This window comes from Lissotriton vulgaris, unplaced genomic scaffold, assembly GCF_964263255.1.
Source record: "Lissotriton vulgaris unplaced genomic scaffold, aLisVul1.2 SCAFFOLD_3069, whole genome shotgun sequence".
NCBI classification, from domain to species: Eukaryota; Metazoa; Chordata; class Amphibia; order Caudata; family Salamandridae; genus Lissotriton; species Lissotriton vulgaris.
The window spans coordinates 26,749-170,927 of record NW_028243562.1 but is presented as its reverse complement, the minus strand read 5'-3'; the positions used below and the strand labels follow the sequence as shown (position 1 = coordinate 170,927).

The window sequence follows — 144,179 nt, the reverse complement described above, 5'->3', positions numbered from 1 at the left end:
TAAGTGAGGTATGAGAGCATTGATTTAGAAAACGTGATATTTCAACTGAATGAAGAACTGATACTACGTTTTCAAAACTTAACAATAGAAGTAGATCATGTACTTTCACCTGATAAGTCTGAATGTTCATGTACAGCATTCAAGCCTATACCTCTCTATCATAGTGACCATGCAGGTACAGTCAAACGTTTTCTGATGAAAGGGGTGACTGCATTTGTTCAGAGAAAGACTGGTTGTGATCTCTCGTGTGTTGTGGCTAGCTGCTCACAACATTGAAGGAATCACATTGCATCAACTATGTGTGTTGCCCGTGGAAGAGGGCGACAAACTAGACTAGCTGAAGTTTCCTGGTGATGCTTATAATGAAGTCTCCATGGTTCTGAAAATATTGAAGGCCCTTATTAATGATGAAGTTAGAAGAGTGTCAACCCTAAGGACAGCTTACATTCATTTGTTGATGCAAGTCTGATCCAAGGGTTGGAGTGGGTCACATCACCTTTTTGGCCAGAGTTGTACTGTCTCCCTACTGGGATGCATCTGCGCATATGTTTATGTTAGGTGCTGCACAGATGCGATCCACAGGCAAGGAGAAGGGTTCCCAGGTCAATTCAGTGGATCCGGAGTGTAGACAGAGGTATCCATCTAAATTCAGAAGGACTTTGAACTGACTGGTGACTCTGTAGTAGTCGAGGGCTATTGTCTATGTTCTGCTACCAAAGAAGGAAAGTCCATCAATATATTGATTAGTGTCCACTGGCATTAGGTTGGAGGGGGTTGTGTTGGACCTGGCAATCTCTTGCCTATCACCTTCCAATTCTTTGCTGAATTTGTTTTTGTCATCACATTACAACTGCTAACCAGTGCTAAAGTGCTTGTGTTCACTCTCCTAAAACATGGCTTAATTGGCTAACACCCAATTGGCATATTTAATTTACATATAAGTCTATTGTAGAGTGCTATACCATATACCTAGGGCCTGTAAAGTAAATGCTAGCAGTGTACATGCAGTACTTATTGTGCCACCAACTTAAGTAGCACCTTAAAGCATGTCCCAGACCTGCCATTGTGGCTTGAATGCATTTCTAAACTGCCATGTCGGCTTGGCATTCCAACCCCTTGCCAAGCCCTAAACTTCCCTTGTACTGTACATGTCACTAAGCCTGGGTGTTAAATTCCGTTCCGCTTGTGGAATTTGCGGAATTTGGGTAATTTTGAGTTCCACGGAGAATGCAGAATTGCCCAAAATTCTGCATTCCGCGTCGTCGCAAAAGTTTTTGCTTGTTCGCAAGATATCCCCCCCTGAGCACGCAAACACCAATTGCGAACAGCAAAAAAGCATCGCCAACAAGTAATTCTGCGTGTTTGCGGAATTTCTGTGTGTTCACTGAGATTTTTTACACTTTTGCGGAGATTTGCGTAACGTGATTATGCAAATTTCCACCCAGCTGTATATGAAACCCGAATGCTAGTCCCTAGGCAGCTTATAGAGCAAGGTGCTGTGTAATTAAAAGGTTGAACAAGCACTTTTAAGTTTTACATATCCTGTAAGTAAAAAATGTATAATTTGTTTTTCACTACTGAGTGACCTACCCCTCCCTTAGGATAACATTGGCAATTCCTTACATTGAATAAGCTGTAATCCCCAATTGGGAGTACTTAGCTACATAATTTTTAGTATCTAGGAGATTGTAATGATAAACCTTCTTTATTGGTAAATTCAGAATTTTCATTACAATTATGAAATGCCGCTCTTCGAAATTTAGCATTTTTCTGCCTTTAGTGATTTTGTGTCTGCAGCCTATCTTGGGTCACATGACTAGGTGTATCTGAGGGTTAGACTTTGTGAATTCCTCCCAGACAGTCAAGCAATAGAGGGATTAGGTGTGCCTCAATGGGGCATTTGCTGGAAGGATGGGTGGAGTTGAGCACAGTCCCACTTGCAACTGGATAGGATGTGCTCTCTAAACAAAGGGCTTATCAACCTCAAATTGTAATTACTGCCAGCTTGGAACCAGGACAGGGGAGTCAGTAAATTCCTTGCACTTCAAAGAACCTTTCCTGAAGCTTCTCCCACCTTCCATAAGAAGGGCACCAGGGTATAAAGGTCCTTCAGACCCACTCTTCAGTACACTTTTAGACCTGTGGATGCTCTGACAAAAATAAGGGCTGCTGTGCTGCTGAAAGGACTGCTCCCACGGCTACCAGATTGAATTCAAGAGATAGTCTGCTGGCCTTCTGATCTGAGCCTCAGGGACATAAAAGACTCCCTAATATCCTGCTGAAGTTCCTGACCCTCAAGCAGTGCCCCTCAGGCCCTGGACCCTTCATCTTGCTTCAGAGAGCTGTATGGAAGTAATTGGGCTCTTTGCAACCATACCACCTTTCAGCGTGAAGCACCAACATTCGCCTCTTCATACTGCAGCATCGTCTGCTCATGGGGACCCCCAGTGTGTTGCTCAAGATTTGAGAAGGATAACTTTCAGCTGTACTAATCCGGTGACTGTAGCTGACCTGCACACCATTGCGGTTGGCCTGAACTAGTGACTTTGACCAAGGGGCCATAGTTGGTGTTTTGTATGCTTTTTTTCCCTGAAATCTTAAGAAATTCATAACTCCAGTTCAATTGATTGTAATGTTGTCATTTTGTGGTCAAATAATTTATTAAAATGTACTCTATTTTCCAAATTTGGTTTGAGATGTTTCTTGTATTATGTTTTCACTTTATTACTGCTTGTTTGCTGCATAAATATTTCACACATTTCCTCTAAGTTAAGCTTCACTACTTTTTAAACCAAGCTACCAAGGTTTAAGCACAGGTTAAGTTAGTGACTTTTGGTGATTCACAGTGCAAGGGATTGTAGATGTTGCTTGACCAGGACTCACACCCCAGTCAACCAACAACCCGATTTCTCACACCTATTATGTATATGTATCACCCTGACCGCAGCTGTGAATGGAGAGGTGAGCTTCTCTCCATATCCTATGATGCACACCCATTATCCCAGACATAACTGTTAGCAGAGATTCAAATTGTTTTCAACACCCATCTTTGGACACCTGACACCCAAGAGAGAGATATCAGTGGAGAGAGCAGTCCTTCTCCACACTGAACTATGCATATCTCACATTCTCAGTTCCAGTGAAGAGTAAGTCTCTTTTTATAGCTTACCACACCTATGTGGCAGAACTTGATTGATTGGGCAACTTATAAAGCGCAAACAAATGCCCATGGGTATCAAGGTGCTGAAGAGGTTAGTCTGCCAGGGAGATAGAACATCATCCCTAAAAAGGAAAAGAAGACCTTACAAGACAAAAACCCAGGTCTTCAGGGACTTACAATAAGAGAGGTGAGCTTCCAGACAGGAGAAGGATTGGCGAAGAGTATTCCAAAGCTTAGAGGCAGCCACAGCAAAGGCTCTCCCTCCCTATCTAGCCTTGCAAAACCTAGGAATAAACACCAGGTTTTTTCCAACAGAATGCAACTGTCTAGTGGGAACATACCGCTGGAAATGATGTTTAATTCCAGCCATGCCTGAGTTGTGAAGAGCCTTATGAACAATATATAGGGCCTTAAACACAATTCGCTCGGCAGCCAGGAGCCAATGAATTTTCCAATTAGCATCAGAGACTGAGTGGTGTTTGGGAAGGTCCAAAACAATTCTTACTGCAGCATTCTAGACAAGCTGCAACTTATCAATGGCTGTCTCATTGATGTCCAGGTAGAGCACATTGCAGTAGTCCACCCTGGACATAATCAATGCCTAGACCACTTGCTTACGTGCAGAGAGGGAGAGAGACAGGGAACTACCTTCCTGAGGGTCTTAATAACCTAAAAACAGGATTATACTCTTTATTGACCTGAAGATTAAAAGACAGATTGCTCTCAACTAGGACACTAAGATTTTTTGCTGAGTCGGCAGGGCTGAGATAGTGCATTTTGTCACTTTCTTGTATAGTTTGTTTTCTTCACAATGTATCTTCTGTAAAGCGCTCGAATACCCTTGGGTCAGGCTAGCACTATATAAAACGACTAAAATAATATAAATAAAAATAAACTTTTGTTATGCTTAGTTCAGAGTTTCCATTGAAAACACATTTTTTGTTTTCATCATAACTTTGGTGTTGTTCGGCGTATCTTTAGGAATCTTTCCAAATAAAAGTATGTCTTTTTCAGGTTCTTCATTGCAAGTGTCATGTTGATCTATCAAGCTGAAGCATTAAAATGGGGGGAGTGGCTCAAAAACTAATATTTTCCACTTTAATATCCATAAGCTTCTTTGCTCCTCGATACAGAAAATACATCTGTATGGATTTGCATCAAACTTGGCATGTAAGAAAATGACTCATTTAAGTGCATTTGCTTGGTTTGGTGTAGATCCATTCAGTAGGTTATGAGAAATTAGAATTTTTTTTGTTCAATCTGGGTATGAAGAGTTTACATTGTAAATACATCTAGCCTGTTAATTGGTGACTCAACTGTTCCTTTGGGAATTCATTCTAATTCAAACAATAAAAGCACATCATTAGAGAAGAGATTTTTTTTCCTGTTGTGCAAAGTGGATTTGCAAATCCAGCTGCAGATTCAGGAAGTGACATACTTTGATTGTCCTTTTGTCACAGAAAGGTTTCCGCTGTAGCCACCATTATCAAGCCGATGCATAAAGGACGGTGTTGGGAAATATAAAATAAAAAATGGTGTAAGGGGGCTGGGTGAACCCACCCTGACCCCAAGGCTCATGCTTGTGTGCAAGGGGCAAAGGGGCCCTTCTGCCAACACAATTATTATCATATATATATTATTTTATCACAAGATTTGTGAACCATGTTTGGTTGGTGAATCCTGGACCCTCCTGGGCTTCAGGGTTCTTGGAACAGGATTTCCAAAACCCCCCAAAACTTGAAAAAGTATGCAGAGTGCTGCTGTTGCACTTGACCGACAGCTACATGTGGAGGGTGGCCACACGTGGTAGGTTGAGAGCAGGGGTTGGCCACATGTGGTGGGTTGAGAGCAGGGGTTGGCCACATGTGGTAGGGTTGGGAGCAGGGGCTGGACACATGTGGAGGGTTGGGAGCAGGGGTTGGACACATGTGGAGGGTTGGGAGCAGGGGTTACACATGTAGTGGGGTTGGGAGCAGGTGCTGCCACATGTGGTGGGTTGGGAGCAGTGGTTGGGCACATGTGGAGGGTTGGGAGCAGGGGTTGGCCACATGTAGAGGGTTGGGAGCAATAGTTGGCCACATGTGGCGGGGTTGGCCATATGTTGTGGGTTGGGGGCAGGGGTTTGACACGTGGTGGGTTGGGAGCTCGGGTTGGCCACACGTGGTGGGTTGGGTGCAATGGTTGGCCACATGTGGAAGGTTGTGAGAAGGGGTTGGCCAGATGTGGTGGGTTGGGAGCAGGGTTTGGCCAGATGTTATGGGTTGGGAGCATGGGTTGGCCACATGTGGTGAGTTGGGAGCAGGGGTTGGCCACATGTGGTGGGTTGGGACCAGGGGTTGGTCACTTTTGGTGGTGTTGGCCTCATGTGGCGGGGTAGGGATCAGGGGTTGGCCACATGTGGTAGGGTTGGCCACATGTGATGGGTTAGGAGCACAGGTTAGCCACATGTGGTGGGTTGGGAGCAGGGGTTGGTCACATGTGGTGGGGCTGGCCACATGTGGTGGGGTAGGGAGCAGTGGTTGGTCACATGTGGTGGGGTTGGCCATATATGGTGAGTTGGGAGCAGGGGTTGGCCACATGTGGTGGGTTGGGACCAGGGGTTGGTCACTTTTGGTGGTGTTGGCCTCATGTGGCGGGGTAGGGATCAGGGGTTGGCCACATGTGGTAGGGTTGGCCACATGTGATGGGTTAGGAGCACAGGTTAGCCACATGTGGTGGGTTGGGAGCAGGAGTTGGTCACATGTGGTGGGGCTGGCCACATGTGGTGGGGTAGGGAGCAGTGGTTGGTCACATGTGGTGGGGTTGGCCATATATGGTGGGTTGGGAGCAGGTGTTGGCCACATGTGGTGGTTTGGGAGCAGTGGTTGGCCACATGTGGTGAGTTGGGAGTGATCCAGCGCTCCTATTGAAAAACTGTCTCACAAACGTTACCTAACACCTCAATACTCACCATTAAACATCAAACACATATTCAGGCCCATAACACCAATGAGACAATTTCTGAGCAACTGAATCAGGTGATTTGATTAATCAATCTATTCACAAAATATTTACATTATTATGTACAACTGCTGTTTATCTTTCTTTAGCATGGTATTATACATATTATTAATCAAAAATCAGATCACTTAAGGCGATTGGATCAACTGATGCAAACTAGACCATGAATGAACAAGACCAGCTTGTCATTTAAAATCTAATATGGCTGAGATACCCGCCACCCCCTCTCAACACAATCCCCAAGAATGGGAAGACGGAAACGGTTCTGAACTTTTGGAAGGCGGGAGGGAGTTACCCTCCTGGCCGTATTTATTAAAAATATGAAACAAAATTAAAACATTAAAAATAACAGTTTCATATCATGTACAATTTAATTTACACATTACGATGTTCTTGGCTGACCTTAACACATCTCTAATACAAAGGTTCTCCTAGCCGATACTAAACATCCTGTAAATGCCTTTCTCAAAATTTAAATTGTACATCCTAACATTACGGGCCAACGGCAAGGTCGTAACCGGTGTCAGATCCCTAATACCAGAACTCCCCCCTCACTTGTGAGGGGCGGGCGCACAGAGGACTGTACCTCTGTGCCCACTTCTAATTTCCCTTGTCTTAGCGGGGGCCCCTGTTAACTCGACGCCATCTTAGTGGTCGTCCGAGGACTCGTGTGAGGTGTCTAGAAGGTAGCGTAGACCCCCCTCCCACCCCACACTGCTTACCACATCTGCCGTCGCAGATGTCCTGGCCCCGGGAAATTCCCAGGAGGGGCCCGTAGCCCCTCCTCCCCAGGGAGGGGCCTATGACCGCCTTCCCTTTCGGCGTCCCCATCCTTAGAGGGGACCGCCTCCCCGTTTGAGGGGCCAATGGCCGCCTCCCCCCGGGTGCTCCCATCCATAATGGGTGACGCCCCACCTCTAGGGATCTTCCAATTACTGCTCACCGATCATGACCTTACCGCCCGACCAAAATAAATACGACATTTTAAAACTAAAGAGGATGAAAAAGACAATTATACTGAGCAATTCAAAGTATAACTTCTACTAAGCAACACTGTTTAACTCTGGTGCAACTACTTTGCCGAAAAAACATGCTGAAATAGCAACAACTTTATTACATACCAAATTACCAACTTTTATTCACAACAACCTGTAAAAGAAACAAATTACGTCACTCGACTTTATTCAAACAAATCGCTGTCATCAGGGGCTGGTGGGTGGGTCAAAATTGGCTCTTCGTTCCGTCTCGAGCTCACGTGCAACGGGGAGGTGCAGCTTCAGAGCACAGGAACAAGAGGATGCTTCCTTGGCTTGTTGCTCCTTTTATCCTTCTTCGGGCGAGCGTGGACCCTCCTCCAATCCGCCTCCGGGGCGTGGCCAGCGGTGTAGGTGTCTAGGACAACCCCCTCTTGGGCGGGAAAAAGCGCGCCCCGGCTACGCCGCTTCGGGCATACCAGCCGAGACTCGCCTCCCGCCCAAAAATGGCTTCCCGGGGGGATCGGGGCACTCCACCATACGTTCGGGGGGACCGAGCGGTCGCCCCTTTCCATATGGCTGAGATACCCGCCACCCCCTCTCAACACAATCCCCAAGAATGGGAAGACGGAAACGGTTCTGAACTTTTGGAAGGCGGGAGGGAGTTACCCTTCCGACCGTATTTATTAAAAATATGAAACAAAATGAAAACATTAAAAATAACAGTTTCATATCATGTACAATTTCATTTACACATTACGATGTTCTTGGCTGACCTTAACACATCTCTAATACAAAGGTTCTCCTAGCCGATACTAAACATCCTGTAAATGCCTTTCTCAAAATTGAAATTGTACATCCTAACATTACGGGCCAACGGCAAGGTCGTAACCGGTGTCAGATCCCTAATACCAGAACTCCCCCCTCACTTGTGAGGGGCAGGCGCACAGAGGACTGTACCTCTGTGCCCACTTCTAATTTCCCTTGTCTTAGCGGGGGCCCCTGTTAACTCGACGCCATCTTAGTGGTCGTCCGAGGACTCGTGTGAGGTGTCTAGAAGGTAGCGTAGACCCCCCTCCTACCCCACACTGCTTACCACATCTGCCGTCGCAGATGTCCTGGCCCCGGGAAATTCCCAGGAGGGGCCCGTAGCCCCTCCTCCCCAGGGAGGGGCCTATGACCGCCTTCCCTTTCGGCGTCCCCATCCTTAGAGGGGACCGCCTCCCCGTTTGAGGGGCCAATGGCCGCCTCCCCCCGGGCGCTCCCATCCATAATGGGTGACGCCCCACCTCTAGGGATCTTCCAATTACTGCTCACCGATCATGACCTTACCGCCACAGGCCGGATAGTTGACCGGCTATCCGGACCCCCCACAAAAACTCCTACTTAAAGGTCATGGCTGCATAAACTCTTTAACCAAGCTACGAAGTCTCCTATGAGTAAAGTAGTCCCCAGCCGGGACAAATGGACCCCATCCTCTAGATACATATGGTCCCCCCTGATACATCCATGAGGAATAGAATGCAGTGTACTTGTACGGAACAACCTACCAAGTTTGTTATTCACTTTCTTCACTGAATGATTTAAAGCTGACACAGAATTAGCCCCCCGCCACACTTTCCGCGGGATCATATGGGACCATGCAATCGTGCACCCCGGAACCCTTCTCGCCAACCAACTTACTGTGGATAGTATCAATTCGAGAAGTACTCATCGACCAGTGGTCACCAAATCATTGCCCCCAAGATGCACTATGATTACAGATGGCGGTGACCTTGTCCGCCCTAACAAACCCTCCATAAAAGTTTTAAACTGGTCAATACAGAGCCCGCCCCTTCCGTGGAAGGTCACCCTGTACCCATATTCCCCAGCCATGTGAATCATGTCACCTGCTTTGAATACGTCTGCGGCACGCCTCACATATGAGTGGCCCACGACCCACACCACTCTTTCCTCAGCCGGTGATCTTTGACCGCTGGTTCCCAGGTGTCGGGTCGACTGCACAGTCCGCCCCGCCTCGCAAGCTCGCGAAACTGTAAACCAAACAAAAGACAAGAAGCGTGAGTGCATGACATTAGCTTCACAACATGTGCAACCGCACATACCTTTTATAACAATTCGAGGACCAACGCCCCAACCGTTTCACTTTTTCCACACTCAGACCCCTGGCTGTAGCCTCTGTAGCAGCCCCTATCCGGAAGGAATGGGTCCAAAAATCGCCCGGGTTCAAGCCCGCCGCTGCGATTGCCATTGTTAGCACCCGCTGGAACTGAAACCTAGTCAGTGGGGTGGCGTCGGCGTGCCTCAGCAAGCTTCCCCCCCATGATGCCGCCCTCCGCGCTAAATACTCCTCAACGCATGTTACCGGGCACATAGGAGATCCCGGAATCCGCTGGACTACTACACTGTCCCCGATCGCTCCCAGATCGGTCTTGGACCTGGCAAATGAGACTACCATTGTCTCCCCCTTAATTTGAATGTGCTCTCGGCACAGACCTCCCCCCGTGTCCTGCTTGTTCCTTGCTACCAGTTCGCTTACCCGCATAGCCCCATGGAATGCTAATGCAAAAGCGGCCCGGAATAGCACTGTCTCTGATTGAGATGAACATGTCGCAGGGAGTACGGACAGTAACAGGGCCAACCTTTCCAGACCTATCGGGTGCCTCTCCTCCACTCTGCGACCCTCAAGGCGTTGCCACCCACGCAGCGCCTTTTGTACCAGAAAAGACGATGTGGGGTCCTGGATGAATGAATGAATGAAATACATTTATACAGCGCGATTGCTGCCCTGGGGCGTCCAAGCGCTAGGGAACCAGAGGAGGGGGTATAATGAGGCAGACAGAGACTGGGAGAAGATGGGGGGCTGAGAGGTTACGGAGATTTGAATAGATGAGTTTTTAGTTGCTTGCGGAAGGAGGCAAGATTAGGGTTAGATCTCAGGTGAGGGGGAAGGGTGTTCCAAATTTTTGAGGCGTTGAGGGTGAACATTCTTCCACCTGCTCTAGATCTCTTGATTCTGGGGACTGTTGCCATGAAAGCCTGGCTGGAACGTAGTTCACGGCCTGGGTGGTATTGGCTGACTAGGCTGCGCAAGAGTTTTGGGCCCGAGTCCCAGAAGGCCTGATGGGCAATGCACATTGCCTTGAAGGTGACTCTTTTTCGTACTGGCAGCCAGTGAAGGCTGGTCAGTGCCTCTCTGACTGGGGTTCTTCGTGGAATTTGCAGAAGGGTGCGGGCCGCACAGTTCTGCACCAGTTGCAACCTATTTAATGAGTATTCTGGGGCTCCCAAGTAAAGGACGTTGTTTGAGTCCAGGCGTGATTGTATTATGCCCTGAATAGCTGTTTGTTTGGCCTCCATTGGGAGCAGGGGTAGGACCTTCTTCAAAGTCCGAAGGAGTCCAAAGCAGGTGGCGGAGAGCTTTGTGGCTTGGGTGTTAAAAGTGAGGTTCTTGTCCAGCCACACCCCCAGGCTTTTGATGTTGTCTTTCGGAGCCGGGGGGGGGCCTAGGCAGGTGGGCCATAATGACTTGAAGAGGGTCGGGTCGGCCGGGCCTAGCAGCATGAGCTCCGTTTTGTCCCCATTCAGCTTCAGTGAGGACAGCGTCATCCAGGACTTCACCTCCTCCAGGCATTTGGTTAGACCCCCCGATGGAGAATGTTGGGCTTCCTGCGCTAAGGAGACCACCAGCTGTGTGTCATCCGCATAGGAAATGATCTTAACTCCATACGGACGAACTACCTCAGCCAGTGGCCTCATATAGATGTTAAAAAGCGCAGGGCTTAGAGAGGAGCCCTGGGGGACTCCACACTTCATGGGTATGCTGGAGGAGACGGCTTGTCCGTCAAACACCTGGAATGACCTGTCGCTCAGGAAGGATTTTATCCAGAGCCAGGCCTTGTCCACAATGCCGACGTTTGCTATACGGTTCAGTAAGGTGTTATGACTGACCGTATCAAACGCCGCACTGAGATCAAGGAGGACCACTGCCACTGATCCTCCTTGATCGATGATTTTTCTGGACTCCTCGACGACCATTAGGAGGGCGGACTCTGTTCCATGCTTAGGCCTGAATCCTGTCTGTGTAGGGTCTAACAGCAGATTGCTTTCCAGGTAGTTGACCAGTTGGAGATTGATGTATTTCTCCGCGATTTTACTGACCCAGGGGAGTAGTGAGATCGGGCGGTAATTGGCAAAGTCCGAGGGGTCCAGATGAGGCTTTTTTATTAGTGCTCGGACCATTGCCTTTTTCCAGGCAGGAGGAACCGAGGCAGAGTCAATGGACGCATTCACTAGATTCTTGATGATGGGTAGAACCGTCTGGGATGCGAGTAACATTGTCTCTGGGGGGGCCGGGTCTGTTGGTGAGCCGGATTTCACTTTCTGAGCTATGGATTCGGTTGCTTCTAGGTCCATACAGGTGAAGCAGTCGAGTGTGGGGAGGGAGGCTAGATCTGGGTCTGATCCTCCGTTGTTGTTATAAGGTGACGTGGGCGCAGTGCTGGTAGGGAAGGAAGAATATATTTTGTTCACTTTGGCCGAGAAGAATTCTGCCAGATCGTTACATTGGTCGGTTGATTTCTCCTCGTGAACACTGGAGGGGGGTGGTTTAATCAGGGACTGCAAGGTTTGGAAGATTTCCCTGGATTTGGAGGTTGAGGTTAGGATTTTGTTCGAGAAGTATTCTGTTTGGGCAGTTTTTATCTGCTCTTTGTAGGTTTTTATTTCTTCCCGATATCGGGTTTTGTCTTCCGTAGCGTAGCTTGCGCGCCATTTTCTTTCTGCTTTCCGGCAGTGTCGCTTTTTATCTCTAAGGGCTTCCGTATACCATGGGGCTGTTTTATGGGGACGTTTAGCCGAGGATTTCTTGAGAGGGAGAATGGTCTCAAGAGAGTGCAAAATCCAATTTTCGTATTCCTGGTTTGCCAGACAAGGGTCTTCATTATTTGAGGGAGGGTTCTCCACTAATTTACTTGTCCATTCGTCTACTTGTATCCGCGCCCATGATCTCGCATATCTAATCGAGGGGGTGGTGGGAATGGGTTTCTCAGTGAGCCAGGTGAGGGGCACCAAGGAATGATCGGTCCATGGGAGGGGGAGAGGGGGGTCGGTTGACAGTTCTGCACAATTGCTGAATACTGGGTCCAGCAGGTGTCCCTTTGTGTGGGTAGGAGTGTTCACTCGTTGACTGAGTTGTAGTGCGGCCAGGTCGTCAGTTAAGGTAGTGGCCGTTACATCTGTTGGTGAGTCAAAGTGTAGATTGAGGTCACCTAACACGATGAAGTTGGCAGCAGCGCAGGTACGAGGTGCTATCGTTGCTGGAAGACTGCTGTGAAATTGTTTTGGAGGGCCGGGTGGGCGGTATATCAAGGTGCCCGAGAGACAGTGGTTGGGGGAGAACTCCAGCGCGAAAGCTAAGTTTTCACAGTCTGGGATGTTTTCCGTTATGGGCCGATGTAATGGCTGGATTTTCTGTTTAGATGGGATCAGCCCCCAGGGGCCCCTGTGACCCAGCCAAAACGTACTCACCTTCCCTCCTCAGATCGTATTCACAATGAGTAGATATACAGATAAATATACAGGTCGCACCTAAGGATGGGGAATGACAATATATGTATGTACGGATTTTCTACAATATCTTATTCACATCAGTTGGTCTCGCGGCCACCCCGACCCAGACCGTTCTACCCTAGGGCAGATCTGACACACAATCCGGTGTGTCTACACATGGGCCTGCAGAACCCAATGCTCCCTTTCCCAAACTGTTCGCAATCCGGCGAAACTAAGCGCCAGTATCCTCCCTGGCGTTCTCACTTATTCAAGCCACAATCCAGTGGGTATCCACGTTGGTCTCCCCCCCAACGCTCTCACTAACGCCGCATATCAACGACGACCACATTCCTATGAACAATTGTTGGGATGATATCTCAGCGATCTACTCGGGACAAAACTACAATAATAACTTTGAATATAGTTCCAGATTGTATAGTGTACTCCCTGCTCTTGGCATCAAAGGTCCACTCACTCCCTCTTTATTCAATCACCATTTACCTGATCGGGATTTCTCATCCGTTCACCTAAACAGCGTTCGACTAGGAATACAGTTTACCAAGATTGAACATAAGCACCAGGTACACAATAATTCTATATGAATTAGGGTATTTATTAACAATAGACACAAATCACATTACTATGCAGCATAACTTTTGCAAGAAAAAGGTAAAGATTAGAGTGCACATCCTAATTAAGGTAGACAGATATCACCTTGTTAATGGGAAGTCTGGACTCGGCAGTCATCTAGGTTCCCTTCTCGTCTCTGTATCCTGGCTCGCCTTGCAGTCACCCTCAGCCGTCACAAGTACACGTCTGCACCGCTAGGCTCAACCTCGTCTGCTTCCCCTCAAGACACCGGAACCTTGCTGATTATTAGCTACCGTCTCTCTCTCTCTCTGTATCAGTGCGCTCCGCGCTACTTCTCGTTCAGTCTTTCTCAGAGAGTTTCGGTCTTAAATCTTTCTCCGACTTCAAAGATGGCGACTTGTCCACCATGAAGATGAATAATGGCAGAGATGCTAACGGCTAGATGCCGCCTACGGACTAACTGACAAACTGACTAACACCTTCGCTAATATCAAAGCCCGTTCCTTCATGGAAATTCACGGCCAGTAACCTGCCGCCCACCAAATTCTTGTACCTCCCCGTACCAAGGACACTTTCCCAGCCGGCCGGCCTGAAGTTGTGTCTTCGGAGTGGAGAAAAATACATTCCTTCGATAAGGGTCAGCCTGAACCGGTTCTCTCCAAGCGAACAACAGCTTAAAACTAAAACATTACACTTCACCTAGAAAGCCTTCTCGAGCTACCGGGCAGAAAGCAAAATGGAGTCTGTCTCGTTTAAGGCCTACGGAGCCCATAATATGCATAGCTCCATGAAAAATAGCCCAGCATGTTAGCAAATGAGCGAATCATGACTAATACTTATGTATCTATCCCCTAACTTAAATTCATAAGCCTTACTCTAAGGAAAATAGTACGAAAATGCCCTTATATATGTAAGGCAGGGTCCCTGTCTATCGGCCTAATCCCTATGCTATGGGGGTGATAGGCTGGAGTCACTCTCCATCATTCTCCTTCTCCAAAGAGCTAGCAAAAAGACAGCCATAACATTACACCCCTTGACTCCAGTCTATTAACCACAAACTAAATGGAGCTAACGTCAGTAGACGAATAATATGAAACAAAATTAACTGATCTACGACCCTTACTAAGTCTAAAAAATTGTAGCAGGGAAGGGATACACTGAATAAAGCAACAAATAGCTATTAGGATACAAATAGCGACAATAACCCCCCCTAAAATTTGTCGTATGAAATGCATGTCAGGGAGCCAATTAAAAAGCCAGTCAAAGAAACCCTGATCTATATGTTCTCTAATTTCTGCAGTCAAGTCGTGGAGTTTGTTAATGTGGGATTGGATAGCTTTAGAATGGTCAGACAAATTAAAACAGCATAGACCTTCAAAATCAGAACATTCATGTCCATGTTTCAACAATAAGTAATCGATAGCGGCACGATTCTGTAAAATAGCTCTACGTTCACCTTGGGAATCTAATAATAAATCAGATAAAACAGTAGATGTTTGGTTAATGGACTTGACCATCCAGCAGGCCATTTTGCCGATTGTTTTGGCATTATAAACGGCCAATGCTGGCACACCAATAATAGAAAAAGCTAAACCAAGATATTCTGATTTGGAAAAAAGATGAACAGAGGAATCACAGTCTTCATGTAATGACATTGAATCACGTACAATACGGGAATGTGAAGTAGGACGTGAGGAAAACATTAGCAAACTTAATCTAGTGATGGCACATGGGCCACCAGAAATATTCGCAGGAATATAGGGCCAAGATGAATTCCCACAGGAAAAGAGCCATCCAGCTGGCAATAGCATTGAACGATAATGGCTAGTGGCTACTAATAAACGTTTACAAGTCATGTTATTCGTAACTGAAAGACATGAATTAGGAAGTCTCTTCGAACATAACAAACGTTGATGAGATGAAAAAGTAGTAGCGGCTTGGAGCTTCAGCCGCAAGCACTCGGTAATAGCTTTAGGGTTACAGGTCATAATGAAGCAAAGGTCTCCAGGGGTAATATTAAAAGTAGTAATTCTGGAATTAATAGGGATATCAAGGTCTGGAATAAGAGTACATGAGGGACAGAATTCATGGGCCGCGAAATCACCCAGAATAACATTAGGTCGGGCATTAGATACATTAAAGATATGATGGAGAGTCTCAGTGGATGCAGGGACAGCTACCAAACAGGTCGCTAAAATGTCAGTAACGCTCTTCATGGGGGTAAGGCAAAAATGCGGAGAGTTTGTCACCCGCCTTGCGAGTGTGATCCAGAAATTGGAAGATTTCTGCCACGCAGACCGCGGGGCTCTTATTATCCCATCAACCGGCGTCGGTGGATCCTCTCCTCTCCCGGCGTAGCAAGCCAAAAGGAGTCCAACGCCGACACATCCTGCAGCAGCAATCCAAAGAATGATCTGAAACAATACAAATACAGGCCTTAATCATTCTCGTAAGTAACATTTATCAGCTGGGACAGCTTCCCAGCCATCTTTCCCTGGCTTCATCACCAAAACGGTGTTGTCATGACCGGTCGCAATAATATCAGCCTGTTCAGGAGGATTTTTAGGCAATTGCACCCATATTTTAGCTCCAGGAAGATCAGACGATCCGAAGCCTTTTTGTCCTCGCACAGTTAGCAACGTTGGGGCAGAGCCTTTTTTGATCTCACCACTGAAGACAGGCATAATCAGTAACTGAGCAACACGGTCAGACTTTTTGATGAACAAATCCGTCTCACTGCTATTAAGCAGGAGAACCTTAATCTCTCCCTGGTAATCACTGTCAATTACTCCTCCGAGTACTTGTACACCTTTCAGGGCCAGGCCAGATCTAGGGGCAATTAATCCAAAACTACCGGCAGGTATACAGACACCAATGCCAGTTTCAACAATGATTCGATCTTTTCCGGGAAATGTTGCATCATTTGAAGCATGCAGGTCGAGGCCTGCGGAACCTGGGGTTGCTCTACATGGAGCCAAAGCACCGGGGGTAATTTCCCAATACATCACAGTATTTGAGATAGAATTTGGTTTCGCATCAACATGTGGAGGAAATAAACGCATCAAAGGAGATTCAGCATGTAATAAAGGACGATTATTTAAAATTAACAAAGCTTGAAGTAGGACATCTCTCCACTGGCTGTAACGGTCATCAGTCAACTTGCGCAACTGTTCTTTCAACAAGCCATTCATTCTCTCAATCAATCCTGAAGCTTGTGGGTAATATGGAATATGAAACACCCAATCAATATTATTTTCCGTACAGAATTCCTGCACCAATCTTCCACGAAAGTGGGATGCATTGTCTGATTGAATCTGGAAGGGGACACCATAGTACAGAATAATGAGCTCCAGGGTTTTAATAGTATTCACTTGGGTAGCATTCTTGCAAGGGAAAGCGACCAAAAGGCCACTATAAGTGTCAACAACTGTACAAATGTATTGACAATTTCTGCTCATAGGGAGCGGACCAATATAATCAATCTGCCAAATTTGGGCGGGCAATTTACCTCGATGTAAGTGGCCTCGAACAATCTGAGGCACCTCTTTTTTCCTAGAATGCTGGCAAATGGGACAATGTAGAATGACATCTTTAATTAAAGAAAAGGGAATATGAATTCCTCTATCGGCAGCCCACCTGCTAGTGGCTTTCTCTCCAAAATGTCCTGCTTTCTGATGGGCCCACTTCGCCAATCCCGCCAAATCAGAATCCTGCATGTCAACCACTGCCTCAGAAATTTTAGACTGTTCATCTGCAATATTATGAAAAAATTTGTCAAGGGAGTCAATTGGAGTATGAGCATCCACGTGAAAGATTGTTACAGTACTCTGCGGGAGCAATTCCCAAATTTCTTGCCACAACTCTTTGCCCCACAGCTCCTTGGAATGCAATTCCCAATTATGAGAATGCCATGTTGGTAACCACGCCGCTAGTCCATTTGCAGTGGACCAGGAATCAGTGAAAATATGACATGTACCAGGTAACTCCTGTTTCAAAACTTGGTAAACTGCATAGAGTTCAGCATATTGACTACTCTTACCGTCTCCAGTTGTGCTTAACAATTTCTTTGTAATCGGATTAAAAGAGACAGCTTTCCAATGTCTTTTGTCACCAATGAACTTCGCAGAACCATCCGTAAACCACACATGTTTTCTATCCTCCGCGGACAGATCATCAAATGATTTACCCCACTTTACGGGAGACTCCTGCACTACGGGAACCGAACACTCACTTTCAGCCTCATTGGAGGGCACCTGCGCCACTCGCTCATGTAAAACCGCCACACCTTTCGGACCCACACGTGCCCTGTCCTGAATGTACCATTTCCATTTAATCACACTAGCCTCCTGAGCATGTCCAATTCGATGGGACTTCGGTGAACTCAAAACCCACTGCATAATGGGAATTTCAGGCCTCAAAATCACAGCATGGCCTAGGGTCAATTGCTCGGTATCCACCAGAGCCCAATAACAAGCAAGCAACTGTTTTTCAAAAGGTGAGTAACGCTCACCAGCCTCGGGTAACTTTTTGGTCCAAAAACCTAATGGCACTTTTTGTCTGCCCTGCTTTTGCCACAAACTCCAATTGGCATACAGGCCTTCCACGGACACATTCAAATCCACATCACCGTCACTCACGGGCCACAAATCCAAAGCATACTGAATAGCTTCTTTAGCCAAATTAAAAGCAGTCTGTTGAGGTTCACCCCATTCAAACGCATTCTCGATACAATGGAGCCAAGATTTGACTCAAGTGGGGAATATGCTGACGCCAAAATCCAAACAATCCAATAAAGCATTGAGCTTCTTTCCTGTTTCTGGGAACAGCAAAATCAAGTATTTTTCGTTTAACCTGTGGAATCACTTCTCTGTGACCCTCATGCCAATTAATTCCTAAAAATTTTACAGCTTGGGATGGAGTTTGTAATTTGTCAGGATTAATTTCCCAGCCTTTCGCTCGCAAACAGTCAATGATTTGATCTAAATGGGACTGTACCTGGTCTTGCGTTTCACCTTGAATCAAAATGTCGTCAATATAATGACAAATCTGAACTTGTGGATTCGTGGGCACTTCGGACAAATGTTCCGCCACCAGCCGGTGACAGATCGTAGGACTATGTACATAGCCTTGAGGAAGACTCCGGAACGTCATTTGACGTCCATTCCATGTGAAACTGAATTGTTCCTGACATTCGGGGGCAATCGGAATTGAAAAGAACGCATTAGCAATATCAATGGAAGCATACCACGTACCTGGATGCTTTTGAATTCTCTGAATCAGTGTGACAATGTCAGGCACTGCAACAGTCAATTTAGGTGTATTTTTGTTCAATTCTCGATAATCAACAGTCATGCGCCAAGAGTTGTCACTTTTGCGCACGGGCCAAACGGGATTATTCCAAGCAGATGTGACCGGAGTAATGACTCCCGCGTCAACCAAATCCTGAATCGTAGCGGTAATTTCTTCATGACCACCTGGAATGCGATATTGCTTTTGAGAAATCACTTTCGTTGCTAAAGGGATCTTAATAGGTGGCATGCGTAAACGGCCAACCCGTACGGGTCTGGTCGAAATGTACTGTCGTGTACCAAATTGATAGTATCCATCATCCAAATGCAAAGTCATACCTTTCAAAATGTCAATTCCAATAATGTATTCCAAAAGTGGCACAACCAACACAGAGTATTCCCTACGAGGAATTCTACCAATTTTAATTTCGAGTGCAGTTTGAACCGCGGGTGTCTCTTTACCACCCAGACCGGTAATTGTAAAAGACTGTCCATTAAATTTTCTCGACTTACCATGAATTAAAGTGGCCTCCGCCCCAGTATCAACCAACGCTCGGGCCCTTTGGATATTACGATGTTTCCAAAAAATCTCAATATCTACATAGGGTCTGTAATCTCTGTGGGCCCACTTGCGTACCGGAGCTTGACCTATTTCCTAGTCATTTTTCCTGCGTTCTGTCAACCAAGACAAATCAGGGTAAATGTTCTCAGTTTTCTTTGGTATTAGAATGTCTTGTTCATATCCGTCTCCAGTACGAAACGGATTAGTGTCAGGTTCAAAAAGTTGTGAGTTATGGTCAGGGAGTCTGTTACGATCCTCCCTTTTTCTTACGTCAGGGGAATAACTCCTTGCATCTCGTCGTCTGCTAGAAACACGATCATCTCTTCCCCTCTCACGATCATCCTCTCTCCCCCTCCCATCATTACGACGAGGGGATCCATCACGTTCATAGCGCCGATCATCACGGCGATCAGAATTCACACGTCGTCTCTCATCACCACTGTCATCCGAACCACGATCATACTCATTCTTTCGCACACGACGGGCACCCTCCTTTCGATCCAAACCACGCTTACGAAACATGTCCCATAAGCGATTATTAGGCTCGCCATCAATGTCTTCCCTTTTGACACCATCAGCAATGAGAGCAAGAAACATGTCACGTCTAGCGAACTTATAGTCCCCACCAGTACGACCCTCAGGTCGAGATTGTCTTTCAGGTTTAAACCATTCACCCAGCTCACCAAGCTGACGAACAGACTCAAGCACAACAGACAAAGGATTGCCAGTTTGGTTAATCAATAATGTCATCATGACCTGCTTGTAAGCAACAGGAGAAGAACGGATAATGCGATTACGCACAGAAGATGTTAAAAGACCATCCAATAACTTGTCAGCAGTACTAAGAAAGATACACGTTTTCATGACTTCCTCTTTTAAACGTTGCGACGCATCGCGCAGAGTGTACCATGGTTTTTCATCAGTAGGCCAATCAGATTCAGTTGGATATTTATGATTACAGCCATCAGACGCAAGCTGGAGCAAAGAAATTTGACCAGCACCATTATAATTCCGAAAATGATCCTGAATCGTAGAATCAGAACTCAAAGAGCAAAATCGTAAGCAATCAACAGCATCGAGCATAATACCGGCAGCGCCAAGCTCATAAAGACGCACCATCCAGGTAAGCAAGGCCTCACCAGGCCGTTGTCGAAATCGTTGCAGAATGTCACTAACCTCCTGCTGAGTAAAATCTTCAATACAATCAAGAGCTATACCACCCGGATTACCAGGGGCCTGTTGTAATTTTCGTCGAAAAATCGGGTGAGCAGATACTGCGGGAAGAGCTTCCGAGGAAGCCCGCATCTTAGATTTAACAGCACAATCAGGGCAAGCTACGTCATCCACACGGGAAGAACGAGCACGGTCACAATCGGGAATTGAATCAATGCATGAAGCAGATTTACAATCACATCCGGAGCGAGAAGACTCGCGCTTGTCACCCTCCTCTGCCGAGGAGTCAGAAGTATGAGAATCCCAGATATTACCGTCCCACTCATTGGGGTTCCAATCCATTCCAGCTTTTGCTACAACCATACGCACTTTGCGGGAAGACACACGTCCACGACGATGTTTATATTTATATCGTGCAATACGGACCGCAGCTCTTTCGGCAATGGTCTGATATGTTTCAAGTTTATCGGCAAGCAATTTATTTTGACAACGCAACAAAGTATGCGCATTTTGCAACTCAACACACTGTCCTTCCGAATCTTTAAACTGTTTCTGTAGTTGAACAAACCTCTCATGCAATATTCTGTATGCATTAAGAACAATCCACCCTCTGCGTCCTAAAATAGGAAGCTCATCACCCTTCACTACTGGCGCTTTCTGTAGGCACGACACCACATCGGCAGGCTCCGCCTGCTCCAAGCATGAAGACCAATTTTCACTTAAACCAGTAGAATCAGCCCACTCACGGGCCAAGGCCTCGTAAGGCGTAGACTCCCAGCCGGGAATCTGAATCGGTAATTTGAAAACCGACGATGATTTTTTCGCAATCATAATGACACGCAAAAAATTATATACACAATTATAAACAAAATTTTATACGTACAAGCCGAGCGCAAACCAACGAGATTAAAACAACACAATGCACACAGGCTTTGTAAACAGTTCGTGACGCCAGATGTAATGGCTGGATTTTCTGTTTAGATGGGATCAGCCCCCAGGGGCCCCTGTGACCCAGCCAAAACGTACTCACCTTCCCTCCTCAGATCGTATTCACAATGAGTAGATATACAGATAAATATACAGGTCGCACCTAAGGATGGGGAATGACAATATATGTATGTACAGATTTTCTACAATATCTTATTCACATCAGTTGGTCTCGCGGCCACCCCGACCCAGACCGTTCTACCCTAGGGCAGATCTGACACACAATCCGGTGTGTCTACACATGGGCCTGCAGAACCCAATGCTCCCTTTTCCAAACTGTTCGCAATCCGGCGAAACTAAGCGCCAGTATCCTCCCTGGCGTTCTCACTTATTCAAGCCACAATCCAGTGGGTATCCACGTTGGTCTCCCCCCCAACGCTCTCACTAACGCCGCATATCAACGACGACCACATTCCTATGAACAATTGTTGGGATGATATCTCAGCGATCTACTCGGGACAAAACTACAATAATAACTTTGAATATAGTTCCAGATTGTATAGTGTACTCCCTGCTCTTGGCATCAAAGGTCCACTCACTCCCTCTTTATTCAATCACCATTTACCTGATCGGGATTTCTCATCCGTTCACCTAAACAGCGTTCGACTAGGAATACAGTTTACCAAGATTGAACTTAAGCACCAGGTACACAATAATTCTATATGAATTAGGGTATTTATTAACAATAGACACAAATCACATTACTATGCAGCATAACTTTTGCAAGAAAAAGGTAAAGATTAGAGTGCACATCCTAATTAAGGTAGACAGATATCACCTTGTTAATGGGAAGTCTGGACTCGGTAGTCATCTAGGTTCCCTTCTCGTCTCTGTATCCTGGCTCGCCTTGCAGTCACCCTCAGCCGTCACAAGTACACGTCTGCACCGCTAGGCTCAACCTCGTCTGCTTCCCCTCAAGACACCGGAACCTTGCTGATTATTAGCTACCGTCTCTCTCTCTCTCTGTATCAGTGCGCTCCGCGCTACTTCTCGTTCAGTCTTTTTCAGAGAGTTTCGGTCTTAAATCTTTCTCCGACTTCAAAGATGGCGACTTGTCCACCATGAAGATGAATAATGGCAGAGATGCTAACGGCTAGATGCCGCCTACGGACTAACTGACAAACTGACTAACACCTTCGCTAATATCAAAGCCCGTTCCTTCATGGAAATTCACGGCCAGTAACCTGCCGCCCACCAAATTCTTGTACCTCCCCGTACCAAGGACACTTTCCCAGCCGGCCGGCCTGAAGTTGTGTCTTCGGAGTGGAGAAAAATACATTCCTTCGATAAGGGTCAGCCTGAACCGGTTCTCTCCAAGCGAACAACAGCTTAAAACTAAAACATTACACTTCACCTAGAAAGCCTTCTCGAGCTACCGGGCAGAAAGCAAAATGGAGTCTGTCTCGTTTAAGGCCTACGAAGCCCATAATATGCATAGCTCCATGAAAAATAGCCCAGCATGTTAGCAAATGAGCGAATCATGACTAATACTTATGTATCTATCCCCTAACTTAAATTCATAAGCCTTACTCTAAGGAAAATAGTACGAAAATGCCCTTATATATGTAAGGCAGGGTCCCTGTCTATCAGCCTAATCCCTATGCTATGGGGGTGATAGGCTGGAGTCACTCTCCATCATTCTCCTTCTCCAAAGAGCTAGCAAAAAGACAGCCATAACAGCCGGCAGCGATATTGATCTTTTACTATGATTGCAAGTCCTCCCCCTCTGCCATCTGGGCGATCTTGACGAGTGATTTGGTAGCCGGCGGGGAGGGCGGCAACCACATCGGGGTCAGAGTCAGACGTTAACCATGTTTCCGTGAGAAACAGTGCGTCTGGCTTACGTTCTTCTAGTAGGAGGGATATTTCCAGCCTGTGTTTGGGAAGGGATCGGCATGCCATGAGCCCGTGCCATGAAAGAAATGGCGGCCCGGTGCCTATTGGCCGTAGCCACTGATTTGCCTGCCTGATGTAAAGATAACAGAAATTTCAGGACATACTCCTCTTGGCCCCAAAGCTCCCCCCTAGCTGAACCCAAAAAGGACCAATAAGAACGGAACGCCCCTTCATATGCCTTCCTTGTCCTGGGTGCTAGACTCTCTCCCACGAGGTTTTGTAATCCGGGGCACCGAGAGACCAGAGAGCTTCGGGAAATGGTGCCGCCACCGGGTCCGCTGAGGGCAGAAAACCCCAGAAGGCCTGCATATGGGAACGAGAAAGCGCATCAGCTGCCTGGTTTTGTACACCTGGCACGTGTCTTGCCCTAAAGTGGACGTTTAGTCTCATACATAGCAGGACAATTTCCTTCAGCAACCTCAAAATCCATTTGCAGCGAGCTGCCTGACTATTGATACACTCAACCACGGTCATATTATCAGACCAGAACACCACAGAGCGATCACGAAACCCCTCAGGCCAGGTTTCCAAGGCCACCAGAATGGGAAACAGCTCCAGAAACCCAATATTACCAGTGAGTCCATTATTTTGCCACCACTCTGGCCAGGTCCGTGCCGACCATCGATTGCCGAATATGGCGCCAAAACCTACACTCCCCGCCGAGTCAGTCCACAACCCCAGTTCTTCCGAGGAAACAGGTGGCTCGGTCCAGACCACACGACCGTTGAAAACCGCCAGAAATGCCAGCCATATGCGCATATCCTGGCGAACCTCTGCTGACAGTCTTGTGCGGTGGTGCCCTTCCCTGAGGCCCACCATGGCTTGTGCAATGGAACGGGAAAAGGGGCGAGCCATCGGTATAACTCTCAGGGCAAAGTTAAGCTGACCCACAGCCTGCTGTAACTGATGGAGAGTTACTTTCCTTTCGTCGAGACATGTTTCTAACGAGGCCCTGAACTTCGTCACCTTCTCTTTGGGCAAGCGGAAGCACCCCTCTACAGAATCGAGCTCAATTCCCAGAAACTCGAGTGTAGTAGATGGCCCTACCGTCTTACCGGGTGCCAGCGGCACGCCAAACTCCTCCATCAGATTACAGAATTCCCCCAAAGCCTGTGCACATTCTGCGTCCCCGGCTGCCCCCAGAAACAGAAAATCATCAGGATAGTGCATAACATGTGTAAAGCCCGTGGCTCTTGTGAACGCCCATTGCAAAAAAGTACTGAATTTCTCAAAATGCGCACAAGAGATGGAGCAACCCATTGGCATACATTTATCCATGTAATAGCGTCCCTGAAACATAAAACCCAGGAGACGCTGATCATCTGGGTGTACCGGGAGCAACCGGAACGCCGACTCGATATCTGATTTAGCCATCAGCGCTCCGGGCCCTAGGCGATTCAAAATGGCGACGGCCTCATCAAAAGATGCGTACCGCACCGAACAAACTCCTGGGTCAAGCGCATCGTTTACCAAAAGGGTGCTTGGAGCTGACAAATTATGTATCAACCTGAACCCTCCTGGGTCCTTTTTGGGGACCACTCCCAGAGGTGAACAAACAAAATTGCCAACTGGCGGTATGTCATATGGTCCAGCAACCCGACCTCGGGCCACCTCTTTCCCAATCTTTGCTTGTACCACCGCCGTATTCTGTTGAACCGATAGTTGGTTCTTACATTGTGCTTCCCCCTGAAAATCCCCCGCCGGGATGCGGAAACCATATGAAAATCCATCTCGCAACACCCCGGCAGAGATATGATCAGGGTATTCGTTCAGCCAAGGGATCAGTGCCATGATATCAACCGGGGTAGGTAAAGGCGCCCCTCGGACTACTTCAGACCTGTTTGCCGCCTCCTCTACTTCCCGTATCACCAGTCTTTGGATCTGCACGTACTCTCGGGGTGCGAGGACTGTGCGCACCCTGCACACTCATGCCTGAACTTGCAAGACCCCTGTGGCCTAGAACACATGCCTCTGTTAAAGCTCCAGCAGACCCCTTTCTTACCTGAGTTGCCATTATTCCTTGTGTTCTGATCACTGCTTGTACCTGCCCGAAAGGGCGCCCCCAACGAATGGCGGGCAGGCTCAACCCCGTTTCCCCCTAAAGATGGCGACTTCGCCGTGCTCGACTTCTCAATTTTTTGCCAGGAAATGGAGTCGAAACAATCCCACGTCAGGGATGAGTCGTGCTCCTTGGACTTACGAAATATGCTATCATAACAAAACCATTGATTACCCCCATATGTTTCATAAAATTCCATGATACGTGTCTGATACACGGCTAATTCCACCAATAATTCGGGCCTACGTTCCCCCATAATTGCAGTGAACATTCCAAACGCTCTGGCCCAATTGGCTATCGATTCATCTACTCTGAAACCGGCCATCTTTGCGCGCCATACACTAGGATGCAAAAACTCTTTCTGGTTTTTTACATGCTCAATCTCATAGTGATCGGTCAACAAGGAAAACATGTTCACATATTTATCCGCCCATATCCTTTCTTTTACCTCAATCGGGATATGTTGAACAACTTTTTCCCTCCTTGAGGGTACCGATCCCTCCCCCGCCATCGGCAATGGCTGCTTACCTGAACCGGTAGCTTTGGCCGTTGTCGCTGCCGAACCAACGCCCGATACTGGTTGTTCCACGGGAGCCTGCGGGGAAACAAGAGGACACGGTGCCTTCGCAGCATCTTTCGATTGCCGCAACTGCTTCATTATCGACCTGGCTTCTTCAGCCGTGGCCCCCTCATTCTCTCTGCCCAACCATGCCGCCAACTGGGCAGCCAATTCAGGAGGCATATCCTCCCCGTTCACAGGAGTGACCACCACAGGGATTGGTTGCCCCGCGTTCGGGACCGGAATCGGGGCCTCGATCGGGGTGACCGGGTGCGCTGGAGGTGATTCGGGAACCGGGGCCTCCCCACCCGACGCTCCCCTCTTGGCCCTTCTACCTCTCCTGTTAGGGACCACTCCCGGCAATGCTGGTCCGATGACTCTCTTTGGTCCCCCCGCACCATTCATTGCCGCCATCTGCTTCTTCATGTCCGCCATGTCCTTCATCAGCATACGAAGCATCTGATCGGTCCCAGCCCTCTTTCCGACCTTCTTGCCAGGCATCGTCCACGGATAATCCTCCAGGTCCTAGGTCAGGAAGCTCTGAACTCGCTGAAAGAAGAAACACAAAAATTAAATTCTCAAAATTGGCTCTTCGTTCCGTCTCGAGCTCACGTGCAACGGGGAGGTGCAGCTTCAGAGCACAGGAACAAGAGGATGCTTCCTTGGCTTGTTGCTCCTTTTATCCTTCTTCGAGCGGGGGTGGACCCTCCTCCAATCCGCCTCCGGGGCGTGGCCAGCGGTGTAGGTGTCTAGGACAACCCCCTCTTGGGTGGGAAAAAGCGCGCCCCGGCTACGCCGCTTCGGGCATACCAGCCGAGACTCGCCTCCCGCCCAAAAATAGCTTCCCGGGGGGATCGGGGCACTCCACCATACGTTCGGGGGGACCGAGCGGTCGCCCCTTTCCATTTTATTATCTTTATTTTTCATAAGAAAAAGCTTTTACGTTTTAGAATCTTGATTTTATTCTCAAACAAGAAAGTAGCATTTATTAAAGAATGAAATTAAGACTGACATATCAAAGCAAGTTCAGAAACATGAATTATTAGCAAATAACAGTTTTCCAATCCCTAATTCTATTTCCCTGACTATTTCTCTCTTTGCCTGTAAAAGGTATAATTATTTAAAGTCTGCTGTTCTTACATGCACCAAAGGTCCATCAGCATGCCTCGACACTCAGGAATTGGAAAGTAAGAGTTTTTTCCTTGCTCATTGTGTCAGACTTTATACCTTTCTTTCTAGCTAAACTTTCTACAATGTACATTCTTTTGGAGAAACCCAAGCTTTTCATTGGCTGTCCTGTGTCAGTCCACGTTTAAGAGCTATTAGATCGTCTCCGACTCTTGACCAAGTCCAGTCTTTACATAAGCTCTATTGTCTTTCAATTCAGCTTCCTCAAAGTGTTACTTTTCTTCGAGCTTTCGAACATTTGCTTCCTAACCTTGGCAGGCATATCGGTTTCCTGTCCTTGGGCTGTCTTTCCATGAGCACATTTTACGCGACCAAAGAAGTAATTCACAATAACTCTGCAGCAAAAGTCTTCGTAACTGCTCATGTGTAAGAAATAACTCTGGTCAAGCTTTCGCGTCTGTAGCTCTGTCAGCCATTTTTCAATTAATTAAAGAATTGAGACCCATTCTGTTACCCTCCCCCTTGACTAATTAATCCTGTTAATTAGGTTACCTGGCAAAAGCACACAAAGGCAGCATTATATTTACTTCTCCTTTTCGTACAGCAGGAACTCCATGGGCTTTTATGGGCTTTTATCACGAAAGACATAACATAAGCACACATAGTAAGCACATGCCATTAGTTAATCAACCTCATTTAATACTGACAAAGACAATAGACAAGGTTAGTTTATTATTCTTTCTTTGCGTTTGCAACATAGAGCACATTAGTTTTTCCCGCGTTTAATGATAAATGCATTCTTTAAACTAAGTTGATTAATAATTTCACCACAAACTTTTAATATAGTTACTTTGTTATTGAGAGATTAACTTCGCAAGCTTGAACAAAATTCTGTTCTTCTCCTTGCTCCATCAACTCCCTCATCTGGTGATTTCAAAATCACCAAATAATACCCAAAACATTTTATAAATTTTCAACCCTTGAACATGTTTTGGACTTTCTTAATATTAGTATTTCAAAACTTTAGATTAACCTGATTTCCTGCATTTCTCATATTGAGTTCTACGAAACTCTTCTAATTCTATTTCTTTTTCTTTTTCTTTTCTGAGTTTGCAAATTCTCTTCTTTTCTATCACATGTTTTCTTCTCTTGTGTATCATGCAACTAATTTTTATCAACAGTATCACTATAGCTCTGATTATTAAAGGAAAAACTATTTTACCTATGATTGAACTACTAATCTCTTGAAACGAGTGTTTAATTGCTGCAAATCTTTTGCCTAAACATTCTGAAAAACTCTCATCTTCTAAAGGTTCTACATCCTCATGTAATTCAGTAATATTTTTTATGTACATCTCTATATTCTGACTTTTGTCAGGTATATATGTGCAACAATGTTGAACATGCAAAATTCCACAGACTCCACCCTCTTTTGCCAGCAGAATGTCTAGTGCAAGACGATTCTGCATTACCATGGTTCTCATGGCAACAAGTTCGGTGTTCACTAATTGAAATCCAGTTGCAGTATCTGTTGACAATCTATCAACAATTGTGGATATTTTTCTGATTTTGCTTGCATTCAGGGTAATTCCTACCATAGGTATTAGCGCACCAAATATGTCTCCCAAGATTTCTGAAAAGCTATCCCTTCTAAATCTACTCAAATGATTGCCAATTTCAAATGAACCTTTTGCATTTCTATCTACATGAATATTCTTTGGAAAAACAAAAACCTACATAGCAAGTCCCATACCAGTGGTCCGGGAGATTGTAATAGGCTTTATTCCCACAAACAAAATAGATCCCAGGAAAAATTGGATCCTTGCCTCCTTTAAATCCCCAACCCCCTACTATACGATAAGTATCTTCACATTGACTTGCACCTACAAAATAATTATCATATAAAGTATTATCTCTTCTTATACAAAATTTTCCACTAACAGGTTTATCTATGTTAATTGCAAAATTTTCATTTCTACCATTGAGATTTTCATCTTCAATCTGCCAAAATTTTGACTTAGTAGTTTTTAACATTTCATTTCGTTTATAAATTGCCCTTCTCTCTTCCACCATATTTTAGAATGACTTCTCTTCTGTTCTTAATTTACATGTTAAATTATTTCTAAAAGCATACTCATAAGTAAATTCACTAGTTGTTAAGAAAAATTCCCTCATCTGTTTAGCAGGTCTCACTTTATTCAAGTTATTTTCAACTTTTAAATTTGCAAAAATCTCATCAAAATCCGAGTAATAGTACTCCGAACGTCCAGTTTTATAAAATAAACTAGCTATAACACTACAAGCTACACCATAAGTAAGTAGAAGCATATTAAAGGTAACTCCCTCAGACACAGAAGTAGGTAACTTCACACAAATATAACAATCTTTTGCGTCCATCACCTTAACATATTCAGATAAAAGCCTTGAAAAGGTATTACTAGAAAAATCTCCCACAAATCTATATTGATGAGTCTCTGGTTTATGATCAATAATTTTATTAGTCTTAACATCTTTTTCTTGATTCACTACAACTTTGCTAGTCATATTACCTTTATACATTTCTTTAAATATTCCAAAAGAGAAAATGACGGCTAGAATTGACCAAACTAAAATTATCAATACTACACATATTGCAGACAATTTGCAACATCTTTTAAGAATTGAGCATCTCGAATTATCATTACTATAAGGCATCTTTACTATCAAATCAGAAGCCTAAAAATAAAAAGAAAAAATGAAAAATTGAAAAATTACTAAATATACTCCCCTCTTTTTTTTTTCTTCAAATGACTTTATTCACTAACAGCTTTTCTTCGACCTTACGTCATACATCAAATGTGTTTTCCAGCTAACACAATTTCTTCGACCTTGTGTCTCCTAACACAATTTCTTCAACCTTGTGTTAGGCCTTCATTTTCATTTGGCCAGTTGTCTCCATTTCTTGTTAACCTCCTTTTTGGTTCTGCCAAATTATACTTCACTCTCCAAGCTCCTTTCCTTGAACTTTTCAATTTTGATTCATCTCCACTATCATCTGTTTCACTTTCTGTGTTATCAGCTGATTCATTAAGTTTTATTCTGTCAGATTCTTCATCAGATTCAGGTACTTCTTTACTCTGCAGTTTCACTTTGTTAGGAACTGCATTCGTATAGCTGGTACCTGGAATTTCTTCTTCTTCTTCTTCTTCTTCTTCTTCTTCTTCTTCTTCTTCTTCTTCTTCTTCTTCTTCTTCTTCTTCAATTACCTCCAGTTTACCAGTTTCTGAATTTTCATTCCTTCTTCCAAAGTTTCCAATCTGCTTTTCAATACTCTTCTGATCTTGATCTTTAATCACTTCTTGTTCAATTTCTTCTTCTGCTACTTGTTCTAGCAGACCATTATCGTTTTCTTCCTCAGAATCTTGTATCACAATTTCTTCATTTTCTTCATTCAATGCCTCATTCGCAACTGAATCTTCCAGATCTCGACTTTCTTGTCGATCTTTAGTACCTGGATTTCTTTCAGGTTCTTCTTCTGAATCAGCTGTTGTATCACCTTCGTCTTCGGGATTCTCCGGTGTAGGCACACTTATGGTATGACTAGCATGAATCCATCTTTTCAATCCCCTACACTTTACTGCATTTGTTGTGACCAGTATCACTTGTCTTGCCTTCTGCCACCTTGGTACTAGGCAATTCCTTCTTCGATGTATCTTTGTCCTTACCCAGTTTCCTGGTAACAGATCATGAGCTTGTTCTTTTTCATTTGAAAATACTTCAGTTCCTACCTGATGGAACACAGAAGTCACCACGTCAGATAGATTTGTGCAGTAATCCATAATGATACTATCATTTATGCTCAACAGTTTGTCAACTGGAACAAATGCTTGCCTCATGACCCTGCCCATTAACATTTCGTTGGGGCTCAATCCTGTTTTTCTATCTGGAATGCTTCTCAAAGTCATCAAAACAAGTGGAAGTGCATCTGTCCACTTTATTCCTGTTGCTAAACACATTTGAGCTATCCTCTTTTTTATTGTACCATTCACTTGCTCAACAACACCTGATGCTTCTGGTCTGTAAGCACAATGCAATTTTTGCTTTATTCCTAATGCTTCACAAATCAATTTTAGCAATCTGTTTTCAAAATGTGTGCTGCGATCTGTCTCGATCGACACTGGAAAACCATACCTTGGTATGAATTCTCTCAAAAGCAATTTTGCCACAGTAATTGAATCATTGTGTCTGTTGTGAGGTGGCATCTCAATGAAGTCAAGCTGTATTCTGGTAAATGGACCATGCTTACATCGGTTTTTCTGTTTGGGTTGATCTGCTGGCAGATAAGACATCTCTGACAAAAGGATTCTGCAATTAATCTGAATTTTGGATTGTACCATATCTGCCTAAATAACCTGATCATCGAGTCTCTTCCAATATGTCCTGGACCATGATACATGCGTGCCATGTCAGAAATCATACAGTCTGGCAATACTGCTCTGTCATCTTTGTAAACCCAAATCTCATCTTCTTCTCTTTGTCTGCATCCTGCTTTTAACCATGTGTTTTTCTCTTCATCACTTGCCTCATCTTGTAACTGTTTTACTCCTCGCCAAGTTTCAACTACAGATATTAGCATAAGTGAGTTCAAAACATGTTCATTGTCTTTTCCCGATTAACTGACACATTATGCTTTGCACAGAATTTTGCTATTGAATCAGCATATAAGTTTCCTTTTGTTATGTAATCCTCTCCTTTCTTGTGAGCTGTGCATTTAACTACTGCAATTGTTTCTGGTAACTGAATTCCATCAATCAATCTTTTGATCCATTGAGCATTTCATATTGGTGATCCCGCAGAAGTTAAATAACCTCTTTGAGACCAAAGCTGGCCATAGTCGTGGACCACACCATAACCATACTGACTATCAGTCACTATGGTAATTTTCTGATCTTTTCCCATTTCACATCCACGAATCAAAGTAATCAATTCTACTACTTGAGCTGAACGAATTCCTTTGAGACTGGAGGCTTCAATCACATCTGCAACAGAACACACCGAATATCTGCACTCAGAACACCTTCATCTGTTCTTAAGCATGAACCATCAACAAATAAAATATAGTCTGATTCGGGCAATGGTACATCTTTAATGTCCTGCCTTGATTTTGTGCAATATTCTAATACATCCAGACATTCATGATCAACAATTTCATCCCTGATTTCTGTTTCAGAAGTTTCAGGTAACAATGTGGAAGGATTCAGATTCACACATCTTGCAATGGAAACAAGATCCAAGAATCACCTTTTCATATTTTGTTAATCTATTACTTGTCAAATGCTGTGTTTTGCTTTTGGTAAGAAGAATTTCAACTGAATGTGGCACATATACTTTTACAGGAAATCCCATTATTATTCCTTCACTTTGTTCCCGACTCACACTTGTTGCAGCTACTGCTTTTAAGCAACCTGGTAATGCTTTTGCAACAGGGTCAAGAACAGCTGAGAAATATGCTATTGGCTTTCTCATTCTTCCATGTCTTTGAATCAAAACTGATAATGCACATCCTTCTCTTTCACTGCAATACAGCTCAAACTCTTTCTCATAATCAGACATTCCCAATGCTGGAGCTTCACACAAACTTCTTTTTAGCTGCTCGAAAGCTTCCAATTCATTTTTTGTTAGGCTAATCGGGTCTTTTATGTCTGCTTTTATCAGTCTCTTCAGTGGTTTTGCAATTACTGAAAATCCACTAATCCACTGGCGACAATAACCTACCATGCCTAGAAACATTCTTACTTGGATCTGTGTTTTTGGAGGTTGCATTGCTTGGATCATCTTTATTCTTTCTGTTGTCACTTGTCTGATTCCCTTTGCAATTCTGTGACCAAGATATTTCACTTCTTGTTTGCAAAACTGTAATTTCGCAGGAGAAACTTTATGCCCCTCATCTGCCAGATGATTTAAAAGAGTAATGGTATCTGTCACACAGTTATCTCTTGTTTTTGCAGCTACAAGGAGATCATCAATATACTGCACTAACGTAGACTTTCCAGGTAAATCGAGATTTTCCAATGATTTCTTCAACAACTGATTAAAAATAGATGGGCTCTCGGTGTACCCTTGAGGGATTCTACATCATGCTAATATACGCTCTTGGAATCGGAACGCAAAAATTTGCTGGCTTTCTGGATGCAATGGAACAGTAAAGAATGAGTTGCATAAATCAATAACTGTATACCATTCTGCATCATGCGGAATTTGATATAAAATTACCGCTGGGTTTGGTACAACTGGGCAACATGGAACAATAGTTTTCTTAACTTTTCTCAGGTCCTGAACAATTCTGAAAGTTCCATTTGGCTTTTTAATTCCCATAATCGGTGAGTTACATGGGCTACTCTCAATTTCTTTTAGAACACCTTGCTTTATGAATTTGTCCATCACAGGAATTACTCCTTTAATCACCTCTGCTTTCATTTTGTACTGAGGATTATTTGGATAATCTACTCCTTGTTTTAAAGATATTTGTACTGGGTCTACGTTTTTCATCAAACCCATTTCATCTTCAGTGAAATCCCAAATTTTTACGTTGACTGTGTCTTTTAATTCTTCAGGTAAATTATTTTTTATCAAACACAGGAAATAATTTACTTTCCTCTGCCTCAACCATTGACGTTGTTAATTTATAAAGGCCATCTTCGTCTGGAGTTTGAAGCTCTATACCATCCGGTGAGCAATATATTGCGCAGTTCATTTTACAGAGAATGTCCCTACCTAATAAATTTACTGGACTGCTATCACAAACTACAAATCTGTGCATGTCTTTGAATATACCAAACTTCAACTGGTTCAGTTAAATCTGTTTCAATTTGCTGATTAGCTACACCTACTACTTGGATCTCTTCTCCAGAGAGAGGAAGGTTTTCTATTTCCACTGATCTAACAGTAGAACGGGCAGCACCTGTATCCACTAGGAAAGTAATTTCTACATCATTCACTTTACCATTTACAAATGAACCAGATTGATCTACCTCAAGAGTGGCTCCAAGCACACACTCTTCCTCCTCTCTCAGGCACCGTCAGAAGTAATCTTCAGATTCACTCCCTCCATCTTCTTTCATCCAGAATTGTTGAGGCACATTCGGCACATTCACTCTCGGTGATCTGTTTACCTGTTCACCTCCGCTGAATCCTGTTTCTGTGCTGTATATCTGCAAATTTACACAGTTTGGAAGTGGCGGTTGTGGTGACTGACTTTGGTGATTGACTACCTGTCGCTGCTTATTTATCTCATTCTGCATCTGTGGATTTAATGATGCATTTTTTTACAAAAGTTCTGGGCATATTCTTACACTCGCGCTTCCAGTGTCCAATTTTGCCACAAATAAAACATGGGAGTTTCTGTTTTAACTCTTCTATATTTCCCCCATCAATTATGGTTTATTATAATTACCTTTAAATTTTCCTTGGTTCTGATCAACATTTTTATTTCCCAAAGTTGCTATCTGTTGTTCAGCCACTTTCACCTGTGCCCACATTGCTTTTTCTTTCAGCTTCTTTTGATTGGCTTCTATCTCATCACTACAGTATTTTGCTTTTCTCAAAATATCATCCACTGTGTGTGATTGCCAACCAACTATTCCAGTTCTTACCATTTCACTAATTTCAGGTCTCAAGCCATATACAAATCTATATATAAAATGGCTCATATCCTTTTCACTTAGATGCTCATAACCACTGTATTGTTTAAATACCAGCAGTAATCTTTTATAAAATGAATGTACTGATTATTTTGTGTCTTGAATTGTTCTATCTATTTTAACCCAATCTATTTCTTTTGGGGGAATCTTGTTTTTCAAAAACACAATTACTTGTTCGTATTTTCTCATCACCTCTGGAGAAGGAGCACCTGTTACTTTATCTCGTTCATATTCTTCACTAGGCCAGCCTATAGTGGTTTTACATTCTATCCAAAGATCTGATGGGACAACAATATCAAATAATCCATCTAAATCAACCCACAAAACTTTTGAAACTTTCTCAAATCTTTCTACTTGTCGATACCATTCTACAAGTTTTTCTCTTAATCTGGGAAAATCATTTGTGAACAGTAGAATATCTTGTCTTGTCCAAGGGACATGCACATATCCTTCTCCTGCTATTTCTCTCATAGGAAACTCATTTACCACCTTTTCCTTTTCTCTGACAGGAAAAGCTAAACTTGTTCTGTCTTCATCCCTTTTCTTTGTCCATTTTGCTCTCCATTTACTTAGTTCACCCCATTTTCTCAAAATCACAATGAATTCTTTTATATGGGTAATTCTTCCTGAGGTATTCATATTTTCAATGTCTTTTTCAGAGAAATCCACCGTATAATTTTTCTGTAAACGCTTCTGCTTGCTTAAATCTACTTCAAACTCAGCAGCTATTTCTTCCAATTGATCATATTTATTTTTTGTTTTCCATGTTATGCTTTTGCAAATAAATAATAATTCATCATCCTGATATGCCTTCAAACTGTCAGTTCCGAATGTACCAATTATTAATTCCTCTAAATCCGCTTTCAACTTTCCAACATCAAGTAATTTACATTCTGGGGTTAAATCTATTTTACTCAGACTCTTTACCGGAGATCCAGAGTCAGAATCTGCACCAGTTGGGGTTTTATATGACAAACTTTGATTAAAAGTTAAATCAGGCATCATCATTTTTTTTCGATGTATTTCAGTTAAATCTAAATACAATTTTTCAGTCACTTTCTGTATTTCTGAATTTAATGGAACAGTTAAAGCTGAATGTCTAATTTCCTTTTGATAAAATACTGGAAGAACAGGTCCAATCGTTACAGGCACTGTTACTGCTTCCATGCTTTTAGTTAACTGTTGTATTAATTCATTTGCAGAACAAATATATTCTGAAGTATCTGGTATTGGTCATCCCTCATACCTTTTTGTTCTATTTCCATTTCTTGGGGTTACATTACTTTGAACTGGAGTTTCAGTAAAATTACTTTTTACTCCTGATGTAATTGAATTACATCCTGTTTCTACTCTCTCAGGTGTTTTTCTATTGGTCTGGTTTGTCTCAGGTGATAACTCTACTCTTTCAGGAGTTCTTTTATTATTCTGGTTTAATTCAGGGGATGTCTCATCAATTATTTCTCTTGGTGGGGCACTTGGAGAAGTCCATGTACAAACTGGTTGATAAGGTGGCAGCTTTTTAGTATAAATATCTTCTAATACTGCATCTTCTGTATCACTTTCTTCTCTGATATGTTTTTTTCTTTTGGTAATTTTTTTTTCCTGATACCTCATCAATTAGTCTCACTGGGTACAAACCATCACACATATCTGCTCTTCTCCATCGACGCATTCTATCTTCATGTGTTTCCCTATCAAGACTTAATCCTGTTTCCTTTGGTATTCCTCTACTTTCTCATTCTAATTCAAACATTTCATCCTCCCATTCAACTATAGCTTCAAATTGAGTAGGTCCAGGCTTTGGTACAAGTTCAATCATTCTTTCTCTTAAATTCCTCAAGACCGCTATGTTAATTGATCCATCTTCCGGCCATGCTAATATACCATCATTTTCAGTATATTTCCTCCAGTTCTCAATCCAAAGACAAGTATGATAACCATATTCACCCAACATATAAGCTGCAGGTGTTTTGTACTTATGAAGTAATCTTCCACCTCTCGTTGAAATTTTCTTGTCAGGTTTAATTTTATTTTTCATTTTCTGAAACCATGTGAGTTTCTTTTTCTCTTTCAAATAATAATAATCCATGTCTTTTAACCAAATTTTCCTTATTTTGGTAAAGATCGTAACAGCTTCCTTGGTATTCCGCAACACCAACCAATCCGTGCTCGAAACTAACTAATAAACCAATCAGGTTACGTTACGTCGCTATTCTGCTAAACCAATAGAATGACTGTTTTTCGGGATGAGCCAATCAACTGTAAGCTTGTCTTGTCATGTGAACCAATCTGTGCGCGAACACTGTGACGTATGTTAGCCAATCACAGCGCGACTCTTGTGACGTATGCTACCGCTGCAGCTTCTCTGTCTCTCAACTCACTCCTTAAACTGACCCCTCCTTTACAAAAAATTTTCACAGCGCCATATTTACAAAACTTTCAATTAAATTCAGTTAATAACTCCACAAAAAGACAAACCATTTGTCCGTTTCGCTAAAATAAAGTTATAGCTTTACCAAACATTCAAGTATTTTCACAGAATATTTCAAATCATTCGATAAAGTAAGGTTACTTTACCCTTCTTGCAAGTAATACCAAACTCGTTTCTCTCTAAATGCACATACAGAGATTTTTACACCTCCTTAGAGACAATCTAGAGTTTCACTCGATCGTACATTACAAATTCATTTACACACTTTCATACGGAAAAAACCCTAACCATTCATACATAAATCTTTAATAGGACTTTAACCCACCAATAGAAATCCTCATTTGTCAGTAAGATAGAGGATGCTTCCCTACCCTTCACTCAAGCTTGGATAAATTCTACTACTCTTTTCACAGTGAGTTTTAAAACTGATCAGAAGTCCCTATACTCGAAAGCTACGATTTCATAGACAATCCTCACTATACATTTTTCCTTACACACCTAAATCCCTAAACTTGTGCTGTACGACCACAACACTAGTGATATATGACGATACCACTATTTTGAAACAGAACAAATGCACTGTGTAACTTCTCCTCTCACATTACTTATGCCGGCACAAAAACTAGGAATTTTCACACTGCTGGAAAAGACCTTTCAACTACATGTAACAATTAAACAAACTTAACATGTTTTAGACATTAATCCTATGTAATTACCATGTAACATGTTAGTTACCATAGTAACCGTACCTCTGCTACCAAGTAATTGATCCAGCGCTCCTATTGAAAAACTGTCTCACAAACGTTACCTAACACCTCAATACTCACCATTAAACATCAAACGCATATTCAGGCCCATAACACCAATGAGACAATTTCTGAGCAACTGAAGGAGGTGATTTGATTAATTGATCTATTATCAAAATATTTACATTATTTTATACAACTGCAGTTTATCTTTCTTTAGCATGATATTATACATAGTATTATTCAAAAATCAAATCACTTAAGGCGATTGGATCAACTGATGGAAACTAGACCGTGAATGAACAAGACCAGCTTGTCATTTAAAATCTAATTTTATTATCTATATTTTTCAAAAAAAAAAGCTTTTACGTTTTAGAATCTTTATTTTATTCTCAAAGAACAAAGTAGCATTTATTAAAGAATGAAATGAAGACTGACATATCAAAGCAAGTTCAGAAACATGAGTTATTAGCAAATAACAGTTTTCCAATCCCTAAATCTATTTCCCTGACTATTTCTCTCTTTGCCTGTAAAAGGTATAATTATTTAAAGTCTGCTGTCCTTACATGCACCAAAGCTCCATCAGCATGCCTCGGCACTCAGGAATTGGAAAGTAAGAGTTTTTTCCTTGCTCATTGTGTCAGACTTTAAACCTTTCTTTCTAGCTAAACTTTCTACATTTTACATTCTTTTGGAGAAACCCAAGCTTTTCATTTGCTGTTCTGTGTCAGTCAACGTTTAAGAGCTATTAGATCATTTCCGACTCTTGACCAAGTCCAGTCTTTACATAAGCTCTATTGTCTTTCAATTCAGCTACCTCAAAGTGTTACTTTTCTTTGAGCTTTCGAACATTTGCTTGCTAACCTTGGCTGGCATATCGGTTTCCTGTCCTTGGACTTTCTTTCCATGAGCACATTTTACGTGACCAAAGAAGTAATTCACAATAACTCTGCAGCAAAAGACTTTGTAACTGCGCAAGTGTAAGAGATCACTCTGGTCCAGCTTTCGAGTCTTTAGCTCTGTCAGCCATTTTCTGAACCAACTTTTAGGCCTTACTTCGGAAACTATTATTAAACAAACACAAGACATCAATTAATTAAAGAATAGAGACCCATTCTGTTAACCTCCCCCTTGACTAATTAATCCTGTTAATTAAGTTACCTGGCAAAAGCACACAAAGGCAGCATTATATTTACTTCTCCTTTTCGTACAGCTGGAACTCCATGGGCTTTTATCATCAAAGACATAACATAAGCACACATATTAAGTTATTATTCTTTCTTTGCGTTTGAAACATAGAGCACATTCGTTTTTCCCATGTGTAATGATAAATGCATTCTTTAAACTAAGTTGATTAATAATTTCACCACAAACTTTTAATATAGTTACTTTGTTATTGAGAGATTAACTTCGCAAGCTTGAACAAAATTTTGTTCTTCTCCTTGCTCCATCAGGAGCATTGGTTGGCCACATGTTGTGGGGTGGGAGCAGTGGTTTGCCACATGTGGTGGTTTGGGAGCAGTGGTTTGCACACATGTGGTGGGGTTGGTCACATGTGGTGGGGTAGGGCGCAGGGGTTGGTCACATGTGGTGGGTCAGAGAGCAGGGGTTGGCCAGATGTGGTGGGTTGGGAGCAGGGGTTGGCCACATGTGGTTGGTTGGGAGCAGTAGTTGGCCACATGTGGTGGGTTGGGAGCAGTGGTTGGCCACATGTGGTGGGTTGGGAGCAATGGTTGGCCACATATGGTGGGGTTGGGAGCAGGGGTTGGCCACATGTGGTGGGGTTGGCCAGATGTGGTGGGTTTGGAGCAGGGGTTGAACACATGTGGTGGGATTGGCCACATGTGGTGGGTTGAGAGCACAGGTTGGCACATGTGGTGGGTTGGGAGCAGGGGCTGGTCACATGTGGTGGGGTTGGCCACATGTGGTATGGTTGGCCACATGTGGAGGGTTGGGAGCAGGGTTTGGCCACATGTGGTGGGGTTGGCCACATGTGGTGGGATGGGATCACAGGTTGGCCACATGCGGTGCATTGGGAGCAGGGGTTGTTCACATGTGGTGGGGTTTCCCACATGTGGAGGATTGGGAGCAGGGGTTTGCCACATGTGGTGGGTTGGGTGCAGTGGTTGGCCACAGGTGGAGGGTTGGCATCCAATCAAGTTACTAATAGTAAATACCACAGAAAAGACAACAAGCATCTACCAGAATAGAAATAAAACCAGACTCTGGCTGTTAAATACATAATTCATTACTCAGAAGAAATCAAACATTTTATTACTGGAAAAACACAGTAAACAAAAGAGCTGTTTCTGCACACTCACAATGACAACAGTTTATCTCTCAGCCTCGCAGTCTTTCAATTGAAGTACATTCCACATGAACAAGTGCAGTGCGTGCACAACAAACATGATATTTTCTGCAATGTGCAAAGTACTCATCTTTGAGCTTAGTTATGCTAAATGAACCAAACCAAACCTATATTAGCCACTATTTCCAAATTAAACAGTTCACTTCTACAGTGTCTTTCAACTTCAGTTGAGTGAACTTGTAAGATGTTTGTTTCTTCACCCTGTCAGGCATCTGTGGTCTGAAGGTGCCAGGGACTGGGAATAAGATCCAGTATTCTGTGGTTGACAGGAGTTATGGGATCATACATGGAGGACACAGGGGACACTCACAGGGAAGGAGGGAACATTTAAATCTTATTTTGTGCTCTGAGAGGAGAGACCATCTCAGGCAATCTGGATTAAAAGCAGTGGTTCTCCCCTGACACTTTGTGCACACTTCTCCTTACAATTTCAGGCTCCAACATGTACAGTAGCTTAAAAGTGGCCTCTTTTATTGGGGTCTCAATCACGTGGAGTGGTGTGGATGGGAGCTCCAATGTCCTTCCAGTCCATTAAGAGAAGGAGCTGCTCAGTGGGGGCTTCTGTCATTGGTGGCAGCAGTGTATTTATGAGAGGCACTCCCACTCTGAGCCTCGAAGACGTGGTCACACGAAGTCCTAGAGACTTTGGGCCTCATTTATGAGTGTTTGCCGTAGGGCAGTGCTGCAAGCCTTCATGCTGCGCTTCCCTGCGGCAAAAGAAAAGGGCAGAACTGCACCATATCCATCAGACACAGTGCATTCCTGCCCTTTTCACCTGCGCCAGACCACATTGGTCTGCCCTGCACCAATGCACACACATTTACACCATGGGGCAAGGGTGCCTGGAAACCTTCAGACACAAAAACAATGTAAGATGCAGAATGTAGCACCCATAGAAAAATGAACAACAAAGAGAAATAAATATACTTTTCCTTGTTGTGCCTTCTTTATGCCTCCCCTGAGGAGGCATACATTTTTAGCGCTGCCTCAGATTTATGATTTCTCTTAAACCTGGGGCAGTGTCAAAAAGCTGTGGATGTTGCTGGGAATGCCCACAGCAACACCCATTGCACGCACCTTTAACCCATAAAACTGTTTTAAAGGGAATAATATTTGCAAAGCAGCATTACGCCAAAAAAAGCGGCTTAGTGCTGCTTCGTAAATATGGAGCAGGCTCCTGCACCATGGAACATCACAAAAAGTGAAGTTCCTGCATAAATAAGGCCCTGAGTTTGGCTGTTCCTTGCACTTCTGGGAAGTTGGTTTACTTCTTTTTATTTTCAGCAATCACCGCACTCCACACCACTGCACTCCACAGCACTACACTCTAAATCACTCTCCACTATACCACTCAACTCTACGCCTCTGCACTCTACCCAGCACCAGTCCAGTAATTCTCTACTGAATGCAACTGCACCCTGCTCTGTCACTGGGAGAAGCAGGTTATCGTGAGAGGAGCTCATCATCTGACCCTCTAAGCCCTACTCGCTGAATTTGGCTGGTCCTTGCACTTCTTGGGGGGCAGTCCATGTCTTTGTATCTGTAGTAACCACTGCACTGCACACCTCTGCACTCGTCATTACTCTACACTAGGCCACTGGACTCTACACCTCCACACTCTACCCTGCACCATTCCACTTCGAACCACTCTACCATCACTTCACTCTACTCTGAAACAATCTACTCTGTGCCACTGCGCTCTAAGCCACTGCAATCTATTCTGCACCACTCTGCGCAGCTGCACTCTACTCTGTCACTGGGGCAGCAGGCCTTCGTTGGAGGCACTCATCATCTAAGTATCGAAGTCCTGGTAACTGAGTTCAGATGGTCCTGGCACTTATAGGAACACGGCCTGCTTCATGTATCTACAGTATTAACAGGTTTTACAAAATCCCAAAAATGACTTCCCTACATTCTAGCAGTATAGCGACATGGAGTTCTCTTCGTAGCCCAAGACCTCCTCAGTTCAGGAGCAGCCAGATTCAAGACCTGGTAGGTGAACTCATGTCAAAGAGAGGCGGTACCTGGTGATAATAAGAAAGACACTCCCTAGATGATGAGGCGTCAATAGTATGAACATGGCTGCTGATGTCTCAGAAGCCATGAACATGGGAACCCTTCCATAATATTGATGGCAAGTGGTCTTCATCATGCTCGCTGGTTAGCCAGAAACCTGTCCAAGGATGCTTGTTTCTGGTCCAGGGAAGACATAGCTTGGCAGTTCGGGCTGCACTGTTCCAATGGGGTACAGGGACAGACTGATTTGCATATGGCCATGTCTGAACTGGGGTGGCAGAGTGGGCTAAAGAATGATGATGGATTAATCCTAGATCAGTTGACTGGGGGTGAGTGTTTGATTTGCTCAAACGCTCCATCCATCATCCCCTTTGGTATCCCTAAGAACAAATCAGCATCTCTTCTAAAGGTACCCATCTCCTCATGTCTACTTTCAAATGCAAAAGCACTTTGGTGGGGGGTGAGAGGAGTTCCAGGAATACCGGATGTAACAAATGTTATCACATGCAAACAGCAGTTTTATCATATAACAAACCAGGCAGAGTACTTTTATCTGCATTGTATTCTTTGTCTTTCCCATAGCCCTTAGTGTGGGAGGACACTCAAAAAGTGAACCATGTTTAAGGGGTCTTGGCAAATGAGTTTCCCAGTGCATAAAATACAATAACGTTGTTCAGAAAGAAGAAATAAGGAGCACAGCAGCACAGAATCCTCTGCTCAAAAGCCCACCAATCTTAGACTCTTTGATTACAGTGTGACTGGGGCCTGTTGGAATGCTGCATTCCTGTGACTTGAAATCACCATCTTTGCCTCAGGTGCCTTGCCAGACCACACCCAGTGCTGAGGAACGGAGTTTGCAGCTTAGTAACAGAAGAAAGATTATAGGCGTCCACTCAATCACTCCCCACCTAAATAAAGTTCTATCCAAAGGCAAACTGATCCTTCAAGAATGTAATTTAGTCTCTGTTAAACTAAGCAATTCAAAGGGACAGTGAAGTGGAGAATGGTGCCTCACAAAATCTATAAGAACAATAACAAGGAATCAATATAGCACCTCAATAGAAGGCGTCACTTAGAGGTTTACTAAAATGTTACATCTCAAAGTGGTTGGATAGTTTGCAATCTGTGCTCCTTAGAGTATTCTGTCCTGAGATCGGTGTGACTCCTTGGTGTCCATCTCAGCCACAAACACACTCCTGCAGTGCACCAACAGTGCTGTTAGAATTTGTGCGAACGAACATCTTCATTGGGATCCACGGTGGGACATATGGTTTCAGACCTGGTGAAAATACAAATATTCTGTATAGGTTATATTTAAAACTCACAAGAAATGTTTCTCTCATCACCATTTAACAGTCATTGGCTTGTTGATAAGTCACTGTCTAGTAACCCTTTCAAATCAACGTCTAACAAACCATGTCATAACTCTGGGGGGGTTCCTCACTTTTTGTAGTGATAAAACAACTTCTGCAAAGAAGAGTTGTGATCCTACCTGGCCAAACACATGTTCCTTTTATCTTTACTCTGAATGGAGGAAGTACCCAATTTACATTACAATCTGTGTCAGCATTGCATGCAGACAAATTTAAATCACTCATACAGTGTGAGCTCAGTACGTTCTTGTTATGGAGGAGAGGACGGTCTATATGGGACCACAGAGAAGTAATGGGTCATGCAGCATACCTGCCACAAGCTACAAATATTCTCCTCTACTCTTTCCTACCCCTTGTGTATCCTATTGCTGTAAACTACAACCTATTTATAAAATTAGGAGTGTGGAATGTGTGAGGCAAGTTCCCTGGGAGCATTATTGACTGCTATTCCATTGAACATTAACGCTTTGATATGACATGCCCTCAAACAGCCAGGAGTGAAGAAAAAGCAACATAGTTTATAATAAAGGTAAAGAAATACAAGAACAATTACTAGAAGAATAAATAAATAATAGATGAGCAATCCCCAGGTTACACATCAAACAAGAGTCTGATGAAAGAAAGCAGAAAGAAGAGAAGTGAATGTGGTTATTCAAGGTGAGAAGAAATCAAGGGTTGGTTATTATGAAGACTAATAAGTTAATATCCTTTCTGTAGAGGTGGACTCACATCTCTCCCCACCTCAAAGCCCTACTCTGGCCCCCGGCAGCAAATGATGCCAGTACAAACTACTCGCCCATGAATACAAAGCCATTCACAACAAGGGTCCAGACTACCTCAACCATGAGGTGAACGTCCACAAACCTACAGGCAAACTTCACTGCTCATCCCTCTTCTTGGCCCATACACCCCCACATTCACGGAAGCAGGGGTCTGTCTGTGCCTTTTCGCACCTAGTGGCCAAGTCCTAAAACAGCCTCTGTATGTCCCCACCCTACAGGAGTTCAAGAATGACCTGAAGACCCGGCTCTTCGACTAACTATCTCAGTACAGCATCGCCCGGCACCTTGATACCCTCAGGGGTGATAAGCAGTGCTTTGCAAATCCTATTTGATATGATTTGATTTATGATGATGGTTACCCTACTGATCTCTATCCAGACATCGCTTACCGTGTCTCTTCAATATCCTTTATTGTATCAGGCAGCTCGACGTTGAGAGTCTCAGGAAGTAAAAAAGCGACCAAGCCGCAGACAATGGCTACCGAGCAGTAGATCACTTGTGGCAGAACCTTCCATACTTCATCCAACAACAGGATCAGTGGAGCCAGGGCCACCCCGATGCGGGAAAGAAATAAGTTGCACCCGATGCCATTTTGCCTGAAAGTTCAATGTGAAAACAGACTTGAAGCCTTAGAGAACCATGTACAGACTGGGACAGTTCACATCATACTTGTGTTCAGTAGCACAGTGAATGTACTTCAGACATTATCTCTTCCTCATTTCTATTTGAATTATGTTTGTTTTTTGCTACAGAACCACTAACCAAACCTTGTGCTAAAAAAAGGAAGAATTATCAGCCTGATTCATGTACATGCCGTTTTGCGTGTCCCTAATAGCGAATAATAGCGACTCGCAATTGAGGAAACGCAAAACGGCATTCATGTACTTTTCGGGGAAAAAATAGCGACTCGCACGCGGGCGCTAAAGCCGTTAGCGACCTACAAAAAACGCAGAATAATCGCAATTTCCGGCCACCAGCGATCGGGATTGCGACACGCAATCCCGATCGCACAGGATTGCGACTCGCAATCCCGTGCGATCGGGATTGCGAGTCGCATTCTCGCGGGATCCGGAAATACGGGAAGACGCATTCCGAGCACCGTGATGACATCACAACCAGGAAGCAGCCAAATCCCACCCCCAAACACCACAGTGACGCTACCATACGAGTGAAGACGACGGAAAGCTGACGCTAAACCTCCGTAAGCGACTCTCGACCCGGGCGAAATAGCGACCGCCATGTCCGACGAACCTGAACCTCAGCCTGGCCCCAGCAACAGCGCTGGCCGCAAGCGCAAATTAAAGTTCTCCGAGCAGGAGCTGGAGAACCTAATAGAGGGGGTGGTGGCCAAACACGACCAGCTCTTTGGTGCCAACTCCAAGAGGGTCCCAGAACAGGAGAAGCGGAGGATCTGGGTGGGGATTGCCTCCAGCGTCAACTCTGTGGGCGTTGCGGACAGGTCGTTGGGGGAGCTGAAAAAGCGCTGGTACGACCTCCGAGGGCGTGCAAAGGAGAAGGTGGCGGCGCGCCTTGGTGAGGCATCAGGCACTGGAGGTGGTGGACCGACTGTCCCACCCAACACCCCACTGGAGGACCAGGTAGAGGACACCTTGGAGAGGGAGGCGTGTGTTGGCGTGACCACTCTGGACTCCTCCCGCCCCACACAAGACACCCAAGGTAAGTGGCATGCGACTGCGACCCTGTCCCCTATGACCGTCCCTGACCAAATAGGCTCACTCATTGGCCCTTAATCATGCCTATGTTGTGCATCAGGAAATGCCCTGAGGCATTGTGGGAGACGTAGTATGTCCACAATGTAGTAGTACCACAATGCGGCCAGAAAGGTTCCTAAGTGCGCACATCCACAGCCATCCAGGGAATGTCACCCAGCATGCATGTAACATCTGCACGTCTGACAGTCACATGCACCTAATGAGTATCCACTTACCCTCACAGGTGCGGATGATAGCAGTGACAGTGAGAGGCTGGTGATCAACGAGGAGGCCCAGGAGGAGGAATCCCTACCCGCTACCCAGCCACCAGCCCCTGCCGCAGCGCCAACAGCAGCAGCCAGGCCCCCCACCTTACCTGCTGCAAAATCTGCAGGCCCACCGGCTGCCAAGGCCAGGCCCCCCACCTTACCTGCTGCAAAATCTGCAGGCCCACCGGCTGCCAAGGCCAGGCCCCCCACCAATGTGCCTCCAGTGCCTGCCGCACCTGCTACACCAGGTGCTACAACACCTGCAGCTCGTCCTACACGATCTGGGCCAGCCACATCCGCCACACAGCGGCGCAACAGCAGGAGGGGCAATGGGCATCTCTATGCCTGCATGAGCGTGGAGCGGCGAATGCTCCGTCTACACCACCGCCAGTCGCAGCAGCAAGGAGCCATCCACCTCCAGCTGCAGAAGATCGGCCGCAATGTGGCGGGAGTCGGCGAGCGGGTGGACCGCATGACGGCGGCCATGGACGCATGACGGCGGCAATGGAGGCCAATACTGCAGCGCTGGGGAAGCAGCGCAGTGTTGCACGCAGGCGCCACCACCAGCTGGTGAGCCAGCTGTCGACCTATAGTCGATCAAATTATGTGGCAGCAAATGCCACCACCCAGCTGTCGCGGCGCTCTATGACCCAGCAGCACCAACTGGTCCAGTGCTGTGAGGAGATTACCCGGGTGCTGGAGCACTTGACCACCGCCGTGATCCCACTGCTTGCACCTGTCCTACCGGCCATCGTAGGGGGAGATGATGCGAGTGAGGCTGCCTCCAGCGTGAGCAGCAACTCTGCCACGCAGGCCCCCCCACCTAGGCGCAGCACCAGGGCTACGCCTGCTCCAGCTGCCCAGGATGAGGAAGAGCCTCACAGGTGCCTGGGAAATGTGCGCCGGAAGCACCAATGACATTGTGTCAGGGACACAGGCGCAGGCTGATGCTAAGCCTGCCATGAACCTTTCAATGTAGTATGCTGGAATACTGGATTTTGTAAATAGTTGGTACCATGAGCCTTTTATATTGTGACTGAAACAAATACATTTATTTTGCTGCACACATTCGCCTTGTGTAATCATTACATTCTGCATGCTATTGTGATATGTGGGGTGGGGGAAGGGGGTGGGCTAGAAACTGTTCACTGTGATGTGGTTGCGACGTCTGTGGCCTTCAGCTGGGTTCTCCCCGCGTGCATGGTGCGCATGTGCTGGTGGCCGGTCGTCCCCCTCAGATTCACTGCCTGAGATGTCAACTGGTATCCGGCGCTTGGTTGCGATGTTATGAAGCATTGCACAGACAGCCACAATGCGGCAGCACGCTGCAGGACTGTAATACATGGCCCCACCTGTCTTGTGCAGTATACGGAACCTGCTCTTGAGCAGGCCAAATGTCCTTTCAATACAGTTCCTTGTCCGGATGTGCGCAACATTGTATCGCCGTTGCTGAGGTGTGGCAGGGTTGAGGTAAGGGGTCAGGAGGTATTCCCGTAGGGCGTAGCCACTGTCACCTGAATGAGAGGAGCAGATGTTGATTGCCTGTGCAGCGCAGTTACTTCATAGCAATGTGACATTGTCGACAAAGTGTACTTACCAAGTAGGTGTCCTTCCCCAAACTCTCACCTGATCAGTCGTGTGTGGAGTCCGCTGTGCCTGAAGATAAAGGAGTCATGGGTACTCCCTGGGTACTGGGCCACAATGTCAGTGATGATGGTCTTGGCATTGCAGACCATCTGTATGTTGAGGGAGTGGTAGGACTTCCTGTTGCGGTACATATACTCCGTGCCAGCTGGTAGGCAGATGGCGACGTGGGTACAGTCTATGCAGCCGAGGACATGGGGAAAATGGGCAACATTATAAAATTGTAGTTTAGTGAGGTCCAATTCCTGTTGGCTCGTGGGGAATGTGATGTGCCGGTGGAACTGGCTGAGCATGGCGTCAACAAAAGTGTGGAGGCAGCGTGACATGGTGGGCTGGGATATCCCCCCAGCAGCGGCTGCTATGCCCTGGAATCTGCCGGAGGCCAGGAGGTGCAGGCTGCACAATACCTGCACATGTGTGGGCACAGAATTGTTTCGCCTTGTTGGGTGCTGCATGATGGGGTCGAGTTCTTGTATCAGCCAGGTGATCATTTCCCCATTCAGCCTGTATTTTGCATAAATCTGTTCTCTGGTTTGGCCCAGCAAGGTGACCCGCTGCCGGTAAATCCTTGCCTGCCTCATGCGTCTCCTCCGTGCTGCTCGCTGTAGCCTTCGCCGACTCACCACCATGTACATCCCAGGCATTGTGGAACGCCTAATGCTGCTGCTGAATGTCCTTATGTGTGATTGGTCAGGCCTGGACCTGTTGGTGATTGGCTAACAGTTTTTCAAATTTGGCTTCATCATGGCTTTTATGGTTACCACCTGCTTTGAGTTGTCCTTAAATTGCGCCGCGCAAACGTGCGATTTTACGCTTTTTCGCTAATGTATTTCTTTCATGAATGCCGATTGCGACAATATTGCATTTCGCTAATCATTTCGCAGATTCCGTGGTTGGTCGCTATTTCCGTGTCGCTAATGCTCGACTTCCCGGAGTCTGCGACTATTACTGCGTAATCGCTATTCCAATCGCTATTATTTTTTAGCGATTTCGCTATTTCGTACTTGAATGCCGATTCCGTGTTTTGCACCCGCAATTGCGTTGTCGCAGCCATTGCGGGCGCTATTTCGCTCCATGAATCGGGCGGTATATGTGTTTTGCTTCCATCCAGGTTGAATCGCATACATTGACTTTGTAGTAGTGAATTAGAGTGATGAATGCAAATAAACAAAGTTCGTCCTACCACTCCTGCCTTTTTAACCCATTACTCATTTAATCTACTTTAACATGCACATTTTTCTGCACTATCAATTTTACTTATCTTATTGCTCCTTTTTAGTTTAATACATCTTATTCTTTTTTGGTTTGACTCTTGGCAAATACAGTGTATATATATCATGCCATACATTAGTATTTGAAAAATAACAATCCTGTTTTTTTTTATAACATATATTGGCTTTCTTTATTGCACATGTAATAAAGTCCAGTAAGGATCTTCTTTTATTCCCATTTGCCTCCAGATTATGCAAAGTCCTTTTTGGCAGTTTTATCACCAAAAGCTATTTTCATTATGGTTGTACTTGTTTTGTTCTATGAGAACAAAACAAGGCTCAGAAGAAAATCTTAACTTTGCTAGCCATAGTTTAGAGCAACGTATCAGAATAATTCAAACATCATTTTTAATATTTAAAAGTCTGTGGTGAAGTTGAACTTCTATTAAATATTTCGGAAAAATGACTTTTAGAAAATTCGACTTCATTTGCACGTACATCCAGTACCAATATACTGATAAAAAAGAAATCTACTTGACATTCTCCTCTGCTTGAGACATTCAACGACTCAAACACTGCTTGCATATGATTCAAACCTGGATGTCCTGCACCTACCTGAAGCTCACCCATTAATGACATCATTCCTGTTAGTTACCTAGAACATTAATCAATATATTGTGCAAACCTGGTGCAATGAACCTTGATGGATTAGAACTTTCACTGAATGTCACATCACTTTAATTCACCCTGGAGACCAAACTCATCCTCTAGGAACACATAGCCCAAACCACAAAGATGGCCTTGTCCCAGTTTTCTCCACTAGTGAAAGCAAAACCATTTCTTCCAGCAAGCAACCTCAGAAATGCTGTTCAAGCCCTTGCACTCTTGCATCTGGATGATGGTAATGTCCTACTCCAGACTCCATACTGTCATCTATCAAGGGTGCCCTGCATGCTGCCGCTAGCAGTTGGCCCTGCCAGTGCGACCCCTTAATAATGTATGAAACATGTTCCTAGAGTAGAGCCAGTGACTTAGGCCTTTTAGCCTAAGTCACTGGCTCTACTCTAGGAACATGTTTCTGACACTTATAGCCCAGGAAGTGCAGTTGGAGAGGATTCATGAACTTAATTAACTTTAACAGGACTAGGGTGAAGCCTGCCTATTCACAGTTCGGCGTAAAGGGAGTCCTGAGTAACAGAAGCCTTTTGTTTCTCAGTATCTCTATAGATAGCTTGGCACTAGCCAGTAGGAGGGGGAGTTGGTCCTTGAACCTGGTTAGCATGGCTGAGGAGAAGGGGACTGTTTACTTCCTTAAACACACCTCTAGCTGGCAAGGGACCAGTGTCCTAGTGCAGAAAGGTGCTGTCATCTTGGATTGGCCTCAGAATAATGAACAGTGTAATAGTTTGCAATAAGGCAAATAGGACGTGCTGAAAAAGTGGGAAGGTTTGCCCTTGGGAACCTTTTCCTCATTGGTGATGGAGTGTCCAGGAGTCACCACTACCCATTGGCAATTTACTCCTACAATGTGGCACCTCACCCAAATCAAAGTAAGTTCAAAAGAATAGGTAAACAAATCTAAATTATAATTTAAGATCATTCAGCCATTTGCCCATTCCCTCATTCTTAACAGATGTTAGTTTTGTAGCACAGTCATTATTGCTGAATAATGGAGGTTCCCACACTGTTTTGGGGCATTATTTTTTTCTCTGGTACAGTGCTGATTGTGATGAAGTGACTGGGAAAAAAGACGTTTTTAAAGAACAAGGAACCCAAAAAGGGGGCCTTTGGACCATGGGTCATATCTTTATTAAAAGGAACAAGGGTCCTAAGGAGTTGCAATAGAGAAGTAGATGAAAATATAGACCACAATAAGTACTATATTTTAGCTTCCAAGCCCAGCCGGGCGAGGAATATTTTATTTTAGAGATAACAAGAGATTAGTTGACCTGAAGGGGGTCACATGAGAACATTTAGATAGGGCACAATCCTGTACCTATCCCAAGAACATAGAAAAACCATAGAATAAGAAAAAGGTAAGTAAAGAAAGATGTTTAACAGGCAAGTAAAAATTTCTTTGGAGCCAATAGTAGCTTGCGAATTAATAATCAATTCCGCAAGTCTCAACATACAGTGTATACAGATTAATATGTGCAATAAGTTCCATGCAACACTGTTTTAAAGCCTCAACGTTTCGATCCTTAAGGCTCCTAATGAACCGGGATCATCATCAGGACTGTTTTAAATCACTGCCGGTTTACAATACGAACGACTGCCAAGTCCGTGAGAGGCTTGGTTGGACGTGGGACTGCAGTGGGGCTGTTGCTGTTTCGTCAGGAAACCTCACGGGTCCAGAATCAGGGTCGTGAGGTCACGATTCTTCCTTCGTGGGGGGTTATCAACCGGAGGGTTGAGTTTACTCCTTGGGTTTTCAGGTCTGGGAGCATGGTGCTTGCTTCATAATGGAAGTGGCGGTGGGTGGGAGGCAGGAACACGAGGGTCTTCTCCCTTTTTAAATTGGCGGAGTGAGTTGGCTCCTTGTATTTTAAGGTCCGCAAGCTCGATGCTTTCTTCACAATGGAAGCGGCGGTGGGTGGGAGGAAGAAACACAATGGTCTTCTCCCTCTGCTGTGGCAGCGCGAGTCCGCTGGGAAAAAAGACAGCAGCATGACCTGCAAAGGAGCCCATTTTTGTATTGCACTGAGGATGCCAGTGTAGGCTCTAGTTTTACCAATGATGCTCAGCTTTCACAATCCCTCTTCATGAGTCATGATCTGGCTTTTTAAATCTAGTTAGCTCTTTCCCACCACTTTATGATGTATTGCATTTCAAGTGGACCTCTTGAGCTTGACTAGCACCACCTAATTCACCAGGAAACCTCTGGACATTAGCAGATGAACTTGGGCTACTGATTATTATCATTAAAATAAAGTTCACATGACCCATCTGAGCATTAGACGAGAATAATGGGATTTTGTTTACAAGATGATGCCATTATTGTGATCTTTCCATGCAATCACTCCATAATAAGAAGCAGAAGTTATTTGGTGATGTGCATGCTTACAACATCTGTCATGTTTTGATTCTTAGAAGGAATGCATGTCATAGTAAATGTGTCTTTCCTATCAGTACTGCACACCTTGATAGATGGTTTAATTCTGTGGTTTTGTTCGTCAAAAACATTGAGGGCCTCATTTATGAGGCCTTGTGTCCGTTTTGCGCTTCCGATGCGTCACTTTTTGTGACGCATCGGCGGCGTAAAACATGCCTCCTGTTGTGCACTATTTGCAAAGTGACGCATCTAGGTAGATGCGTAACTTTGTAAACCCCAGCGCCACATTATACCTGCGTCAGGTATAATGTATGCAGGGGGGGAGTTCCCCCGCAAAAAGCCTCGTAGAAGTGACGCAGTAAAACTGCATCACTTCTAGGACACCATTGCATCGATATCTTGCGCCTGCCTCACAGCAGGCGTAAGACTGACGCAGGCCCTTTCACATGGGGCTTGCCCCTTGTGAAAGGACACATTGCTGGAGTTGCGTCACTTTTGTGACACACTCCAGCACTTGTGTGCTTACAGATACGTTAGAAATCCTGTCGTATATGTAACTCCTTGCAACATGATGCGTCATATATTAAATATGATGCATCCAGTAAGTCGTAAGGAGGGCGCACGGAGAAGTGACGCATCGCTGCTTTTACGCAGTGATGCGTTATTTCTCATACATGAGGCCCTGAATTTTCTTCTAAAAATCCTTCGTTGAAACGACGCAAATTTAATTTTCCTTTATGCTTTATATGGCAAATTTACTTACCTTAGTGTTTGCGCTCTGAGTGGACTATCGACATAGATCAATTTACATGACCGTAAATCTACACTGGCACATTTGCTGTTTCCCTTTATATTAATTTTACTACTTTTGGCTACTCATCATTTCCAAGTGTAAAGTTACTAAGAAGTGTAGACTTACATGTTTCCACCCATTCCGTTCACAGTGCACAGTCTGCAAAAAACATCAAATGCAACCGTACAGCTACCACACTACTAGTACTTTCAGAACAGTATTTTACATTCAACATGTTTGGCAGAGATATCTGCAACAAGCATTTACAATGCAATAGGTCTGGCATTTTTTTAGAGTTAGAGCTATTGGCGTTGCAATGTGAATGTTTTATACAGTGTCTAGTATCCATATGTTTACTGCCAATATGTTAGATGTGGAATTGTGTTAGTTTAACCCCTTGGCCGCAACGGTAATTCTGCCGCGGCACTAGGGGGAGGGGGGGCCGCGCTGCGCCGCCATGCTCGTGACGGAACCACTCCGTCACGAGCCACGGTGCACTGTGCTTGTGACGGAATGGTTCCGTCACGGCCCCGCCCGCCTAATACAACCCTCAGCGCAGGCGCGAAACCAGCGCCGCGCAGGCGCGGCGGCCAGGCCGTGACGGAACCATTCCGTCACCAGCACAGCACCACCATGGCTCGTGACTGAATGGTTCCGTCACAAGCATGCAAGGGGTTAAGGAGTAGTCTATGTGGATAGGTGAAAAGTGACAAAAAGCCATCTAAATTCATTGCTTAAGACCAAATTGAATGGGAGATTGTTTGGTACTGTTAGAAAACAGGGGACCTTTGTGAGGTTGAACTTAGGTGCTGCGCAGACAGTTCTGTATTGGGTCGAGACATTATTTGAGCTACTTAAAGTTGAGAGATTGAATGTTGAGATGAAGTTGTAGATCGAGAGTACTGATGGATCCGGATGACTATGTTGAAAACTATCGATTGGAAAGGTTTCACGTAGAGAAAATTGAGGTTCTCATATGGTTAAACTTGTAGCAGTTAGTGAGTTAAGAGGTGACAGATTCGCAGAAGCTTATGTGTGCTCCAAGGTGTTCATTTAAAGATTGATTGTCTACTGTTAGTAGTGTACAACTGTTTTTGTTGCTGACAAGGAGTAAGGTATCATCTACTGGGGGCGCCTATATTGGGTACCTATATGGAATATAACAGATGGGTACCTCTAAGGTCAATCATCGTGATGTCCTAGTTTGGAAATCCACGATTCTTTTCAATACCACAATTAATGGCATATTCTCTAGCCCAGTGGATGAAGCTATGTCCCAAAATCCAAAGTCGAACCAAGGTGCAGTATGGAGATGTCAGTCACAAGGGAAGTGCTTAAGAGAATGAATACGCTTCAGAAAGAATATGGACATACAAAAGTAAAGGAACAAAAAAGGAGGGAGGCTAAAACATAAATGTAATTGGTACATTTATGACAGTTAGAAAAGTAGGTTAGGTTATGACCAACTCCTGTTTGTATGATGCACAGTTAATTGTTAAACAGGGGAAGGTTTTCTATTGGGTGATTTTCAAATTGAGCTATGGACCTGTGAGACCCTTGGGAGAGGCATTAACCTGCTTGTGCAGGCTCTGGAGAGAAGCTGATGATGGTGGGCTTGTTTGGCTCTCTCAAGAGATTTTGAGAAAGGAAAAAAAGGGAAACAGTACAAACAACAGAGATCATGAAACTATAGGGTTGCTCCGAAAAGAGCAGATTTTGTGAACAGTGTTCAGCAACTATAATTGTTTTTGTTTTCCAACATTCTTAATTATTTTTGCACTTTAAAACGTTTTTAATAGGGTAGGACAAAATCATGCAACTTGGCGTGGGAAACAAACACTAACAGCATCTTTAAAAACAAAAAAAGGAGAAACATTTGAAAAAAACTGTTGAGGACTACAGTCTTGGGGGACACTTGTGATCTTGGACAAGCTTCTCATGGGTGAACCCGCTTGTCTCTGATGAAAAAAATTATCTGCTTACATAAGCAGAAAAAAAAGTGATCTATTAAGATAAGCAGGGCTATTGTCTGCTACTGCATTTACTACCTGTGCAGGCACAGATTCTCCTGGAGCAAATGATGTGGAAGCCCCTGAAGAGATGTTTAGCTCCACAGAATGAGCCACATCTGTCTGAGCAAGGCTTCATGGATGCAGAGATCTGGGGTGCCTCCACATGCCTGTTGTACTCATACTATACTGCTTCTTTCTGTTCACTGGGCTGAACTCCTTCTTGCAACAATTTAGAGATGACATACTTTGAAAATATTGTCTTGTCACCTGTCCCCATTTCAAAGAAGTGCCACACCAAGGATTCCTTGGGAGTCTGGGGGGCTGAGCTGGTGCAGCTGCCACTGGTTCCTCATCAGCCTCTGATGAGGACATCTTTGTGTTGGTAGATAAACATGAAAGGAGAGCAAGCAAAATTGTCTACCCACATCAAAATCTAATAGGGAAATAAAGCAAAATATATGCAATCTTTTATTTCTAAATAAAGACATCCATATGAACCAATCACAATTCTTTCTTGAGGCGTGGTTCTTCTCCCATGAGCATCGCACAAGATCACAAAAAATATATATATATATTTCATGGAACAATTCATAAGCAATTTTTTCTAGCTAATCAATATCTCAAATTACTTAATTTGTTCACAATTACAAAAAGGCGCTGTTATTAACCTAATTCCAAATTCATGATCTTGTGATTACGAGAGCTTAAAATAAAGTACAGCACACTCGGAGTCCACACAGGAGATTGTGTGTTCAACTCCCACGAGCAATTTGTGTGATTGTAAAAATATTATTGCTTTATATAGACAATGGAACAAACCATAATCAATTATACTAATATAAGCAACATCTCTAATCTGTTACTTTGTTCACAAATACAGGAAGCAATGTTCTTAACATAATCCAAAATGTACGATCTCACGAGAGGGTCACAAGTGTCAACGCAGGGGAATGTGTGTTTACTCCTGCGAGCATTTTATGAGAGTCACAACATAAAAAAAAAAAAAATGAGTATACAACCATATTTTAATGACACTTGTATTACAGATTAACAATAAATACTAACTAAGCATATGAAAAAGAACTCTAAATAGTAGATTAAAACAAAATGTAGAACTCTAGTCAGCAATCAGTCACTTAAAAAAACAGATGTACGTGTCGGACCGCGGCAGGGGGATTTGCTGGACTCTCTGTCCTACAACTCACCAGGAACCAACGAGCGTGCCACAGCCCCTCCCTCCAGAGCTACATCAACGCCTCGCACCTCCCGCTCCGGGGGATATGCGTCGGACCGTGGCAGGGGGATTTGCTGGACTCTCTGTCCCACAACTCACCAGGGAACAATGAGTGTGCCACAGCCTCTCCCTCCAGCACTACATCAACGCCTCGCGCCTCCCGCTCTGCTGGACGCGTGAGGGGGTGCGCCAGGCAATGCCCGGGCAAGGGAGGGCCGTCTGTGGCCGTGAGGGGCCTGAAGAGGCCGGGCTGGGCCACCCCTCTAACCTCTGCAATTGGTAAGCGAAAACAACCGAGTAATGGGGTGCAGGAGGGCAAAAAGGCAAAAGTGCCTAGACAGTCAGAATCTATAATGTCATACTTGACGTCTGCTGTGGGAGTTTTAAGTAAAGAAATCGCAAACGCTGAGAAGGAATTGGGCTTGGATACCCTCATAACTGTTTGTGAAGACACTGACATTAGTCCCATCTCGGCGCCTATCGTGCCATTAGATCCTGATGTGGTAATAACAAATCTAAAGGGTGTGGCTAAGCCTAGTAGTGGGATAATAGAAACTACAGAAAAAGCCCATGAGGAGGATGAAGAGCCCTCTGAACCTATAGTACAACACAAATTGGGGAAACGCACAAACATTAAGAAATGTACGAAGCGTCCAAAACTTGCATCTGTTTTACAATCAAGTGACTGTAATATTTCCCAAAAACTGGGCGAACTGGTGGAAGAAATGTTTACATCTTGTTTGGAACCAGCTTTAGTGGGTATAGCCAAGGACATTGTAGACACTTTTAATTCTTGTGTTGCAGGTCTCTTAAAGAAATGTAATCAAATAGATCAGTTTATTAAAGAGTATAGAGGTCATAAAGCTCTGGATAGACAGGCGCAGCAAATTTGCACTATCAATCAAGGGGAAAAGGAGCGGCATCAGGGTAGTCTAGGCTCACCCCTGATTCAGGACCCTTCTTGTACTTTAGTGAGAAATAGGGATAGGGGTGCCACTGGTAAGATTCCCCGGACAAACCAATGGGAGCCCTAACACAGCTAGTACCTATGGGGTAGGGTCTAGCGACATTATAAGTAAAAAAATAACTGCAAGACATACGGGTAGTTCTATTAGACAGGAGAAATCTGGCTATAGCAACTTGGATCTGCCACCTGATGCAGCCCCCTTAGTCGCAGTATTTATAGGGCTTCCTCCTTTAGGTGAAAATGTGGCTGAATCTACTCATGACCTTTTAAGGTAGTCTAAAAATTGGTGTATGCAATATAGCAGTTGGGGTCTGGATATATCATCTACCATTATCATGGCTAGAAGGGTAGGATGGATAGGTCGCCAACCGAAATGTATCGCAGGAGACTGCGTGGTCGTTAACTTTAACAGACATGATGTGGCGGACAGATTGTTTTGGGATGCCTCTGAGATAGATACCACGGGTATTAGACCAGTACCGTTGGGATTTTCTACCCTCCAGTAATTGGACAATTAAAGGCCCATGTTAGTCCTCCATTTGTTCCTACCCAGAGAAGGCCCTCACTGGTACCCAAAGCTCTGACTGTTAACCCGCAATTCAAAATAGTAGAAAATCCCCCACGTACTGTAGAAATTGCCACAGCATTTCCATCTCCTATGTATAACCCTATAAACTCACGTAGTACCGACATATCTTTATATAATCATTTTGCTCCCTTGTTAAATCTGGAGGATAATGATTGACTACAGGATAATGTTCAGCATTTAGAAGAGCGACCCCCTTACCTAACCAAGTAACAGCTTGCAAAATCCTAAATTGGCATATTGCAGGAATTAGGTCTAAAAGAAAGGATAACATCTGGTTGGATTATCTAAAACAATTTGATAGCATTGCCCTGCAGGAAACATGGGATACATCTGATAATTGCTGTCTGGACGGCTTTACAAGTTTTGTTGTTCCCGCTATTTCAGGGATGGTGGGCAGAGCAAAAGGAAGGCTAATCTCCCTGTCCTTGTTGAAACTGAAAGGATCCCTAACAATGCTGGAGACAGGTTCCAGTAATTTTTTAATTGTTGAATGGCTTTTGACAAATTTGGCTAATATTTTAGTGATTAATTTTCATAATGCAAAGGAGAGCGTGTTTATTAATCAACACTTAGTCTCTCTGGATTGTTTTTTGTCGGAATATAAGTCAAAGCATAACACTGTATTCAATATTATCTTTATGGGTGATTTTAATATTCATTTGTGTAGTTGGGATTGCCAAATAGATGATCACCAGGGACCTCCCTGGGCTGTGGTCCCCCATGTTGAACACAGTAGGCAGGGAGAGGCCCTGGAGGAACTCCTGGCTGATATGAATCTTTTTGAACCAGGGGTTAGCAAGGGGGAGACGAGGACTGCTACATTTAATGGGGCAGAGACAGGTACTGTCATTGATTATATTTTTATGTCCTCTTTTGTGTTATCTAGGGTTGTATTATATAAAGCTGTAATCTCTGTGTTCAGTGACCATAACCCGGTTACCTTGGAGGTAGATCTAGGAGAAGCCACTGGATCCAGCGATACTGTGACAGAGGAGGTTAGGCATTTGATTGTCAAAGATCAAGGCAGGAGGCTTAACTGGTCTAAGGTGGTCCCTGAAGCTTTTTTTGAGGACTTCTTTAGTGAGGCCAATTCGAACCTGGCTATCTGCCTGGACAGTTTTGCCCCGAGTTTGGAGGTAATTGGCGCATATGTGTCTATCTGTAGCCAGATTGCTTTTGACCTTCGAGTTAAAACTAGAAAAAGATCTGCTCAGTTAGAAAAATAGTTTGATAGTAATTGTTCTAAAGTGCATGGTGCCCTACTTAAAGCATTGAAACAAAGACCTAGAAATAAGGAGCTAGTAGACACTTTGAGGAGGCAGTATAAAATGGCTATTGAGATGCGCAAAAAAGAGATAAAAGATGAGGGGTGGAATAATCTCCTTTCAATTGAAGTTCTGCGCGATAGCAGTAAATTCTGGGCTACTATCAATCATCCGTTTTTCTCGGGGGAAAAGAACACAACCCTAGATTGTGTTATCCTGGATGAAAAGTGGCTGGCACATTTCATAGAGATTTACAAGAACGAGGGCCTTGCTTCACCAGAAGAAGATAACATTTTTAATCAGCCTATTGTTCCCATTATTTTGGAAGCGGTTGAAGTAGAAAGGGCAATTCGGGAGAAAATACAGCCCCAGGCCCGGATGGGGTCTCGGCAGACCACTACGGTCACTTGCCCTTAATTTTGGGCAAAGATCCTAACTAATGTCTTCAATGCTTCAAGCCTAAATGGGTTTCCCGCCTCCTGGTCAACATCGGTCATCATTCCGGTTTTTAAAAAGGGACTGAGAGGGGACCCCTCGTGCTATAGACCAATCTCCCTGATAGACTCAGCGGTTAAGATCCTGGGGAGAGTTATCTTGGGTAAGCTCAGGGATTGGCTAGATAGCAGGGAGGTCCTCTCAAATTTCCAATATGGTTTTAGGGAAAAGAGAAGTACCCTGGACCAATGTCTTAATTTACAGCTCTTGATTAGTAAATACACAGTAGCCACGGAGGGGTCCCTCTATATGGGTTTTATCGACCTCTACTCAGCTTTTGATTTGGTTAATCGAGCTACACTTTGGTCAATTTTATTGGATATTGGGATTGACCCGCCCCTGGTCAATTTTTTAGCTGTTTTACTTAGGGATCTACTAGCGACAGTCAGGGTCACAAGGGAGAGTAGATGCACAAGTCACTTTAGTTCCAAGAGGGGTTTCAGGCAAGGATGCATCCTGGCCCCCCTCTTGTTTAGCTTATATATTAACGCTCTGGAGGGGTCCCTGGGGGGTGCATTCTTGGATGTTCCGCATGTAGGAGAATTAGTGATTCCGGTTCTCCTTTACGCGGATGACGTGGTGCTACTGGCACATACTGGTCTTGGTCTTCAGAGATTGTTGGTCTCCTTTGGGGACTTCATGGAGTCATAAGACCTGAAAGTGAATACTAAGAAATCACACGTTATGGCAGTGAGGAAACATCGTAGGAATCCTAAGATAAAAACCTTTTTCTGTAAGGAAGTTGAGTAATCAAGGGTGCCAGTTTTTACATATTTAGGGATACTCTTTGATGAAAGAGGGTCCTGGGGCCCTCAACAGAATCTTAAAAGTAATGGTTTAGCCCGATCAGTTGCAGCACTTATGGGGTTTGCCAAACGGCTGGGGGCGAGACCTTTTGAGGCACTCCTGCAAATTTATAAATCTAAATGCCTCGCTATAGCTATATATGGCTCCTCTATGTGGGGCTATAAAGCGCAGGAGAAGATACAAATTGGGGAAAATATGTTTCTAAGAGCTCTTTTTGCGGTGCCCCAGTCCACCCCAACTTTCTCAGTACACACAGAATTAGGGTTAGGATAGGTCACAGACCACAGTTGAAAGTTGCTCCTTTGAGGGGTAAGACTAAGCATGGGTGAATTCTGCAAATTCGCGGTTCGTAAATTTGCGTATTCATGAATTCGCAATCCGCAAAATCTGCGAACTTTCGCAAATTTGCGGATTTTTTTGTGTTTGCAAGGATTTCTGCCAGTTTGCGAGTGTTTTTTACCAGTTCGCAAACGCGAACTTACTTGTTGGGTCGCAACGGTCGCGACCATGTTGTTTCTACGTCTGGTTCATCACAGCACCCTCTGCTTCACCACTGCCACCCTCTGTCTCACCCATGCCACCCTCTGGTACATCACTGCCACCCTCTGGTTCATCACTGTAGATTATGGGGGGAAAAGCACACCTGCCCTGCACTGACATGAATGAATTAGGGGTTGATTAATGTGTCATTGAATTTGAACTTCCAGTCTGGCACCTGCTTCCTTATCTGTAATTGCTTTCTGTTGCAGTGTAATTTTTTTTAACAGGACCTTTGTGGCATACTTGCAGCTAATCTCTGAGCCTGCTGTGAGGGTCAGAGCAGGGTCATAGAATAGTTGCAAGTAGGCAACTGAACTCTGGAGGGGCCCCTCAGGAAGCACTACAGGGAATGGTTACTAATGATGAGTTTGAACTTTTGCACCTGCTGAGTGCTTTCAGTTTTGCATAAATCGTTTTTCTGCAATTTCGCGAGGCGCGAATTTGCGCGAGATCGAATTTGGAAACCGCAAATTCGTGCGAATATGCGATTAGTTTTTTTGCGGTGTGTTAGTTCGCAAGGTTTTTTGCGTTTTAGCGAGCCGCTTGTAGCGCAACGGCATGAAGTTACCCTCACGGTCGTGGCCATCTTGTTTGCAAGACGTATTTACGTTTCTGGGCGCTATGTGTAATCTCGCAAAGTGTGCGGCTCGCTAGTACAAGTTCGCGTGTGATCGCGAGGGAAATCTCGCTCAAACTTACCCACGCGGTCGTGAACGGGCGTGGCCATCTTGTTTCTCATTCATTCCTATGGTTCTGGGCATGCTTTCTGTATCCTCTGTCAATCTCTGCCATCCTTCGCTTGTTTGAAGTTTTTTTTGATCTATTTTACTTATTATCTATTCCTCTATTTTTCTAGCTCTATATTTTTGTGTTTTCTGCAACTTTTGAACTACTTTATTAAACTCTTTTCTTTTCTTCTTCCCTATTCTATTTCTTATGTATTATTTACCTTCCTTTCTGCCCAGACCATGGTAAAGGGAGCCGGGAAGCAGCCTGAGAAGGGGAAGGGTCCCGCACCCCGTGCCCGGCTCCCGTGCGGGCGTTTGTGGGGGGAGCAAGTCACAGCCCGGGAGATGGCCGCACTAGTGTTTTATGTCCAGGATCCGGGAGCGCCGGAAGCGGTGGGAGAAGGTGTGCCGGGCCATGTATCAACACTTCCGGGTCCGGCACACCTACAACCAGGCCACCCACCGTTTGACGGATCTCCTAGACCGGGAACGCGACTTGGTCGATGTTGGACTTGGCCCTTCTGGCAGGTTCACCCCTAAACTTTTTGCTTTGTGTTTGTGACCCAGTGGTAGTGATTTCTGGTCTTTGCGCACTTTAGCACTGTGGCGCAGTAAAGTGTGTGCGCCCTCCGAGTGCATGGAGTAAGGTTGGCCTGCCCTCCCTTAGGAATGCATGGGGAATGTCTGTGTCCCTGGTAGTTCCTGATGCGTGAGGTGTGCATGCTCGAGTTTGGTATGTGCGAACTTGTGTGATTGAATGCTTCGCATTGATGTATGCGGCGTGTATGTGTCTAGTGTGGAAGTGCCACTTCCAGACATGGCTGTGCATGTGCTGTAAAGGTGCTGGAGCGTGATTGGCTGGAGCTGGCTGGCAAGCCTGGCTCCAGGAAGTCTGGATGGGTCTGCCCAGGAGTGAGTGGAGAGATCAGCATAAGTGATGTGAGGGAGGGCTGCACCTGGTTCCTGAATGGGGCTGGGCTTTCCCCACACAATGCTGGCTCCGCCCCCTGTGGTTTGTCTAATGACCCTAGCCTCCCTAGTGAATGAAAGGGGTGGTTGAGCCATCAAGGGTACTCCAAAACCAGCTGCGACTGGTTTCTCCCCCACCCTGCACCTACAGACAAAAGATTGTACAGTTTAAGAAGGGGCTGTGTCCCCATGAATGAAGGTTCTCTTCCAGGATCCTGAGGGGGCTGCTGCTGTTGCTGGGCAGTAGGACCGCCACTTGGATTGTCTCCCTGCCTGGAGATCCAGTGAGCTGGCTCTGTGCCCAGCCTTGCCCCCCCTGCCACCTGAAGAACTTTGCTGGACTGTTTGTTCCCCTCAAGCGCTGGGAGAGCTTAATTTGTCCTGCTAGTGCCTGGGAGTGCTATACTTTCACCCCCAGCGCTGGAAGCGCTTTTCCTTCACCTCTAGCTCTGGGAGCGCTGTGGATTGTCCTTTACCAAAACAGGGTCTGGGCTCACTGGCAATAAGGACAAGCCTCACCATCAATTAACTATAAACCAAAAACAGTACCAGTATTGCCTAACTAATTGAACTTGGACCAAGGATGATCACTCGAATCGCTGACTGAAACAGTGACTCTCGGAGAAAAGTTTTGTCCGAAATAAATCAAATGACTTTAATTATTTTTACATCATATGCATCATATCAATGAGCAATTTTTTGTTTTTTAGATAAACATTTAGATAACTCCACAAAAGTATGTCAAACAACAGAATGAAACGGGTAAAAAAGACACTTTGAAGACAAATTGACAACTTGCATTCAACATTCATACGGGACAACACACTGATATATATACACATATAAACATTCGAAAATTCTATTTACAACATGATTTTTGAAAAGCATAGCATTGGAAAAAACAACTAAAGAGTTTTCATGTGTTTAAGAGTAAATTGAAAATTCCTAATGCTGGGTAGAGAAGGTCTACGCGTTTCGATGACCCCTTGTTGTGGGGAAATCTCGTCAGGACCAAGCGCCTTTTTGTTGCTGAGTTCTCTTTTGAAAGTAAGAATAGTGTTGCGCGTGGCGCGCTCTCAATAAGTCTTGTTCTCATCAATTAGTGATGGAAGTGGAGATATGTAGTTGAAGCGTGGAGACGGGGCTGTTTCCCGGATTCGCACGGTGAAACGCCTTTTTGGATTGATTGATTCCTGTTAGATTGTAGTATGATGAGTATATCTGGGGGTCCACGCTCTTCGGTCTCTGTCAATGAATGCAGTTACCGGCACCATCCAGTCGGTAACTGCATTCATTGACAGAGACCGAAGAGCATGGACCCCCAGATATACTCATCATACTACAATCTAACAGGAATCAATCAATCCAAAAAGGCGTTTCACCGTGCGAATCCGGGAAACAGCCCCGTCTCCACGCTTCAACTACATATCTCCACTTCCATCACTAATTGATGAGAACAAGACTTATTGAGAGCGCGCCACGCGCAACACTATTCTTACTTTCAAAAGAGAACTCAGCAACAAAAAGGCGCTTGGTCCTGACGAGATTTCCCCACAACAAGGGGTCATCGAAACGCGTAGACCTTCTCTACCCAGCATTAGGAATTTTCGATTTACTCTTAAACACATGAAAACTCTTTAGTTGTTTTTTCCAATGCTATGCTTTTCAAAAATCATGTTGTAAATAGAATTTTCGAATGTTTATATGTGTATATATATCAGTGTGTTGTCCCGTATGAATGTTGAATGCAAGTTGTCAATTTGTCTTCAAAGTGTCTTTTTTACCCGTTTCATTCTGTTGTTTGACATACTTTTGTGGAGTTATCTAAATGTTTATCTAAAAAACAAAAAATTGCTCATTGATATGATGCATATGATGTAAAAATAATTAAAGTCATTTGATTTATTTCGGACAAAACTTTTCTCCGAGAGTCACTGTTTCAGTCAGCGATTCGAGTGATCATCCTTGGTCCAAGTTCAATTAGTTAGGCAATACTGGTACTGTTTTTGGTTTATAGTGGATTGTCCTTTAGCGCTTGGGAGCGCTTTATCTGTCTCAACTAGCGCTTGGGAGCGCTTTATTTGCGAAAGCCGGTGCCCACCCGGTCTTGTCTGCGTGTTGTGGCCACTTGGGCGCGCGGGAGCCCACTCCGCTAATTTGCCGCTTAGTGCCCATTTTCGTCTGAAACACGGGTGCTCACCCCGCTTTAATTGTCCCTTTAAACCGGGAGCCTACCCCGGATTGCCACCGTCAAAGAGAGCATCCCCCTGGGCCGCCGCTCTGCCCACGGCGACCCGGAAGCAGCTAGCTGGCCGCGTGGCCGGCCAATAGCAGCGCGGCCCTGGGAGAAGGGGCCGGAAGTCCCGCCCCCGCAGCCCGAGAGAGAAAGCAGCCGAGGAGGCTGGGCCGCGCATGCCCCCGGAGCTGCACCGCCGGAAGAGACGGGAAGTAGAGCGTGGCTCCCATGAGGTGAGGAGAGCCCCGCATCCGCCGACAAGCCGCCCAGTACAGAAGAAACGGGGCTCCCGTGTGAAGAGGAGAGCCCCGTATGTGCAGTCAGGAGAGCCCCAGCAACCCGACCGGTGAGTGGGGCCCTTGTGTGCACTTTAAGGGAGGAGGGCGTCGGGGCACATTGCCGGTGCCCGCCCCTCCCGCCTGTGCTATCTTGAGCTGAGGCTCCACATTGGCCCCCATTGTCTTCACAGCTGCCCAGCACTTCGTGGGCAGCTGCCACGTTTAGGCCCCTGACTCTGGATACAACAAGGCCAGTTGGCCTAGGGACTGTCGCAGGTGGTGACTAAATGTGAGTTCTGCGAAATTGTATTTTCCTTCCTTACACCGCTGAATGTAGGTTCTGCATCATGTGTTGTCCTTCCTTACACCGCTAAATGTAGGTTCTGCATCATGTGTTTTCCTTCCCTACACCTCTGAATGTGTTGGGATGCATCATGTGTAATGTGCCTATGCCCCTACTTGTATTGTGATACTTAGGTGGGTGTTCTTGCTAGTACAGGTGGTGCTAGTGAGGTCCTGGTTCCCTGCGTGCCATGTTCCTAAGGTGGTTAGGGTTGCGTAGGTGGTACTTAACCTTTACCAGTAGTTACTGGTTGTGTGCTTTATGTTCTATTTTTCTGCTACAGTGATTTATATTCCATGTTCTAAGTGCTAATTCTACGAAGTGCTAAGTGCTAAAAGTGCTATTCCTGACAGTGGTCCAGGTGGCCCTGCCTTGTACATATCCCCTGTAAATTCTGTCTGTGCCTGTTGGCACATTGTAAAGTGTGTGTTTTATCTGATGTGTTTTGGTATAATACAAAGGCTATTTTTACATATAACCTTGTGTGGAGTTTCCTTTGTGGTGGGCCTTGGGTGTTATTGCTGGGGTGCGTGCGCAAATACTTAACTCACATAGCCTTCAAGTTTAGCCTTGCTGCTCGCTCCACGTTACCTAGAGGGTGAGCAGGGGTTATCTTGGCGTGTAACTCCCTTGCCCTGACTTAGGAGTGGTGGTCTCTGACTGACTTTGGCGCAAGCCCTGCCAAGCCAGGGATCCCATTTCTAACAGTCGACCTGCTCGGCCTCGAGATCCCCGGGCTTGGTGAGTAGTAGTAGCTATTGCATCACTACTCTGTTTTCTCCTGCTCTGTGTGTTATTCTATTGCAAATTTTTGTTTTTTACCAAGAGCAATAATGCTGCCGATTACATTGTAGGTAAATTTAATTATATTTCAAAATCTTCTGGGCATTTCAGGTGCATTGCTCTCCTTCTCAGTAGCGTTGCTACTATGCTTATTTGTTTTCGATTTTGTGTTCATTTCATTGGCCTGAGAAATTATGTATGAGTGTAGTTTAAAGAACTGCGTGATGCTAGACACTAAGGGTCGATTTTCAATTACCGGCACATCCCTGCAAAGTAGCAGGGTTGCACCAGTAATTGTGCGCAACGCCACCACCACCCATGGTGTGTCGTATTTACAATGCGACGCACCATGGGCCCAAAACGTCACCGAAGCGTTACGCATCTGTGCCGTAAAGGCAGCGCATTGCTGGAGTTGTGTCGCAATGATGGCGCAGCTCCAGCAATGCTATGGGGTGCCCTATCTCCCCAATGCTGTGTCAAGCCGTACGTCTGCTTCAAGCAGGCGCAGGGTTTGAGTCACGCATCATTGTCCTAAAAGTGAAAGATTGAAATACTGTAGATTTCCCTCAGCCACTTTTAGGATGCGTTCCTGCGCAGGAACGGCCTCCCTTGCGCCGGAACGCCCCCTGATGGCGCAGGGCTTTACAACGTGATGCATCTCCCATATGCGTCACGTTGTTAATATACGCCGCACAATGGCGCCTCTTTTGTTCTGCCGCTGCATCACAACAGTTACGCAACAATGGAGCAAAAGAGCCGCAAGAGGCTTGTAAATCTGCCCCTACAGACTCAAGTCCAGTCCTTCCTTTGTACACCTGGCAATAAGAAGAAATAGTGGTGGTGGATTGATAGTTTGAGTATTTTAATGACTGGTTAATGTAGTAGGAACCTTTTTAGTGTTGTCGCTGATCTGAAATCACAATGGAGTTTGTCTGTCACTGCGCGTGCTGCGTACTGCTGCCTGCCAGTCCTAGGCAAACCTTTTTAGTAGTTTGTTTAGTGAGTTGCATAACTTTCCAAGTCGACGGTCCGCAAACCAAGCAATCCTAATATAGTGGAAGACCACATGAGATAGGTCAATATATCCCGTGGAATAGTTGTCTATTTGCTATTTCGCCAAAATATTTTGTTATTGTTCTTTTGAAATGTTTGATTTGGTTGACAACAATCATCCATGTTTTCGGGTCTTTCTTTCTTTCATGTTGTACCCTCCTCCTCTGTCCTCTTGCCCCCCAGGGGCAAGAGGACAGAGGAGGAGGGGTTATCGGCTGCTGCTGCTGTTCAAGGCCAGGATCGGTCAGGCGAGGGCTCCTTTGCTGGCCCCGGTAAGTGTTAATTTTAATATAGAGTTGTCAGGAACTAGCAAGGCGCCTACCTAAACTGTTAAACTACATCTCCCAGAAGTCCTGGTAGTGGGAGTGGCGCTATAAAAGGAGGGGAGGGACCACCTGACATTGCTCGTGATTTTGTACTGTTGGTGTTCATGGAGAATCGGAGTCCGTTGGTTTGAGCTGCACTTCATGTTCTTGTTCCTGATATATTACAGAGCTGCTTCTAGGCTGAAATACTGAGGCGAGAGAGAGAGCTCGCTACATTGTTACTTTAATGAACTGCAGTTAAGAAGCAGCTGGCGTCACTGTTACAAACAGAGAGAGCGGAGCTCGATACTTTGTTACTTTAATGAACTGCAGTTAAGAAGCGGCTGGAGTCACTGTTACAAGCAGAGAGAGCGGAGCTCGATACTTTGTTACTTTAATGAACTGCAGTTAAGAAGCGGCTGGAGTCACTGTTACAAGCAGAGAGAGCGGAGCTCGATACTTTGTTACTTTAATGAACTGCAGTTAAGAAGCGGCTGGAGTCACTGTTACAAGCAGAGAGAGCGGAGCAAAGACGCATTCATAGAGAGGATTATTTACAGAGAACTCTGAGCTGACAAACTCTACCGGAGAGGAAACAGAGACAGTGAGTAGAAGCGGAGTTGTGTTACTAACATTTCCCAATAGTCAAAGACAGCGCGTGGGGTTTAATGCGTGTCTTGTGAATTGCATTATAAGGTTATAGATTCTTTTTTTTGTGTGGGACAGAGCCTTTGGTTTTATTGAACTGGCACGGCTGTGCAGTTTTACCTGGATTAAGGACAGCGGTAGAGCGGAGCGTAGTGGGAGGTCATTCCTACACGCTACCGTTCAGAAGAAGGTCACTAGTGTCCTGTTCTTTTTAGTGTCAAAGCGGAAGGTAGTGGGGCCCTACACCTTGCCGTATTTGGAGAGGAAAATAGAATTGGAATCTTGTGGAAACAAATTAAGAGAGCGGAGGACAGTGGTTGTATGCTACGTCTTACCGTTTCTACTTTGGAGATATTTCTGTGTGCCTTTATAACAAGAACTTTTCGGATTCACACTTCTTATTGATCTACACTTGGGGAATGCAGTGTGTCATGGAAGCAGCATAAGCATACCAATATATACAAGGAGGGGTATGTTCTACCAAGATTCCAACAAATACTAGGTGGAGTTCTTTTCTGTTGTCAGAGTATAACCTGTTTTCTTGTGTTCTTTAGGACTTAGATGTACTGATACCTGTGAACTAAATACAAGGGAAAGGAGGAGAATACCTCACTCACAAAGGTGAACATGGTTGTCCTTTTAGCGAGAATGAAATGAGAGTAGGTTGAGTAGTGAATAACGTTAACCTGTGTGTTTCCTTTTCTTGTCTTTCAGCTGTCCCTTCCCTGCAGCCCCCTTCCGTCCCCTCCTTGTTCTATTTTTTCCCTCGCCCTATCCCTCGAACACACTGTGCTTTTTCATCAGTGTGTTGGTGTGGTCGGGAGGTGGAGCCCTATGTGCTACAATCGGATCCTGCAGCGTGGAGCCTGACAAGAGTACCTATTTTTTCCTAGCGTTCCTCATTCGATTTTTTCTAAATCGTCTTTGATCTTCTTGTAGACTGTATCTAAATTCTTATCCTGCCTCTACTATGACTCCCTGTGGTATTACTAGAGTATTCTTATTAGTCTGTCTGTGTTGCTAACTAAGATTGCACATTTGGAAAAAGGTGTTAAACTAAACTCCCATTCTAGTCAGCAATAGCTCTATGCACTGAGTGCAGTCCTCTGGGATTGTCCATAATGTCTTTTCAAGTCTTCTAAATGTTTATGCTTTGACAATTACCAACAATAAAAAGGTGAATGACCACCAAGAAAGAATAAGATACTACTTTACTTTTGGTTTGGATAGGAGGACAATCCATACTACTACTGTTGCAGGGACAAATCTGCACAGCACAACTATGGACACTAAATAGTGCATTGTTTATCAATTATAATAGGCACAGGTAGACTTTCCACATACCTCAGTGATATCAGACTTTGAACAACCCCCAATCTCCTTACTGACTAGATAGTGTGGCAGAGTCATTTAGCTCCCGAATTCATCGATGATTGATCCCCTATGATGATTATCCAATGCAGGACATCTGTTCTTTTCTTCCAACGGAGGCACTTGGAACCTGACGGTGTGTGTCAGCGCAAACGTACCCTGCAGACCGGCTCCACATCTCGCCGCACCCGCTCCGCGGGTGCCGCTTCGGCCTGGTGTGCACAGCGGGCATTGAGGAGGCTTCCCAAGGCGGTCTGGGTGAGAGGCTCGGCGGGGCTGCGAGCGTGCAGGGACTCCAGTGACCAGGAGTCCCTGCGAGACCGGGAAACAGCTGACGGTCCGCTCTCTCTGCTGGCCCGCCCCCCGCCCATCGTAGCTGAATAAAGGCGCACTCTACTCTCCACCTGTGGGACATCTGTTCTTTTCTTCCAACGGAGGCACTTGGAACCTGACGGTGTGTGTCAGCGCAAACGTACCCTGCAGACCGGCTCCACATCTCGCCGCACCCGTTCCGCGGGTGCCGCTTCGGCCTGGTGTGCACAGCGGGCATTAAGGAGGCTTCCCAAGGCGGTCTGGGTGAGAGGCTCGGCGGGGCTGCGAGCGTGCAGGGACTCCAGTGACCAGGAGTCCCTGCGAGACCGGGAAACAGCTGACGGTCCGCTCTCCCTGCTGGCCCGCCCCCCGCCCATCGTAGCTGAATAAAGACGCACTCTACTCTCCACCTGTGGGACATCTGTTCTTTTCTACCAACGGAGGCACTTGGAACCTGACCGTGTGTGTCAGCGCAAACGTACCCTGCAGACCGGCTCCACATCTCGCCGCACCCGCTCCGCGGGTGCCGCTTCGGCCTGGTGTGCACAGCGGGCATTGAGGAGGCTTCCCAAGGCGGTCTGGGTGAGAGGCTCGGCGGGGCTGCGAGCGTGCAGGGACTCCAGTGACCAGGAGTCCCTGTGAGACCGGGAAACAGCTGACGGCCCCCTCTCCCTGCTGGCCCGCCCCCCCGCCTAACACTCCCCCTACATAACAGACGCAAACTCCTGCAGCGCGGGACGCAGCTCGGGGCGAAGAGCGGGCAAAGAGCGGGCCGTTTGAGGCCGTTCGAGGACAGAGAGGACTGGACTGGCCCACCCCCTTTCGCTCGATATCCCTCAAACCACTACAATAACATAAAGGCAAACACCTATCTTCGTCCCCGCGCCCCAAGCGCTATGAATACAAGGGTAACTCGTAGTAAGACCTCTAAAGGTGGGTCACAAATCAGTGGCCCCATGGATGACTTCATTACCCGCACCAACATAGCCATAGACGAAGAGATATCTAAACTCCAAACCCGGGTCTCGTTAGAATTAGAAGCTGCCAGAAGAGTGTCCCAAGTCATCGCACTGTCCAAAAAATCCTCTTTAGGCCACATAGCTACTTCAGTTACTCCTGAGCGACCTGCCCGCCCTCATTGTATAGTCACTCAGGTCGACGTCCATCACTCCCCGATCCCTGCTACTTTCCCTCCAGCCCTAGAAAACAAAGATGAGGGAACCCCATCCACACCCCTCAGTGTGCACAACTCTATCCCTATTGTACCCCCTCAGACAACTTCAATTTCCATCAATACTAGTGGCAAGCAACCAAAGAGAAAACGCCATTCTCGCTCTGCCTACTTTCGCAAAAAAGCAAAAATTGCTGTTCCTAAAGACTTGTCGATGACTAATGCCACAGCAACCAATGCTGGCGCAGAGCGTACTCTTAGCACCCAGCCACCAAGTGAGGGACAGGGAACGGGTTCAGTTATTCCCCCTATTAATACCCCAGAGGATGAGGGCCCAGAGGTAGATGGGCTAGGTAAAAACAACAAAGAATTTATAGAGGTGGTTTGGGAAACACTCAAAAAACTTCTATCACCCCTAGACCTCAGACTATCAAGGATAGAGAATAATCTGCTTGAAATGGAGAAGAGCATTATTGCTCTGGCCACTCTTGGGTTGAAAAGTCTTGAAAATCAGGGCATTATAGTAGCTGACTCAACGCCACAAGCTCCCGCATCCCAAACCTACCAAACCCCCCTCCCAGTATCACCCACTACAAAGCCTGTCCCTAAACCAAGAACTGTCACGGTGGAGCAAGCTCGCGCTAAACCAAAGGCTCCCCCGCGGGGCTCCACGAGACACCCAGCACACTCTAAATCTGAAATGCCCTATAGACCCATTCCCATTGAAACCCAGGGCCCCCCAGCTAAGGACAACTTTAGAGGGGGCTATATTGACCTCCCCCCAGAGGCCAACGACTATGTGGTTGTGCTGACGGGTGTTCCTACGATCGGCAATGGCCAATTTGAGAACCACTGGTCGTTGAAAAACAAGATAATGCATTGGTTGAACGTAAACAGACCGATCCCTAATGGCAGAAGAAGTCGTGTACTGATGGTTCGTAGAACTCCTTGGGTAGGTCCAACGAAGAAATCCAGTCCTGGGGATTGCATAGTGGTGACCTTCGAGGACCCACACACGGCGCACCACATTTGCTCTTGGCCCGGTAATGATGACTCTGCAGTTATACCTAGACCGTTGTCCTTCTTTTACCCTCCTCGACCAAGACGCAACCAGGTGGATAATTGGTCATTGGTACAACACCGTCCATGGTTGAACAATTCCCGGAGCCATAAGGAAACCCTCCTACACTGGAATGGTCTCTCTACCTACAATAGATTTGGTAGCTTAGAGGAGGTGGATTGACTTCCTGTGCAATTGGCCAAACAACTTCGGAGGGAAATATTGCCATCGCTGGGGCAACGTCACAACGCATGTCCTGCTCCTGAGCTCACAGCAAGCCAAGTAGGAAGATTAAACAGCCTATCGCCTGATGGGGAGTCATCTATACCCAACACACTAGAAAATTGTGGCAAGGAAGACTGGACATACTTACCCCGTATGACCCCTCCTTTACCCACCACTATCGAAATATCAGGGTCTACCTGTTCTGGCCCTTATGTGACCTCTAATCACCAACAAACTGAGCTACCTGTGAGGTCTTCTAACCCGGTGGCCATGACAGACTCTCCCTTGCTTACTGTTTCTTCCAAGGTTTCTCCGCCCGGTGATCCCGTCCTAAAAATCCTATGTTGGAATACGGCTGGGCTTGGTCGTAACTTTGACATCCCCGAATGGAATGCTTTTCTGGAACCTTTTCATATTTGCCTTTTCCAGGAAACCTGGTGTCTAGAACCAAGACACAGAGTGGGTTTTTCAACCTTCTTCATCCCCGCCGTCCAGCAACAAGGATCTAAAGGTCGCCCTTCTGGCGGCCTTATCATATGGGTCAGTATTGCACTAGGTTTCAGTGTAAAACAAAGGACTACCCAGTCACCAGATCTCCAGTGGATAACAATAAACCACAAAGGGGGAAGAAACATGGAAGTATTCAATATTTACCATTACCTCTCCTTGGCAGGCTGGAAATCATGGCACATCTGATTACCAGGCGAAATCTTCCCATGAATTAGCTCCCACAAACTGTAGCAGGCCCCTGAAGTGGGCCAAAGTCTCAGCAGACGAAATAAGGATGGCGCAAGCCGGGACTATTTTGGCAGGAGTGGAGCCTCGGATGGACACCTTAAGTCCCACTAGTAAAAAGGTTCTACCCCTATTCACTGAGACTATAGTGGCACTGAGTGACTTGTTTATCGTGCCCCAATCCACTCGTAGGGGTCCCTCGAAAACTCTCCCCAAAGCGACAGATAAGTGGTACACTGCTAAATGTCGTATAGCCAAGAGGGAACTTGTTGCCACATTAAAGTCTAAAGACTCAGCTAATATTAGGGCCGCGAGAAAATTTTATAAAAAAACATAATTGAAGCCAAGCAGGATTACGATTCCAATTTTTGGGGGGATCTAGTAGAGGCAAGCAATGGGAAGGATGCTAAGAGGTTCTGGGACCTACTAAGAGCTAGGGAAAAACCTACTGACCAGCAGTTAACTTGCAATATCCCCGGTGATGTATGGCTTGCCCATTTTTTGAAATTGTATTCCGCTCCTTTGGGTGCATCTCATTTAGCTTGCCCACCTCTGGGTCCACTGCCCAATCCTATAATTGACCTCCCATGTCATGATGGTCTATTTACTAGCCTGGAAGTAGAGAGAGCAATCCAGTGTATTGTCTCAAATAAAGCGGCAGGTCCCGATGGAATTCCAGGAGACCTAATCAAGAATCACCCTCCTTTTTGGAGCAGGCTAATTGCCTCTCTTCTGAACGAGGTATTTTTGGGTGGGGTATTTCCTGACTCATGGAGGGGCGCTGAAGTCGTACCTATTTTTAAAAAAGGCTCCAGGGACGACCCAGCGAATTATCGACCCATTAGTTTATTGGACTCATCCCAAAAGGTAGCAGGAAAGGTGGTATTGGGCAGGATTATCCAGTGGGCCGATGAAAATCGGATTCTGTCAGATCTTCAAGCAGGCTTCAGAACAGGAACAGGTACAATCGAGCAGACGTTCCGCCTTCTAATGATCTATTGGAAAGTGGTGGTGCTGGGAGGGGGCAGTTTATACTTAGTCTTTATTGACTTACGGACTGCCTTCGACCTGGTACCACGAACACTACTATGGAACGTCCTCGATGGGCTAGGCCTCCCCCCGTATTTGTTGTCCTTGCTTGTAAAATTCCATGACAGCAATTTTGCCCAAATTAGATGGGGTGCACAGGGAGAGAAAACACCTCGTATCCCTGTGGATAGGGGCGTCCGCCAAGGGTGTGTGCTTGCCCCCACTCTGTTTTCTCTTTATATTAACGGAGTGGTGGAGCACCTTCTCCAGCACCCATCAGATGCACCCACCCTGGCTGGAAGGAAAATCCCAACGCTCCTATTCGCGGATGATACCCTCCTAATTTCGAAATCACCCATGGGCATCCAATCATTGCTCTCCAGCTTCAAGGCCTTCTGTGATATAAGGGGTTTGGCTATAAACATAGGCAAAACTAAGTTCTTAGTCCTTAACCCGCCCAAAAAATCTGTTATTCCACCGGTCCTTGATTCTGTTCCACTTGATCGAGTCAAAGAATTTGACTACCTGGGTATACGTATCAGTGACACCATGAGCTGGAAGGCACACCACCAAAAGGTGTTTCTGACTCACAAGAGGGTGGCAGGTGCACTGCTCAAGGAACAGCGCGCCTCATCCCTAAAACCAATTGGGGCTCCCTTAGATATTTATAGGGCAAGGGTTGTGAGTGCGGCACTATACGGTGCCGAACTGTGGGGCACTCATAGAGCTGATACTCTGGCTCATCTTGAGAACAACTTCCACAAAGACCTTATGGGCTTGCCCCACAGTACACCAACAATCCCATTGCTGATAGATGCAGGTACCCGGCCAATATGCGATCAAGCCAAATTACGCCCACTTCTCCTATGGTCCAGAATCTGGAATGTGCAAGAACTTAGCAGTTATGCAGAAGCCTTAAGTGACATTATGTCCCTAAAGGGCTCCCACAAGATCATTTGGCTTAGGGAGGTTAAAAGGCTGCTTTATAAATTAGGCCTAGGAGAGGCTTGGGCTAACAAATCTGCACCTTCAAAACAACTACTAAAGAAGGCTTATTGGTTATGGGTAGACAACGAGAGGGTTTGTAGCACAAATCATTGTAAATCCGTAGCCCTGTTTCTGTTAATCAAAGAGACCCCGTATAGGGAACCTTATTTGGACATTATCCAGAGTTCATGGGACAGATCATTGTACATTAAGTTTAGGGTGGGGGTGCTTCCATTGTGCCAGCTTACTTCTACCTGGAAACCGCCCGCCCAAACCGTACCTTACTGCCCCTTTTGTGATCTAAGGGTAGAGTCTGTGTCCCATCTGTTGTTTGAGTGCAGTGTCTACACAGCCCCCAGACGGAGGTGGTTGAAGCCCCTCTGCAGGAGCTTGGGAACTCGTTCCCTTCTGGAAGCCCTACGCATATTTCGTACAGATGCTAGACCCCTCTTTGCCTCCTGTATGGCAAAATTCTTAGGCTGGGCCTGGCGTTTAAGAACTGCAAAAAAACTACTAATTCAGTGAATGAGTCCCCCTGCTTAATATGCTATCTTAAAGCTGCTCTGTTTATAAAACGTTTTTATGTTGATGATTGCTGAAAAATTGTTTTTATGATGTAACATGTGCTTTTATGATATGTTTTTATCGAATAAAGCTATTACAACAACAACAACAATGCAGGACAAGAGTACGGAGTCAGAGTCCAGAAGTGTCAGAGGCACGGACTCATGCTTGCAAATTGCAAAACCTTTTGCTCATTCACCCTTGACCAAAAACCACAGAGTCTATTTAAGTTTTAAAGCTTTATTAAAAGTAAAAATATTTATTAAAATCAAGCTTGTCATAAAACATAAACGGTTGATTAAAAATGGAAAACTGCTTACTGATTTATTTCACACATTTATTGTGGGGAGCCAAGCCCTCACCTGGTTTGAACTTTAATTTTTCTTTTTGGTGCTGAATCGTTGGTCACTCCACCCTAGTGATGATGATTTGTTCTTAGAAGTGAAGCTTCTGTCTGTTATGAGATAAATGGTGCGCGTTAAAAAGCAAGCATTCATCAGTTGTGCCAAAAAGTGCAGCAAGACAACACCCTTCCCTGGAAAAAGGGACATTTTTTCCTTTAGAGTAGACAGTCACAAATTATTAGATTGGTTTCTGTATTCACATTTCTTCATTCCTAGACAAAATACTAGTGAGTGGTGTATGTCTATGACATCTAACATTCTTAATGTACTTTGTAAGTGGAACATCTGGTGCTGGGCCCAGCGCGGAGGAGACTTCTGGGGAGGAGGCGGTGCAAGTGCCGGATGAAACTGCTGTGCGGGTTGCCACGGTAGTGGCGGGCAGTGGTAAGCTCTTATATTCCTTACTTATTGAGATTGCAGACTGCATAGTGTGCTCCCCGTGAGAAAACGTAAGGTTTGTCCAGATGAGAGACATGAAGAAGAATGATTGACATATAGTTTGAATGGATGGATGCCTGGATCATGGTACTATCTGACTCTTAGATAGCATATGTGTATCTAGAGAGAGTAGACGGTCACTGGATGAACTAAGTGTTACTTTGAAGAGCATGTGACACCGCACCCGCACGTCCGTCCCAGTGTAGGAAAGGCATGGAAAAGAAGTTGTAATTTTGTCCGAATACTACCATGAATAGTAGCAGTAGTTTGTATTGCAAGCACAGCATATATCCGGCTATTACGATGGCCACTCACTACCTCTGTTAATAAGTTTAGTAGAACTCGGTCATTCATGTGTGGATGTATCACTGTTCACTCAATAAAAAGCAAAGCACCTAAAGTCATACCATATGTAAGCAAATACATACTATGTGCACTGATAGATAATCAGATTATTTATCTTCTTCATTTTCCTTTTCTAGTATTCATTGGCACTGTAGGGTGAAAGTTAAAATAATTAAGCAGTAGCCCTTGTAACAGAGTATTCTCAGTGCCACCCGTAATAGAAAAGTAAGAGCATCACCACCTGCATGTACTGGACTGGTACAGTAACGCAAGTCTGTCTCACTCATCATGGTGGGCGTCTGTTTTTCTCGGGTGCAAGGTGACTGCGCTGGCATTATAACGTACCAATTTTGCTAAACAAGAGAGAAGAAGAAGAATAAGACTGGTGTACTGTCATAGTCGACTCTAATGGAGTCAGTCCATAGTGCTCGTAGAATTGATTCCTTAAACTTCCACTAATGTTAGAGCAAGGATGAAGAAGTGGGAAGTTAGATAGATACTGGCCACAATAGTTATGTACTGCGCTTGCAAGTTGCTAGTTCTACTGTGACACAACTTTCTGCTGAATCATTTTGTGTTAATCTTAAAGAGCATTGGTTACAGACTATGTCTTTCTTTCTTCATATAGATGCTCCTTCCAAACCAACACGGAAGGAGCTGGCTAAAAGGGCCCGGCAACGGAGGCTGGAGGCCACTGTCGCCGAATAACGGCTGCTGGTGGCCCAGGAAGAGGAGGACACGCAGAGTACGTCAACAACATCCACGGTGACACGCGCATCCTCCTCTGCGCTCCCTGGGTCAGCCAGTCAGCGCAGCAGGTCTCCAGCGGTACGGAGCTGGGATACTGCAGCCACCCGCCACCGCCGAGCAGCATGAAATCAGCTGCCCCCCACAGCAGTTGCAAAAAAAGGATGCACCGCCTTTCCCTCAGGGTGTCCTACCTCGAGCAGGAGCTCCTCAACACCAAAACTCTGCTTGAGACTCTCGCAAGGAGCATGCCAACCTGGCCGGAAAAGTCAACAGCAGCCAGCAGTAGGAGGAGACTGTCCCTTGCCCCTTTTTTAAAGACTCCTGGGGGGTGGGAATTGGGTTTTCTACTTTTTTGGACTTAGTTTTCACGGACATTCGTTGGGGTTCGGGAGGGGGGGTGGGTTGGGTCTTGCAGGAGAAAATTTATGTTAGGGATATATAAATATACTTTAAACTTTATCTTAGCATACGTGTTTTTTACTGCTTTTGAGGCTGGTGGGTGGGGGTTTAACAGTCCTGAAACTTAAGTGGCATCTTGATTCAAGTTGTGTAAGTACTAATGGCCCAAATGTTTTCAAAACTAATTGCCTCTCACAGAGTAAGTGAACTCAATAATCCTAGGACCATCAGTCTCTCGTCTCTTCTAATACTCCATTATACTACCTCCCCCCAAATGCTTATCTTACCTGTAATTTGTGTTTGGAAATAGGGCTAGGCACAGGGCTGGCTGCACGCGAAATGGTGATTAAGGTTGGCAATCCTACGCGGATGAAATGTCATCATTGCGGTGGTACTTGTGGTGTTACACAGTGGCAGTTGCAGCATCTGAAAAAAATGAAAATGAAAATGAAACCTTGTTTGTCCTTACCGTAGCATTAGAACGGTACGATAGAGAATATTGCAGGTGACAGTACACTAGAACAGTGCCACAATGTAGCCTAACAAATGGTAAAGTATTGAAAGTATAACTAGTACTTGCGTTGAATTTCTTTGACATTGACTACTACTACAAGAAATAGTACTGAAGGTGAAGGACACAGCAGCGTAATATTTTGCCAAGTCTAGGAGGAGGATGTTCCTGATGACCAATCTAGGTGATGGCGCACATGAAAATCTGCTTTCATTTGCCAATAGTGACTCAGTGTCAAGCTGAGTAAGAATATATCCTCGGATTACTTCACCAGTCTGTTGCTATGACCTTATCCTCCCCAGCAAGTGTGTGGAATTATTGCTGTCATTTAGTCACACATCAATCAAAACCACACAGCCCGGGGAAAGAGGGTTAGGGTTTGGAAAATGGATGGGAATGGGGGTTTTTGGGAAAGTTTTGTTGAGAGAAGAAAAAAAAAGCACAGCATGGACAAACAATAATTGAAGATAATCAAATCTTTGGGTACAAAGCTAACCATAAATCTTTTAAGTGACATAAAGGAAGTGCATGCACTACTGCATGCATGGTTACTGAAAAGTAATTAGTACTTTCGGCAACCGTGAATGAAAGAATGCGACAGTACAGGGCTGCAGTAATAATTATGCGTTTTCACTTGCCTATCTCTGCACTTCTTACATTAAATTAGGTTTAAAAAATAGCAGAAGTAAAACCTATAGAATGGCTGTAGGGATGAATTTAGAAGCATAGATCAAAGAAATGCAGAGTCAAACTCATAGAAGTTCACAGCAATAACATTACTTAAAAGATAATTAGAAAAGAATGGATACTGTATCTGTATGTTGTTGTAGTTGTAGTTGTTGTAGTTGTCCTGTTGAATTTGGTAAGTTGCATGCATCCAACCATTCCTCTTATTAGCGGGACTCCTTCATTCCATCTGAAGCTCCGTCCATCAATGTTGGTGACCAGAAGACACCCTGTCCACTGCCTACCTGGCGGATGCTGAATTGCGGCTTGCTAATGTGAAGCCTGACTTCATCCTTTTTTTCCCATTGCACAGGTTGAAACCAGGCCTGTAATTATTGATGGAAAAACAGGAAGTGATATTAGAACACCACTGACAAATAAATATAAGGTATGTACGCTGTGTAGTGCAAAAAGTCACACTTTGAGTTTCCTAATAGACAGTACAATATTTTTGAAAGTGCGTACTCTGTCTGAGTCCCCCTTTGAAGGATAAATATGTATGGGCGAATTAATTTAGCGGATCTTTCCCCTCAAGCTAGGTGTACTGTAAACTGTGTTTTAGAACAAAATTAGACCTTCCCGGCAGTGCTCCTGAGTCTTACTAAACCCAGTCGCAAAAATGTAGAAGACCCCCAATCAGATCTCCAAAAACAAGGCCTAGTAGAAAATGGTGACAAAACATACTTTAAAAGTAAAGTAGGCCCAAATCCCTCCTTACCCACCATGGATTGTATTCAAACCACTTGCAAGCAAGCAAAAGTATCCATACCCAGCATCGCTCCAAGACTCGCAAACCCTCCACAAACAGCCCCCCACCCAAACACATGCAATACAATACTGCTAACCCTAACGAGCCCTAAGTTAAGAATAGTGGTAAACGCTTTCTTTAAAAGGCCAAATCCCCCCTTTCCCACCATGGATTTTCTTCAAACCACTTGCAACCAAAATTACACATTCCCATGAGTGTTCTAAGACCCCAGAACTCAATTGCAAAAATCTAGAACACCCCGAAACACATGCAATCCTGCTGCTAGTGCTAACCCTAACGAGCCCTAAGATAATGTGCCAAAACGCTTTTCAGCATGGATTTTCTCCAAACCACTTTTATCCGGTATTAGAGCTTCCCAGCAATACCCCAAGACCTGCCAACCCACCCACAATAAAGCTGAAAACCCCCATACAGGCAAAAAGCAAAAATGGAAAATCTCATACTTAGAATATTTTCGGCCTTCTTTCAATTCTGTCCAAACGCGCTCTGCAGCAAGGCCCTAACTCCACTTTTCCACCATGGATTTCCTGAAAAACAAATGCAATCAACATTAGACTGTGCCAGCAGTGCTCCAGACCCCAAAACCCACCCACAACAACCTAAAAGCCTGCCAAACAGCACCCCAAAGACAGGCACGTGATCAAAAGCGCAAAGTCTTTTTCTGCTCCGATTTTCTACAAACCATTTTTATCCGGTATTAGACCTTCCCAGCAATGGCTCCAGACCCGTCAACCCAGGTGGAAACAAGTAGAAGACCCCCAAACAGCCGAAAAGCAAAACTACAAAAATGGGGACTTTGACATTTTCAGGCAAATTTCCAAAATCACTCCGTGCGCACTCTGCAGCTAGGCCCTAACTCCCCTTTGCCACCATGCATTTGCTTCAAACCTCTTGCAATCAAAAGTATCTATACCCAGCAGTGCTCCCAGACCCCGAAACCCACCCACATGCACCCGGAACTGCCCCAAACAGCACCTCAAAGACAAGCAAGTCAGCAAAACGCAAAAAAATGTTCACCTCTGATTTTCTCCAAACCACTTTTATTCCATATTATACCTTCCCAGCAATGGCCCCAGACCCGTCAACTCACCTGCAAAGAAGTAGAACCCCCCCACAAGTGCAGAGTCTTTCTTCATTGGGCGTAATCCAGCCATCTGCTTTGAGGGAAATAGGAGTCTGGAGGAGGAGGATAGAGGAGCATGTTCTTGTGAACTTGTGAACCTGAGGAATGCAGACTGCGGCACCTTCAAATCAATAAGCAAATAAGTGAAGACAGTTCTGCTGATGGGCTTGTTTTTGTGAGTAGGTGATTAAAGTTTTTTTATATATATTTTGCAAAACAAAGAAAGACAGACACACAGGAATAAAAGTGAATAAGGACGAAAAAGAAAGTTAGTGATTCATTGACTCATTTTCAGGGCTCGGTGTCAGGGAAGAAGAGCTCGTCCTCATACTCTGCGAATTCAGGCGGGAGTAGGTCACCTAACAGAGAAGAACTTCCCTCATCTAAGTTGGTGTTGGTGTCCTCCTTGTCTTCTTCCTGCGTGTATTCTTGTATTTTGTTATCTGGTGGTATGAGGTGCTGATTGATCTTGATCATTGTTAACCTCTCCACATTTTTGGGTAGGAGGCGGGTCCTTTTGCAAGTTACAATGCCACCAGCAGTACTGAAAACACGTTCAGAAGACACGCTTGCGAGTGGGCAAGACAAGTAATTTATAGCCAGGTAGGTGATCTCTGGCCACAATTCTCTTTTCCCATGCCAATAAGCCAATGGGTCATCATGAACATAGACCTCTGTTGAGTCATTCAGATAGTCCTGCACCATCGACTCAAGGTTCTCCGCGGTTCCTTCACTTTGCTTACTTTTTGCTGGGACCTTTTGAGAAGCAAACCCAAGCTGAGTTAGCCAAGCCTCTTCTTCACACAATGTTACTGTTGTGTCTGGTGCAGATGATACGGTTGCTGGTGTCTTTATTGGCTGAGAGGGAAAATCACTCACTTCTGCCACAGCCACAGATGCAGAAGTGGATTCTTTTGACTCCGGATGGCCTGCTGATGCTGATGTACTGCCCTTTCCTTCAATTTCCTGCCGTTCTCTTTCAAACCTTCTGGCTGCCACAGCTAGCCGATGTTTGTACTTTGTAACTTCTGTGTCATCAAAAGGAAAGAATACTCTGTCTGTCAGTGTCTTTTTGTACTGTGGATCCAGAATAGTAGCACAAATGTAATGCTGTTCTGTGTGGATCTTTTGAAGACATTCATCGCAAAGTAGGCGCTGTAATAACTTCTCTGCCAACTCAAATGCTTGTTCCTTTTCTTCATCATTTTGAAACGTAGAACACACCGCCTTCAGTTGGTGCTCTAGCATGCGCAACAATGGGATAGCTTTTCCCAAATTACAGTCCTCCCTGCTGACTGCACGCGTGAAGACCTCAAAAGGACGAAGCATGTCTGTCAGGCTTTGAACTGGCTTCCATTGCTCCACATGTATCCTCAGGTCCTTCATAGCTGCACCCTGTGTAAAGAAATACTGATCGACTACCGCACACTGCTCAAACAGACGCTCAAGCATGTAGAAGGTTGAGTTCCAATGTGTTGCCACCTCCTGGATGAGTGCTTTCACTGGCAGTTTACGTTCATGTTGCAGGCACCTCAGCTGCTTCCGGGCCTTAAAAGAATGGTTGAAATGTGTGCGCATTCTTCGGCAGGTGGTCAGTAACTCGCACACTGGGCTTTCTTCACTCAAGAATTTTTTAACAACCAGGTTTATACAGTGCGCCAAACACGGCACTCTGAAATAGTTACCCTTATCCATGGCCTTAACTACATTGGCGCCATTATCCATGGATACATAACCAATCATGCGTTTTCTTGGGGACAGCCATTGTAACACCTTTGTCTTAAACGCATGCAAAACGTTTTCTCCTGTATGACTTTTCTCCATGCCAAACATGGCTAGTGTTGCATGTTTCCGAGCAGCTTTAAAAAGTTGTCCGGGTCAACACCTGTGCTTAGCTTTGCTTTAACTCCTGAAAAAGAGACCCAGTGTGCAGTGATGCACATATAATCAACGGCTTGGCAACTGGTCCACATGTCTGTTGTCAGATGTATAGTGTGAACAGCACTCTTCTGCAAAGCTGCCCGAATCACCACCAGCACATCTTCATGTAGTGCTGGGACCGCAACTCTGGCAAAATAGAACCGGCTAGGAACCCTCCATTTAGGGCAGAGCGTTGCCACTAATTCAAGAAAACCAACCCCTTCCACAAAAGAAAAAGGAAAAAGGTCCAGCGCTAGCATTTAAGCCAGCTTAGTGTTATACAGACGCATCATTGGGTGGTTGCGTTCAAATGGCGCATCTGAAAACACCATGCTTCTAATGGTGGGCTGGACCATTTTATGGGATGATGATGACTACTTCGACCCAGTTACGCTCGGTGATGATGAACTTTTTCGCATTGGTGTCTCATTCTCTCCCACCCTCTTAGTGTGGCTCATATATCTTGCAGGGGGTGTGCTGCTGACAGGGGTACTGGGTGTAAGTGAAGAAATGTTTGACGCTTCTTCCTCCTCTTCATCATCAGATGAAACATCAACGGATACAGTTTGTTGACTTGCAATTCGGGCTTCCTTGATATCCTTTAGGTGCGCATGCCATTTGACAATGTGCTGTCTCTCAAGATGACCTCTCTGGCCTCCGGTACCATAGTTGGTACCAAGCTTACCACGACTAACTCCAAGCTTACAAATGGTACAAATGGCTATGTTTTCCCTTGTTGGGCTAACACTAAAGAAGTCCCAAAATGCTGACTTCAAATGTCTGTGGGGGGCAGAGGAGGCGATACTGGGAATGCTAATGCCAGATGAAGTGGAGGATGTGTGTTGCCGAACTTTACTACGTTGTGCACATGCAGCATCACTAATTGAGGAAATGGAGGTCGAGGTGGATGGAGGTCCCTTCTGGCAAGAAAATATGGAAGCGGTAGGTGGTCGTGTACTAGTTAACTGCATTGGTGGTGGTCCCATTGCCACGTCGACAACATCACTCTCAGCAGCATTTTGGGCTAGGGTAAAAATGTCTGTTTGCTGCATGCCCGCTGAGGCTGGAGTGGCGTGTATGATGACTGCGTCATCGTCGTGAGAGTCTTCATCAGCAGGAGTATACGCCACTTCTTGTTCAGGGTCATCATCACACTCCATAAGTACGAGACTTTCGGGGACATTCCTTTTACACTTAGTTACCTTTGTCAGATCATGGTGTGCCTCACTCTCAGACGGCTGTGGTGGTTCCCAATTTTCATCCATATCATCATAAGGAAGGGGGCTTGAAGAAGATGTAGACACCATACTTTATCTTTTCCTTGCTCGGGATCTGGAAGACAATGAATGATCAGGAGGAGTGGCTTCCTCAAATGATACCTCGGCTTGAATGTTGATTTCCTGATGTGCCCCTACTTCGGGAGAAACAACTATTGTGGGCACTTGTGCAGCTCCATGCACCTCTGCTTGCGCATCTCCTTGCGCTGCCTCTCCTTCCACATGTACTTGGGCTTGTACTTGCACATGTGGTTGTTGGTGTCTGTGGTGGTTGAACACTCGTCAGATGAGTTACAACAACCTGTGTTGATTGAGGGATGCTTCTACTTTCTTGCGATGAGCCAACATCACAGGTTGATGGTGATTGAACAACTAGACTGGCTGCCTCTGCAGCACTCAAGGGCTTGGACTTAAGTTGGCGTGGTGGTGGTGGCACTGAGCCCAATGGAGCGGGGGTGCTGCTCCCAGCTTGGTCCCCAGCAGACCCCGCTGCTGCTGAAGGCGTACTTTTTTTCCCCCCAAAAATGCGGTGCTCAGCACACCAGTCTCCTTGGTAACTGGCGCCACTTGCTTCTTCTGCTCCTTACTGACAACTTTCTTGCTAGAGGAGCTACGGGCAACTTTTTTTGGGGCCATCTTCTTCAGATGTCAGAACATCAGGCCGCAGTTGCACAAGTTGCAGAGTTGTCTGTGGCCACACGTGACGTTGTGCTGCACACACCGCAGCAGGACTTGTTCCTGGCACTGATGAGGAACGATGAGGCTGATGATTCGTCTTTCTGCACCTAAAAGCAGACAAAGCCAGAGGAACATCAGTTAAATAAATGTTGCATATGTAGCGCTTCAATTAATAGTTTGCAAGTAAGCATTTTTATTATACCCACCCCCCAAAATGGAAAGACCAATAAAATGCACCACTGACAGAGTACCCCTGGGCATAATGGATGAAAGCATGGCAGACTGGGTGCAGGCCTATGGCACAACAAAGCACACTGCCTGGCTTCAAGATGGCCCCTAGACCCTCACCACATGGCCAGGCCCTGCCTGTACCAGTCCTCAAAATGGCCCCCACCCACATGGACAGGCCCCATTAACACCCCAAAAAATCGAAAAAACACACAAAAATCACCACAATCCAATGCCATCTATGCCCTCAATCATGTTCAAATTCAAGACACCCCACAGAAAGACTAGGCCCATGCAAAAGACCCCATCAACACCCCAAAAAATCGAAAAAAAAACACAAAAATCACCACAACCCAATGTCATCCATGCCCTTCATGATGTTTACATTAAAGAGACCCCACAGAAAGACTCAGTCCATGCACCACTGAGTACCCCTGGGCAAAAGGCCCCAACAACAGCCCAAAAATCGAAAAACACGCAAACATCACCACAATCCAATGCCATCCATGCCCTCAATCATGTTCAAATTCAAGACACCACACAGAAAGACTAGGCCCATGCACCACGGAGTACCCCTGGGCAAAAGGCCCCAACAACAGCCAACAAATCGAAAAACACACAAAAATCACCACAATCCAATGCCATCCATGCCCTCCATGATGTTTACATTAAAGCGACCCCATAGAAAGACTCAGTCCATGCACCACTGAGTACCCCTGGGCAAAAGGACCCAACAACAGCCCAAAAATCGAAAATTCCAAAATTGTATTTGCAGCAACTGTAATGCCCCAAACAAACTTACTTGTGCAATTTCTAATCCAAAAGTTATCCAAAGAAAGTCAAAAAGGCCTCAAATCCAAATATCCAGCAGCATCCACAAAAAGTAATCCTTCCAGGTCAAGATCCAAATCAAATTGACCAGGACATGAACAAAGCACTTGGAGGAGACTGCTGGACAGGAAGAGGAAGTTGGAGACTGTGGGGCACTTCCTTCCTCCCACCCCCCCCCAAAACGGACTCCTTGCAAAAAAAAGTGCAGGCAAATGTCAACCTGAGGAGTTATTCTGATAAAAATCATCATTTTCAGAAGGTTTATGCTGCTTGCTGGTGGATTTCTTGTGCAGAATTGCAAATTTTGCAATTTCGCAAGTGCAAGATTGTTGCTGCCCGCCGTATCTATGTGTTCACAATTGCGAACTCCCACGATTCGTGATCACGGCTTACTCGCGTTGACAAACTCTCGCTGTGCAAGGTGGCAAGCCGCGATGACGTAATCGCGGTCGCCAAACTCCCGCGGGATCCCGCAGCAAGATCCAAAATGGCACAGCACACGCAAAATATGGAGAAAAACAACTCTGCAAACGCTGAATGATGGTAAGTGAACGCCGCGCGCCGCAATATTGTATCACCAAGCAAAAAAATCCGCTGCGTGTGAATTTGCGAATTTTCGGCACATTCGAGAGAGTTCGCGGATTGCGAATTTGCCAAAAATCTGCAAATTCCACGAGCGGAACGGATTTTACGCCCATGCTTGGATAATACCTGGTTAAATCAGGAAATTACCCTGAATCATCAGCTCTTAGGGGATTGCACATCCATGGACAAAGCTAACCGGGTTCCCTGGCTTGTATATGTGAAATCAATGTTTACAAGATTAGGGTGGCCTGAGATTTATACTACACCGGAGTGCATCAGAAGGGAGGACGTAAGCTGGACGAAGACTAGTTTCTTAAACATGCTTGCAATGGAACGTGAGGAGCAGGAACTTAAGAAATCGTATGTGAAAGCCAATTACGTGCTATTAACTTCCCCCTCACTTTAGCCATATCTAAAAATAGTGACAAGACCTTTTCATCGCCAGCTCCTGATCAGATTCTGTTTTAACTTAATCCATTTAACCCGAGGTGATTTCCCAAACTGGGGTAAACCTGAGAATTGTAAACCTTGTCAGTGCGATAATTTTTCTACAGAGGACACTATGCACTTTATCATAGCGAGTTCTACTCTGACATCCGGAGAAAGTTTTTATTACCAATTTTAAGAGAGGCAGGTTTTTACAAGTTAGGCCTGCTCTCATGTACTTACAGATGCTAAGTAGTACTTGCGACATTTTCTGTGTTGCTAGTTTTTTGGTGGCTGCTGTGCGGAATAAATCTAAAAGAGAGGCCTCCCACAATAATTCTGAATGACTCTTAAAAATGTTTCTATGGGCACACATATTTCTCTTTGTATTCAGTGATTGTTGTTATCTTATCTTATTTATTGTACAGAAGCGGTCGCTCCCCACGCCCCCTGGTCCCTCCTGGGTATCGTTGTTGTTTGCTCACATTGCTTTGCTGCCTTTAATAGAACTGGTGCCTGCTTGTGTTCCGTAGCATTCTACCACTCATTTGTGCATTGCTCGCATTGCCTCTTGGGGTATTTTTGCCATTCTGTACATTGCTCGCATTGCCTTAAAGAGTGTCTGGGCCAGTTTGTATCGTAGCACTCGCATTGCATGATAGAATTTAAATAATAGTGCCTGATTGAGCCAGTGCCACTGCCCACAGCGTAATTCATATTTGTGCCCCAACCTGTTCCGGTTTCACTTTTGCTGCCATATTGTTGTTGTTGTGCCTCGGAGCCCGTCCTCTCTACCCCGCTCCCGCCTCCCAGCTGCTCCTACCTCCCACTGACTGCTAAGGCTCGCCCCGTATTTTGAAGCGCTGTGACTGTCCTGACTCCATCAGAAGCGGTCGCTCCCCACGCCCCCTGGTCTCTCCTGGGTATCGTTGTTGTTTGCTTGCATTGCTTTGCTGCCTTTAATAGAACTGGTGCCTGCTTGTGTTCCGTAGCGTTCTACCACTCATTTGTGCATTGCTCGCATTGCCTCTTGGGGTATTTTTGCCATTCTGTACATTGCTCGCATTGCCTTAAAGAGTGTCTGGGCCAGTTTGTATCGTAGCGCTCGCATTGCATGATAGAATTTAAATAATAGTGCCTGATTGTGCCAGTGCCACTGCCCACAGCGTAATTCATATTTGTGCCCCAACCTGTTCCGGTTTCACTTTTGCTGCCATTTTGATGTTGTTGTGCCTCGGAGCCCGTCCTCTCCACCCCGGTCCCGCCTCCCAGCTGCTCCTCCCTCTCTCCGCCCCCCTCCACTCTCCACTTACGTCAGATACATTTGCGCGCAGCGTTCACGCGCAGCGGACGCGCCCTAAGCGCGCCGAAGGTGTGCCAAAGGTAAGCCCGTCTACGCCCGTCCACGCCTAGACCGCGCCCAGCGCCAGACCCCCTGGCCCCTGCAAAATCCACTCCTCCCGCATAACGTACGACGCCGCAACCCTCTCAGCCCTTAACCCCGGCCGACCAACAAAATGCCACCAAACCGCACCAGGACACACCCATGGACCCTTCACCTGCCACTCGTGCAAGTTTGACGGCATCAAGACCCACACCAAATCCACAAACTCCAAACAGAGCTCAGACACTAACCACCAGAAGTGCATCCTGCTCAACACCCGCTCGGTCCTCAGACATGCCATTGACCTCTGGTACCTACTCGACACCACATCGCCGGACATCGCCTTTCTTACAGAAACCTGGATGAACGCCTCATCAGCACCCGACATCGCCATAGCCATCCCGGACGGCTACAAGATCATCTGAAACAGGAGGAGGCATCGCCATCGTCCATATGAACACCATCCGCATCACGACCTGTTCCGACGATAACCTCGCAGCCGCCGAACACCTTCACTTCCAGATCCACACCGACCCCAAGACCACACTCAGAGGCATCCTCATCTACAGGCCACCAGGAACCCGCACACAATTCAGCGAAGACATCACTGACTTCATCAGTCCACACGCCCTCCCCTCCGAGAACTACATTCTACTGGGAGACCTCAACTTCCACCTGGAAAAGAACAATGACAGCAACACCACCACCCTTCTTGACAACCTCGCCAATCTCGGACTCAAACAACTTGTTAACACCCCCACCCACTATGCCGGACACACGCTCGACCCAATCTTCACCTCCAGCAAGCACATCTCCTTTAATCACACCACAGCTCTCCATTGGACAGACCACAGCTGCGTTCACTTCAACTACAATAAGACTACAGCCCACAACCACCCACAACCAATTCCCCGCAGAAACTGGAACAAAATTACCACCGACCAACTCTTCACATCGCTTCACAAAAACCCTCCTGCAAAATCATCGGACCCAAACCTTGCAGCCACTAACCTCACACAATGGATCACCCACAGCGCTGATGAACTAGCACCCTTGCAAAACATCAAATCAAGCAAGGTAGCAAAAAAGCCCCCTGGTTCAACGATGACCTCAAGAAATCCAAGAAGTTCTGTCGCACCCTCGAGAAAGCCTGGAGAAAAAACCCAACCACTGACAATCTGGCCACCTTCAAGAACGCCACCCGCAAACACCACCAGCTGATCCGATCCACCAAGAAATCAGCATTCAAGGATCGACTCAACAACAACGCCCACAACAGCAAGGAACTATTCAACATCGTCAAAGAATTTACCACCGCCGGCACCAACGACATCACTCCATCCCAAGACCTCTGCGACTCCCTAGCCTCATTCTTCCACAACAAAATCACTGACATACATAACAGCTTTGAAAACCAGTCCGGAGACCAGTCCACCCCACCCAACTCCGAACTAAAACCCCCCTCCAACAACCTTTGCACGTGGAACCCAATCACCACTGAAGACACCATCCGCCTGATGAACTCCATCCACTCAGGATCGCCAACCGACCCATGTCCCCACCACATTTTCAACAAAGCAGACTCCATTATTGCACCCCATCTCCGAGACGTCATCAACTGCTCCCTCAACTCCGCTACCTTCCCGGAAAGCTGGAAACATGCCGAACTCAGCGCCCTTCTGAAGAAACCCACAGCAGACCCCACTGAACTTAAGAACTACCGCCCCATCTGGCTCCTCCCATTCCCTGCCAAAGTCATTGAGAAAGCCGTCAACAGTCAGCTCGCCGCCTTCCTCGAATCCAACAATTCCCTCGACCTTTCACAGTCCGGCTTCAGCACCGAGACCGCCCTCATCACAGCAACAGATGGCATTCGAACACTACTGGACAACGGAGAAACAGCTGCCCTCATCCTACTCGACCTCTCCGCAGCCTTCGATACAGTCTGTCATAGCACCCTTATACAATGCCTCAGCAACATCGGAATACAAGGAAAAGCATTGGACTGGATCATCTCGTTCCTCGCCGGAAGAACCCAGAGAGTCCGCCTCCCCCTTTTAGATTAGAGGCCACCGAAGTCATCTGTGGCGTACCACAAGGATCATCACTCAGTCCCACCCTCTTCAACGTATACATGAGTCCCCTCGCATCCATCGCGCGCCAACACAACCTCAACATCATCTCCTATGCAGACGACACCCAGCTGATCCTCTCCCTCACCAAAGACCCAAACACCGCCAAAACCAACCTACACGAAGGGATGAAAGAAGTAGCCGAGTGGATGAAGAACAGCCTTTTAAAACTGAACTCGGACAAAACGAAGTCCTCATCTTAGGTTCATCCCCCTCCGCCTGGGACAACTCAGGGTGGCTACCGGCCCTGGGAAACGCACCCATACCTATGGACCACGCACGTAACCTGGGCTTCATCCTGGACTCCTCCCTCTCGATGACCAGACAAGTCAACGCCGTCTCATCATCATGCTTCAACATCCTACGTATGCTCAAAAAACGTTCCTTTGGATCCCCATCAAAACAAGAAAGATGGTCACCCACGCACTAGTCACAAGCCGACTGGACTACGGAAACACCCTTTACGCCGGAACCACAGCCAAACTACAGAAAAAACTCCAACGCATCCAAAACGCCTCAGCCAGACTCATACTAGACATCCCCCGCCAAGCTCACATTTGCCGGTCACCTGAAAGACCCCCACTGGCTACCCGTCAATAAGAGAATAACGTTCCGTCTCCTCACCCACGCACACAAAGCCCTCTACGACTTAGGACCCGAATGCCTCAACACGCGCCTGTCCTTTTACACCCCCACCCGTCAACTACAATCGTCCAATCAAGCCATCGCCACAATTCCAAGCATCCATAAATCCACGTTGGGGGGAAGATCCTTCTCCTACTTAGCGGCCAAATCCTGGAATTCCCTCCCCACCCACCTCCGCCTCACACCGAACCACCTCTCCTTCAGAAAACAACTAAAAACTTGGATATTCGACAAATAAAATACTCCCTTCCCTCAAGCGCCTTGAGACCCTCTGGGTGAATAGTGCGCTATACAAATGTTAAACTTGATCTTGAACTATGATTTTAAATAATCGAATAAAGTGTTTTGACTGACTGACTGAGATGTACATATTTAAATGTTAAAACTATACAATATTAAAAAAATGATTATTCTCTTTTTGAATTATAGTTACAATGTTCATATATAAGTAAGCCCATATAAAGGGTAGGGAAAGTATTCTAGTACAATAATAATGAATTTACTGGGAAAATGTCTTAAATCAAATCAAATCAACTGTATTTGGTTTCTTGTACTAAAATCAGAATGTACCAATCTTTACAAAGTGCAGCATGCCAAAGCTCACAGCTAGGTCTAAGTCTTACTGCAGATTTTAAAAAGCTAAGCATGTGGAAAGCTGTACTACACAAAAGCATTAATAAAAAGACATAGACAGGACACACTTGCCTAAACTTAGCTTTTTTCGAGATTGAGATGATAAAATACTTCATAGGTAAATCATAAAAACTGCAAAACATAATTAAAATGAAGCATGTCCTGTGGAGACTTACCGTCGCAAGCACAGGGCAGCAGCCCCTGTCCCTTCCACAGCCCTCTTGGGTGGTGAGAAGAAGATGAAAAAGGTCAAGCCGGAGTCTGGTCAATAGAAAATGATGGTAGGAGTTCACAACCCCCAATAAATATGTTCAATTATCTGTGTGGTTCTTAACAAAATGAAATGACATACACTAGGCTTCAAGAGCTTCTTAGCTTGCCATTCTACTGACTTCTGTCTAAAAAAGGCTTCCTTGATACCAACCAGGTCCTTCTTGTTATACGATTCTGGGTTAAAAAAAAGGTCTGCTCTCCCCAGGTTCACTAAACACTCCCTGATGTATTTGAGCCACGGTATAAGGGAGGCATGATCAAGGTCCATACAGTCCTTTAAGATTGATTTATTTAACGACGTCCCATTGCTGGTCCAAATTTTTAACCATAATGAAAGGGGGGGGGGGCGAATAAATGAGCTATAGCCCATACCCAGCTCTTCACGAACAAAAAAATGAGAGGTGCCCTGAGGTACAGCTAAAAGCAGCTTAAAAAATATATTTTAGTTGATTTGAGGATCATCTAGGGCAATGTAGCCCCACATTTTACCTCCATACAATACTTTTGTGATGCACTTGGCCCTATAAAGCTGTAATATTACCCCAACCCGTCTTTTATCTAATCTGGAGCCAAAGATAAAAATAGCAGCATTCGCCCTGGTAAGTTCTCTTTACTTACGAGGTTTTATGGGCCCCCAATTCATCTTGGCATCCAACAGAACCCCCAGATAGGAAAAGACACACATGCTGGGGACCCGCGAGGACCCAACCTTAAAAGTGTAGGGTCTACTCGATCGGAGGAGTTCAAATTACTATTCCCACTCCAGTGAGTGCAACAGTAGGGAAAGTGTTGGATAGCAAAGGGTAAAAATTACTATTCCCGTACCAGTAAGTATAACAGTGGGGAAAGTGTTAGATAGCTGAGGGGTAAAAATTACAATTCCCACTCCAGGGAGTGCAACAGTAGGGAAAGTGTTGGATAGCAGAGGGTTAAAATTAATATACTCAACAAAGTCTATTAAAAATAAAAAGGAAATTAAATATCAACTTCAATACAAGAGTTGTTAATAATACAAAAATAAAAATTATATAAAAATATTAAAAATTACAAAAGATAGAAACACATTATAATATTAGAAAAATCTAAACATTTCCTACATACATTATTTTAATAAAATGTAAAAAAGATTTTATATGCAAAAAATATATTTAATATAAATTAATTATAATCTAAAACATTAATTATTACACAAAATCATTATTTTTTACTTCCTTCCCTATTTCACAACACACATCTAAATTTCAAAAAAACTGTACCTCCGTAATTACTATAATTAATTGTCAAATAAACAAATATTATTAATTAAAAATCCAATTAAAACATATAAAATTGTATTTAAACGCCATTACCCCTATAAAACTAAACTCCACACACAAAATAAAAGTAACCAATTATAATAAAAAGGAATCAATTATTAAATGAATAATAATGAGTAAATCATTGTTAATTAATAAAACTTGAAATACTTTCCACCCTCTACCCCAACAAACACCACAACACACACATAAAAATAATTACACAATTTGTATAACTCATTTTACATTATTAAATTATCAATTAACAACCTATTAATTCATTGAAAATAATTTACTTCCCACCCTTTACCTCTATAAATGCCACAACTCACATTTCAAATGTCCATAATTAATATTTATTCATGTATTACCAATAATTAACAATTAACATTTTTTTAATAGATTACTTCACATCCTATTCCACTATAAAACAACAACCTGCTCTTACAAAATTGACACAGTTAACATAATTACCAATTAATTAATAATAGTTATCAAACAATTAATAATTAATGAATAATAGATGAATTCCCACAATTAACATTATATAATCAAAATCAAATAAATACTAATAAATAAAAAAAAAATAATTCATGTATTATCATTAAATTACTTCCCATCCTATTCCGCTATAAACCCACACCACTCTCCTAAAAAATAAGATAATCAATATGATTATCAATTAATTAACTAGTAACAATTAACAACCAATTAATAATTAATTAATACCAAATTAATTACCACAATTAGCATTATAAAATCTAAAATAAATAAATACTGATAAATAAAAAATAATAATGTATTTATTATAATTAAATTACTTCCCACCCTATTCCCCTATTAACCCACAAACCGCTACAGAACTAAAAAACACAACATTTAACCCCTTCCACACTCATGACGAGCTGGGCTCGTCATGGTGTAGCCTCCTCAAACACTGATGACGAGCCCAGCTCGTCATAAAATAAGGAAAACAGCAATTCCCAGCACAGGAGGGGAATTGCCTTAACAGCCATGGAGTTAATTAACATAAAATTATCAACTACTAAAATTGTAACATTATAATTAAAAACAAAAGCATTTCTTAGTTAAAAAAATAATATAACATACTTTTAAAATACATACTAAAATACATAACACTAACATATATAAATCAATATTTTAAACAACATTATTTTTGGAAACGATATTACTGATTTCGATATTTAAAAAAACAATATTTCTTACCTTAAAGTCGATATTCTGGACCTCAATATTCTTGCTGTTGATATTCCTGCATCACGATATTTACAACTTGATATTTTTGTGTATCGATATTAAAAACTTAATATTCTATCTGTGCACTGGAGAATACACTCCTGTGATTAAGAGGGGGTGTTATATACTGCTGAATTGCTGAATGAGGCCCAGGCTGACTAAAACCCTCAATTCCAGAGCGTCCCATGTATCCACAGAGCCAGGTTTAACTATGTTGCTACCCATGTTGTTATACTGGATCAGATTAGGAAGATCCTGCTCTATTGAGGCAAGTCATACCTTGTTTGAGTCCAATTTGGCATCAAGTCCTTCCAATAAGGTACCCACAAATGTTTACATCATAGCTGCCATGTCCTCCTTAGACAGGGTCTGAGCACCGTGTGTATTGGACATCTGGCCATCTGCCCTGGGACGCTTTGCCTTACCTCCTGTCAGGGAACACTTTCTTTTTGTCCTGATCCCAAAACCTCACCAGTACCCTGCGCCCCTGTTGAAACGAGAGGGCAGGGACAGTGATCTTACTACAACCGGGCACGGACACTGTTGCTTTTTTGCCCCTGCTTTCGTCATCCCTAATTGCAGCAGAAGAACCTACTACTTCCTGGACACAGATGGGCCAGGTGGAGAGACCCCTGACTGGCTCAGCCACTTCCACCAACTCCAGGCTGCGTGAAGCTGAAACTGAATCACATGGGGGAATGGATAAAAGGGGGAGCTGGTGTTTTGCCAGGGAGCAAGAAAGCTGACATACCGCAAGCTCTATCTCCTTGTCTAGGACACCCAGAGCACGCTGTAATAAGGAATCCATTGTGGTTTTTGCAGGGGTCGCCGGAGCTGCCACCACCGTTTTGCAGTTCCCCATGAAGCCCAAAGTCAAAGCTTCAGATGAAGCATATCAAAACAGAGAGGACCGGGCAGGGCAGCAGAATGAGACACTTCTAACCAGCATTGCCTACGTTTACCCTAATGGAGCGTGGAGTGGGGGGAAAAATGATATTCTAACATGCAACAAAGAACAGGATAAATACCGGGTGCCAGTCTGTGGCAGGACGCCCTACTTAGCATACCCTGCGTTAGAGGTAGAGCCCCCGGCTCAGCAGCCATGTGTCAGTATGCTCAACAAAGGTTGCAGTTGACCAGCTGAAAAAGATTACAGTCATAAAAGAAACACCAAAGGTTTGAAAAATCTCTTCATCTGCTACACAATTGTCTGTCAGGAATCAGCCCACGTTCAAGTTCGTGCATTTGTATAGCGCACTACTCACCCAGAGGGTCTCAAGGCGCAAGGCCACAAGTAAGTTCATAGACAACGTTGATCAACATGAGAGAGGATCTTCTGGAAGGCTTTGGGAATCCCACTTTTCTTATTCTTTGTCCACTGAGACCTCCAACAAACCCCCTCCTAATTGCAGGATGCGAGCGAGGCGCCTCTGGATATGTAAACCAGGTCTTGAGGAATGAGGCGAGTGCATTCTTCCACAACCAAAGATAACCCTGAGTGAAACTTTAAGCAGAAGACCTGGGAAAAAGCACCCTACCTCTGGGGCACTCCGAATTCTGCAGGATGTCCTGGGGATCCATGAGCAGTTAGGACCCTTGAAATCACAGGTGTCCACAGAAGCACGGAGTCCACACTGTCAATTTGGCCCCAATTCATGTGACAGAGGGTCAAGCTGTATTGCCAAGGGGAGAGTCACTCACCCTCGAATCTTGTGAGGTGGGACCTAGGCAGGTAATTTAAGTGAACACCAGGCCCTCCATGGCTGCTCCCTGAGCAGGCCACTGGGGAAAGGGGTAGCTGCAAGGCAGGCCTCCAAGCCCTGCGAAAAGGTCACAGCAGGAGGAGTTCAGTGCGCCACCTTACAGGAAGCGCGTTCCAGGAGGCCATACCACCCTGCGGCATAGTCAGACCCAGCTCGGACTTGATGCGTACTACATTATTAGGGCTGCGGCAGAGTAAATTACATGTAAGGCTTAGTGCTACTGAAAGACCAGTAGGGCTGGGACAGAGTAAGTCACAACAAGAAAATGTCTCAATAAGAGAGTCAGATAGACTGAAGAGACAGTCAATCTCAACACCAATGTTGTATTACTCTTTTTTATACTCAAAATTTTTTAGAAACATTTTGCAAAGTGTCCACTCCTTCCTGTTAAGCTTCAATACGAAAGCAATTCCCTTTCAGAATACCATCCGCACACGATGCATTATTCAGTTATGCTACCATGTATACACTTACATTTTTTTTTAAACTAAAAATTCACTAAAAAAACAAAGGTTAAAGTAAGCTATAGTTAGGTGTGGTAAAAAAAAATTGTTTTGAAAAAAATCTGAAATTCACTGAAAAAAAGCTTCAAGTAACATTATAATTAGGTGAATTTGTCAGTTACATCATTAGCATTTTGAACTAAAAAAAACAAATTCAGCAGTTATAGTTAGCATTGCTAACTATAACTTGCTCCCCCGACCATGCAATACGTATGACATCACATATGACATCACTCATGGCATGTTCTATGACATCCTTTATACCATCACTGATGACATCTCAAATGACATCATTGATGAAATCACTGACGACATCATTCAAACTTAATTTTTCTGCATACTGCTCTTTAAATTACTATGATATTAGAGGCCTGACAGAAACTCCTAAATATCAGTCATTACTACTGCAACCACAGATACAACTCTCTTAGGTGTTAAAAGCAAGCATTATACGAACACTAAGCCTATAGCTCACGCTTTACAGTTAGGATAGATCACATTAAGAATCAACCACACATATATGGGAAATTCTTATTCACTACAATTTTAAATCTCTATACAAATATTGGGAGAAAAACAAAATACTGAGTATCAGTTTAAAGAAAGTAGCCTGTACATACAGCTTTACTCTGTATTATACCTGTGGCACTCACTGAGTGTATATTAAGAACTAAAGTTCATATCAGAAGAAAAGTGGGCACTGTAAATATTTTGTATTCTCTGTGTGGCAAGAGTTTGTGTCAAACTGTTGCAGGCAGTAAAACTCTCATGATAAATACACCTCAGAGTATCCAAAATATCTACTGTGAACAGTGTACACTCTATGCAACAGTTGTCCAAAAACAGTATTTGCTAGAAAATATCACAATCTGAAGGTGCTAAGGTACATACTACCTGTATCCTTCATATTGTGGTGAAAGTTTTACAGATAACTCATTTTTTCTAGCACACACATATCTTAGTATCTAGTGTACAGTCTTCTATATTTAGTATACAATTATCAAATGACAAAATTATTTCTAAAAAAACCCTACCCAGAACTAAGAAAAAGAATAAATATTTATTGTTTAAGCTAATTAAAACCATAACAATATTTCAATAAAAGTGGGCATGTTTTGACAAATATCATGTACATATTAAAATCTTATAATCACCAATAGTACATTTGCAGGAGAAAGAGACAAAGGGTCACATGCTTCAAAGTAGGGAATAGCGAATCCTTAATAGCGATTATTAATTAATTGCTATTAGCGAGTCGCAATTATCTATGCATGTAGGTTTCACCCAAAAAATTGTAATTCCTACATATTCTTTTATAGCGAATCGCAAATTGCATGTAGCTATTATGGAAGGCCTTCCTATTTATTCGTATGGGCAACTGGTACTTGTCTAAAGCACTTTGATTCCCGAATCCTTTGGGGCAAGTTAGCACTATATAAAACTCAGAGAAAAAAAAGACATATTTTAGCAGTTGAAAGAGGCACAGGCATGAATTTAGGAGAAGGAAATAGTTTTTAACCTAAGTATTGAATCTCTACATATGTTGTTTATTCTGGTGGTCAGTATCTTGCCACGTTAGGTTTGATTTTGAGGTTATAGTACGAAAAAATAATATGTTTTACAGAAAGTTTTGGTTTAAATCATTTTTAAGTAAGTTTTCTCAAAACATACCTGAAGGAACTGGGGTCATCAGGTCCCCCGGGCGTAGCTTGGCCCGAGCAGGTAGGCATCCGAAAGCACAGGTCTCTACATCCTCAGGTTACACAATGGGGGTCAATCGAGTAGGCTTGCATGCACGATAGGTGTCTAGTCTAATTGCAGCGCACTCTGTCCCACTGGAGGGTGCTGTATAGCCACAGATCCTGAATCCCACCACTCGCCACCAATGTAGGAACAGGGGTCACCAGGTCCCCGTGGGTTAGCTTGGCCTGAGCAGGTAGGCACCCGAAAGCTTAGTTGTTCAGTGACTACACAGCACATGCATCCACTAGGACAAAAAATGCATGCAAAGACTGAGGCCACACCAGTATGTTTGATTCAAATCAATAAATTCTATCTACATCAGGGTCATATCGGGTAGTTCACTTAAAGCAACCAATAATCACAGTAGCAATAACTTATTTCATTAGGAGAATAAACTCTGCATTACTCAGCAATAACATTTCCTAGCTGCAAGAATCAGCAGGTTATTACATGAGGGTAAAACATTTTCTGCGGTAGAGATAAGCAGTTCAACAGCAGAAGAACATTTCATTAGGTAATAATGGACATCTCATGAAAGATTGGGCAACAGTTCATTAGGTAAGCTAACTAATACCATATCCGGTAAGCCAGCCTTTCATTAAGCTAGTATAAACATTTCTTTTGAATAGGACGAGTACTTCAAGAACCATTTCCAGTCGAACTAGGCATCAAGAATCAACATTAGGCATAAAGGATCATTTCACCCTGAAAGCGACATTTCCAATTCACAGGAATAACCAATGCACCAGGCAAAAGTACTTCATCAAGCAACAAATAACCTAGGCATCAGGGCCTACATTAGCTGGCATTTAGCCTGAGTAACTCCTTCCCTGTATGGGGAGTAAGACTTGTTAGAACTCAGGCAACCTTTAAGATCAACACAGTAACAGGCCCCTAGCCAGGGGTCCTCCTCTGTTTATTGGGGCCCCCACAGTGTCTTTTGGGGCATTGGCCTAGTTCCAGCGCTTACAGGGGGGCCAGTAACAGTCTTCCCCAGGGGAGGGGCGAACTCGGGCCTCCTCTGGGCCTTCCACCCTCCTCCCTGGGGTTTACCTTGTCTTTACGGCTCCTCCTGAGCCCTTGCGGAGATCTCCGGCGGGTCGGGATTGTTACGGCCCTCTGGCAGGCCGCTCGCTGCCTTCTGGTTGATTCGAGGCCCTCCTGGGGCCAGCACCGGCAGGTGGGGGCTCTGGGGCTCCTCCGGAGCCCCTGTCCGGGTTCTCTTCCTGGTCACGGATCGGGGACCAATCAGCACGCTTCAATGGGGGCGTGCCTGCGGCCACCAATCACAGCGCGGCCCGTGGGGCAGCCCGGCCTTCCCTTCAGTGCCAGCAGACCAGGCGGGGGTGCGGCCAATGACGCGGCCGGGCGCCCCCATCACGTGGTCAGGGAGGAAGTGGTGTCGGGCCTATTGCGGCCTCCTCAGGATTCCGGTGGCCTTCTCTTAGTACCCGGGGCCGCAGCTACGGTGCGCACAGCGGGGGCCTTCTCCCAGACTAGCGCCGCCGAGTCACAGCAGGTTGGGGCAGCCACAGTCTTTTGGGCCCTCACAGAACAAGGGGATCTGGGCAGCGGCGGTGAGTGCCCTTGCGGATTAGCGCTTCAGGCACAGCGCGCCTCGGGGCCGGTCGGCGTTTGTAGTGCCTCAGGGGACACGGCGCTCAGAAGGCATGGTACCAGGGCACAGGGCAGCACAGCGCTTTGGGGCACGTTGATGGCAGGCAGGAAGGTGCGTGATGAGTATAGCCCCTCAGGGGCACAGCAGAGTATAGTTCAAGCGCTAGGAAGGCTGGGCAGGCAGTCCAGGCAGCTCAAGCAGGACAGGTAGTTCAGGGGGCTAGCGCTAGGCAGGCAGTGCGGTACACAGGTGGTTTATTTAAATTGGAGGCAGGTTATCACTTCAGGCAGGACAGCGCTGGGGGCACAGGTTGATACACAGGGCGCAGAGGTGGCAAGGCCCAATACCTGGTTGATCCCCAGTAGTCCTTGGAGGCACAGAAAGGGGGTCTTCTCGGCACCAGTTGCGTCCTGCGCCCTTCTGAAGTAAATTTTTGGTTTCTTGAGGAGGGGGGGGGGGGGTGAGTTTTGAGTTTGAGTTTTAAATTATTTGTAAAGCGCGCGTACACCTGACGGTTCCATGGCGCTACAGTATGTTGAGTCCAATGAGAAGCGAGAATAACAGGGGGGGGACTTGTGAGAGATTATTGGGGGAAGGCTTTGGAGAATAGAAAGGTTTTTAAAGCCTTTCTGAAGAGCGAGTATTGGGTGGCACATCTGAGTTGGGCTGGGAGGGAGTTCCAGAAGATGGGGGCAAGGGTGGAGAATTTAGAGCCTCCCCATTTATTTCTGCAAAATCGGGGGACAATCAGCAGATGTTGAGAAGAGGAGCGAAGTTCTCTGACGGGGGCATAAGGTTTGATCTCCGAAGAGATAAAAGCAGGAGAAGAGCCTAGCTGGGCCTGGAAGACGAGGCAGCCCACCTTGAACTGGGAGCGTTCGCGAATGAGGAGCCAGTGCAAGGATTTTAAGAGGGGAGTGACGTGATGGAATTTGGTGAGGTTGTAAACCAAGCGGGCAGCTTGGTTCTGAACCAGCTGTAGTCGTCGTACATTGTAGGTGAGATGGAGGCTTTCCTCAGCAGGTCACTTCAGGTGGTCCCTGGGTTCCCCTTCTGACGGGCCAGATCAGTGGGCTAGTTCAGTGTTCCTCACTCAGCTTGGTGGGCCGCGCCTAAACCCTGCCACCCCCAGTGGTATATGTTCCTGACTAGGCTCTACCGCCTAAGTCTCCTGCCTAGATCCCCAGGTCAGGGATGCCCCAACTGACTGGAAAGTTTCCCTCCCTTTTCTTTTATATGCCCAGGTCAGGTGACCACCCTCTAAGGCGGCAAAACCAGGCTCCGCCCCTATTCTAGAAGGTTCCAGGAGCTTCCCTAGTCTAGCTATGGGCAGGCAAGGCAGGCTGGTATTGCTACAATGTTTAAGGGTTCCAGCCAGCTCCTGGTAACTAGAGTGCGCCTAAAAAGACCACGCTGCTGTAGCAGGGGTCAGTGGCAGCCATGTTGGGGGAAGAGAGCACCTGCACCTTAGCATTGATTAGCAATGGGAGGGTGTCCGGAGACCTAAGGCCAACAAAAAGACGGTGGGAAAAAATGACGCAAGGGCGAGAAAAATAGGGAGAGACCACCCTAGGGCTGACAGGTCTAACATGCGTCCTCCCCAGCTGAAAGTGGGGAGAGCTACCCAACCTCTAGGGAGTTCTTGTCACTAAGGCGGAAAAACCGGGAGAGACCATCAGCATTGGCGTGGTCAACTCCGGGTCGATGCCCCACCCTTAAGTCCATCCCCTGTAGGGAAATGGACCACCTTAGCAACTTGGGATTTTTGCCTCTCATGAGCCAGCAAAGGGGTCGGTGGTCGGTTTGAATCAGGAAGTGAGAGCCAAAGAGGTATGGCCTCAACTTTTTCAAGGCCCAGACCACAGCGAAGGCTTCTCGCTCGATGGTACTCCATGGCTGTCGCCGAGGGAGGAGTCTTCTGGAGATAAAGGCCACAGGTTGGTCTTGGCCATCGTTGTTGAGTTGCAAAAGCACAGCGCCTTTGCCATGCTCAGAGGAGTCTGTCTGCACGATAAATTCTTTTGAGAAGTCAGGTGTTGCAAGCACCGGAGCGGTGCACATCGCGTGCTTCAGTGTTTGGAATGCCTCTTGGCGAGCATCCGTCCAGATCACTTTTCGGGGCTGCTTCTTGGACATCAACTCAGTCAAGGGGGCTACGATGGTACCATATCCCTTGACAAACCGGCGGTAATAGCCAGTGAGGCCGAGGAAAGCTTGGACCTCAGTCTGGGATTTGGGGGGCTCCCAGGCCAGGATGGTCTCAATTTTGGCCTGGAGGGGTTATACCTTACCCCCGCCCACCAGGTGTCCCAGGTAGATGACAGATCCCTGTCCAATCTGGCACCTGGTAGCCTTGATGGTCAAGCCAGCACGTTGCAAAGCCTGTAGCACCTCCTGGAGATGCTGCAGTTGGTCCTCCCAGGTGCTACTGAAGACAGCTATGTTATCCAGGTACGCCGCTGAGAAGGACTCCAGGCCAGACAGCACCTGGTTCACCAACCGCTGGAAGGTGGCCGGAGCGTTCTTGAGCCTGAAGGGCATCACTCTAAATTGAAAGTGGCCCTCGGGGGTAGAGAACGCTGTTTTCTCGTTTGCTCCATCGGCCGTGGCAATCTGCCAGTACCCCGATGTTAGATCAATGGTGCTGAGGTACCGGGCTGCTCGCAGCCGGTCAATCAGCTCATCTGCCCGTGGGATCGGGTGAGCATCTGTCTTGGTGACAGAGTTCAATCCCCGATAGTCCACACAGAACCGAAGTTCTGGTGTGGTGCCCGGTGGGGCCGCTTTCGGCACCAACACAACCTGACTAGCTCAAGGGCTGCTGGAAGGTTCGATCACCCCCAGCTCCAGCATTTTGGCCACCTCACCCTGGATGCTGTTCTTAACTTTATCGGACAGCCGGTAAGACTTAGTTTTTACAGGCCAACTGTCCCCTGTTTCCACATCATGGGTACACAGATGTGTATTTCCAGGCCTGAGGGAGAACAACGAGGCGTACTGCTCCAACACCTGGTGGCAGTCCCTCTGTTGCTCTGGGGTCAAGGATGGGGAGAAGACAACTCCCTCCACTGAACCATTCTTCTCCTGGGCCGCCAGAAGGTCAAGAAGAGGCTCACTCTCTTCCTCCTCGCTCCCATCCGTCACCATGAGGAGAGCAAGCTCAGATCGATCATGGTGAGGCTTCAGGCAGTTGACGTGGAGCACCCGTTGGGGCTGACGGGGGTCTTCAAGTCAACAACATAGGTGGTCTGGCCTTGACGCTCCACAATCTCGTACAGACCAGTCCACCAGTCCTGGAGGGCACTAACCTCCCCAGGCTCCATGCCCCACACCTCTGTCCAGCGTCCAACTCCACCGTCCGAGCGTTGCGGTCATACGACTCCTTCATGACGGCCTGGCTAGCCTCCAAGTTGTCTGAGGCTTCCTTCCACAGCTTGGCCATCTGGCTGTGCAATGCCAGCATGTAGCTGATGACATCATGGGGAAGCTTCTTCGAAGTCTTCTCCCACCCCTCCTTGACAAGGCTGAGGGGCCCCCTAACGGGATCGCCATAGAGCAGCTCAAAGGGGCTGAACCTGACTCCCTTCTGTGGTACCTTGTGGTATGAAAACAGCAGGCAAGGGAGGAGGATGTCCCACTTCCGCCTCAAGTCCTCTGGCAGGCTCCGGATCATCCCCTTCAAGGTCTTATTAAAGCACTCTACGAGCCTGTTAGTCTGGGGGTGGTAAAGAGTGGAGAACCGGTAGGTCACGCCGCACTCCTTCCACATGGCCTGCATGTAGGCCGAAATGAAGTTCGCGCCCCTGTCTGACACCACGACCTTGGGGAATCCCACTCTGGTAAATATCCCCATCAGGGCCCGCACCACCACAGGTGCAGTGACGGTCCTCAGAGGAATAGCCTCTGGGTACCGAGTGGCATGGTCCACTAACACCAAGATGACCCGGTGTCCTGCAGAGGTCGGAGGGTCCAACGGCCCAACAATGTCAACTCCGTCCCGCTCAAAAGGGGTCCCGACCACCGGGAGAGGTTCCAAAGGGACCTTCACTTTAGTCCCAGTCTTGCCACTTGCCTGGCAAGTCTTGCAGGTCTTTCAATAGGTGTCAGAGGCAACTCTCATCCTGGGCCAATAAAAATGTGGGACCAACCGCGGAAAGGTTTTGTCCTGGTCCAGGTGTTTAACCAAAGGAATTTCATGCGCCAATTCCAATAAGAAGGCCCGGTAGCATTGGGGTACCATTAAGGCTCTCGACGATCCATGCACCGGAACCTTAGGCTCATTGTAAAGGGGGCCATCCTCCCAGTACATGTGAAAACTGCCGGTCTCCTGATCAGTCGCTTGGGCTTCGGCCTGCCGCCGCATGCCTTCAAGCGTGGGGCACTCCTTCTGCGCCCGACAGAATTCCTCCCGGGTAGGCCCTCCTTCCACATGCCACTCGGCAAGGGTCGGCAAGTCCCCCACAGGAACAACATCCACCTTCATGGACTCCGGGGGTACCTCCAGAGGCTCCCCATCCATCACACGGGGTGTGTCCTCCACAACATTCTCCTCTTCAGGACCAGCATTGGGTTGGGCCGTTGTCTCAGGCTCCAACCCGGGTTGAGTTCCCTGCCGGGCAGCCATGGACCTCGTGACCACGCAAGTCCATACTGGTAACCCCAGCATCTCAGTGTGGGCCTTAAACTCCACTTCCTTCCAGGCGGTATGCTCTAGGACATTTCCTAGCAGACAGTCCACAGGCAAGGCAGGGCTTATCGCAACTCTCAACGGGTCTTTCACTCCTCCCCACTCAAAGGGAACCTGAGCCACGGGATAGTAACTCAGACTGCCGTCAGCCAAGACAGCAAGTACTACGTCAGGTACTACTTGCTCAGGGGACACCATCGGCCTCACTACGGTGGTCATGCTGGCACCTGTGTCCCTCAGAGCCTCCACCTCCTCCCCGTTAACCTTCAACCACTGCTGGTATTTAGCAGTGTTCAATGGTAAGGACATCACTGGGACCAACTCTATGTCCCCAAGTGAAACCAGGGTGAGGCCTGTCCACTCCCCTTCCCTATCTAGGGGCATTTCCATCCCAAGCACTACACTAGCCACCCCGGGACTCTTGCCACCTGTAGGGGCTGGGGTAAGCATGGGTGAAATTTGCGAATTCGCGTTCCGCAAATTCACGGATTTCCCAGCAAAATCGCAAAAAGATACGCGAATTCAGGAATTTTCCTGCGAAATGGCGGATTTTTTTGCGATTTGCCCTGGAGTACTTTCTACTGGCTAATCCAGTAAGTGCTCCCTCATTGGGTAAATGTATAGTGCTTTTACTACACTGCAGCTGCGTAAAGGGCCAGAAGATGTTTCTCCAGTGACCATGTGTGCCTGTAACACAGGCACAGGCACACATGGTCACTGGAGACACATCTTCTGGCCCTTTACACAGCTACAGTGTAGTAAAAGCATTATGGAGTAGATTTACAAGCCGCTTGCCCCTCTTTTGCACCGCAGTTGCATCACTTTTGTGACGCAGCGGCAGCACAAAAGATGGGCCATGGTGCTGGGTATTAACAACGTGATGCATCTGAGAGATGCGTCACGTTGTAAAGCCCTTCGCCATCAGGAGGCGTTCCGGCGCAGGGGAGGGCGTTCCTGCGCAGGAACGCCTCCTAAAAGTGGCTGAGTGAAATCTACAAGATTTCTCTTGGTCACTTTTAGGCCAATGCTGCGTCAAAACCCTGCGCCTGCTTGAAGCAGGCGCAAGGCTTGATGCAGCATTGGGGAGATAGGGCCCCCCAGAGCATTGCTGGAGCTGCCTCGCGCTTGCGACGCAGCTCCAGCAATGCGCTGCTTTTACGGCACGGATGCGTGACGCATCTGTGCCGTTTTTGCCACATGGGTGGGCCCTTGCCCATGCCCTCAAGGCAGTACGGAGTTCTTCCTTTGCGGCTCTCCGCCCAACCGGCATCCCCATCCCCTGACAAAATTCCCTAAGCTGCACCACTGTGTATTCTTCCAGGTCGGCTAGCTGGAACTCCATTTTGCCAAATGGGGACCCAGATAAAAATAAAGGGGAAGCACTAGGACGTAGGTAACAATACTGGGGCAACACAGGTCTCTACACCCTCAGGTTACACAGTGGGGTCAATCGAGTAGGCTTGCATGCACAATAGGTGTCTAGTCAAATTGCAGCGCACTCTGTCCCACTGGAGGGTGCTGTATAGCCACATATCCCGAATCCCACCGCTCGCCACCAATGTAGGAACTGGGGTCATTAGGTCCCCGTGGGGTAGCTTGGCCTGAGCAGGTAGGCACCCGAAAGCTTAGGTGTTCAGTGACTGCACAGCACATGCATCCACTGAGACAAAAAATGCATCGCAAAGACTGAGGCCACACCAGTATGTTTGATTCAAATCAATACATTTGATCTAGATCAGGGTCATAATGGGTAGTTCACTTAGAGCAATCAATAATCACAGTAGCAATAACTCATTTCATTAGGAGAATAAACGCTGCATTACTCAGGAATAACATTTCCTAGCTGCAAAAATAAGCAGGTTATTACATGAGGGTAAAACATTTCCTGTGGTAGAGATAGGCAGTCCAACATCAGAAGTAGAATATTTCATTAGGTAATAATGGACATCTCATGAAAGATTGGGCAACAGTTCATTAGGTAAGCTAACTAATACCTTATCCGGTAAGCCAGCATTTCATTAGGCTAGTATAAACATTTCTTTTAAATAGGAAGAGCACTTCAAGAACCATTTCCAGTCGAACTAGGCATCAAGAATCAACATTAGGCATAAAGGATCATTTCACCCTGAAAGCGACATTTCCAATTCACAGGAATAACCAATGCACCAGGCAAAGGTACTTCATCAAGCAACAAATAACCTAGGCATCAGGGCCTACATTAGCTGGCATTTAGCCTGAGTAACTCCTTCCCTGTATGAGGAGTAAGACTTCTTAGAACTCAGGCAACCTTTAAGATCAACACAGTAACAGACCCCTAGCAAGGGGTCATCCTCTATTGATTGGGGCCCCCACAGTGTCTTTTGGGACGTTGGCCCAGTTCCAGCGCTTACAGGGGGGCCAACAGGGCCCAGCAACAGTCTTCCCCAGGGGAGGGGCGAACTCGGGGCCTCCTCTGGGCCTTCCGCCCTCCTCCCCGGGGGTTTACCTGGACTTTTTGGCTCCTCCTGTGCCCTTGCGGAGATCTCCGGCTGGTCAGGAGGGTTCTAGCCCTCTGGCAGGCCTCACGCGGCTTCTGGTTGATTCGAGGATGCTCCGGGGGCCGGCGCCGGCAGGTGCGGGATCTCGGGCTCCTCCGGAGCCCCTGTCCGGGTTCTCTTCCTGGTCCCGGGTCGGGGACCAATCAGCATGCTTCAATGGGGGCATGCCCCCGGCCGCCAATCGCAGCGTGGCCCGGGGGGTGCCCCGGCCTTCCTTTCAGTGCTGGCAGACCAGGCGGGGGCGCGGCAAATGACGTGGCCGGGCACCCCCGTCACGTGGTCAGGGAGGAAGTGGCATCGGGCCTATTGCAGCCTCCTCAGGATTCCGGCGGCCCTCTCCTAGTACTGGGGGCCGCCGCTACGGTGCGCATAGCGGAGGCCTTCTCCCAGACTAGCGCCACCGAGTCACAGCAGGTTGAGGCAGCCACAGTCCTTCGGGCCCTCACAGAACAAGGGGATCGGGCAGCGGCGGCGAGTGCCCTCGCGGATTAGCACTTCAGGCACAGCACGTCGCGGGGACGGTCAGCGTTTGTAGCGCCTCAGGGGACATGGCGCTCTGAGGCACGGTACCGGGGCACAGGGCAGCACAGCGCTTTGGGGCACATTGATGGCAGGCAGGAAGGCCTCAGGGGCACAGCAAAGTAGAGTTCAAGTGCTAGGCAGGCTGGGCAGGCACATTAACAGTCCAGGCAGTTCAAGCAGGTCAGGTAGTTCAGGGGCTAGCGCTAGGCAGGCAGTGCGCTCCACAGGTGGTTTATTTAAATTGGAGGCAGGTTATCACTGGACAGCGCTGGGGGCACAGGTTGATACACGTGGTGCAGAGGTGGCAAGGCCCAATAACTGGTTGATCCCCAGTAATCCTTGGGGGCACAGAAAGGGGTCTTCTCAGTGCCAGTTGCGTCCTGCGACCTTCTGAAGTAAATTCTTGGTTTCTTGATGAGTGGGGGGGTTTGAGTTGGAGGCTTTCCTCAGCAGGTCACTTCAGGTGGTCCCTGGGTTCCCCTCCCGCCAGGCCAGATCAGTGGGCTAGTTCAGTGTTCCTCACTCAGCTTGGTGGGCAGTGCCTAAACCCTGTCACTCCCAGTGGTATAGGTTCCTGACTAGGCCCTACCGCCTAAGTCTCCTGCGTAGATCCCCAGATCACTGATGCCCCAACTGATTGGAAAGCTTCCCTCCCTTTTCTTTTATATGCCCAGGTCAGGGGACCACCCTCTAGGGCGGCAAAACCAGGCTCCGCCCCTATTCTAGAAGGTTCCAGGAGCTTCCCTAGTCTAGCTATGGGCAGGCAAGGCAGGCTGGTATTGCTACAATGTTTAGGGGTTCCTGCCAGCTCCTGGCAACTAGGGTGCTACACAAAAAGACCACGCTGCAATAGCAGGGGTCAGTGGCAGCCATGTTGGGGGAAGAGAGCACCTGCACCTTAGCATTGAAAAGCAATGGGAAGGTGCCCAGAGACCTAAGGCCAACAAAAAGAAGGTGGGATAAATGAGGCAAGGGCGAGAAAAATAGGGAAAGACCACCCTAGGGCTGACAGATCTAACAATACTCAAAAAAGAAAGAGAAACCAATCAACTATTGAATTTGTTCACAACAATGAAATTGTGTAGAATATTAACTTGGAACTTATTGGCTTACTTGCAAGCCCTTTGCGCAGCCGGTGGGTTTCTCTTTTTGTGCACTAGCGGACTGCGTGGCTTTCAATGGCCTTGTATATATGGCCGCCTTTTGGGCAATACTTTACATGAAAGGTTCATTTAATGGGTGTTGCTATGGGTTTTCCCATTCAACATCCATGGAACCTGGTGCATTCCAAGATTTGCAAGGTTTTGTAAACCTGGGAATGCGGCAGATTCCTATTCGTCCCCAAGGGAGATGTAAGGGAGGCACAACAAGGAGTAATATCTTTTTTTCCACGGTTTTCCTTTTTCTATGTCTGTTGCATTCTAAACAATCACCCCTACAATGCAGACTCCCTTGAATCATGACGCAAGGGCACCTGCGTTGGTGCATGGCAGCCCATTGTGTGCCAGGACCGGGGATAAAGACAGGAATGCTCTGTAACTTGTATCTTTTGATGCACGTTAGCATAGCAGTAAGGCTTGCAGTGCTGCCGTGCATCAGAATATTGTAAATAATGCCCTTAATTTGCAAGAATTATGACATGATAATATGGTTAATTGGCAGAAACTGTGTCAACTTCACACATGGAGGGAATCATGAACTAGACTACGCACAACATGCAGATACTCAATGCAACCCAGATAAAAATACTACTGAAGATTGAGGATAACTTACATTTTTTATGTTTTCTTTTAGACTGATGAGATTATTTTGGTGTTGGTGTTCCCCAAATTATCTATCATGAATGTCAGAATGCAGTGCCTAGGCGTACCTGAGGACGGTGGGGTAGAGCTCAGCGGTGTACAGGTAGAGGACCATGAAGGCACATCCAGAGAAACCTTTCCCTAAAGTCGCAATTGTTGTTCGCAGAGGGCCCAGAGCTGGACATGGGTTAAGTCAGGAAGAAGAGAAGGAAAATGTAATAAAATGTTATTCATTTTATTCAAAACCTACACATACTATCAATAAATAGAATTAATATTCATTTCAGGAAATAAACAGAATAGTATAGATCAGCCCATTGTCACCAAATGCTCCTAGTTTGTCTAATGGATTAACAACTTGAAATATAGGATATCATTTTCTCTATCTGGAAAGTTCATATATTACAGTGTATTTCATAGGTAGTATAGTGTACATAGACCAAGTATTATATAGGCAAGTTAAAAGCACATAGCACATAAGACAAATATATACTATTAGAACATTTGAATGTTTATAGCCCCATTAAGGATAATGGATTGCTCCACGCTTCTACTGGCAGCAATCCAATATTTTTTTTCTTTTCACAGCTGTTGCAGTGTACAAAGGCCTCTCGGAGCCCAATGGGATGTAAACCCCTGCGGGCTCAGAGAGGTATTTTCGTTTTTACTAATTAGAATATTCTGCCTTCTAGGGGCTGAATGCTCTAAGAGCCTTAGAGCTCTACTGGCCATTAATGGCCAGCTCCCTTAATTGGTCAAAATATCCTTAAAGCAACATTTTTTTCTTCTTGTCATAAATTAAATCTCCTCCATTGTTGATATACAAAATATTTCTACATCCATTTTGTGTATCTTTTTTGATCTTTAACTTCCCAGAGTTAGACTATACTTTTTTGATCTAAAGGTTGACATCAAGTGTAATTTTATCCACTGTGCACAAATAATAAAATCAAATCATTAACTTTCTTATGAGAAAGTGTCTCCGTTTGTGTAGTCACCCCTATTTTTAACTGATGCTGCTAGTATTTAAATTCTGTACACTGGGGCACTGCTACCCAGTGCCCAGTACATCTTCCTGGTGTCTTAAAACATGACAGAATAGTCACCAGTGAATTGTAGCATGTGTTTTTCAATACACTTGGCTGACCAGAAAAACATTGTTTCAGGCAGGGTGTGTAGTACTTAAAAGTGGAACACATAGAAATTAAAGGTTAACATATTCCTGCAGTATCTATCCTCCAATAGCTATATTCACTGTATAGGTACTATGGCCATGTTTATATGTAAAGCTAAAGTTGAAATACAATACTAATTTTGTACAATTGACCTAGAAAAACTCCAGAGTTCATTCAATCACAGTTTTGATATTCATACAAAATGTCCAATTCAAGGATTACATTGGATTTTTGCCAAATAATCAGGAAATGTGTCTTTTGAAAAGTTGCACTTTTTTGCGTAAAGTGTTATAAGGCTAAATAAAATTAGCCTGCTTGGGATGCCCTACCTGTCAATTCTGCCTACCTTGAGTAGATGTGAAACTATTCCCACAACGTGATCAGTTTATCTCAGGTAAAGCCAATAGGTATTACCCAAAAACGACATTAACTTCAAAGTGACCAGGAAGAGTCCTTCATATTCATAGTTTATTGCAAAGTGAGACCTGGAGAAGCAGGTCCTATTGATTCAACAATATACTCTAACCTCCCCTGACTCAATTCACAGTGGGAGGGAGGGTGGTCCTTGAACCAATCAACTGTAGTTAGTTAGGTGGCGGCTGCATATTACCATGGACTCAACAGTTGGTGGGCCACAAGTCTTCTCCAACTAGAGAAGGGTTGCTGAAATCTTGATTTTCCCTACAAAGGGTATACTGTTGGATAGTTTGCAATAAGGCAAATATAATGTGTTTTAAAAGGGGGAAGGTTTGTCCTAGGATCTTTCATTCAAATCAAATCAAATCAAATTCAATTGGTCAGGGAGTCATCCCCACCAACTAGCTAGTAGAGTGCACCCATTTGTCACCTCACTCCTAGCACTTCTGACCACCTCTGGACCTGTGGAAGAACAGAAGAGGAAGATGCCTGTTGTCTGTAATGAGTAAGGAGTCCTGAGGGGCATGACCTGCTTCCACTTCTACCAAGGATTGAGAAGTGGACTTCAAGGGTCAGTTGGTTCACCTCCTGATTGGCATGCAAGAAGCTGCAAAAGGCCTTTCCTGGAAGGGACCTGTAGAGCAATGGCAGGTGGACCCCAACTGGACTTTGCTGGTGGTCTCTGCTTGAATGATTCCTAGCCTCTAAGTGCCATCTCTGAGGCCCTGGGATAATTAGAAGCAATCAAGTGGAAAAACCTGAAACATGGAAATGCTTCAACCTCCGGAGGAGTGGTACAAACGATCACAGGTAACTACCAACTACCAACCACTAACCACCAGTCACTAGCCACCCAGGCAATCTGACAAGCCACACTCATGGAGAGCAAGAACATCAAGTTGGTCCTGCTAATTTAATTTAAATTAAATGAAATAAAATTGAAGTTTATAGAGCGCTCTACTACCCGAATGTGTCTATGCGCTGAGAATTTCTGGCACACGGATAAAGCATGATCTAATAGAAACCTAGCAAGAAGGGTATTAAACAGAGGATTTAATATACCTGTATGCAAACAAAACAGGTGATGGACCGAATGTGGATCAATGTCACACACTCACCCCAGTCCGAAGATCTGGGCCCAAATCCATCGTTTTTTTGCACTCCACACCACCCTGGGTTAGACAATGGCGATATGCAAATCAGCTCTGACCCTGTGCCCCATGGGAACAGTCCAGTCGGAACTACAAAAGCCATGTCCTTCCCAGAACGGAATTAAGCATCCGAGGACCGGACCGGTTTCGAGGTAACACCTCTCATCAGCCCGGCTAGCTTGACTCCAGTGGTGTGGAGTGCCTGGGGCCCACGTCTGGGCATCCCCAGCGCACTTAGGGCGGAATATGCAAACAAAACAGGTGATGGACCGAATGTGGATCAATGTCACACACTCACCCCAGTCCGAAGATCTGGGCCCAAAACCATCGTTTTTTTGCACTCTACACCACCCTGGGTTAGACAATGGCGATATGCAAATCAGCTCTGACCCTGTGCCCCATGGGAACAGTCCAGTCCAAACTACAAAAGCCATGTCCTTCCCATAACGGATTTAAGCATCCGAGGACCGGACCGGTTTCGAGGTAACACCTCTCATCAGCCCGGCTAGCTTGACTCCAGTGGTGTGAAGTGCCTGGGACCCACGTCTGGGCATCCCCAGCGCACTTAGGGCGGAATATGCAAACAAAACAGGTGATGGACCGAATGTGGATCAATGTCACACACTCACCCCAGTCCGAAGATCTGGGCCCAAATCCATCGTTTTTTTGCACTCCACACCACCCTGGGTTAGACAATGGCGATATGCAAATCAGCTCTGACCCTGTGCCCCATGGGACCAGTCCAGTCCGAACTACAAAAGCCATGTCCTTCCCAGAACGGAATTAAGCATCCGAGGACCGGACCGGTTTCGAGGTAACACCTCTCATCAGCCCGGCTAGCTTGACTCCAGTGGTGTGGAGTGCCTGGGACCCACGTCTGGGCATCCCAGCGCACTTAGGGCGGAATATGCAAACAAAACAGGTGATGGACGAATGTGGTTTAATGTCACACACTCACCCCAGTCCGAAGATCTGGGCCCAAATCCATCGTTTTTTTGCACTCCACACCACCCTGGGTTAGACAATGGCGATATGCAAATCAGCTCTGACCCTGTGCCCCATGGGAACAGTCCAGTCCGAACTACAAAAGCCATGTCCTTCCCAGAACGGAATTAAGCATCCGAGGACCGGACCGGTTTCGAGGTAACACCTCTCATCAGCCCGGCTAGCTTGACTCCAGTGGTGTGGAGTGCCTGGGACCCACGTCTGGGCATCCCCAGCGCACTTAGGGCGGAATATGCAAACAAACCAGGTGATGGACCGAATGTGGATCAATGTCACACACTCACCCCAGTCCGAAGATCTGGGCCCAAATCCATTGTTTTTTTGCACTCCACACCACCCTGGGTTAGACAATGGCGATATGCAAATCAGCTCTGACCCTGTGCCCCATGGGAACAGTCCAGTCCGAACTACAAAAGCCTTGTCCTTCCCAGAATGGAATTAAGCATCCGAGGACCGGACCGGTTTCGAGGTAACACCTCTCATCAGCCCGGCTAGCTTGACTCCAGTGGTGTGGAGTGCCTGGGACCCACGTCTGGGCATCCCCAGCGCACTTAGGGCGGAATATGCACAAAATATGTTACCTCGAAACCGGTCCGGTCCTCGGATGCTTGATTCCGTTCTGGGAAGGACATGGCTTTTGTAGTTCGGACTGGACTGTTCCCATGGGGCACAGGGTCAGAGCTGATTTGCATATTGCCATTGTCTAACCCAGGGTGGTGTGGAGTGCAAAAAAACGATGGATTTGGGCCCAGATCTTTGGACTGGGTTGAGTGTGTGACATTGATCCACATTCGGTCCATCACCTGTTGTTTTTGCAAATTCCGCCCTAAGTGCGCTGGGGATGCCCAGACGTGGGTCCCAGGCACTCCCCACCACTGGAGTCAAGCTAGCCGGGCTGATGAGAGGTGTTACCTCGAAACCGGTCCGGTCCTCGGATGCTTGATTCCATTCTGGGAAGGACATGGCTTTTGTAGTTCGGACTGGACTGTTCCCATGGGGCACAGGGTCAGAGCTGATTTGCATATCGCCATTGTCTAACCCAGGGTGGTGTGGAGTGCAAAAAAACGATGGATTTGGGCCCAGATCTTTGGACTGGGTTGAGTGTGTGACATTGATCCACATTCGGTCCATCACCTGTTGTTTTTGCAAATTCCGCCCTAAGTGCGCTGGGGATGCCCAGACGTGGGTCCCAGGCACTCCACACCACTGGAGTCAAGCTAGCCGGGCTGATGAGAGGTGTTACCTCGAAACCGGTCCGGTCCTCGGATGCTTGATTCCGTTCTGGGAAGGACATGGCTTTTGTAGTTCAGACTGGACTGTTCCCATGGTGCACAGGGTCAGAGCTGATTTGCATATCGCCATTGTCTAACCCAGGGTGGTGTGGAGTGCAAAAAACAATGGATTTGGGCACAGATCTTCGGACTGGGTTGAGTGTGTGACATTGATCCACATTCGGTCCATCACCTGTTGTTTTTGCAAATTCCGCCCTAAGTGCGCTGGGGATGCCCAGACGTGGGTCCCAGGCACTCCACACCACTGGAGTCAAGCTAGCCGGGCTGATGAGAGGTGTTACCTCGAAACCGGTCCGGTCCCCGGATGCTTGATTCCATTCTGGGAAGGACATGGCTTTTGTAGTTCGGACTGGACTGTTCCCATGGGGCACAGGGTCAGAGCTGATTTGTATATCGCCATTGTCTAACCCAGGGTGGTGTGGAGTGCAAAAAAAACGATGGATTTGGGCCCAGATCTTTGGACTGGGTTGAGTGTGTGACATTGATCCACATTCGGTCCATCACCTGTTGTTTTTGCAAATTCCGCCCTAAGTGCGCAGGGGATGCCCAGACGTGGGTCCCAGGCACACCACACCACTGGAGTAAAGCTAGCCGGGCTGATGAGAGGTGTTACCTCGAAACCGGTCCGATCCTGGGATGCTTGCTTCCGTTCTGGGAAGGACATGGCTTTTGTAGTTCGGACTGGACTGTTCCCATGGGGCACAGGGTCAGAGCTGATTTGCATATCGCCATTGTCTAACCCAGGGTGGTGTGGAGTGCAAAAAAACGATGGATTTGGGTCCAGATCTTTGGACTGGGTTGAGTGTGTGACATTGATCCACATTCGGTCCATCACCTGTTGTTTTTGCAAATTCCGCCCTAAGTGCGCTGGGGATGCCCAGACGTGGGTCCCAGGCACTCCACACCACTGGAGTCAAGCTAGCCGGGCTGATGAGAAGTGTTACCTCGAAACCGGTCCGGTCCTCGGATGCTTGATTCCGTTCTGGGAAGGACATGGCTTTTGTAGTTCGGACTGGACTGTTCCCATGGGGCACAGGGTCAGAGCTGATTTGCATATCGCCATTGTCTAACCCAGGGTGGTGTGGAGTGCAAAAAAACGATGGATTTGGGCCCAGATCTTTGGACTGGGTTGAGTGCGTGACATTGATCCACTTTCGGTCTATCACCTGTTGTTTTTGTTAATATACCTGTATAGCCATTCCCAATTATTAAAAAGCCATGTTTTTACGCCTTCAGAGATTTTTGCCACACAAAAGAAGGATGCGGCAGACCCTTTTAGCTAACATATCTGGCTTTGGGGCATCATGCCAGGATACAACTTTCTGAATTGTCTGACTGGAGTATTTTGAGCTCTAAAAACAGAGACTAAATCCCAGTGCAGAAACTTTGTCTGGTAAATGGTGCTTAAAGTATCTGACGGATGAGCAGATGTCAGCAGCCACAAAATTTAAATCTTCCCGCTTAGAACCTTTCCCAATAAAACAATTGGCCTCAGTGGGGCCTTGCCAAATGTGCATCCAACTTCAAGAGGACTTTTTTGGTTACAGTGTTTAACCTTGCCCAGTAGTAGGAGATCTACTTCCAGAAAAACACTATCATTCTGAATCTGAGTCACTGAATTTTCCCTACCTGATTCAGAGTAGGTAGCTTTTTCCCCACCCAGTTTTTCTAAGAAAGAATCATGCTTGAAACTACCGGTTGGAGTAATCAAACATGGCTTTGGCTGCAGCAGCAGACACACTTTATTTCCCATTCCTTCTTGACAAGGAACCCTGGAGTGCTGCCACCTACAGGACAAAACCTTCTCTCTACTTTTTCCCCTATCCCCAGTACTCAGAGCAGTTGGTAAATGATTTTAGAAATGGTTTCTGGATTTACAACTATAAAAATTGTTTCTGTAGGGTAATTGAACATTCCATGGGGGTTTACTCATAACTGCACAGTTATGGTGCAAATTCACCACACATAATGATATAATTACATGTGATTTTACTGTAAGTCCATACCATACAACTTGTAATCAGGCTGTGTGTACAAAGGCAAAGTCTTTTAGAATCATTGCAATACTGTTATCTTGTGTTTTGTACATCATAGTCCCCCTCAACTTGTGCCTTGTTCGCTGTTGATCACACCCATAGATGATATGCTTTTCTTGGAATTTTTTCACGTAAAAACGTAAGAAATTCATATATCTGGTTGCCATGATTGGATATTTTTAAGAAATGTATTTTTCATTATTTTAAGAACATAGCAAAAGAATATAGAACAGAAAAGCAGGTTTTCTATAATTGCCTCCTAGTATAGTATATTAAAAGCAACCATTATTAATATTAATTTAATCAATAAAGTCAACAAATAAAGATCTCGAGTGTCTGCACAATATACACCTTGAGGATCAGTCATGTATAATAGTATCTGCTTCGCGCAGAGTTGCCTACTGCATCGATTCTTTGAGGAGTAAAGGTTATCAAAACCTCAATGTTGGGCCAAAGTTCCCAGACTTTTACATGTTTGCAAAGGCATCCACTTGCTTTATTTCCAGGCTCTTCCAGCTGCCTGCAATCATCAAGACCATGTTTCCATTTGATGATACTTGGCGGAATGAAGAGAATCAATTATGGGCAATGTCTTGTCGGACCACTTTCTGGCCCAGGCTGAGTAATAATTTCTGGCACCTTGTGAGACCAAGAAAATCCAGGATATTAAATAGTACAGTACAGGATCAAGTATAATTCATGTGTCCATGACCTCATTGCATACGCCCTCCATCAATCCAACTCCAAAATGTATGCAACAAATTCCCCTCCCGAGTTTGACATCATAGGTGCATAGGTGAGTAGTCACATTTGATGTGCAAATGTTTTGCTCTGGTATAGCATCCTTGTGCAGGTATTTGGAATTAATTAGGCAGACTTTGGCTGCTATTGTAATCCCTATAGGTGCTGCTTATGCCCACCACCACTCTGGATCTTTCATTGGACCCATGTCTGTCTCAGGCTACCATAAGCTTGCTAACGGTATCTGGTATGTCAATGATTTTAAATATATATATATATATTACTGACTGGCAGTCGAAAGTAGGTAGTTATAGTTAGGACCTTGTTTCTATCCAAAAAGTGTTTTTTCTTTTGCCAATATGTTCAGCACCATTTAAAGAATCTTTGCAAAATACTCAATACTAATGGGGCGCACCGGTCTGCTCCTCTGTTAAAAGTTTCGGGGTGACTCGCCAAGTTGGGGCTGAGGAAAAAGGGGGTCCGAAAACGTGTTTTCTCCGTGTTAATTCAGAGCCTGAAGTGCTGAACGGAATTACAACATATTTGGCAAAAAAGTATCTTTTGGTCCAGAAAGCACTCTTTTCATTAAAATGTGTAAATCCGTTCAGTAGTTCCTGAGAAATTCATATTTAAAAAAATATTGATATCTAGTGACCTCAGCGAGTTTGAAAACTCTCCTGAGGTCGAGCTTGAGTCTGATTGGCTGGCAACACTTCAAACCAGGGAGTGTTGGCAGCCATCTTGTGACTCTGTTCAACCGAGGCACAAGAAAACATTTGAAAAAACATACAACAACAAGAAAAGGGGTCAAAGTATAAAAACCCTGACCTCTAGGCCTGCTCAGGGCCCCCACGGCCTTGGAGACTGTTTTCTCCCCGGGTTTGTTAATATTACCCAGGCAGCATGCGCCACCCACAGCACTGCTCCCGCCCTGCCATAGCAAACCTCCGCTTAGCTTCATGGAAGCGAGAGCAGATAAACTACTCTTGCTTCCGTGAAGCAAAGCAGAATTGCTTTTGGGCAAAGGGAGCTGCATGTCAGCACCTCCCTTTGTCCAAAAGCAATACCGGCTCTCACAGGCGGGAAGCTGGCAGGGACAGTGGGGGCATTGGGGATCCCCCGTGGTCCCCACTAAGAGGCCAAGCCTGGGGGACGGGACCCAAGGGGCCCAAAATGGTGCAGATAGGGGGTCAGGACTTATAACAGAGATATGAGAAGGGTTGTTTGTTCATTTTTTAATAGGACCAACACGCTGAGTAGTGGCTGAATAGTGAGGCTGCAGGAGAACAGTGAGGTTTAAGACATGCTGGTAGAGGGATTAGTGATTAGGCGACATCCTATGAGTCTGTGGAAAGGTACATTCGAAGTACATCATATAAATTTGGGTGTGTGCTTGAAGTGGGAAGTTCAGTCTTCCAAGTTAAAAGTACTGCATGGTCTTGTGTCTGAGGTATGTCTGTACCTTTATATGTATTTTTACATGTGTTATGCATCTCACGATGCTAGACCTATAGAACACAAGTATAGATCTACTTGTATGTTTTATTAATGTTTGATGGCACTAGCAAAAGGCACAGACACATGTCTGCATGCTTTCAGGAATATGATGAGACTTACAACAGAGACATGCAAATCGTTTTCTTGCTTTATATTTGGCTAGGCCCAACACTCTGAGAAGTCACTGAACAGTGAAGGCGTCGAGGAAAAGTGAGGTTTAAGACATGCTGGCAGAGAGTTTAGTGATTTGGGTACTTCATATGTGGAAAGGTATACTAGAAGTAGGCCATATATATTTTAGTGTCTCCTTCACATGGGAAGTGTAGTCTGTCAAGTTTAAAGGACTTCATGGACTCAGGTATGTCTCTACTTGTAGATGTACTTTCAGACATGTTATGCATCTGAATATGTTAGACCTATAAAACACAAGTGTAGATCTATTTGTATGTTTCACTTATGTATGATCGCACTAGCAAAAGACTCAGACACATGTTTGCATGCTTTCAGGAATATGGTGAGACTTACAAAAGTGACATGCAAAGGGTTGCTGCTTTATATTTCACTAGACCCAACTCTCTGAGTAGTTGCTGAATAGTGAAGCTGCAAAAGAAAAGAGAGGTTTAAGACATGCTGGTAGGGGGATTAGTGGTTAGGGGACTTTGTGTTAGTCCGTGGAAAGGTACAATTGAAGTACACTCTATAAATGTAGATGTCTTATTGAAATGGGAAGTGCAGTCTCTCATGTTGAAAGTACTGCCTGGTGTTGTGATAGAGGTATGTCTCTACTTGTACATGTATTTTCACATGTGTTATGCATCTGAAAATGCTAGACCTACAAAACACAAGTACAGATGTATTTGTATTTTTTACTTATGTATGATGGCACTAGAAAAAGATACAGACTCTTGCCTGCATGCTTTCAGGAGTATGGTGAGACTTACAAAAGAGACATATGAAGGATTGCTGCTTTATATTGGCTAGGCCCAGTACTCTGAGTAGTCGCTGAATAGTAAAGCTGCAAGAAAAAAGTAAGGTCTATGACATGCTGGCAGATGGATTAGTAATTAGGGTACTTCGGATGAGTCTGAGAATGGTACACTTGAACAATGTCTTATAAATGTTGGTGTCTGATTGAAATGAGAAGTGCAGTTTATCAAGTTGAAACATGGACTTGTGACTGATTTATGTCTCTACTTGTAGATGTATTTTCACACTTGTATTGCACCTGAAGATAGTAGACCTATATTTATGTTTCTTTTAAATATGAATCCACTAGCAAGAGACACAGACACACCCATGCATGCTTTCAGGAATATGGTGACACTTACAACAGAGACATGCGATGTAGTGTAGTTCCTATTTCCCTTTTTGGCTCTGCGAATTGGAATCATATAGACTATAGTTTTGGCATAGGACTAAGGTCAGTATGCCTCTATTGAGTACATTAAACATAATTACTTTGTGTGCCAGCTAACTCAGAGGTCACTAGAATTTTCTCGAATAAACAAGAAGGGAGTAGTTTCTGACAACCGCATAAACATGACAACTTTGTTTCCCTTAGAATTGGAACGGTTCTCAGAATCGTGGAAACAATAGATAGCAGTTCCACTCAGTCTATCGTGCATGCTTCGTTTCTGCAGGGTTACACATAAAAAATAGACGGGTGTTTCAATAAAAGGATTTATTCAACAGTCTTATTTCTTGTGCAAGAGATATGAGCTGTTACGATCGTAAGGCAGTATGCAAGATATAAATTGTACAGCGTGAGCAGTAAGAAGAAATAATACTGTAATAGCATTGCCTTTTAGCTATGACCTATATTCATATACATACACAGAAGTAACACAGGCTAAAATGTGAATACTCATCTGGTGCTTCTGAATAGTTCTACCCCAGTGTACCTAACATAAGTGTAGTACGAGGTAAGAAGTAGGTGCTGTTTTCTATAGTATGGTAAGCTATAGTTTGTATGCCAAGAGTCCCTCTGGGTTCAAGCAGGGAGGACAGCGTCTGGTAAGTGCGTCAGGCGGGGACTCAAATTCCTTCTGAACTTGCCGTGGCGAGCCATGTCATGCAAGTATGCAGCCGTGCTGAGCCGCCCAAGTATGCAGCCGTGCAGAGCCTTGTAAGTATGCAGCCATGACTTGCCATGGCAAGTGAAGGTATATTTATACCTGAAAGGTACTTAGGTATGCTAGCATTGACGTAAAGTTGGGCAGAGGAAGACGTCATGAATGAAGCCTTAGGATATAGCGGTTCATGAATAATAAATGAGTTCTTGGAGAAATCAATAATCCAAGCAGGGATTGCCCCAATGGCTTAAGGGTCTGGGTTCTAAGAACTCATTGTGACATGGGATGGATGGATGTAGGTTACCATGCCTGTATTTGGATTGCATGGCAAATGCCTAAATAAGGACTGGGATTCTATGCCTAAATAAGAGCAATGCGAATTGTGCCTATATAAACCTATGTACGGGCATATAAATTGACAGACATCAGCGAAGGGTTGCTGCTTTATATTTGGCTAGGCCCAGCACTGTAAGTAGTCACTGAACAGTGAAGCTGCAAGAGAAAAGTGAGATTTAAGACATGCTGGCACAGGGATTAGTGATTATGTTACTTTGTATGAGTTTGTGGACAAGTATCATTGGAGAATGTCGTATAATTGTAGGTGTTAGGTTATAATGGGATATGCAGTTCTACTTGCAGAAGTATTCTTATATGTGCTATGCATCTGAACATGCTACACATGTGTAGTACAGGTATACAACTAGTTGTATGATGTGTCCAGTAAAAGATAGAGACACATGCATGCATGTTTTCAAGAATATGGTGGGTCTTACAATAGTAATATTGCAAACATTGGTGTTTTGAATTTCTGGAGTTCTCTAGCTTTTTTCTGCACTCCTCTTGACTCTTTCTGCATCCTTCTTGTCTGTTTCTGCACCTCTGTTGCTTCTTTCTGCACTTCTCTTGTTTCTTTCTGCACCTCTTTTGCTTCTTTCTGCAGCCCTCTTTCCCATTTCTGCAGCTCTTTTGTCACTTTCTACACCTCTATTGCATATTTCTGCACTTGTCCTCCGTCTTTCTGAACCTCACTTTCCTTTATGTGCATCTCTAAATTCTTTATGCAGTTCTCTTGCCTCTTTGTACACGTCTGTTGCTTCTTTCTGCACTTGTATTGGTTCTTTTGGCACTCATCTTGTCTCCTTTTGCACCCATCTTGTCTCTTTCTGCATTCCTCTTTTCGCCTTCTGCATTTCTCTTGCCTCCTTGAGCATCTCTCTTTCTTCTTTATGCACCTGTCTTGCTTCTTTTTGCTCCCCTCTTGCCTTTTTTTTGCACCTGTCTTCCCTGTTTTGCACTTCTCTTGTCCCTTTCTGTACCTCTCTTGCCTCTTTGTGCACTTCTCTTGCATGTTTGTGCACCTCTGTTGTTTCTGTGTGCACCCCTATTGTGTCATTGTGCACCTGTGTCACCTCTTTCTGTATTTCTCACATTTTTTAGTAGCTTTGTTGTTCTTTGTGTATTTCTTTTCAATGTTTCTAACTGTTTATTTTCTTTCTATGCCTTTCCTTCTCTTTCAGCACCTTTTCCTCTTTCTGCAGTTGTCTTGCTTGTTTCTGCATGTGTGGTTTTTTATTTGTAATAAAGAGAATAACAATGTAATTGCTCACTAGTTAATATGAATATTGATATGTAATTAATTTAAAAGTGTTAATTCACGTAACAAACTATTGAAACTGTTATTTGTTTTTCAGAAAATTATTTTGTTTGGATCACAAATTGAAGATGGCAAGGAAACATTAAAGTAGAAGACAACAAAAAAAAGATCCACTTGGAGAAAAGTAAAAAGAGTGCACTAGAAAAAGATCAAAATGTTACTAAGGATAAAGTCTGTTCTGGTAAGAACACTAAACAGTTTCTTAAAACAGTTGCAAGGAGATTAAAGAAAGATAATAATAATGAATGGAAAAAGAGAAGTTTTACAACAAAGCACAAGGAGAAGAGGATTTTTAATGGTAAAAAACCCATAAATTTTTGGAAAACAGCACGTTATAAGAAGGCAAAAACAATTTAAAGAGATGCATATACAAATGTTTCAAAGTAGAGTATTTCAATATTCATTAAAACAGTAAAAAAGATAAAAGAAGCTCAGCAGCGTATACGAAGAAGCAACACATTGAAACTTTAGTAGATATAGCTTTTGAATTGTAACAACAATTATTTATATTAATATTGAAGAGAATGAGAATATTGGATGAAACCATGGTGTTTAAGAAAGAGAAAAGCAAAAGAAAAGACTTGTTAATAGAAGTTTTGTAAAACGTTTACTGCTGAAAGGAAGCACACTTCTGGTACTGAGCCTTTCTTTAATGAAGGAAGCTACTTTTAACAGAACACCTTAGTCTAGGCAATTGATACTAGTGGTCGATGCTATGAGATAAAACATGGTTGTCCCATTGCAAAAGAAAAAATGGTAGTTAGGAGTGTTGAAGAAGTAATAGCTGAAGATGTTCAAGGGAAGCCTAGACAAGATCATGTATATAAATGGGATTGTGGTACAAAAGGGGGTGGTGATGAATGGGATTGTAGCAGTATTTGCAGTGTTCAACAGGAATCTTTTGATATATTGCAAATTCTTTATGAGGGTATGCAAAAAAGAGTCTTAAACAGCAGATTAGGATGGTAAAAGGACTAGATTCATGTAAAATAAGAAAATATACTAAGTTGCAGGGTCATTTTTCGGCTTGTCTTTCAAGAAAAGTGTGTAAAAGTACTTTTTATCAATTAAGAATGTTAGCAGTACACCACTCAGAAATGCTGAAGTTTGTAAAGAGACATTACTATGTAAAAACTCTTGCATTATGTTTAAGTTAAATGAACGCAGCTCTTTTGCACGATTCAGTTTCAAATGTACAAAAAGTTTGTGATGATATAAGGTTCGTTTTTTTGGTTCACAAGAGGAGTGTGGCAATAGAGAGAGCTTGATAAGTGTATGTGTTAATGAACATGAAAAAGACAGTAGTATTGATGAGTTTGAAGAAGATATGATGAAGTTTAAGACAGTTTCATCTGAAAAACCAAACTAAGGGCCCGTTAGGATCACTGGCGGATCGCCACTGTCCGCATGGCGGTGGCGATCCGCCTGTGATCCGACCAAGCCCGCCACCTATTTCCCCCACCATATTATTATGAGTTGCCCAGGCGGAAAAGGGTTTATTATGGTGGCGGTGTCTGTTAAACACTGCCAGACATATTAAGATGGGTGCAGAGATGCCTTTCCGTGGTGGCATTCTGCCACGGAAAGGCATGCAGGAATTGACTGCAGGGGCCCGTTGTGGGCCACCAGGTACTCTAGGGGGTGGAGGGCACACATGGGGGTTACTATGGTACCCCGCAGCAGTTCCATGCACAACATGGCAGGCACAGCGCAGTGCCTGCCATATTGTGCATGGAAGTGCACATTCTGCCTTCCTGGCATTGTGATGGGCGGTGCTGAGTGCACCGCCCGCCACAATGCCAGGAATGCAGGATGTGCCTGCCACTGTTGCAGAAATAAACAAAGGGAAATGCCAATACTGAACGTTTCTTTAAATAGGTAAAGTAACCACCAGGGCAAAGACCATCCGTCAGAGCTAGGATATGCTATTGAATAGCTTTTTATTATTTATTTTTATGAAAGCGTATATTTGTTTCAGTCATATACTGTTAAACTTTTTTTGAAAAACATGACAACAATTTTTAGACAAAAGACAGTGAAGCATTAAAAATTAGACACACATGCCAGCCTCAATCGTATCTCATTCATGCCTTCCAATCATACACACAATACACACACGTGCATACAATTACTGTACCCCCTTGGGTACGAATAGACAAAGGGGTAGAGTAATAGGTCTGCTGTAATTATATACAATTATATACAAACAATTTATACAGTCAATTCTTATATAACAGTTTCAATCAGTATATTATCCAGAGTCAAATAACAAAATCAAACAATATATACACAACACTTATAAATCAATAGTATGACAGGGTCGTCACACTAAGAAAGAAACCAGGGAGCAGACACAAAACATGAAGGGGCCTACGCATTTCGAATCCCTAAAGGTGGAAGGGGATTCTCCTCAGGGCCAGGTTTCTCTAAAAGAAAAAGGGGAGGATTCAGTCTTTTTGTCCATATTTACACAGAATCTACTAAGCAACAACACCCAACATTGGCATTTCTTACCACTATGGAGAGTATCCAAAGAATGAATCACCTGTGTCAACAAAAAATACAATAACACGTGTAAATGTAGTGAAGGGTACGTGTGATCAGATGTCAACCAAACTTTTAAATGCGCTAAACAGAGCTCATGTGGCATGGCGTTTTACCTTTCTGGCAGACGAGCCAGTCAATGTCAGGCTTTGATTGAACGGGCAGGTAGAGCCGGGCGGCCTGCAAAGTAATGTAAACACTTATGTGACAGCCACACTACCGGCTACGTAAGTGTATACACACAGAGCTGTCACCTAGAAACTCTGGGCTAGCCGACTTTCCACACGCATGCGCAGATGCGCCTTTAAACTGAGAAGCGTTCCGAAACCCCCTTCTACTCTGCGCACGCGCCAGAGAATAGTGCTCGTGTAGACGCCGGTGACTGCCTCTTTTACGGTAAGCGCGCATCAACATGTCATCGCACCGGACTTACTTAGAACTGCTTTAAAATACGGCCAAAAGACTTATGGTCTCCCCTTTCATTCCACAGAGGCCATTATTCTTCCAGAAATTATTAAAACACGACGCGATCCTGTGCTTTGGACGAGATTACCGCTTTATTTCCCGGTAAGACCTCAGACCCGACCGCTTGTTTTTAGCTAGTTTCTAGTGAGACCACATCCACACCAGGTCTCTTATAAGTGTTTACATTACTTTGCAGGCCGCCCGGCTCTACCTGCCCGTTCAATCAAAGCCTGACATTGACTGGCTCGTCTGCCAGAAAGGTAAAACGCCATGCCACATGAGCTCTGTTTAGCGCATTTAAAAGTTTGGTTGAAATCTGATCACACGTACCCTTCACTACATTTACACGTGTTATTGTATTTTTTGTTGACACAGGTGATTCATTCTTTGGATACTCTCCATAGTGGTAAGAAATGCCAATGTTGGGTGTTGTTGCTTAGTAGATTCTGTGTAAATATGGACAAAAAGACTGAATCCTCCCCTTTTTTAGAGAAACCTGGCCCTGAGGAGAATCCCCTTCCACCTTTAGGGATTCGAAACGCGTAGGCCCCTTCATGTTTTGTGTCTGCTCCCTGGTTTCTTTCTTAGTGTGACGACCCTGTCATACTATTGATTTATAAGTGTTGTGTATATATTGTTTGATTTTGTTATTTGACTCTGGATAATATACTGATTGAAACTGTTATATAAGAATTGACTGTATAAATTGTTTGTATATAATTGTATATAATTACAGCAGACCTATTACTCTACCCCTTTGTCTATTCGTACCCAAGGGGGTACAGTAATTGTATGCATGTGTGTGTATTGTGTGTATGATTGGAAGGCATGAATGAGATACGATTGAGGCTGGCATGTGTGTCTAATTTTTAATGCTTCACTGTCTTTTGTCTAAAAATTGTTGTCATGTTTTTCAAAAAAAGTTTAACAGTATATGACTGAAACAAATATACGTTTTCATAAAAATAAATAATAAAAAGCTATTCAATAGCATATCCTAGCTCTGACGGATGGTCTTTGCCCTGGTGGTTACTTTACCTATTTAAAGAAACGTTCAGTATTGGCATTTCCCTTTGTTTATTTCTGAGTTTGGCTCAGCCGTACTGACTATGAGCCGACCCCAGTTGTTCTCAGCATGCCACTGTTGCAGGCGCATCCTAATTGCCCCTGCGGGACCCCCACCCTTATGGCGGGCGGTCCCTTTTACCGTTTCCGCCCGCCATCCTAATGATGCGCTATGTTTGTATTTGTTTTTGATGTACTCACTATAGAAGTCAAACTAGAAATGTGGATTTACATTAGAAAAGTAAAAAGGAAAATAATGATAAGTAGCAGCAATTTAGTGCTTATTTGTTGGTAGAAGAACAGTTTGAGTTGCCTGTTGATCAAGTTATTTGTAAATATTGTTACAACAAATTAGAAGAAAACAAAATGCCAGTTAGAGCAGTACATATCAACTTAGAATTGGTAGCTATTTTTCAGGATCTGGCAGATTTGAATACATATGAGTCCATTCTTATTCAGTCTGTACACCCATTTCATGCCATAGTTCATACAGAGCCTAAAACAGGTAAGCTGTCACCAACAGATTTACAAAGAGGTCTGAAAGGAAGAATTGTGTACTTACCTTTAGATTTTAAGAAAAATATTGAAACTGTTGGTGTAGACAGAGAAGAAAATGAACCAATAGTTATTCTAGTAAATGGTGTACCAACAAAGAGTCAAAAATCTGGCAAGCGTTTGCAGATGTTAATTAACTTCAGAAGGCTTCATTATATCTGGTACAGAATAATATTTATTATAAGAATGTATATGTTGATGAACAGGTACTATACTTAGAAGATGAAACAGAAATATGAAATGGCTAAATGGAAAAAGTGAATATGTCGATGAGTAAAGAGATTTATGAATATTATACTATACACCCTCTACATTCAAAGGAAATGATTGGGAACAGTATTGAATTATTTCAAATGAAGTAAGCAAAGGGAATTCCCTTTAGTGTATGGGAAAAAAGTTTAAAAGCTCATTTTTTTCCACAGCTATTCCCCACTGAAGAAGGTGGACAAGTTGATGAGCGAGCTTACGGATTCTAGCTTCAGAATACCGCTCAACAAGATTGTACTCTGAAGATCCAAGATTTCTACAGTGCATTCCATATATATTTCATCTTCTGATTGTCTACACTTTCATATGCAGTGAATCACCTAATAAAAACAGGAGTTTATCTTCCACATGTTTCTGCAAAAGAATTCATGGACAAAGTTCAACAAAGAGATGAAAATTTAGAATCTTAGTTAATTGATTTGATGGCATGTCAACCTGGTACCAATGAATACTGGTTTCGATGTCACGGTGAACTTAAATGAATGTTAAGAAACGTAGGTACCCCTACAAGGTTTGTTACATTTAGCTGTGCTGAATATGCATGGGACGATTTACTTGAATTTCTATGAGAAGCAAATTCAAATATTAAAATTATTGAATGGAAGACACCTGGGGAACTCTGTTCCTTGAATCCTGTAAATGTCTGAGGTATTTTAACCATAGGTTTCAAGATAGGTCCTTCCAAGTGGCAGATGGGTATTCCACCTCCAAGGCTCAGGCACTCAAGTGTGGGGATCTTCCCTGAGCCCCACACTTTTTAATGTGTACATGGCACCCCTCGAGGATGTTGTCAAACCTTTTGGCATCAAATCTATAATGTAGGCCGACGACACACAGCTCGTCGTTTCTCTTAACCAATCAGACAACTCCCTCTCTAATCTATCCAGTTGTCTTGAGAAGGTGCACCAGTGGATGTGCGACTCCCGGTTAAAACTAAACAGTGAGAAATCAGAAATACTCCTCTTGGGAAATCCAAACAAAATCCCCACATCCCTTCCCTGGCCGCCATGCATGGGAACTCCACCAACCCCCAAATACGAGGTAAAGAGCCTGGGGATATGGCTGGACCAGGATATCAGTTTTAAGACTCAAGCTAGGAAAACTGCGGGAACCTGCTTCGGCCTCATAAAGATGGCACGAAAGATTCTCCATCTACTCCCCCACCAATCCAGGAAGCTCCTGATGCAGGGGCTGGTGAACTCCAGATTAGACTATGGAAATGTGTTGTATCTAGGGTCTCCAGCCTCTGTAGTCCACAGACTTCAATGTGCACAAAATGCGTGTTAGACGGGACCTGGAGGGTCGGCCGAGGACAAGGGGAGAGGCCTCCGGGGAGAGCCGTCTCCAGCGATCGTACAGACAAGTAACTTCCCCCCCACAGATGGACACAACACAAAGATAAGGTTTAACGTTCTTTATAAGCAAATCTTGAAGTACGGTAGTATGGTACAAGGCGGTCAGGACACAGGGGTCCCCTCGATTCTAGTCTCTTTGAAGGAAAAGGGGGTAGCGGGACAGTCTTGTTACCGAACTGGTAGTTGAGATGGAATGATGTTAGCTCACAATCCTCGGGCTCGGCGTTCTAGGAGGTCGGGCCGCGGCAGCGCCAGCAGGTCCCGAGGAGATCGTAGGTGGCAACGGGCAGCGGCAGCGCCAGCAGGTCCCGACGAAGATGGTGGTTGCAACGGGCCGCGGCAGCGCCAGCAGGTCCCGACGAGAATGGTGGTTGCAAGGGGCCGCGGCAGCACCAGCAGGTCCCGACGAGGATGAAGGTTGCAGAAGGCCGCGCCAGCAGGCAGGACGACAGTTCACATGGCAGGGCTGCGGCAGCGCCAGCAGTCCGTCAAGGATGAGTGTCTCTCGACTCCAGGATACAACTGCCTTCCTGCTCTGGAGCTGCCCCAGTTATAGGTCTGGTGCCCTTTGATGTCCGGACCCTCGCACTTGGAGGTCGGGAGGTCCGGGATGAGGGAGTCCAGACACCCAGCAGGGGGGTGGAGCCAGCGCCCGGGGAGGCTGGGGGCGATCGGCACCTGGCGGGGGAGAGCCATCGAAACTCCTCTCTCCCATTGACCTGCCAAGTGGTCCGTTCACCTCCTGGGTGGATGGTGGTGCCGGGATGTCGGGCCTGGCCAGGCCCAGGGTTAGGGTCGAGCTGAGGCCACGCGGCCTCGTGGTGCAGTGTCCAAGATGGCGGCTGGGCCCGGGCAATGGTGCTGGCGGTGGCCCGGGCCAGTGATACAGAGATGTTCGGGGGCAGGCGTCCCGTGTGGGACGGGTTACGGGTTGCTTCTGTGGGTAGCTTCTGGAGAGTCGGTGTCCTGGCTCTGTCATGCGGGGAGGGAGCGAGCCCCTTTCTAGGGCCTGTCCAACAATGCGGCTGCAAGAATCCTAACAGGAACTAAAGCGAGGAGTCTGCCAAACCAGCCCTCAGAAACCTGCACTGGTTGCCAGTAAAAGAACGGGTCAACTTCAAGACCCTGTGCATTGCCCACAGAATAATGCACAATGAAGGCCCCCTCATTCTCAGACCACTTCTGACACAGCACCAGTCCAGTAGACAATTAAGATCTAACTCCTTATCCCTCGCAAACGTCCCTAGAATTAGGAAGGCCAGAACCGGCGGTCGCCTGTTCTCTTACAATGCCCCCAGACTGTGGAAATCCCTCCCACTCTCTCTGAGGCAAGAACACAACCACCACTAAAAACCTGGCTCTTCCCCTAAATTTCCCCTGATTACCTCTCCCCTGTTACCCCACCTTGCTGGAGCTTTGGTCACTAGCGCTGGGATGCCCTAGGGTAGCTACGCGCTCAAAAAAAAACAAAAAAAAAGTGGGATGTCATTTATCTGCAATAAAAATATTCCTCCTCTTGGAGAAGTTACTGATTTCTTTTGGCAAAAAGAGTACCAAACCAGAGGTGCTCTTCATATACACATGCTATTATGAATAAAGAATGCTCCAAAATTTGGAACTGGTACTGATTAAACAGTTTTGTCTTTCATCGAACAGTATGTTACATGTATCACTCCAAGACAAGGAGGAGAAAAGAGCTTGAGACAGCAAGCTTTACGGGTTCAAAGTCATCGATGTGGGAAATACTGTCAACGAAAAGACAAGTGTAAAAGGAAATTTTAGACAAAATGTTATTTTGGATTCCCACATCCAATAAGTAAGTAAGTAAGTAAATGTTTATTGTTTAGTTAATTAAAACCATAACAATTTAAAAACCAATGTTAATAATTAAACTATGCATTCATTTCATCTCTGCTTGACACTCATAACATTTCATTGTTAAAATTCAGTGACCATAAGTTCGTCCATTTTTCTTTGCCAAATTTCTGACCCTTTTAACAACGCTTTGAAAACACTTTGAGGAATTTGATCAGTCTACCGTTCAGTTGTGGATCAGAAGGATTTAGGCACGCACATATAGCTGCTCTACAGGACCCAATGCCTCTCTCATTAAAACTTTGTTTGAGGAGAATAGCTCGTTCTTTGTACAATTTGTTGCATGTGCAAATTATATGAATAAAATCTTCTTTGTAGAAGTTGCACAGCCGGCATGATTTAGGACCTGTATGCACCCAGGCTTGCTGATCCGTCAAAGATGGTAATTTTCCAAAACGTAGTACCATTAGTTGCTTTTTTACATCAGTTGAGAATGACAGATTATGATATGACGCCGGTGCAAGAGATTTATAGTTGTTTATCACCATCCAAGCATGTGACCTTAACCTAAAGATATTTTTATCAGTTTGTGCTAAATGGGTCTTTAATGCTTTGTTTATTGCTTGTTTGAAAGACTGGTACGGCAGATTTTTATTCCACAAGTCTGTTGTACAAGTTATTGAGAGAGATTTGCATAAGTATTGATTAAAAGGAGAGTTTCTATCCTCGTCTACTTCAGTCCAAAGGGCTTCATTAATTTGTGATGTAGCTGCATTTTGTTTCAGCCGGTACCAGGTTTTCACTGTAGCATACATTCTCCCTATGTCTTCGTTTATTAAGCCAAATTTAAGACGGACATGTGCCGGTGAGGCCGACCTTTGTATCTGGAATACTTTTTTATAGATGGAAACTGTTAATTGATTTAATTGATTTTCCGTCTTCCCCATGAAAGGCAGCGCTGGCATATGATATAGTTGGAAGGATTTTTGCCTTCATTACTGCAAGCAGTGGTTTGTCTAAAGGGCCCTTCACCTTTTTTGCCAGTAAACTGAAGGCAAATATGAGGGCACTGGTTCTCTGAGTCATATACCTTTTTGGTTCCATATATTTTTGTGAGTTGTCAATGTAGAATCCCAGGTACTTATATTTTTTTATCTACTCTAGTGGGTTGCCGTTAAGCCAGATAGTCTGCTTACATCTCCGCTGACTCCCGATCACCATAGTTTTTGTCTTTGATGTATTTATTTCAAGTTTGTTTTCTGAAATATAAGCTGACATTTCATTTAAACTTCTTAGAAGACCGATCTTTGTTTGACTCATTAGCACCACATCATCAGCATATGAGAGATGAGTGAGGACCAATTCACCAAGTTTCGGCGGATGAGAATTAGTGCAGTCCAGCCTCTGCGAAAGATCAGACATAAACAAATTAAAAAGGTGTGGGGCCAGAACACACCCTTGCTTGAGGCCTCTGGTTGTTATCAGCTTCCTTGATAGTCTGGACCCATCACCTATCTTAATTCCTAACCACGTGTTAGAATAGAATAGCAGTATGCCTTTTAGTAGCCTTTCAGGTATGTCCCATGCTCGCAACTTTTTCCACAAGAGGTGACAATCAACACTATCAAAAGCTGCTTTTAGGTCTAGAAAGCAGAGGTAAAGATGTAGTTTCCTCCGCTGGCACTTGTTTGCTATTAGAGATAGTGCTAAGATGTTCGTTATCGTCCCTATACCTTGCCCGAAGCCTGTCTGGTTGACCGGGATAAGGTTAAAATTATCGGACCAATCCTTCAGCTCTTCTAGTACAAGAGTGGCATAATATTTGGCTTCGACGTCCAGGAGGGCTATTAACCTATAGTTTGATGGGTTAGATCTCTCACCTCCTTTAAAAATAGGTGTCAATATCGAGCCTTGCCAATTCGCTGGTATATAATTTAGGAGCGCTATTTCTTGGTATAGGTTAAAAAGATGATTGCCCCAGAACAATGTGTCATGTTTGAAAATTGCTTGAGGGATTCCATAGGGGCCGGGAGCACCGTCACTTCTGCCTTTCCTAATTACACGTATAACTCCCTTGTTTGACAAGGACGAGTGACTTGTCGCTGTTATCGGGGAATAAATGCCATTATTCCCCTGCGGCTTTCCTTTTTCCTCCAGTGGCTTTGTCCCTGCGTCTTTTTTATCTTTCCTGTGAGGAGTAATAACTTCTCCTAAGCTGATTGATTCAGTGACCCCTTTGGATTTGTCTTTTTCCTCAGCCTGAGCCAGGTTGTTTCCTTTGGGCGTGTCTTGGGTAACTGTATCTATGAACTTTGTAGTCAAAAATTCAGCCCACTCGTATTCTTGAATATTTGATGATAATACATTCGCTGGTCTGTACAATTTGTTTATGATTACCCAAAACTGGTTTGAATTCGTTTTCTTAGCGCTACAAAGCAGTTCAGCCCAAAATTTATCATTGCTCATTCGTTTTTCTTCCCATAGCTCCTTTTTAAAGATTTTCCTTAACTGCCGTACCCTCTCCCAGGCAGCTAGGTCAGGTACTGTTCTTTTTAACCTCCTAATTGCTTTTTTGAGTTTGCATTTCAAGGCTCGCAGCCCAGCCGTTGTTTTTTTATTCGGTTCTTTTTTTTTACCATGAATTTTTGTCTGCTTTTTTCCAGTCGACATTAATGTAGTTAGATCCACCGTAAATTTTACCCAAGCTTGAATTTTATCCTGGGCCTCTGCTTTACTAGCCATTATCTTCATTTTTATCTTGGACTGTAGTGTTTTGATTGTGTCATTTGACCATTTTAGACCTTTTAGGTCAACTGTATGTATGTTTCCTTCAACTGTTGTGTTTACCTGATGCTTGGTGATTTGTAACCTGAAGTGTATGTGCTGGTAGGAATGATCGCTCCTGGTTGTATACTCTATTGAGAAGTGGGAGAGGAATGGCATCAGTGATACAGAAATTGCTGTATAGTCCAGTCTTGATCTCGTCTTTCCCCCATGGAATGTGTGTTTCGGTGGGAAATCGTCTAATGTTCTTCCATTTATTACTCTTAACCCAAGAAACTCTAGAGCATTTACCAGTCCTTGGCCTACGTGGTCCACTGTAGGTCTCATTGGCTGATATTGCTGTGGATCATTCCAGAATATATTGTCTGATACTAGCAAGTCATCTTCATTCGGGGTGTGAATTAAATTGGAGTTAAGTCCCCTGTAAGTATCAAATCCCAAAAGGGGTAGGTACTCCTTATATTTATAATATTTGAAATCAACTGAACATTGTAGGCAGATTTTTTCCTTGCTAAGGGATGTGCATATGTATTTATCAGCAGGACAGTTTTTATTCTACCCACTGGCCCGGATGTTAATTTGATCAGTTGAATATTAGGTCCTGCTGGGGCCATCTGTTCTGAGTCAATTTTTAGCTCTGTAGATATATAGACTGCCAGTCCCCCTTTGGGCGGTCCGTAAACTTTGGTTTTAATAGCTGGGACTGTATAATGTATATAGTTTGTGAGAGGGAGATCTTCCAGTGCCCAAGTCTCCTGCAGTGCTATTATATCATATTTATCCCAATTATTTGGTTGACACCCACTCTCTAGCCATGTTTTGCCCCTCCTATGTTCCATGAGATCATTTGTAGTAGTAGTAGTAACTTTATTTCGATACAGTACGTATCATAAAAGCAGTACAATCATTAATAAAAACAGTACAGAATATACAGTATAATGCTTTAAGATTCAAAGGATAAAAGCGTTAAAAACAAGTGTGCAGATAATAATAACCTTTTTCATATATACACCAGCATGAAAATTAGTTTTATCAAGGGACACTTTACTGAAGCAGCAACAACCTTGAAGTTCTTAAGCGCCAAGCCCAACCTAAGAATTTCGCCATGCAACATGCAAAAAACGGGCGTGCATCTGAGCGCAATATGCGTAGGGCTTCAACATGGGACCTTGTTCCCAAAGTCTTACACAGGGGCTTCAGCCATTTCGATCTTGGCGCTGCATAAATTCCACACTCAAACAAAAAATGGGCGACAGATTCAACCTTTGTATCACAAAACGGGCAATAAGGAAGCGTTTGGTGCGGAGGGTTCCAAGAGGAAGTGAATAGTCCTAAAGGGAGCACACCCACCCTAAACTTAAAATACAGCGATCTGTCTCCAGAGTTATGAATTTGGTCCAGATAGGGTTCCCTATAAGGTAACTCCTTAACTAGCAAGAACTGGACGACAGATTTACAATGGTTGGGGTTAGTCATTCGCTTATTATCTACCCAGAGCCAATACACCTTCTTAAGTAACTGTTTGGGGGGTGCGGTTTTGTTGACCCAGGCATCTCCCAAACCCAGCTCGTAGAGCAGAAGTTTGACTTCCCTCAACCAGGGTACCTTATTACAGCCTGGGAGCGACAAAAGATCTCTTAGGGCATCCGCATAGCTACTGAGTTCAGGGACATTCCATATCCGAGACCAGAGTAGCAAGGGACGCAATTTTGCTTGCTCACAGATTGGGCGTGTGCCTGTATCTAACAAGAGAGGGATTGTGGGGGTACTGTGAGGTAGCCTCATCAGATCTTTATGAAAGTTGTTTTCGAGATGGGCCAGGGTATCAACTCTCTGCAAACCCCACAGTTCAGCCCCATACAGGGCTGCGCTCACAACCCTTGCTCTATAGATATCAATCAGTGCCCCTATTGGTTTTAAAGATGAGGCTCGCTGCTCTTTAAGCAAGGCTCCAGTGGCCCTTTTGTGAGTCAGAAATACCTTCTGGTGGTGAGCTTTCCAGGTCATGGTATCGCTGAGACGTATTCCTAAGTAATCGAATTCTTTGACTCTTTCCAGAGGGATAGAGTCTAAGACAGGAGGAATAACGGATTTCTTGGGGGGGTTGAGGACAAGGAATTTTGTCTTGCCTATGTTTATTGCAAGTCCCTTGGAGTCGCAGAAGGATTTGAAGGAAGTGAGCAATTTCTGGATGCCCGCTGGAGATTTGGATATCAGAAGGGTGTCGTCCGCAAACAGGAGCGTGGGCACTTTTATGCCCGCCAGGGTAGGTGCATCTGCAGGATGTTGTAGCAGGTGCTCCACCACTCCATTGACATAAAGAGAGAACAGAGTGGGGGCGAGCACACATCCCTGGCGGACGCCCCTGTCTACTGGGATTCGAGATGTTTTTTCTCCCTGGACACCCCATCTGATCTGGGCGAAATTGTCCTCATGGAATTTCCTGAGCAGGGACAGCAAGTAGGGGGGTAGGCCTAGACCATCGAGGACGTTCCAAAGTAGTGCCCGTGGGACCAGGTCGAAGGCAGTACGCAAGTCAATGAAGACTAAATACAAACTGCCCCCTCCCAGCACCACTACTTTCCAGTAAAGCATTAGGAGACGGAATGTCTGCTCGATGGTGCCTGTCCCTGATCTGAATCCTGCCTGAAAGTCAGACAGGATCTTTTCCTCGTCGATCCACTGCAAAATCCTGCCCAGTACCACTTTTCCTGCCACCTTTTGGGTTGAATCCAGCAAACTGATGGGACGATAGTTGGCTGGATCATCCCTGCTGCCTTTCTTAAAGATTGGCACCACTTCAGCGCCTTTCCAAGAGACCGGAAAGGAGCCTCCCAGTAGAACCTCATTTAAGAGTGTGGCAATTAATCTACCCCATACTGCTGGGTGGGACTTTAGCAGGTCACCAGGAATCCCGTCCGGGCCTGGAGCCTTGTTAGAAACAATACCACTAATTGCCCTTTCGACCTCCTGGGTAGTGAAGGGGTCGACGATGACAAGAGGAATAGTTGTTGGGCAGATCGTGGAGCCTTGAGGGGGAGTTTCCCCCGGTGTAGCTGAGTATAATTTGGAAAAATGGGCAAACCATACATCGCCGGGAATGTTGCAGGTTAACTGCTGATCAATGGGCTTGTTTCTTGCTCTCAAGAGATCCCAGAACCCCTTTGAGTCCTTCCTATTGCTTGCCTCAGTTAACTCCCGCCAAAAGTGATTTTCATGAATCTCCTTCGCCTCAGTCACCGCTTTTTTATAAGATTTCCTTGTGGAACTGATGGTCACTGGGTCCCTATTTTTTACTGCATAGATAAGGTCCTTCTTTGCAGCTCTACATTTGGCAGAGTACCATTTATCTTCAGCCTTAGGGACACTATTAGCAGCAGACCTGACCTTAGGTTGAGGGATAACAAACAGTTCACTCAGCACTTCTATGGTCTCTATAAATAAGGGTAACACATTTAGGCTAGATGAGCATAAAACATCGAGCTGAGACTCCACCCCAGACAAAATGGCCCCAGCTTGCAACAGTCTGCCCTCGTCTGCTTTGACTTTAGCCCACTTCAATCGCCTGCTGCAGTTTGTCGGAGCAACATCATGAGATGATTTCCAGATATGGGGGGGCTTATCCTGCTTCTTTGTCTGCCACGGGGAAGTAAGAGTTAAAGAGAGGGGGTTATGGTCGCTGTCGGTAGAAACAATAACCTCCATGTCAATATGGAGAGGCCAAAGATTGTAGTTCAACATGATAAAATCAATTCTGGAGGTGTGGCCAGTCCTGTTGTAAGTATGGGCGCCTTCAGGATCCGAATTGGAACGACCATTCGTCGAACGCAAATTGTGCTCCATGCAAAGTGCATTTATGTCTATCGCACTTTGCGTCCATTTTGGGATTGGATCGAGAGTCAATATCGGAATTCCTCTTTTTATGTCCTCGTCGAAGGATTCCAAAATGTCCTCCTTTGCCAATGGCTCGAAACAGCAGTTGAAATCGCCTGCAAGGAGAACATAGGAGTCAATTTTGCAAGCAGCCAGGTCGTTACTTAGGCCTGTCGATGGTAGGTTTGATGACCCATTCCTAGCGCCTCTCAGGTAGAGGTTAAAAACCTCTAAAGTCCTCCCACCTTCGCAGTGGATTGAAATTCTCTGTAGGTCAGAAGATTTAGTGGGCCTAGAACTTACTTTCAGGCCCAAAGCAATGCTGACCCATATTAAAAGGCCTCCCGATGGTCGGCCCTTAGATCCACTTTGCTGAAGAGCTGGAACAAAGTAGGTTGCGAAGCCTACCCTATGTTTTGGTTCCTGTGACCATGTTTCTTGCAGGATACAGATGTTGTAAGGCTCAAGAAACGCATTCCATTCTGGGTTATCGAGGTTGCGGACAAGCCCTGCCACATTCCAGCTTAAAATCTTTAGCACTGGCGCCTCTATAGGAGAATAAACAGTGGAGTGGGCAGGTTCGAATGTGGAAACCACAGCCTCTGCAGGAAAACTATCTAAGGGCTCGTTATGAAGGGTGTTAGAGGTCGTAGTATCCTCCAACGCATGGTTTGGCGCTAGCATGGCTTGTGTAGGAGGCAGAGGAGAAGTATGAAGGGGAACCAACTGGACCTTCCTACTACCTGGGCAAGAGTCACCTGGGGTCAGATCGACTGGAACGACCTTGCTCATAGTCCTCGGCCCACCCTCCCGAGATGGGCTGCTTGGTGTTCTAGCCAGGTCAGGAGGGAGGTCGATGACTAGGGCATCCCTACCACCACAAGGAGAAACGGGGGGGCCTTCAGCTTCCAGGTCCCTGGGGAGTCAATCTACTTCCTCCAGGCCTCCAAATCTATTTGAAGTGGGGAAACCGTTCCAGTTTGGGTAGAGATCCACACGATTGTTAGGGCGGCTTCTCCTAGCTTGGTGGTTAACAAGTGACCAGTTGTTTAATTGGTTATATGTAGGGCGTGGAGGATAGAAAAAGGACAATGGCCTGGGGATGACAGATGATCCTTCACTACGGGGCCACGAGCATATATGCTGTGCTGCGTGAGGGTCGTCAAATGTTACAACTATACAATCCCCAGGGTTGCTCTTTCTCGTTTGACCTACCCATGGGGTTCTACGTACCATCAAGACTCTACTTCTATGGCCATTGGGAATTGGTCTATTGACATTAAGCCAATGCATTATTTTATTTTTCAAAGACCAATGATTCTCATATTGGTCGTTACCAATCTGAGGAACACCCGTTAGGACAACCACAAAGTCATTGGCCTCAGGTGGGAGGTCAATGTAGCCCCCTCTAAAGTTGCTCTTGACTGGGGGATCCTGAGTAGGCTGGTAGCCCTTGTCGCCAGAATGTTTTTTGGGGATGGCTCCAGGTTTGGGATTTGCAGGGTGGTGTGAAGGGGCTCGTTTAGAGGCCTTGGGGTTTGTACCAGTTAAAATTTGATCCACAGGCACTGTCCTTGGTTTGGGGACCGGGCGAGTGGTAGGGATTATAGGGAGAGGTTGAGGGGCTTGTGGTGTTGAAACTAGAGGTGATATAATAGTGTCTGGAACAACCTTATTCTCAAGACTTCTCAGGCCGAGAGTGGCAAGAGCAATAATACTCTTCTCCATTTCAAGTAAATTATTTTCGATCCTTGAGAGTCTGAGGTCTAGAGGGGAGAGGAGTTTTTTTAGAGTTTCCCACACTAGATCAATGAATTCTCTATCGTTGTTGGCCAAACCATCTACCCGCGGGCCCTCATCTTCAGAAATCAGGGTGACCTGCTCAGGGGCTGACTTGGTGGTTAACCCCCCTCCCCCCTCCATTACGGGCTGTACCACAGGAACCTGTACACCCTGAGTGGTGCTGACTACGCCATCTAATCCTGCTAAATCATGAGACACCGCAATCTTTGCCTTCTTCCGCGAATAAGCGGAGCGAGAACGGTGTTTCCGTTTAGGTAAGATTGCGCCAGGGGCATTAAATGTCATCGGAGATGGAAATTTAGCGCTTGCATTCTGGGTGCAAGAAGTGGCGGGTACACCCACTTCGATTAGTTTAGGTAGTTGGGCGGGAGGTGGAATAGGAGTCAGAGGGGGCGGGGTCGGATGGACCTCAACCTGTGTGACAACACACCTGGGAAGGGTAGTTCGCTCTGGGGTAATAGCTGCAGCTATGGGGCCTAGGGAAGATTTTTTGGAAGTGGCAATAATTTCCGACAGCCTTCTAGCGGCACCCAGCTCTAGGGATACCCTGGCTTGGAGTTTCGATATTTCCTGATCTATAGCGATGTTAGTGCGGGTAATGAAGTCGTCCATAGGGCCACTAATCGGGTGGCCACTTTTGGAGGCTTTGCTCCTAGTCATCCTAGAGCTCATGCCTTAAGGAAATGGAGAAAAGTAGTAACACTAGGAGAGGGAGGGAGAAGGGGTCGCAGTAGTTTGTAGTCCAGGATTGGGGTTAGAGATGGTATGCGGGGCGAAAGAGGATTGGCCAGACCAGTCCGCTCAGTCCTCGAACGGCCTCAAACGGCCCGCTCTTTGCCCGGTCTTCACCCGCTTCTTCGTCCGCGCGCGTCCCGCGTTCGCGTTCTGGGCGGAGCTGAAATAGCGGAGGAGAGGAGGGGGCGGGAAGAGGAACCAGGTGCGCGCGGTGGACGGCGCAAGCACTTCTGGTCCTCGCAGTCCCGCTCCCTGTGCAGGTGGCCTTTGTCTCTCTCCCTCGGGGTTGGTAACCGAGCCGATTGCTCCCAGGTCACAGTGAAGGGTTACTGGAGGGCTCCGTGAATGAAGGGGTCCCAGGTATGGCCGCAAGCAAAGTCCGCAGTCTCACTCCTTACACGAGCGGCACCCGCGCCAGCGGGGGCCGCGAGGAGTATTTCCGCCCGCAGGAAGGTCAGAGGGAGGAGGGGGCGGGAAGAGGAACCAGGTGCGCGCTGTGGACGGCGCAAGCACTTCTGGTCCTCGCAGTCCCGCTCCCTGTGCAGGTGGCCTTTGTCTCTCTCCCTCGGGGTTGGTAACCGAGCCGATTGCTCCCAGGTCACAGTGAAGGGTTACTGGAGGGCTCCGTGAATGAAGGGGTCCCAGGTATGGCCGCAAGCAAAGTCCGCAGTCTCACTCCTTACACGAGCGGCACCCGTGTAAGATCATTTGTATGTTTCTTGAGTCTTGAGCAGCTGATGTCTTTTCCATCGGTCAATGGGCTGAATTCAAACTTAGCACTCCTGGCAGCCAGCGCCAATTGTCCTTAACCCCATCTTTTCCAGCTGCCTGATCGTTCTGTATATCTCTCTTCAGTGCCATTGGAAGGTTGCTGCCTATTGCTCCTTTGAGAACTGTACGGTTATTCGGCATGATTTCTTTTTTGCTTTGTCCATAGCTCTTGTTGTTGTTAAAGCTACTGGTTAAAGGGCCAGGATAGCGAGGCGTCATTGGTCTTGACAGTTTAATTCCCCAAGCTTCAAATTGCGACTTGGAGTTCATAATGTGCTGGACATCTACTTCAGTCTGCCACGTTGTTAATGTTTGATCCTTATTTTTTTACTTCCCTTTACTATAAATTCTACTGCCAATAAGTTCGACAAGGTCAGGTAATTTAAAGCTGGAATATTTGCTGTTAATTTCAATATGTTCCCCCTATTCAGTATATCTTTTGGCCCTTTTGGGTCATGTTCTGGTGTTAACAGTAATTGCTGTTTCGGAAGCACATTACAATGATCTGTCTGTAACATTGGTTCTTCTTCCTTGTTATCGGCTGTAATTTGTTTTTTGTTCTCTTTAATTTCAACTTTTACGTTTACATATTGGATCTTGTCTCCCAACGTAGTGTTTAGAACCTGTTTGTCGACCAACACAATGTTCTCCAGAAGGCGTCCTGCGTTGTAGTTAGTTACTACTTCCTGATCTGAATTCCCTCGGGTGTTCTCACCTATCTGTTTCAATTGGGGATTCATTTGAATTTTCACCATTGGATTAGTTTCTCCAGGACCAAACACATAGGCCTCAGGGTTGCCCATTATCAGTCCTTCTGACATGCTGTCTCTGAACTTTTGGATCTCCGGGTTTACATTTTTTTGTGTGTTATGCTCCGTTTTTGGCTCTCACCCTACATCCTCACGAGTTTCCGTGGTATAGTGTTCCGTTTTTTTTGTCTTTGGTTATTTGCCGCCTTATTCCCCATAGTTTTTTGAACAAGGGTATTGTAAGCTGTTGTGTTGCTAATCATTGGTCCTGGTTGTTCGTGACTTATCAGATCTTCTTTGATGGGATCAATAACTTGCCCACTTTTATTCTGTGGTTCTTTAGACTCCTTTGTCTTCGTCATTTCTTTGTTGCTAGTTATATTCCCGGCTCTAATAGATTTATTCTTCGGTCCATTTTTATTGTTTCCTTTTCTTTTTGTCGTTTTCTGTGGATCCCCAGGATTTTTACATAGATCCAAATTTATCTCTCCACCTCTTCCTGTTTTCTGATTAACTTCCGCTTGGATGTCCTTATCTCCATTTTCTGACTTATTGCTACTAGACAGGTGTTCTTCTGTAACACTAGCCGAGTCTGTTGTTACATTATTTGGTTGACACCCACTTTCTAGCCATTTTTTGTCCCTCCTATGTTCCATGAGATCATTTGTATGTTTCTTGAGTCTTGAGCAGCTGATGTCTTTTCCATCGGTCAATGGGCTGAATTCAAACTTAGCACTCCTGGCAGCCAGCGCCAATTGTCCTTAACCCCATCTTTTCCAGCTGCCTGATCGTTCTGTATATCTCTCTTCAGTGCCATAGCCGAGTCTGTTGTTACATTGCTCGTCCTTGCTGGACAGAACATTGGGTAAACCTGGTTGTCAGCTGTGTCATTAATAGAGATGTTTTATTCCTAGCTTTCCTGTTGCGTTTTTTGTTTCTGTGACAGCTTTAGTTCTTTGTTGCTTTTTTATCCTGATTAATTGCTTCACTATTTCCAGTTGACTGGTAATCCATTTCAACTTTGCAAGGTACCGAGCTTAAATGGACTTGTATATTTTCTGTTTTGGGTTCAGTTGGTTCATCTTTTTGTCACTCACTCCCAAAGTTGATTTATTGATTCATATTATCTGTTCTAGAAGTGTTGGCAATAGACTTAATTTATCAATTATTGGGCTGCATGCGCACTGAACTGAATATTTTGCTTGAACTCTTGAAATCAAATTATTCAAGTTGTCCAGTTTGGTGTTAATCCCTGCAATTTGTAATGCTATAATATTCATGAGGTCTATTTGTATGTCCATTTTGTCTGTTTGCATATTAAATGCCGTTGTTGTTGACTGTAATGTTTTTAGTAAAGATTTAAAAATCTCAGAAAAAGGACTTTGATCATTAGCTGTCTCTCCTTGTTTGATCTTGATTAAACAGACAACTAATATCAATAGTCTCCCTAAAGGGGTTATTATTGGTATTTTTTGAGTGGTTTTTAATCCTTGTAAAGCTGTGTTGTCTTGAGAGTTAACGTAACACTTTCCCCCCATTGGGATGCTTGTTTCAAAAACAGATGTTTGCATAATGTCTTTAGTTGGTACCGACGTTGTGTCAATCTGCCAAGGGTTATTCATGCTTTCTCAGTCATCTTGGTCTGCCTGATGGACCTGTGCGGCTATCTGTAACCTTGTTGTTCCTACGTTGTTAGTTAGTGGCTTGGGGGTAGAGGACATATGGTTTCCTTGAGGTGGTTTGAAGATTGTTGTTGGGGAGTAAGATTTTTCCCTGTATCTAAGCAATTTTTGATCATGATTTTGCGAACCTACTGATTGGTTCATATGGTCTGATCTTTCTTCGTCAGTGTTATTTGTGTTATCCACACTTTTTGTCCTGTCATCTGGAAGATGTCCATTGCTAAGGCATATATCCTATTTAAATCTAATGCCTAAACAGACTTCATTAATCAATTCCGCCTTGGCCGCCTGATTTAAACCAGGCTTATCCGTGTTCTTAGTCGATTTTTTCGTAAACCATGGATTGATTGTACAGTATAAATTTTGTGTGGAATTGTTTTGTATCTTATTTTTTCCATTAGAAGGCGAAGAGGCTGTCTGGGTAGCTACAGGAGTCATGAGGCCTGGAATCTCCGCTGTTGTAGAGTAGATGGCAGCTCCAGGGTCTTTAAGTAATGAAAATCTGTCACTCGAGGCTGGCGCCTTCCTCTATGTTTCTGAACATTGTTATTAGTGGAGATATTAGTGGGCTTTTTTGCTTGAGATCACAGCCTTTGTATTTAGTTGATTGCTTTATTCTTTTACTTAGCTTTTTGCTTTTGGCCTTCTGGGTTGGAGTCTGTCTGACTCTTCCTGATCTCATTTCTCCCACTCTGTTTTCACAGCAAAGGCCAGAGCCAGCCGCTGGCCCTGTTATCACAAGCTCCCCATCCTTTTCCCCAGC

General features: G+C 45.3%; 1 protein-coding gene across 1 annotated transcript; it reads right to left on the bottom strand.

The window, feature by feature from the left end:
* Window positions 1–43,361: 43,361 nt before the first annotated feature.
* LOC147668301 (solute carrier family 22 member 7-like) lies at window positions 43,362–110,084 on the bottom strand. The gene is made up of 3 exons (XM_086948622.1): window positions 109,982–110,084; window positions 44,712–44,918; window positions 43,362–43,446 (listed from the first exon to the last, which is right to left on the bottom strand). The coding sequence occupies exons 1-3, from the start codon at window positions 110,026–110,028 to the stop codon at window positions 43,386–43,388; spliced, it is 315 nt and encodes a 104-aa protein (XP_086804748.1). The 5' UTR covers window positions 110,029–110,084; the 3' UTR covers window positions 43,362–43,385.
* Window positions 110,085–144,179: the final 34,095 nt, after the last annotated feature.

Bases quoted from the DNA above. Each gene is read 5' to 3' on its own strand.
- LOC147668301 (XM_086948622.1), bottom strand. From the start codon at position 110,028: ATGGTCCTCTACCTGTACACCGCTGAGCTCTACCCCACCGTCCTCAG. The intron at 44,919-109,981 runs GTACGCCTAGGC...TTGAACTTTCAG, and splicing joins CTCTACCCCACCGTCCTCAG to GCAAAATGGCATCGGGTGCA. The intron at 43,447-44,711 runs GTAAGCGATGTC...TATTTTCACCAG, and splicing joins AAGGATATTGAAGAGACACG to GTCTGAAACCATATGTCCCA.